Here is a 144,179-nt window from a genome sequence, read left to right as displayed (position 1 = left end):
TCTCACTAAAAACATTTTCAAGCATGATGAGAAATGGTACCACCAACTGCAGGGAACTGCTATGGGTTCCCGCTTAGCTCCCTCTTATGGCAGACTTGTCATGGGCTGGTATGAGAGGGAGCATGCCTGGGGCAAAGGTGCCTCCCCCTGGAATAAGTACAACATTTTCTGGGGGAGGTACATAGATGACATCATTTGCCTCTGGGCGGGTTCCAGTGGCATATTGTTTGATTATTTGACATACCTGAATGATAGCCCGTACAATGTTAAACTCACCATGCACCATCACAAAGAACAGATTGACTTTATGGACATACACTTTTATGTCAAAGATGGGGTGGTGCAAAGTCCTATATACCGCAAGCAAACTGCATGTAATAGCGTCTTGCATGCGTCAAGTGCACACTTAAAATCTGTCATCAATAACATCCCCTTCGTAGAAATGGTGCAAACAATACAGATTTGTAGTGAGGAAAGCAAATTCATAGAAAATATAGTGGACATCAAACAACGCTACGTGGTTATGAGCAAAAACACTAGAACGAGCCGCACAAAGGGCAGTATGCTTGCCGAGAACAAAACATAGACAAGAGGAAAGGCATTAAAGGTCTAGCAAGGTACAATCTGGAAGGAAATTGGCTTTCTACACCAAATACACCACACTAAGTGCCAAACTCTTTAAGGCATTCAGAAAGCATTGGCACTTACTTTGGGACATTCCCACGCTGCATCCGTTTATTAATAACAATCCCACGATAGTGTACAGGAGGGGACATACACTACGTGATACACTCTGCCCAAACTATGTCACAACTAATAAGCCCTCAGGGAAGACTTGGTTACCGATGGGACCGTCTGGCTTTCACACATGCACTAACTGCAACATATACCAATTCGGCCAGAATAAACAAAGGGAGTTTAGCCACAATATGGACCATGTCAGGCATTTCATTATTTGAAACACACTGTATGTGGTTTACATTATTTGATGTCCGTGTAAGCTGATCTATGTGGGCAGCATAATATGCAGTTTCAAGACAAAGATTTAAGAACATCGTAGAGCCCTGCTCAACTCAGACCGAGGTACCTCATGACTGATCATTATAGGGTAGCACTTGTGGGGCACCCCTCTTTTTGGTTCTGCGGAATTGATCATATTATGGGAAATACACAAGGTGGTGACAGGAAACTTGTCTTGAGGCAAACTGAAGTGAAATGGATTTGCAGATTACTGTCTGTCATGAAGGGGCAGAACATGGACAATGAGTTCCATTATTTCTTGAGACAAGGTGGACAGCAGGCTCCCTATTTATCGTGCCTGGCTCTGTACTCATGAGTCTGTGTTCAGGTCCTTTTCAAGAGATCTGGTTGTTGTCTGTCTTCATATCTAGATGCCTGGTGTTTTACTCATTAATTTGCATTCAGTAGTCTTCATCCTGGACTACTTCCTATGATATAAGGGGACATCGGTCTCTCCACCCTACGCGTCTGTCTGAGCGCTTACCTATCCACTCCTGCCACTTTCCCTTAGGTATTTCTCGGATAGTAACAATTCATGTTACTATTACCATCACTGGGCTTCTCTGCTGGTGTGTTTTGTCCATTCCACTCCACCACAGCACCATTAATGACTGAAACTTAGGCTCGTTTGTGCGGCTATGACCTTTGGTTCCCTTTGTTGTAGCTTAAGGATTGGCCACCCTCACCAGGGTACGTGTTACTTATGTTACACTTGTACGATTTGGCCAGCACTACCAGGGTATTTGTGTATTTGGCCCATTAAGGGTTGGTTGCCCTATTTGCCTCCGTCCTTTCAGGTTTGTTCTGCTCGTAACGGGTGCTACTTCCAGCTCCCGGTTTTACGATTATACATGTCTATATGTGGCATCAGTCACATATTAGCCCCTCTGATGGTACTCTTTTGTGGCCAATTTACCTCATGACTTTTGTTAATTTGGGTTCTCAGTGATGTTGTGGCAGAGGCTTGGCATTTATTTCATGAGTTTTGTAGTAACTATGCTCCCTGGCTCCCGTTATTATACAATTTTAGTGGACATCCCGCCTGGGGTATAATTTGCTATTTTTGTGTTACTTGGCCATCCTTACCAGGGTATACTTTTTATTAGTACTACCAAGGGCAGGATGCCACACGGATGTCCCCCCCCCCTTTTTTTGGCTTGCTTTGATTGTGTCTGGCGTAACCTTATATCATTCCGTCACACGATCACAACCTTTCCTTTTAACGTGGTGACATACACAAATTTTATATTTCTAATTTTGGTTTGCAGGCATCCATGTTTGTAGTATTCAATAAAGTTGTCTATTTGTCATTGATGGGGGCGTGGCACAGTATGGCTTTGCATCGAGGAGCCGTTGTACAGCATTAGCGTCCAGATCAGCTGCAGCTTTTCTCTATTTCCATGTTTGCCTCTAAATACGGCTGTACGCCACAGGGCCAGTTGATTCCGACCCGATTGGTGTTATAACGTGATACTTGGTAAGAGACGCAGAACCTTCTCCTGCCACCTTTTGGCCTATTCACTGTGTTTGGGGTTACATACTTCTACGGTCCTTTCACACGCAGGAGGTTCGCGTTTATTTAGCGTGTACCATGCAACCCATTTTTTGGGATTACTTCTACATTTTTCCTATCATTCTTTTATGTTGGGTTATATGCATTCTCTTTACAATGAGGCCCCATGCCAAGGTGGGCACACGCAGGAGGTGCAGGATTATTTGGCGTGTACCATGCAGCCTGTATTCCAGGATTACTTCCACATTGCTGTTGACATTCTTTTATGTTGGGTCATATCTATTCCCTTCACCATTATGCCCCATGCTAAGGTGGCCGGCACATGACTGTGGTTTACTAAATGGCTGCCATATCAAGTCTACCGGATTTACAAAATAACTAGTGCACTGTTGCTTTATTTCATCTTGTCCATGACTTTACTCATTAGTCGTGCATGCTGGTGAGACTCTTGTTATATATGACTGAGCTTAAAAGGTATTTAGGCTTTGCCATTTAATTTTTTGCCATTTATTAAGTACGGTGTTATTACACACCCGTAAGTTGTTGTGTGGGATATGGGCTTGGCTTAATCTCTTGATTTGGTTTTGTGGTTCAACCACAATAACATGGGCATAGCCAGGGATTCATTCCGCCTTATTTTCAATGGTTTTTTCACTTTGTTTATTCTAAATGTAGGCATACTTTACGGGCTATTAAACCTGTGGCCCCAATATGAGTCCTTGCCATTTCTACACTCGCCAGCTCTGCTTATGACAATTGGCGCATAAGGCAGTGGCACAGGTGCTACACCCTTCCTTTGAAGAGGTCTAGGATCAAATTAGATACCCAATCCTATCAATATTCCATGAGGTATGTTACATCAATAATGACAACTGTGCACTTCACCTGTGTGTGATCACTATGCGTATGTTAGGTTCCTCACCTTCTCCATTGGTGTGTTTTTGAACTTTTATTTTGGTATTTTGTCTGTCGTACCTAGACTCCGTACCTGGGTTTATGCATAATATAGGTATGCAGTGCGGCCCAGTCTTTGTGCTTATGTCATGTTGTCTTATTATTTAAGCAGTACTTTGCTCTAACATTTGGTTGTTCGTCTGATGTGTTCTAGTTTATATTCACTGACCATTGACCACAGTGTCGTAGGGGGTATTTTTTATTCATGCAGGTCCACTTTACAATACACTTTCCCCCTGCCACCTGTTCCTTCTCCCCTTCCCTTCCATCCCCTTTCCATTTGTTATTCCCTTTTGGACCCAACGAAAGTATACATTTTATTGTCACACCTTTTTGTGCATGTCACAAATGTGAATGTGTTTTTTAAACTTGTCCTTGAAATCTGTCTGTTGTGCAATTTTGTTGTGTGATTGGACATGCAAACTCCTTGTGAATAGTGTTTATGCATGTATATATGTCTACTATTTGTATATATCTATGTATTTATATATGTGTTGTTCACAGCCCTGATGAAGTTCAAGTAATACATGAACGAAACCCGTTGGCTGAATGATGTTTGTTGATGCATGGAAGTTGAGTTGACTTAATAAAAGAGATGACTAAAAAGAACATATTGGCGGACTCATTTCCTTATTGGCTTTGCACAAGAACGTTTATGGTGCACCATTCCAAATACCCCTCATTTCTGTTCTGCGTTTGTAGTTGAACCTAACAACGACAGTTGCAGGAATTGTTGTGCACCTCTATTGGATAAAGAAGAAATGGTACAGTGATGTGGCTATAAAAGTCAGCCATTGTTGTGTTTTATTACCATTCTTTCTTTAACCTGATTGGATGGTACGTGGACATCAGCACATTCACACCAAATATATGGTCCCCATTGTATAATTCCCTTAGCCCCTTCCATGCGGGGCTAATTCCCCCATGGTGCGGGGGGGAGGGGCGACACCCGGCACCGCGGTACTTATGACGAGTCCAGCTCGTCATGCTGCACAGTGGAGCTGTGCTCATGACGAGCTGCACTCGTCATGACTTCACCCACTGCAATAGAACTCCCGCACAGGAGGGGAATTAGCCGTGCGTGGGAGGGCCGCGGCAGTTATGACAAGCTCAGCTCGTCGTGGTCGTCATAAGCACAGCTCCACTATGCCTCATGATGAGCTGAGCTCGTCATGAGCATGGGAGGGGTTAAAAGATACCCCTTCCTGGGTGTGAGCCCGAGAACCTTTCCCCACCTCTTAGAAGGCAGCACTGTGTCAGTCATTACTCTGATTTATCACAACTGGGTACAGTTCAGCTCAAATATAACAAAGTAAATATTGATTCTTCATTTTTTCTGAGCATCATAACACTCATGATTGCCTTCTAACTATATATGTTGTCTTCTGTATTGCCTTCATATCTTTTAATAAACTTTTAATGGTTTGATTATAATATGTACTAGGTTTTTTTGTAAAGCTTAACATGCTTTGCGTTTGGGGCCTGATTATGGTGGTGGTCGGAAGAGTGTCCGACTGCCATCCCGTTCGGGAAAGGGAACGGCCAACAGGGAGTCGGCGGTCCCGCCAGACAAATTCCAATCTGACCAGCGTCAAGGCAGTCGGAAACATGCCTCTTAGCATGGAGGCTTGAGCTGCAGCCCGGAAAAGGGCTGCAGTACAAGCCTCACTGCTAAGAGGAATGTTTGTAAACATCCCTGCACCTTGTGACAGGCACCATGTAGGGCCATGTTTAGGGGGGCACCATAGGTGCCCTCCAGACTCCATAGCGGAGTGCCAGGGGGGAAGGAGGGCCCGCTAGGGGCCCCCAAAGTCACTCTACTCCTTCCTTATAATGACGGGCGGACTGCCATGAAATGGCAGGCAGCAAGGGACATTGTAATCCCTACGGCAGTGCCTGAGTAGGCACCGCACCATTGTAGGGATTGCAGTCCCTCCGACTGTCCAGCGGGCCCCTTGAGCACGTCTGATGCGAAGTGAACGGTCCCTTCGACAGATGCCTCCGCCCGCCGCATTAGGATGGGGCAGATGGCGGTGGAAGCGCCAGTGACGGCTGGACGGTGGCGGTCCCACCCCCATCGTAATCTGGCGCCTAATTGTGAAATATTCTTGATTGTTGACTTTAACCCAGTGGGCAGATCTAGTTAGAAGCAACACATTTCTTAGGGGATTAACTCCACTCCTAGTTCATCAGTAGTACTTAAATTTGACAACCCATAGAAATAGCGCCATCAGTTCTAGTAGCAGAGAATGGTTACAACTGCATCTGGATAGGTTTGATTTGATATTCGGATAGCTAGAAAATTGACCTTCACGTTACATCTCGTCACACCCTGAAACTAAATTGCCCCTCATTCAGTCTGCAACCCCCTTTCTCAGCTGTCCTGTGTGGATTAATGGCATTGAATTCGTGTTCTTGAAGAGGTTCCAGACTGAGTGAATATAAGTAAAATGAAGTGTTATGGTGATTTGTGATAGAGATTGGGCATATTGTGTTTTGTTAGTGGTGTAGTCTGGTGTTTGTAGTATGAGGGTGTGCAGTGTCATAAAATATTTTGGATGTGAATCTTTTGGTTATGGGGCTTTGATCTGTGGGTTGTGAGGAGCATTGATCATTCTGATTTGATGCCTTTGATTCACTTTTGAGCTGCTTTTTTGTAGGTGTCCAAGTTGTGTCCAAGAGGGCATTGTGTTGGGATATTACATTTAGAATGTTCATTTATGATCATTGGTTGCGCTTATTGTGCCTAATGTATTCACTATTTACAATTGTCTTTTAGGCAATCAAATTCATCGAAAGGCAAGATCTCGAGATATAAAATTATGTTTGTTATTTTCTGTCTGCTAAAGGGTTAGATGTGCACTGTGAGGCACTACATTACAGGGATTTATTCTCTGTTTGCGGTAGGGGAACTAAGAGCCCAGGCTTCCAAGGGACCAAGGCAGAGGCCTGTCATCAACAGCACCAGGTTCCTTCCCGCCTTCAGTGCTGTGTAGCATAGTGGGTGTAGCCATGTGGCGGGATTTTCCGTTTGCGGCAGGGGGACTCCGAGCCCCAGACTTCCAAAGGGCCAAGGAGGAGGTCCGTCATCAACAGCACCTGGTTTCCACTTTTAACGCTATATAGCGGTGTGTGTAGCCGCGGCGTGGGAAACTCTGGGGCAGATTTACACTTTTGCGTCACTTTTCCCATGTTAAAAGTGACGCAAAAGTGGTGCAAGGGGTTCGTAAATCTGCCCCTCTGTTTGCAGCAGGAGGACTATGTGCCCCAGACTTCCAAGAGACCTCTGAGCAGACCTGTCATCAACAGCACCTGGGGGCAGATTTACAAGCCCCCTTCGCCACTTTTGAATCACTTTTTCCATGTTAAAAGTGATGCAAAAGTGGCGCAAGGGGCTTGTAAATCTGCCTCCTGGTGTAGCACAGTCTGTGTATCCGCAGCACGGGACACAGGTGGGCCGTTCCCGGTCTATGTCCGGCCCAATTGAGGGTCAATCCTGCGCCGTCCGCGCCAGGCAGGGCCAGGGCAGGGCCACCCCCCTTGGACTGCCACCCAGTGTGCCTACAAAGTCTGGTAAGTACTTTTAACCCTTCTACCTTTGTTTGCTACTGTTGGAACTTCCTGGTTCCTGCTCACGAACAATTGCTTCCAACACCATAATTAGTCATTGTATACGCACTTGAGCTCAGAGAACACAATCATTTGTTTGCTTTCGGACTACAAAAGCAGGATGATTTATAGTCCAATCGCTGCTTCAGTGAGTTACTCTTTTGAGTCTCGAGTGAAAGAGGAATTGATAATCACTCGCCTCTAACGCGACTGTAACCAGTTGATAAGTCGCCTTATCTACCTGATTTGCTGGCTGTTGGGAGTCGAACTTGTTGCTACTTAATGAGACTTTGGAAAAGCCTTAAGGTTGCAGTGTGGGGTATACCTCAATAGCATGCTTTTAGGTCCATTGCTTTTTTCTCTGGGCTTTATTTAAAACCTTTACCTATTTTTTTTTTGCAGAGTTTTATATAGCGCGAACTAGACCCGAACCGAATCAGGTATCAGAGCGCTTTACATATCACCAGTTCCGTTACATGAGGACACACATTCATTTTAGGCACGGGGAGATTAAGTGATTTGCCCAGAATCACAGGAGGTTTTGGCGTCGTTACCGAGACTCGAACCCAGATCCCCAGGTCCGAGGTCAACAAAGCACCTTGCACTTTACCTTGTTCTGTACACTCTTTTAGGACCCAAGGGTTCAGTTCCTTATTCCACTTCCAAAAGATGTCAGACCACGCAATTTTCAGGAGGGTTTTAACTTTTTATTATCTTTGTCCACTGAAGCAATCTGTACAGCAGTTTTAAATTTTATCAGGACGGCACTATCAATAAGGAAACGATATGAAATGTAAATACAATTGGCGTCTCCTTTTTAGAGTTTTGCATTTTAAACTCCTCTGATAAACTGCGGAATATCTGAGCTAAATGACATTTTATTGTACTCTTCTTATATGTGAATCTTATGTATTTCATATGACTGTCACACTTTTATGGTTTATTTCAAACCGCATAAAGTTATTCTTGACTTGACCTATGGCAATGTTATTTGTTTATAGCCTCAGCATCCCTGAGTAATTGTGTGGTTTCCTGGCTGTGACTCTGCCGGATGTGTGGAACATGCCTGCTCTCAGTGCTACCTATTGACATAGTGGGCTAGTATCAGGTGTTATACACTAGTAGATACATCAAGATCTGGTTCAAGGAACTCGGCCATTACTGACCCACGGTTGGTATCATCTTCTATCGAAAAAGCTCCTGTCACTTTAGCTTTAGCTGGAAACCACCAGTAGGGGTTGTATCTAGCTAACCTAAGATTTTGCCGTGGCTAAGGGGAAAGGCAGCAAGAAACATATGGCTGAGCCTAACAACAAAAAGGTCCTCGAATCTCCCCTAAAATAAGTACCTTGTATGAGATCGACATCCTCATTGAAGAGGTCGAGCAAATATTATGCCCTGAAAGGTCTTGATTATAAATTTGCACAAGTATCTCAACTATGAGAAGTCACTTTTTTTAACCCTCCGAGATTTTTACAGGTGAATATCGACAGGTTAAGCATCCTTATATTTATTGGTTAAAAAGGTTTAGAAAATACTTGGATATATATGGATTTATATGTAGCAAGCACCAAAATCTGCATGTTATTCCTGACATCAAATGGGGCAACACATTTTTGCAGTATGTATCACATCTAATAAATAATGATCAACAGTGTATCATTATTTGTTGGTTGTGATAATGCACAAATAACCAGGCACTCATAATCAAGATTTACTTCATGCACAAGCGGTTATATCTTTGCCGAGATCTGAGACAAGAGCAGTACCAAGATCTTACCTGGGACTTCAGCAGAACGTCAAGGATGTCAATCTTGGGTCCTTTGCACGAGCAATCATGAAGGAACGCAAAATAAATTCTCATCAGTTAGGCTTGACGGACTGCAAAGCCAGCAACTTCGTAGGTTTGGTAACCTATGGATTCTTCCCAGGACCTAGCACAAGATTTATAGCAAATGAGCTGTGAGAATTTGGCACTTAGTAGACCTTGGTATCAAGGTCTATATATGTTAACAGGGAAGAGAAGGTGGTCTAACAGCTAGGGCGGTCGACCTCGAAGCTGGGGAACCGCGTTTGAGTATCTGAAGGGATTGTAGGCAAATCACTTAATCTCCCCGGGCCTAACAAAAATGAATGAGTCCGTCTGTAATGCACCTGGTGCTCATGTAAAGAGCTCTGATAAATTCAGGTCTAGTTTGTGCTATATAAAACAAAAACAAAAAATGTCCCAATAGACTCTTCCACTGCCTAGCAGTTGTTTGGGCGTCCAACAAAGTTTAGCGAATATCTGTATTCTCTTACATTACATTTTGCTTTATGACAAGCATAGTTTAGTCAAATCATGTCAAAATAGGAAACTTGATTGAGTGCCTTACTTGATCTGCCTTGACCTGGACAACTCATCTGGTAACAAATGTAGATGTTTGCCTGCAGCCTTATGACACCTTCTTACTAGCTTTTAAGAAGATATTTGAATGTCCTGACTTGGAAAGTCCCACTGATAAAGTATTGTGTCATATTAAACAAGAAGGAATGATGTATTGACTTGAGTAATTTGTTTTGTTTTGTCATTTGACCGCTGAAACCATCTTAATTGAAAAAACTCAGATGACTCTTTTGACATGGCTTGAAAGAAGAAATTCAGGACAAATTGATCTGTTTGCAACGTCCACTTTATTTCTTAAATGGGTTGATTTCTAGAAATGAAAGGAAATTTGTTCCAAGGAAGTTTTCTAATTTGTCTAGGTTTTATCACCTGATAGATCCTAAGTTTCAAATAACCAATTGTCTCAAGAAGAGACTGCGCATCTCCAGGGTTCTTTGGCTGAAAATGAAAAAGAGGGTCAGCAAAAGGCTGGGTTGTGTCTATATATTGGTGATGCTTGATACATGATTCAGGCCTTTTTGATACAGTCTCAAAGGAATGCTGGAAGAATCCAATCATCTCCAGAGAAGAAGACAGGAGTTAATTGGCTTCCTTATATTGGATCTTCCACGAATAATGCAGATAATCATTTGTTCTTGCTAACGATTGTCATGAGAACAGAAGAAGTGCAGGCTGTTAATACCTCTGCGTTGTTGGAAAGTGGCACCAGTGGGATGTTCATTGATCTGGACTGAACCACAAACAATACATTGCCTAAGAGAGGTAAGAAGACTCCTGAAAGTATTCATACTGTTCATGACTCACAATTAAGTCTCATTTGGTGATCATAATTAAGAGTTATCATTTGGTATAATGGGTGACATTTACTATTCCCACGCCAATCTATAGCAATTTCCAGAAGGTGTTGGACACTAAAGGGGTGTCATTTACTAGTCCAACTCCAATCTATACATTTTTGAGGAAGGTGTTCGACACTAAAGGGGTGACATTTACTACTCTTACACAAATATAAAAATATTGTGGGAATGTTTTGGACACTAGAGGAGTGACATTTATTACTACTCCAATCTATACCAATTTGAGAAAGGTGTTAGACACTAAAGGGATGATATTTACTATTGCCAGTCCGATCTTTTCTATTTTTAAGAAGGTATTGGATATTAAAGGGGTGCCATTAGCCATTCCCCTTCAATCTAAGAAGTGTGGCTCACTGGTTAGAGGAGGTAGACCTGGAAGCAGAGGTCAGCCCGGGACCAGGGTTCAATTCCCGGCTCGGCGGGGTCTTGAGTCCTAAAATGTCCATGGACTCGACAATTCTCGCTCCGGTGCCTACTCGATTCACGGGTTCACACTCTGCGACTCTGGGCAATAGCTTGCTTAATCTCCACAACGGCCCCTCGCGGCGGGATGCCTGGCTTTCACCTTGCGGATACCCTGCAATCCTCCCTTCCTTTTATTTCTGTCACATTTGGTCGGTGGTTGTGTTCTTTACGTAAATTACAACATCATCTTTTGTAGTGGCACTACCATAGCATGCATTAGTATACTATTTGGTACATTTCCAATTCACATTTTCCGTTGATGCACTTTCGTGGTTGCGACTTAGTAATTGCTTTTCTTTCTGGGATGTTTTGCATTTCGCTTGCTGTGTCACTGTATCTCAAAGTAGTGTAATAGTATGAGTAAATTAAATTGTTTGAAGTTTATATGTTTGTTATTTACATATCAATTTATGCAGCTACTTCTATTTCTATACTTAAATGTGTTCCTTTTAGATGTACACAGTTTTGCAGCTTTTCCGTTGGGGGTGTTGTAATGTGGAGCAGGAGATACTTTTTTGATGGAAGAAAAAAGAACATCAGTATTATTTTAAATGTTTATTTGTTGGTAGTTTGTAGAGGGTGAGGTTGCTAGGCTTATTTTTACTCACTATGGGAGACTTACAATTTTGAATAATTTTTGTATACCTACCTTATTATATCTGTTTGCTAGTTTGTGATAGGTGTATTTTTACTCTGGTAGATTATCACTTTTCAAAGTTGTAGTTTTTTCTTTGGGGTAACTTATGTAGAGAGATAAAATGTTGGGAGAGTCTTTAAAAAAAAATATTTTTATTAATTTTAACACACACGACCCACCTTTACATGGCACATTTTCAATGGAAGGCACAATTTGAAATACATTGCATGATTATTCAGCATCCATAGTTGAGACGACATCAGTATCTTTAGTCCATATCACCTTATATTGCACCCTGCTTACCAAGGTCTTCTAGAATATGTACATTCAATGTCATCCCATGGTGCAATGATCCCTCAACTTAGTGCCTCGCGCAGACTCCTGCCCGGCCCACCCCCTTCCCCTTAACCCCCCCCCCCCACTGGTGTGCTCCAACATCATAATCAAGAATAACCAAATGTCTTTCCATGCTAGGGAATGTAGGTCTCTGATCTCACTTCAGTCACACTCCCAGTTCCATAGGGTCTGCCCCCGCTCCCACTCAGCCATAGGGCATTCAAACCTACTTACATGTTTTGTGGTCCGACAGTTTCCCGAGAACCCTCCAGTGAGCCTGCGTCCAAATCTGCCTCCGGGCGCGTCAGCAGCTCCACCCTTGCCTGTGCGACTTCCATCACTTTGTCGTTATTCACTCCCCTGGCCTGTTGGATTCTAACCATACTCTCACTAGATGCCCATTTCGCAAACTCCAGCCTCCATCGTTCTATACTAGGGCCTTGCCTGGATTTCAACTGCCTTGTAAATTATCGCTTAGCCAGCAACAACTCTAAGTCCATGAACTTGCTTGTGATCTTAGTGCGCTTTGTGTGCGGGAACCAGTGCAGTATACACGCCCCCATGTCGTGTTCTACCTGTCTGTCCGTCACTCCGCCCAGGACCTCCATCACTTCCTCCCAATACTTTCCGAGCTGCGGGCAGCTCCACATCATATGCTGGAAATCTGCTGCTCGCGTGCTGCTCCTGGGGCAACATGCCGTCTCTACGTGAAAATATTTAGCTATTCGCTCAGGGGTTAAGTAGGCCCTATGTACAACATAGAAATGAATGAGCTGAAACCTGGCATTCCTTGTACATTCCTTTGTACCCTTCCATGCCCTCCCCATTATTTTGGTCCACGCCATCTCAGGAATATCCTTTCCCAGTCCATTTCCCATTTTTCGCGCAGCTGCGTCAGTGGCTGTAGTCCCTTCTCCACCATTCGCCTGTAAAGGCATGTCACTGCTTTCACCGTCCCCACTGCCATTACAACATATTGACACGTCAAGGACGTCTGGGGCTCCAATAGCCCTGTCCCCCAGTACTTCTGAATTGCAGCCACCAGGGCTGCATGCAGCAAATAGCCACCTCTAGACAGGCTATATCTGTCCTGCAGTGCCTGGAAAGGCAGGAGGACCCCCTCCTCATATAAGTCCCCAATCATCTGCAGTCCTAAATCTTCCCACTCCGCCAGCACAGGCCATTCCTCCCCCCTTGCAGGAAGGCCGTGCACATGCCCTGGGAATCTCTGGCGCATATGGGCGTGGAACCCCACTCCTACGCTTGTACCCGTTCCAGCTCGCTCTGATCGTTTTCTCCTCACTCGTTAAGGAGTCGAGTCGCAATCATTCTCCAAGTACCACAAATGAGAGAATATGCCTCGGCAGCAACCTATCCTCTGGTCCGTCTGGCTCCCTGAATTCCCTAGTTACTGCCTGCATGAGCCACTGCAGCTGAGCCGCCAAATAATACCCTTCAAAGTTCGGGACCGCCCATCCTCCTGAGCCCCTAGGCCTCATCATCGTGGTCAGAGTCACCCGCCGTCTATCACTTCCCCACAGAAAACCCCCCACCAAGGACCGCAGCACCCTGAATACCGAGCCGGAACCCCGACCGGCAGTGTTCTAAAGTAATATAAAAGTCTAGGCAGCGCTACCATCTTCAGTAGAGCCACTCTACCCGCAACCGAGAGCGGCAGAGTGCCCCAGAATGCCATACTCCCTTTGATCTCTCGCACTGCCCTGATCACATTGCCCTCCAATAGATCCACCTGTTAATGGTAGATGTTAGTTCCCAAGTATTGTAGGCAACAAGGCTCCCTTCTCAACCTCTCCAGTCCCGAAGGAGTCCTCCTTGCCCTGCAAGCCGGGCAAAGGCAAGTCTTCTCCCAGTTCAGACATAGCCCTGACACTTCCCCAAAAATCTGCAACAGCTCCGTCGCCCCCGTATCTACCTCATCAGGCTCAGCCAGAAACATCAATAGATCATCTGCGTAAAGAGATATATAGTGTACTTCCCCGCAGACCCCTATCCCAGTACAGTGCTTCCCCGACCTGGCTTGCATCGCCAGTGGTTCAATTGCCAACGCAAACAGGAGTGGAGACAGTGGGCAGCCCTGTCTCGTCCCTCATCCCACTGAACAAGGCTCTGATACCGTCCCCCCTGTCCGCACCTACGCCGTCGCCGAGTCATATAATATACGGGTCCACTTCACAAACGTTTCGCCCAACCCCGTTTTGCACATCACCTGAAAAAGATACCGCCATTCCAGGCTATCAAATGCCTTCTCTATATCCACCGATAAAATCAGGCCCTTCAGTGTCAGCTCTTGGCAGTCTTCCAAGATTCACAATAAGCCCCTTACATTGATAGCCGCACTACGTTTAGGGATAAAACCCGTCTGGTCCCGGTGCACCAACTGCGTCATGTGCGGGAGTAGGCGAGTCGCCAGTATCCTACTCAGGATTTTGTAGTCGGTCGCCAACATCAAGAGTGGGCGATAGGCCTTCACATCCGATGCTTCCCTACCCAGCTTCAGGAGGGGAATGATAATAGCCTCCCTAGTGGTCCCAGACAGCCTCTCCGCCGCGTATGCCTTCTTATAGACTACTTGCAGTCATGGAGTCAGGAAGTCCACATACTTGGAAGAAAATTCGATAGGCAGGCCATCCACCCCAGGTGTCTTGTTGCGGGCCATGTGCTTGATCACTCATCTAATCTCACCCACCGTGATCTCACCGCCCAGGGAATCTCCCTGCTCCTTGCTCAAGTGCGGCATTGCAAACCCTTCCAAGTAATCCTAAATGTCCTCTGCATCCACGGCCAGCTGAGTGTGGTATAGATCTGCATAGTACCCGAGGAACTGCCCATTAATCTCTATCTGTGTATGTAGCAACTCCCCGTGGCCGCCCTCAAGCCTAGGATCGGTTTGCCGCTTGGTAGCTGTTTGGCCAGCCACGCCAACAGAGTGCCCGATTTGTACCCCTCTGCGTGTATCCATGCTCTATAATTCTTGTAATCGAAGGAGCGCAATCTCTCCATCTGCACCGCAACTGCTTCCTTAGCATCTAGCAATTCAGTGATTACCCCGGGGCACCCCAGCCGGTCCCTTTTCGCTCCCCTCAGTTTGCCCTCCGCTGTTTCCAGGTTCGCTAGTAACGTTTTCCTTACCCCGGCTACCTTGCTAATGCAGATGACCCTGACCACAACCTTAAATGCATCCCATTCTATTGACGCTGCCGTCCCCTCGTTCTCCTCCAAATATTGGGCAATGCCCACCCCCAACTCTTTACTAAAGACTGGATCTTCCAACGCCTCCGGTCAGAGCCGCCAGGTCGGTATAAGTGACCTCCCTCGGCTCCATTGTATCCCCACTAACAGTGGATTATGGTCTGAAATTGTTCTCCCTAAGTACTCACTATCTATCACCTTGGCTTGGACATCAGGGGTACACAATATGGCGTCCAATCGCACATGCAGGTCGTGGATGCTATAATAATTAGAATAGTCCCTATCCTCCGTGTGCTGGGCCCGCCAAGTGTCGATTAGACCCCAATTAGTTTGCCACGTTCTCCTTGCCGTGGAGATATATGTTATGTTATGTTATATGCAGTTTTGTAGCCCGCTCAATTACTACCAGAGTATTCTGGCGCGGATAAATGCAAAAGGCCATAACAAAAGAAAAGAACAGCCTAAAAAGCAAGTTCGAACAGATACGTTTTCAGAGCTTTTTTAAAGAGCGCAAAATTCGAATTAGACCAAAGGGTCAAAGGAAGAGAATTCCAAGCAATCGCTGCTTTAACTGCAATTGACTGGCCCCCCCAGCCGAGAGGGCCAGAATCGTGGAATCAGCAGCAAATGCTGTAAGGCAGAGCGCAAAGGCCGATTAGGAAGATAACGGGTAAACTGTTTCATCAGATAAGTAGGGCCTTGGCCATGAATGGCTTTGTGAGCAAAGGTGAGCATTTTAAAGATGATACGCTGCGTCACTGGAAGCCATTGCAGGTTCCGCAGGTGGCCCCGGACACTCGTTCGGCTGGAGATGTTACATAAAAGTCTGGCTGTTACATTTTGAATTATCTGAAGGCGCCTAACCAGGTAGGCCAGGGCATTGGCATAGTCGAGACGTGAGAGAATCAATGCTCTGGCTACTGTCTCTTTCGCTGCATTAGGGAGATAGGGAAAGAACTTCCGCAGAGCTTTGAGGGTTCCAAATCACCCACCGGACAGTTTCTTGATATGTTTCTTGATATGTTCAATGTACCGGGGCACCCGAGAGCGGAGGGTGGGACCTGTCTTTGTCCACATCTGCTATGGAGTTAAAATTCCCCCCCAAAATAGTCACCCCAGTCAAATAGGGCGGCAAGCTCCCCGATAAGCTCTCAAAAAGGACGGCTGGTCAACATTCGGGGCATACACACTGCACAATGTCACATCCACTCCATTTAGCCTCCCCATTACCGCCACAAACCTCCCCTCTGGGTCAATCAGTTGCTGCGTGGGTTGAAACGGGATCCCCGCTCTTATCCACACCAGGGCACCCCTTGTGTACGCAGAGTAAGTCGTGCAAAACACCTGCCCTCTCCATCTCTTCCTTAAAGCCGCCCCCTCGGACCGGCTGATATGCGTTTCTTGGAGGAGTGCCACCTGCACCTCCGCCTGACTAGGTAGGCATGCACCTTGTGACGCTTCTGCATGGAGCGAAGTCCCCGTGCATTCCAAGTTATACATTACAGGTCATGTAATGTCCCCATGAGTCGGATAGACCCTCCCCCGCACCCGCCCTCTATCAAAGAGCATACCGGTATCCCTAACTACCCCCAAACCTAACCCAACCCCCCAGTTCCCTCCTCCCAGAACATGCGGTACAACATTAGAACCCATCCAAACTACCAATCAAACCATTCCCTCGACACTCTCAGGGAGCTACTCCCACCCAAACTTATGGGAGGTGAGCCTCAGCTTCAGAGAACCGGATGCCCAATAGACCTCCAGCCTGCGCTCAGCCCCAGCATAATATGCTAGTCCCCTCCGGGACCTCGCATCTTCTAGTCTTTTACAGCACATTTTCCACCACCCCCAACGTGCTACAGACCTCAGCAGACTAGTCCGTGCCAACCTCTTCCGGCCCCCCTCCCTGCCCTCCCCATCAGCCAGAGCCCTTCTCATGTCCAGCCAGAGTCAACATCACCCATCTACGATCTCATCTGCCGTCCCAGCAGTCACTTGCGGAAACTTCAAGCTCCCATCCTCCTAATGCTCATCGTCCTCCTCTAGAGACCCTCCGTCCGATTCCGACCTTGCTGGGGAGGTGCCACCTTCCATCTGTGAAATGGCACTGACAGCCTGCAGCGCCGCTGCCCTCTCCGTCTCCGTTTGTGTCTCTGTCGGCCTCTGGGTTGCTGGCTGACGTCTCCGGTTGCGTCTCAGTCTGTGAGGTCGAGGTCCCTCCATCCCAACCCCCACGCCGCTTCCTGGATCTCCGATACCCGCTTTGTACAACTCCAGCCAGTCCCAGGCCCCCTCTTGGCTGTCGTGAAAGGACATCTTGCCATCCACCATGATCTTCAAACGTGCCGGGTACATCAGAGAGTATTGAATACCTTCATCCCGCAACGCTCTCTTAACTGCTACAAACTACACCCTTCGGCGCTGAAATACAAGCCTGTAGTCCAGGAACAGTGTCACCTTGCTGTTGCCCACTGTATAGAGGCCCGCCGTCCTTGCTCTGTTCAGCAGGAGATCCCTGCCTTTAGAATGGAGCACTCTGGCCACCACCGGCCTCAGCGGTCTCCCAGGGGACAAGGGCTTGGCCGGCACCCTGTGAGCCCTTTCCAATGTAAAGAAAGATGATAGACCCTCCGGTGCAACAGTTCCATTCAACCACTCTCTAGGAAGTCCACCATGTTGGTTCCTTCTGCTCCTTCAGGCAGCCCCACCACGCGAATACGGTTTCTCCGGTTCCGTCCTTCTGCGTCCTCTGCCGGCCTCTCCAGTCTCTGCAGCCGGGTCTGAAAGTCCGTCATCTGCGCTTCCATCGACTTCTAAGCAGGCCCCAAGTGTTCCACAGCCGTTTCAGTTTGTTTCACCCTATCTGCCAGTTTGCATGGTCCGCCCGAAGGTGCCCCGATCCCTGCATCCCATGTGCGATGTCCAACTGCAAAGCTTCCCTGGTATCCGTAATGGCCTTCAATATTTGATCAACCTGCTGCTGGAGCATCCCCTTCGATTGCACTTGCATACCCTTAGAAGCCTCTCCAGACATTGTCTCCTCGTCCTGCTCCGTTGGCGCTCCCACCTGCTTCCCTCTTGGTTTACCCATGGTCTCACAGGTTGTTAATCCCGCACGTCCCCAGGGGTAGGTCCACTATCAGTCGCGACCTTACAGCGGGACCTCACTCCACAGCCTGATCAAGCGCGGTGGTCTGCCTGTCCCTTGGTGCTCAACGCCCTCTTTCAGGGGCACACCCCAATCAGAGTCGCACTCTGCTCTCCGTCGGTCCTAGGCACTGCGCCCGATCCAGCCCTCAGCTCAGGCCAGTTGTCAACCGGGCTTCCAAGGCCCCCGCCCACGAAGTGCGGCTCACTCAAGGCCCGCCGTCAATGGCCACCTCGCCCCCTTCGTGGTAGGGTCCCACGGTGCTCCTCCTCATGAGTCAGCGGTGGGCAGGTTCTTCCGCCTTGCATTGTGCCACTTGCCAGAGACGCGGCACTACCCTGCATCTGTGTGAGCCTACAGGTCGTTCCTCTCACTATCTGCTCCAGCCCGTGTCTTCTTCTGCGACTCTGCTCGGTCTACTCCCTGCCAGGGTCTCTCACTGATGGCCCCCCTCACGCCTTCTCCAGGCTACGGGTCCGCTGCGCTCTTTCGCAGTGCCCCGTCGACTTCACTCCAACCTCCCGCTCTGCTCAATGTTGCCGTCGGTCAAGGCTCCAAGACGGGGGGGCACGGGCACAGTCCAACAGTAGCAGCCAGCGTCGCCCCGCTCTCCAGTCACTGCATTCTCAAAATTCCCGCTGTGGCTGAGCTGCCCCCTAAAGCCCCATCGAGCAGGCTACACCACATGCAGTACATTAGTCCCCCCGCACTCTCCACACGGTCGGTGCCACACTAGTGCCCCAGCGCCAAGGCCGCACCCAGGTCCTGCTCGCCACGGTCTCAGCACTCCGTTGGAACCGTAGGCCTGTACCTTCTCAGGCCCTTAGCTCCCCAGATGTGTCGCCAGGTGTTCTCTGCTTCAGGTCATCTGCCTCCCATGCTCCATCTGTCCTTGGTCAGTCTGTCTCTCTGCGAGCAGGGAATCCCCACAATGCCTGCAACTATTCAGCACCGCCGCCGGCCCAAGGGTGTGACTCCAGGCTGCTCTCCCAATGGTCGCTGCTATCTTCACCTCCAGGGGGCCCTCTGCAATGCAGGTAGAGTCGTGGGGGGGAGCTGCGGTCCAACCCTCACTGACCCACGCCCCCCTTGTATGCACCGGTAGCACCCGGTCGTGCCCACGGTGCCTCCCGGGCTCACACAGCGCCTCCGCTACCACTCTGGAAACGTAGAGGGAAGGGGGGGGCTACCTGCCGCCGAGCTCCCCTCGCTGCCTGAGCCGCTCCTCCTACATAGGTGTCCTGTCAGCCGCCCGGACGCCGCAGTGGTTCACAAGTCCTCCAGCCCTGCTGTTCGCTTCAAGTCCTCGCTGCTACAGTCTTCAGCCCAGTCAGAGCGCCCGCCATTTTAGTCGCAGACGGCCGCCACAGCTGTCGGGACCTCAAGCCCTCTGTCTCGTCGTCTCCTCACTCCTGCCACCAGACACGATATTTAACGGCGCCAGGTTAGTCCCGCAGCATCAGGTCCCTGCGAAGCCCCACGGGCTGCACAGCTCCCACAGGCAGCCGGAGCCCGGAGCCCTCACGCCACCATCTTGGGTCCAACCCGCAGCCCGGGCAGCCCTTCGCTGATCGCCCCACTGCGGCGTCCCTCTGCCGCCGAAATTGCAGTGCCGGAGCTTCCAGGCACCTTTACCACTCCGCTGAGGTCATTGGGGCCTCTTGCAAAGCCCCTCTGCAGGGTCAGGGTCGGGGTCGGGGTTGGCACGGTGCTCCGTGCTCACGCGTCCTTTGCCATCCGCCTCTTGGCCACACCCCTATGTTGGGAGTGTCTTGTTAATTAATTGCTAAGTTAATTTCTGAGTAAGTTTTAGTTTAAATATAAGTTTAACTTAATTGATTAGATATCTGTTGAGTTGTATATCTTGCTTCTTTAAGGATCTGGTTAGAGAATCTGACAGAGTTTCCTTGTCTTGCAGTATTTATCATTTTAGAAGCATTTTTTGGTAAAAAATAGTATGCCTTTTATATTGTTGGTTTATTTTGTTTGTCTGATTTTATTGGTTAAGGTTGTTTATAGTTTGGTTAGTTTAGTGCTAGTTTGATTTTTTTATCAAATATGTCCTTCTATGGTATATAATTTAGGTTATATTGATAATTTGTGATACATAGTTAGATTTTATTATATAACTGTATTTATATATACAAGTATACCATGGTATATTTAAAGTTAAAATAGTATACTTTATGTAGTACTAATGAGTGATAGTATTTCTAACATATTATGTGAGTGGCTGTGTGATTGTGTGTATCAGTGTGTGCGTGGGTGTCTGAGTGCCTGTATGGGTGTGTGAGTGAATGTATGGGTGTATATAAGTGTGTTAGTAGCTGTGTGGGTGAGTGAGTGGCTGTGTGAGTGACTGCCTTGGTGAGTGAGTGGATGTGTCAGTGGCTATATGGGTGAGTAATTGGCTGTATGCATGGGTGAGTGGGTGTCTGAATGGCTATATGAGTGAGTGAGAGGCTGTGTAAGTGGCTGTATGGATGAGTGAGTGGCTGTGAGTGAGTGAGTGTTTAGTTAAAGGCGTTGGTGTGTGAGTGGCTGTACATGCTGATTTTTTGGGAAACATGACATTCATTAAGCTGCAGTGGAGACCTTATTAAAGAAGGCAGGTTTTATCTTTCAATAGGTAAGTTGCTAGGCATGATACTGGTTTAGACAGTGGTTCTAGAAGGGTACCATTAGAGGCTGCTAAGGCTGAGGAGAGCCACCCCACTGCTACTTGAGAAATGGAAAAATAAAATGATAACGCAACGTTATCATTTTATTTTTCCATACTGAGGGAGGTGTACGGGGTGGGCAGGGCTTTAGTCACAGCCGGAGGGGTGGAGTTGGTGGGGCACTTAAGTGAGCATGATGGTTTGGCATGCTCACTTTGCATGTTCTCAACCTGCTGTATTGTACAGCCTCCCAGTCCCATTCTGAGCCCCTTACCATAGCGCTCAGACCAATCATGGTGCTGTTGTCATGGTGACAGCAGCGTTGTGATTGGCTTAGGGGAGCCTGTGTGTGCATCCTGCTTCCGGCAGGACCAGAAGAGGACAGAACTCTACAAAGGCAGTGACCAACCGGTAGTCAGGTATGTAATTTTACTGAATTTCACCCGCCCCACCCGTACTTTTTGGGGGCAGCTGCCACTGTAACAAGGGCTCCAACTTGGTGGCAGTTGACTGCAATCCATTCGTCAAGCTGTTGATGTGGTATTTCATTGAAGGAAGAATGAATGAATGAATGAAATATTATTTATAGTGCGCAACTATGCCCAGTGGGCGTCAAGGCGCCTAAACCAAATAAAAAGCTGTTAGCAGACAGAAACAGAGCCTACTGGTATGCCTTAATAAAGAGCCAAGTTTTCAGTGACTTCCTAAAGAGGTCAAGGGAAGGAAGTAATTTGATTTCAAGGGGGAGTGAATTCCACATCAGAGGTGCCAATATGGAGAAAGCTTTGGTCCCCCATCTAGCCTTCTTGGCTCTGGGAATTACCAGTTGGTGTTGCTCGCTGGATCGTAGACATCTGCTCGGAACATATCTGGTGAGTAATGAACCAAGGGCATCATCCGAGCCTGCAGATAAAGCCTTATATGTAAGGCAAAGGAGTTTAAAAGTGATCCTTGAAGGAATGGGGAGCCAATGGAGGTTCTTCCTCGCTAGGGTCATAGATGCCAACCAGGGCAAAGCGAGAGCAAACCGCGCTGCAGCGTTCTGTATGACCTGCAAACGCTGAAGCAGGCCCTTGTTGGCCCCGGCGTACACTGAGTTACAGTAATCAAGCCTTGAGCCAACAAGGGCAATCACCACCTGTTTCCGCGCCTGTGGGGACAGATAGTGCACGATCCTTTTCAGGGTCTTGATGACACCCCAACAGGTCGCCACCGTTCTGTTAACCTGTAGCTCCATGGAGAGCTGGGTGTCAAAGATGACGCCTAGGTTCCTGGCAGATTTGGTAGGTATAGGGCAGCTACCTAAAGAAGGAGGCCACCAGTCACCTGACCATATGTCCTGGTCCTTGCCAAAGACCAGGACCTCTGTCTTGTCCCCGTTCAACTTTAGGGAGTTGGAGACCATCCACTCTGCAACAAGTTGCATGCAGGCCCTAAAGTTAGAAGCAGTTTCACTAACAGAGTGGGTCAGGGATACCATAATCTGCGTGTCGTCAGCATACGACACTACCTCCATCCCCTGAGATCTTACAAGTCTTGCAAGGGGGGCCACGTAGATGTTGAACAGGGTCGGACTCAATGCCGACCCCTGTGGCACCCCACATTGCAAAGACTTGGCAGGGGAGAGGTATTCACCTAGCATGACACGCTGCTCTCGATGTTGTAAAAAGGAGCTTAGGAGGCTGAGCGCCGGTCCAACTACCCCTGCCTCCCTTAACCTAGATGTTAAAGTCAGGGGAGACAGGGTGTCGAAAGCTGCTGAAAGATCAAGCAGCACCAGTACGGTGGTGAGACCCAAATCTACTTTTCTGCGGATGTTGTCCATGACTTTCGTCAAGGCAGACTCCGTACTATGTAGCTTCCTAAAGCCATGTTGGGACCCATCCAAGAAGCCTGAGGTGTCAAGGAAGTTTGAAAGATGGAAATTCAAATGGGTCTCCAACATCTTAGCAGGGGCTGGCAGCAGAGAGATGGGTCTAAAGTTCTTCAGCACTCCAGGGTCTAAGGTGGTCTTTTTCAGAAGCGGCTTTACGATGGCTCTCTTCCAGAGTGATGGAAAGATGCCCTGTTCTAAGGCTCCATTCATTACCTCAAGCATCGGGGGAAGAATAATCTCTCTGCAGTTCTTAAGTACCTTAAGGGGCACTGGATCAAGGGGGGATGAAGATTTAGTTTTATCCAACAGGCTATTGAGATCTTCTAGCGTAAGAGCCGGGAAGTGTTCAAGAGACTGAGGGGAGTCTTCATTCCAGGCTTCCAGTCGTGTAATTTGCGAGGAGTCCTCCGAACTGAGCAAGTTCCTCTGCGACTTTAGGGCTATGTAAATATCGTCAATCTTTTTGTAGAAAAAGTTCGATATGTCATCACATAGCTCCTGGGAAGCAACTACTGGGTCAGGAACCTGAAGAGAGCAAAGGGAGTCTACAATTTTAAAAAGCTCTTTGGAGGATGTTAAAGAACAGGTTAGGTTGGAAAAATAGTCCTGTTTTTCCTTAATGACTCTCTTTTTATACTCCCGTAGTAGACTCTTATAGCCTTCTCTATCTTTGTGATCCCAAGATTTACGCCAGCCACGTTCCTTCTGTCTACATTTTTGTCTGAGCAACCTCAGATCGGCAGAGAACCAGGGGGCAGATGGCTTCTGTCTAGCTGCAGATTTCAAGGAGGGGGGGGCTAGTTCATCAACGGCTCTAATAATGGCATCAGTGAGATCTTGAGCCGATTCATCCACCTTCTGCTTAGTTGAAATACTGATGTTACGAATAAAAGGGGCAAGAGTCTCCTTGGTGAAATTTTTGAAGCTCCTTTTAGATTGTTTTTTGCCAATGTCCACCGTAACATCAGGACAGGGAATGTCTAAGGACAGCGGGACTGCTAAATGGTCAGACCAGGTAATTGGTACCGGTAAACCGACTTCTAGTCTGGAATCGTTGGAAAAAATCCCGTCAAGGATGTGCCCCGCCTGGTGGGTCGGGTGGAGAACAAGTTGGACAAAATCACATGCCTCCAAGGAATTAAGCAGAGAGGAGGTATCTTTTGAAGCAGAATCCTCTAAATGGAAATTAATATCGCCCAGAATGGTAAAGTGAGGCCTACCAAAATAAGGTTCTAAAATTCTGAAGAGTTCTGGGCAGAAGTTGGCTCTAGACCCAGGGGGCCTATAGAGTAAGATGCCGGAAAAGGAACTCACCGGAGTGTGCGTAATACAAAAGTATAGCGCCTCAAAGGGATCCGTAGAGACTGATAAGGATTTTATTGTGCAGGAGAGAGTAGATTTAAAAAGAATAGCTATTCCACCTCCTCTACAACGTTCTCTATCCAACCTTAAGAAGGTGTATCCTTCAGGTATGGCCAAGAGCAAATCATGGCCAGCGGACTCAGAAGCCCAAGTCTCTGTAACAAAGACCCAGTCAGGATTCCTCAAACTGACAAAGTCATGAAATTCGATCCCGTGTTTAATCAGAGAACGAGCGTTGACCAAAAAACCCTGTTTGGGTTGAGAGATATGGCTGGTGGACTGAAGAGGGATAGCATGGATACAGGATTGAATAGGACGAGTAAAAGAACTGTTGCAAGAAGGACATAAACGGGCCCGGCTCAGAACTTCAGGTCTAAACCGATGATGGCAACAGAGTGCACGGGGTCTCAGGGAAAGAAGAGTATCGTAAAGGTTCTCCAGTGAAGGGGGAGGTTGTGCGCCGTGAAGACCAGGGTCCAGCCCGTCCTGCAGCAATTAATACACAGCTATTAATACACAAATACACAAACAGGGATTGGAAAATAAAACAATTCTTTCACAAAACGCATAAAATACACACATTACATCACTGTACATCCTCTTAATACATTGCCAGCGGACTCAGAAGCCCAAGTCTCTGTAACAAAGACCCAGTCAGGATTCCTCAAACTGACAAAGTCATGAAATTCGATCCCGTGTTTAATCAGAGAACGAGCGTTGACCAAAAAACCCTGTTTGGGTTGAGAGATATGGCTGGTGGACTGAAGAGGGATAGCATGGATACAGGATTGAATAGGACGAGTAAAAGAACTGTTGCAAGAAGGACATAAACGGGCCCGGCTCAGAACTTCAGGTCTAAACCGATGATGGCAACAGAGTGCACGGGGTCTCAGGGAAAGAAGAGTATCGTAAAGGTTCTCCAGTGAAGGGGGAGGTTGTGCGCCGTGAAGACCAGGGTCCAGCCCGTCCACACGTGAGGAAAAACTATGAACACTAGGAGCGGGAAGGAAGGAGCAGGATGGAGAAAACATCAGGGAAAGGATCCTAACAGGAGAAGAGACATCTGGAGCGGAAACATGAGTCAATGGAAAGCATCCGGTTACCTTCCAAGGTTTACAATACCGCTTTTAAAGGGCTCAGCTCTTACGAGTGCTGTGTCTCCGTAAGGCTATCAGCAGAGATGCTCTAACACTTCTGCTGTGTTCTTAAGCACTATACATGAAAGGCCACCATTTCTGCAGGCGAAAGCCAAGAAGGTCAGCTAGAGGAAGGATGACACAAAAGAAAACATAAGTTCACTGATCAAGAGAGAGACCTGTAGAAGAATTTGTGGCCAACTACAATGGGACATTTGGCGGCAATGCCTCACTCACAGTGTCTGAGACCACCAAAAATAGAATCTAGACTCTAAGTCAGGAACAAATTAAAGCAGTAAACTCAAGAAGCATCAACAAAAGTTGAAAACCGTTGTATGATCTTCGCTCCAGAACGAAGGAGAAGCTTGCAAGTTGGAGGAAGGAAGCAGCTGGGACAGGGTGTGGGGCATCCACTCAGCTGCAAACTACGCCTTTGGATGAAAGCACTTTTTTGTTCATGGGGCAGTTTCCGGATTAACAGCTATTCATGCTTTTGATCCGGTGCTGCCTCCATCAGGTTAGTGTTCGTAAATTATTAATGTGTAACATGCTTTGTTTTTACAAGCTTGGCTTTAGTTTGTGATATGTGAAGTGGTAACATTACAGTTGCTTCAAATGGGGAACATCCTTTACGACGCGGATGTTACCCCGCGCTACCATTACGACGTGCCTCTTACAACGCAAGTCGTAACCACGACTTGCACTGGAGGGCGCTCAAGGACAAGGAATAGTTAATTTACTATTCCAACACCTTCCTTACTATCCACAGGACTGGTGTTGGAATAGTAAATTAAACTATTCCTAAGTCCGCACCCTAAAGCGCAAGTCGTGGTAACGACTTGCGTTGTAAAACACGCATTGTAACGTTACGCGTGGTAATAGCCTGCGTCGTACCGTCATACATCCCTTCAAATTGCTGATGCTTTAAATTGTTATTGAAAAGTGTACAAGCTGCGTTTTATACTGCGTGATGAAATGCTTCTGTTCAGTAAGAATGGTGCTCCGGTACTTTGCAATGTTTGCATCGTTTTAAGTGTGTTCCACAGTGCTACAGATATGACAGTAGGTCCTGTTAGACTGGACATTCTGTATTGGGAGAAGAAAGGACTTTTGTTACTTTACTTAACTTAACTTTACTTAACGATCGAAATGAAAATATTTTTTTTGCAGGACTAAGTTTGGAAATAAAACCGCTGTCATCCAATTGAAGTGTACATAGGCTATGCAAGCAGTCTTGCATTTGTGAAAGTTAAAGCTCTTGGCATTAAAATTAGGTGAGGTGAGATTTTCTTTTTTTTGTACTTGTATAGCGCACAGCTACCCGGACCAGGTCTCCCAGCGCTTGCACTCATACCGCTAAGGAACCCTTCCTGGCTTTTCCCTGTGAAATGTCCACTCCTGGGCATCCCAAAGGTGAAGCCAGGCATCCCAGCGCTGTTGGGGCCGTTGTGGAGATTAAGCAAGCAATTGCCCAGATTTGCAGCGTGGGACCCATGACTAGAATAGGCACCGAGGTCCGAGGAATTTAGAGCTCAAGACCCCACCAAGGCAAGCCGAGGCGGGAATTGAACCCTAGTCCCGGGCCAGACCTCTGCATCAGGGTCTGCCGCTCTAACCATTGAGCCACACTTCTCCACATGGGGTTGGGGAGGTAGAGGGCACGCGTCCTCATTTCTGTGGTGCAGTTGAAGCAGTGCCTAAAACTCATCTTTGTGTTTCAAAGTGAGGGGATTACCGCCTTGATGAGTATGAGGGTTTTCAGGGATTCAAGCATGTGCAGAAGAGCAGGAACACTGACCTCCAGGAATGGTGCACTTCCCCACCTGGCGAATACAATTTTATTCAAAGAAAGGCGAGAAAACTAAAGTAGCGCTTCACTGGTAAACTTTGTAAAGTGGCGCTAATGTTTATGGGTGTGAATAAAAACAATCTCGTAGCGCTTCACTGGCAAACTTTGTAAAGTGGCGCTAATGTTTATGGGTGTGAATAAAAACAATCTGGCCACTTTGCGAACACTCTGTCTTGATTTATTTTGTTTTTTATTTAGTTTTCGTATTTTGAACCTTTTTTTCCCTCTGTCCCGAGGCTGCACTTTGGAATAGAAAAATGTCTGAAAAGACGACATTTGCAGCAGAAGCATTTCCTTCTTTTTTTGGATCCATTTCACAAGAGAACGCATAAAGGGAAGGAGAGGAAAGAGAGGGTAAGAGCTGTTTGTTAAAGTCACAGTTTTCAGCAAGTGAGGCGGAGCGAGACAAAAAGAGTCACTCACACTGCAAGTGATGGACATCACATAAGCGTACAGATCTCAGAGCTGTGAATCCAGCTCACTGGGGCCCGCGAGTGCATACACACACAACGGGGGTAAGAATAAAAATGCACCTTCGGCCATGTTGACAGCCGGGCTTGTTGCAAGAAGCGGTGTTGTGCATGGCCTACTGCTGGCCAAGTGGTGAAAGAGCAATGAAAGCAACAATTAGAAACAAGCATTGGAAATGCAATAGGTCTCGCATTAGGAAAGGTTGAGCTATTGGTCTTATAAATGACTTTTTTTTATTATTGTGTTGTTTTTTGAAATAGCTAAATTAATAGCTTTGCCATTTACAATGCCAATAGTTATAACTTTCTCTAATGTGACACCTATAGCATTTGTAATGCAACATGTTTTGTATTTACGTGACTTAGATGTATTGATATTACAAATAATAATTTGCTTTTAATTTTTGTTAAATTATTAATACTTAAATAATTTATTTAATTTGTAATGGCAATAGCTTAAACTTTTGTAAATAAATTTTGTGAAGATTATGTTCAGCGTTTTTTATTGTGAAGAAAATCCAAGAACTTAAGTGAAATATTAACATCTTTTTGTGATTTGTAATAAAGCTTGAAAGCTTGAAAACAGCTTGAAACATTGAAAGAACATATTTGAACCAGTGATGCTGTGGTGGTGCTGAGTGATGCTGTGGTTGCGCTGAGTGATGCTGTGGTTGCGCTGAATGATGCTGTGGTGGTGCTGAGTGATGCTGGGGTGGCACTGAGTGATGCTGGGGTGGCACTGAGTGATGCTGGGGTGGCACTGAGTGATGCTGGGGTGGTGCTGAGTGATGCTGGGGTGGTGCTGAGTGATGCTGGGGTAGCGCTGAGTGATGATGTGGTGATGATGAGTGGTGCTGTGGTGGTGCTGAGTGATGCTGGGGCTTTTATCTGGATAAACGCTTGTGCAAAGAGAACTTAGCCCTTCATTCACTTTTGGAGAGGAGGTTTTTCCAGACTTGGATACCTCGATAATACTCGATTTTATTCTTGTTTGTTACCTTATATTTATATTTTGAGTTAAGTTCCAAATACCATAAGGGTTCTTTGACAAATTCTTTCTCATCCAGAGTGTAGATTTTTCTACACTTTCAGCCAATCCCTGTATCCAATGAGCCTCCGTGGTCATTGTAAGGGTATCTTCTTCAGACAACTGGGAACATTTAAATGTGAAGAAATTAGAGCGATTATGCTGGGCACAATAACAAAATGTATTGATTATGTCCATATTTGACTCTTTACATAATAGAGCGGGGCCTCATATTCCCGAGCGGTTGCCGGGCGAGGTGAGGTTATCTCCCACATAATGCTGGGTGAGTAATTTACTTCAAAACCTATTCAAATCGACAAAATTGATTATAACAGGAGTTAAATACACTTCTGTCTAGCGAAGTGGATTTCCCCTTTGTTTGTGTGTTTTCTGTACTGTTTCTTTATGATCACATGGATACATGTAAGCAACCATATTATGTATTTGTGCAGTTTCTTTTTCTCTTTTCCTTTTTAGGAAAGGACAACATTATCACCAGAGTACATTGGGGATCCAAGTTCCTGGTAGGATAAAGTGAACTTTAATAAATGCACAGTCACACAATTCTTTTTCACTATTGCAGTAGCTTTTCCATCTCTTTGGTCCTGAATAAAGCCGGACAGTAGATTCCGTTTTGGCTGAAACATGTTGACCTCCCTGCACAACGCCATAGTGTAGTTATAATTTCAGACTACCAGGCGTTATTTTAATCATGACACTAGGACCATCCTGATTAAACTTTATTTTTTGCCCTAGTAGCCATTTTTAGATTTTCACTCACATTTTTTCACAGCACTGCACTCCATTAGCACCACTTGAGACACACCTTGGCTAGAGTTAAACTCTTGATATCCATCTCTGCACCATCAATTGATGGACTGGGCGAGGTTTGGATTCACCATCTAAATCCCACATGATGATGCTCCGCCATAAGGGTGGGCTGATGGGAGTTTCTCAGCCTGGTGTTACCTCTTTTGGTTGCTGTATGATTCCTAGTTTTCTTTAGTATTCAGTACAGTACACACTCTTCCTTGACCGGACATCTCTTCTTCTTTTGTTACTACGCCATGTAGATACCATCTTAACAGTGCATTGGGTCCAATGCAGAGCCCCTTAACTCCTACCCAAATGTTTAATCAGATCCAACGCTGAGTGACACGATGCCCTGCAAAGCCTCGCTGTGCAGCTGAAAGCCTCACTGGATCTGATGCCAAGTGACCCGAATGCTCACAGAGCCACGCCCATGCAGACTTGCATCAAGGACAAAAGGTACGAGTTCTACTGTGACAAACTTGGTCCTGTATCTGGCCTGCGTTCCATCACGGTCAGCCCGAACGGGTCACGTTGTCCCGGTCCGGAGCACCAAGATACCCACAACTGGCAACTCACGCTTTTAGTTGCTATTTTTCCCTAAAACTTTAAAAACTCAGAACTACAGTTTTACTTATTGGAGTTTTACCTTTATTTTGTCATTTTATTTGTTAAAATGTACTCTATTGTTCTAAATTGGTTTGGGATTTTACTTGTTTACGCACTTTATTACTGTTTGAGTCCTACAAAAAAACTAAACACGTTGCCTCTAAGTTAAACCTGATTTCTTTGGTGCCAAGCTACCGGAGGGTTAACCACAGATTTATTTAGAGGCTTTTGTGTGTCACTGGGAAAAGGACTGTGTTTAATATTTGAGTGGGGCTCTTAACCCTCTCAACTAATAACCCGAATTTGTACTTCTTTATGGCAATAAGGGAAGAAAGAAACGCTATTAAGAGAGGTGGGCGAATATTCCATATTATATGCAACAATAAGGAGAAAGATATGGAGGAATTTTGGGTCTGTGCAGACACAGCAGGAGCTGGAAGGGTGTTAGATAATCAGTGTTTTTTCTTTCGTCAAAAAGAACTGCTGGACTGCAGATATGCATTCACTTTATTTATCCTGTATCAAGTTTGAACCGAAAACAAAAACATGTGATCATAGATATCAGCATTCTGCAAAGAATGAGGTTTGAAACTAATCGATGACATAACCGAATGACGTGACAGCGTGGTGCTGAAACAACGTGGCTGAAGTTAGGGACAATAATACACTGTGATAAACACACAGAAAATCTGACTGCGGATGTTTTGTCAAAAAGTACATCAGTGCCAAGCAGTCCATTCCCATGCAATGGATCAGTCAGGGGGCAAGTCCGGATCAAACTCTGGCGATGTAAACTGGGAGTATTGACTATAGGGGGTCTTCACCAGGACAAGGACAACTGAAGTACCACTTTAGTGGATATAAATGTGCAAAAAAACACAAATCAGAGTCCAGCGAGCCACCCACATGACAACTTGTGAAATGCAGTATGATTATAAGGGACAAAAATGTTTTAAGATGAAGGAGGGTAGGATAACTCTACGTTTCTGCGTGTGCCTTGTGTCAATTTATGATAAGTGGGAGTGCAACCCTTCTTCTCAGCTGCTAACAGAAGCTCAATGAACGAGTACTTTTTGACAAAACTCGTTTTGCTTCCAAATTTCACGATTTTCATGTTTACAATCATGCCTCATTCTTCTTTATGTTATCATAATCATTCAATGACTCTAGTGTCTGATTCTTTGCTGAAAATCAACCTTGCTGCTCTTATCAATGATCAATACATGTTTTTGCTAAACAATCTTTACTCAATCCGATTTTTCTTGGAACCTGATACATGATAATCAATGAAAATGAGTGCTGCTGATTTTCCTCATACTGCATGTACATACAGACCCTCTGCTGTGCTACTACACTTATGTGTTCAATTGCTTTTAACAAACCTACGACAAAGTTTTCCTTTGTACCAGGGCAATGTTTTTTGTTTTTTACTTTAGTTAAGAAGAACACAGATTATCTATTTTAAATACTGTGAAGGTAATATTCACTCCCAGGTCTTTGTTTGGGGCTCGAACACCTCTGCCCCAACATTTGCACTCAGCAATCTGGAAGCCACCCCTCCTTTCACAGCCATCAGAGGTAAAAGCATAACTCTTGCGTCCTAAAAAAACATGAATGGGTTCAAGTGCTAAAATCCAATATAAAGTTTTGGGACAGGAAAAATCAAAAACGCGTATTTATGAGTGATAGGAATGAAGGCTAAGGCAGCTTAAGGAGGGACGAAATTGTTACTAGTCAAAGCAGTCACAATGAAAACGTGATCAGTGTTATATTCTAGGTTGTGTGCGGGGGGGATCAAAGGGCCCGATTCACAGAACTAACTTAAGACAAAATCCTAAACTTACTACTTTTGGTATTCACAGAAGTTAGGATTTTGTCTTAAGTTTGTCTTAAGACAGACTTAAGACAGACTTAAGTTAGGATTTTGTCTTTAATCTGTCTTAAGTCTGTCTTAAGACAAACTTAAGACAAAATCCTAACTTCTGTGAATACCAAAAGTAGTAAGTTTAGGATTAGTTCTGTGAATCGGGCCCTCAGTCAGAATGTGGTGGAGCACAGAATGACAAAAGCGTAGAGTAGAATGGAGTTTAGATCATATGGAATGGGGGAGAGAGATTTGGTGGTTGGAGATGGTGGTTGGCTGAGGCAGCGTTTTTATCTTCCAACGTAGTAATGCATGGATATCTGAAGGTGGATTTATCTGTCACTTGTTCTGCAAAAATAAATTGCCCCTACCTGAACCAGCGTTAATGTAGACCTCATTATTGTCTATAATCAGGCTCGTTATCCCTTGAACCCAAACACATCAATGACCAAGACAAGTCTTGCAGATCTAGACATTTACTCAGTTGTATTGTTACCCACAGCAAACTTTGCATTAAATATGTTAAATATATTAATTTATGATAAAACAAAAATAAAAAAGGTATTAAAGAAAATGACGTGTGTCAAGAACATCACTCCCCTTTGTAAACTCGGCTGATTAATATAATAAACAGTCTTCAGGCGTGATAGGAGAAATACATGATCCTGAACATCCATTGTTTGTGAAAAATATCCTGGATTCTTATATGACATAAAAAACAAAGACAAGAGCAATAATGTGGGTCAATTTGAACCATCATAAAAAAATTCCAAGGAATTGCATGATTCTGAAGGTCCACTGTCTGTCAAATGTATCCTTGATTCTTGTGTGAGAGGAAAACAAAGGAAAAAGCAATAAAGTGGGTCAATTTGAACCATTATTAAAAAACTCAAGCAACTGAATGATTGAATGTCGGATGCAGCCTCACTTCTTGCATTACATATTAAAAACCATGAAAAAGCATATAGGCATGTCCATTTGACCTATTATTAAAAATGTTAAGGAAGGCGTTAAAAGTAGGCTGTGTTTAATTTTTGGTATTTTGTGGGGTTTTAGTCCTGCAGCAAGTGTTCTGGCTTTGGATATCCAAAAAGAACAAAATCAGCTTCATAAAGCTTGTACAACTGCTGTCTCCAAGCTAGAGGGATTTTAGCAAACCAGTCCTCCTCCCAGCTGCTGGCAGTCTTATTTCTGTAGCTAGGAGGGAACTGCAGAAGAGTGTCCACATGAAGGAGCTGAAGCAACTGTGCAGCATCCTCATTCAATGTTTCTAATTTCCCAACAAAGTCATACTCTATCTGGCATGGGTGGCACAGGCGGTACACTTGGCGCCAGTGTTCATTAAAGGGCTTCTCACTCTCAGTCTGTGAGTCTAAGAGATACTGAATGAACTGGGGAAAGGAAGGGATCATTCCTGCGGAAAAGGCTTCGCTAACAGAGGTGGGTAAATTTGTGTGGTTGGAATAGCGTCTCAGTATAGGCACAGAAAAGCTACGGTAAAACTCATCATTCTCCAAAAGAAATTTACTACGAAATGCAGAAATGAGGCGCACAAAAGGGTCACGGACAAACAGAAACTTGGTGTACTTCTTTAACTTGATCTTCATCATGTGGCGCGAGAACTTTCCGTATCGGCGCCAGAACTTGTTGAAGGTCAAGTGTGTGCTTGAGTTGTGGACATCTTCGCGAGGGATCTGAAGGGGTTCACGATAAGGAATTCCATGTTTACGTTCTGAAAGACTCTCGCTCAGCACAATCATTACCCGCTTCCAATTGGTGCAGGCCACCTTGGGCACATAACAGTAAATAATACCATGACGGTCATCCACGATCAAGTGATCTAACTCCTTGTTTGGGATGTCATCAAAGGAGCGCTGCTTTGTGGGGAAGGTAAAACTGGAGTTGGCACAAAATTGCCGTAAAGTTTGTTTTCTTGCTTCCTGTAATATTTCCTGGTCCATTGATACTTTAGTGTCATGAGATGTCCAATCATAGCCCCTCACATTTTCCTCATAACTAGCCACAACCGCGCGGCTTGATCCCACTGGAGGTGGTTGCTCAGTCTTTTGGTTCAGATTACTATTATGTGGCGTGCTAGCATTCAGAAACATGTCTAAAAACTCATCAACATCTGACAAGTAGGCCGTTTCCTCATCTGGAGGTTCAGTGTGTTGCTCCACTGGTTTGTATGGGGATACTGGCCGGGATAATGGAGTGTGAAAGTAAGAGTTAGCCGTGCCACCATTGTCCCAAAACACAATAATAAAAATTATCATAAAGATTGATCCCAGTAGTAGGGAGAGGCGAAACATCCGTGATTTGGTCATTCTTCACTCAGTGTGGGCACTTCCTCGCTTGTTCACGTCAGCCTCATACTGTCACTCCAATATTCCATGACTGTGAAGTTAGCAAGAGTCTAGAAAGAAAAAAAATGAAGGAAAATCAAGCCGGGAAAAGGAGAAATACATTTGTATTTAGCATAAAACACAATATATATATATATATATATATATATATATATATATATATATATATATATATATATACACATATCAGAAATAGGTTATCAGTCTTTCTTTCAAATTGGTTCTAAATACAGGAATGGAGCTGCGGATTCCGTTTATATTACTGTGGTTTTAACTGAATTTACATGGCCACACCTTCAAGGTAACCTAGACGGCCAATTCCCAAATCATGTGAACCCAACTTACGATCCGCATCTGTTTAAGGACAATAATAGTAAAAGCAGGGGTGTTCAACCATTGTTTACAATTTAAAGTATTAATCTACGTATTTAGGGCCCGATTAAGATTGCGGCGAATCCGCATACTCCAGGCCGGCGGAAGCCACCGCCGGCCCGGAGGATGCGGATTCACCTCGGCGGACACAGAAAAACCCCCCTGCCAGATTAGGATGGCTGGGGGGTCATTTTTCCGTCCGCCGCTTTTCCGCCGCGAGACCGCGGCGGAAAAGCTCTCATTTTTTTTTTTTTTTTTAAATATATTTTTACTGCAGGAATCAGTAAATCGTTACATAATCGACCAGCGCGGAAAAGCTCTCATATGGTGGCGGTGTCTATCAGACACCGCCAGCCATATTAGGATTTGCATTTTGTTATGCCTTTCCGCTGCGGCAATGCCGCCACGAAAAGGCATATGGTCTTTTCTTTGGGGGCCCGTTGCGGGCCCCCAGGGTGAAGGGGAGGGTGAGGGTGCACATGGGGGGTACCTATGGTACCCCCCTGCATTTGCATGCACGAATCAGCAGGCACCGCGCGGTGCTTGCCGCTTTTTGCATGCAAATGCACTGCTTGCATTTTTAACATTGCGGCGGTGCTGCTTCAAGCAGCCCCCGCCGCAATGTTAAACATACAGGATGTGACCGCCAGGGTGGCGGTCACATCCTAATTTGCACGGAGGGACCCCACTACCCCTGCGGATGGTCCCTCCTCCTCTGGGGTGGCGGACGGACGCAGGTCCGTCTGCCATCCTAATAGGGCCCTTAGTATGGAATCAAAGTTATACAAATTAAGTATGATAGGCTGTATGCAAATTGAGTAATCCCGCCAAAAAGGTGGACACTTGGACCAAAAATGAATTAGTTGACAAAGTTTGCTGTGGCACTCATTGAAATATATGTATGCCAGATGATAACAAGTGTTTTTTAAAACAAATATCGGGTAAATTCTTAGAGTTCAAACCTTACCCTCAATATGAGCATTTCTGGGATACGATCATCAAACTCAAGGACAGACGCCTATATTTTCAATTTCGGGCAGGGTCGTTACCGGTAAATGCATTCACATGCAAATGGCAGACAGGAAACGATAGCAAGTGCAACTTGTGTCTAGAGGGTGAGGAGACGTATTCGCACATTTTATTTGTTTGCCCTGCATATCAAGCACCACGGAGAAAACGGTTACAGCCATTATGCAGAAATATGGGTGTTAGGAGTAGCACTATAGCCACGAGAATTTTATTAACCAGCACAGAAGTGCCGTGTGTAATAGCTGTCGCTAAATTCCTAAATTGGATGTGTCTAATTCGTGAAAAAAACTGTCAAAATTGAATAGGCAGAGAAACACCAACGGCTGTACAGGAAAATAACAGATAAAGGAATGGATAGGTTAATACTTTGCTGCTAGCATCTTATTAAATAAATGATGGGTTGCTCCAGGCATCAGGATCTTTCTCCTCCCCTCTATAAATATTTTGAACTAAGATATGCCATTGTATGAATTTGTGTACACTTGCTATTTAATTATTCCGAATAATTGTGCTCATCAATGATTGCATTTCCTTAGATTTTAAATAGTTAGTAGAACAGACTTTTATTGGAATTAGGTTTTATGTCTTTTTACATCTATGAAATGTATTATCTTTTTAATAGAAGAATGCCTATTTTTATGCATTTTATGTTTAATTATGCTGTCAACCCCAAATGATTGGGTTGATGTTATATTTGTCAATGTCTTTTAAGATCTTAAGGGATCGCAATAAAGATTATATGATGATATGATATGAAAACAAATATCAAACTTGTTGCCAGAAGAGCACAGGAATAAATTGCATCCCTTCGAATCCATTTGGAAGCAGAATCCTCAAAGAAAATAACCATTTTATTGTAAGAATAATAAACAGGCTTTTTAAACAATTTTCTTTAAAGATTTTTCACATAAACACAATTTGCACAGTAGCATGCACAAGAATTGTTTGCACAAGAATTTTTTCTAAAGCTCTCACTCATGACACATAATGGAAAAAAACAGGGTTTATTGAAAAACCAAGCCCTTAATACTGAATGTCAGACGTATGTGTCAAGTAGACAGTGAGGGAGGTCTTGCTGGGTGGGAATGGGAGCGGTCAAAGGTGCTCAAAGCAAACTATCCAGTTCAGCAGGCATGTCGAAGGCGAGATAAGTAAAAGATAAATAGACAGAAGGAACCTGCCACACCCAAACCACTTCCTGCAGAAATAAATGTTAGTTAAAAGTTCTACAGATACTGAAGAGGAATTGCAAAGCATTCTGTCACTGCATGTAGTTGTATCCCAGGAGGTATGACCACATGACCCCGTAAGGAAGTAACCAGCCAGGAACTTCCCTTGCTCACCAGTTAGGACCAAAAGGAACAAATAGAATCCTGACTCCAGGATGAGGTACAACAGGCATTTGTCAAAAGCCCAGTTTTTCAAGCATGCTTCGCTTTGACTTTGGTGCAATACAAGCACACCATTTCTAGCCTTCTCCTTGCGCTCGCTCATAAGCCAGAAGCAGTGTGGTGCAATGTAGTAAGCATGTGTATGCAATTTAAGGATATTCATTCAACCATTCACAACACAACCAAGCCAGTGGTCGATCAATTATCAATTACAAATAAAGTGATCAAACGAAGCACCCCAACGCTTGATTAACCTATAACCAATTATTGGCACAATCAATCGGTGTGGATTTAGGGCCAGATGTAGGACCTGTCAAATAGCGAGGCTCATGAATATTGATGAGCCTCTCGCAATTTGCGAGCCCACTGGGAATGACAGGCCCTCCCAGGGATGGGGGCCTGCTGGGCTCAGCCGACCACCATGTCTGGGACTGCTTTTAAATAACAGCAGCCTTTTTTTTTTTTAAATGCATCCGTTTTCCTTAAAGGAATGCATTTAAAAAAGGAAAAATGAAACATTGTTGTTTCATTTTTTAAGGGCAGGCAGTAGTGCCTGAGACCATTGACTGTCCTTAAAAAAATAATATTGCATGCATTTGCAAAGGGGAAGGGGTCCTGGGTCCCCTGGGGACCCCTTCCCATTTGCAAATGCATCACCACCTACTTGAAGTAGGTGGTCATTTGCCAGTGGTACATAGCTTTGCAGTCGCTATTAGGAAGGGAATGCGAGTCGCAAAACAGTATTATGCGAGTCACAATTTATTTGCAACTTGCAAAATACTGTTTGTGCATGGGTCCATGCTTTTTAGCGTGCACAAACGGGTCTAAGTGAAAAAACACAGATAACAAATGCTTTCTGGATTCAATACATCTGAGGTAGAGAATGACGCACAGTACTACGGGTTCTAAAATAGGCCCTCATGCACTGAAATGCAAGCGCGCGACAGGAGATGGATTGATACACCAAACAGAGCTTCACTGCCAAATAAGACACTAACAAGGAACTGGGATTTTTGCATTTTGCTTACCGAAATGTAAACACCCATTAATTTCAACAGTACATTGTGGTAACATATTAATTTAATTGTACAATTAGCTGACAATTGAAAAAAGAATGTAAAAAATGTATTTTTTTTCTAAAGTAAAAAGATATGGGGAAAATAAATCCTAGGAGCACAAAAAAGACAAACAGGTTAAAAAAAAAGTGAAATTAATTTTTAAGGAATCTGATTTCGCCACAACTTTAAAATGCTCTTACATTTGCTGATGGCTAAGGTCTCCTCAAACTATTGAGAGACTTCCTAGAAAACACGAGAATGATTTATTAGACAACTCAAGATCCAAAAAGAAACAAACTTTATCTTATCCTCTTCTCTTCCCAGAAGTAACATCACTGCTTCAAAGTAAAGATTTAGAGTGAAAGCTTGCACTGGGCTGTGAGTACACTGCAGAACTCTTCCAAACTTTGCTGTCACAAGGAAACTACTGTACTGCTGTACCTACAGCAATAAATTAAAAACCTACACATCAAAAGCAAACCTTTCAAGGCATTTTCCTTCACCAATTCTCTTTCCTTTCCAAACCAGTGTACATAAAATGTATTTCCTTGACTGCATAAATTAGAAGTTTCATCATTCACATATTTTCCAGCTTAGGTGCCAAGTGGACATTACTACTTACATGTAAACTGGTTGGAAGATTGAATTTAAAGCATTAGGTTAATGTGTTTTACGCGATCCTGGAAACGGATAAGTCATGATGCAAGAAAGAAATTCAGTTTATGTAGCAATCAGGGTTAATTCTGTATTATGAATGTATGGATTTGTAGAGAACATTCCCTAGTGAAAGCTCTGATAGTCGTCACTTCTTTCCACTGAACCAGGATTTGTTTTAGGATAAAAGTAACATCTAATACACAGAGATGAACAGACCTCTAAATATTGTATGTCCACCTTAAGTCCTGAATAAATACCACTTATGGTGGTTTATAAGCACTCCTGATTGATATAGGCTTTCGTTTTATAGATCAAGCTGTCATCCCCGATGAAGTCGCATAACAAGAAGCTTCCCTTGGTTATCAATTATGCACATCTGCACATATTGAATGCAACCCCCTAAAGACCTTAAAACAAGTAACTTTTTCATGTAAATGGCCTTTGGTGGTTATTCTTTTTATACCGCAGATTCATCTCGTTGAGATCTAATTTTATACCGTATTTTTAATCACAATGAATTGTATGATGCATCTGTTGATGCTGATCAAAAATCAATTTCGTCACGAGTTGTCCCATTTTCAATTGTCTCCCTTTTGGACGGACCTATGTTCATATTTTTTATTATATGTTGCGATTTTTGGATTTGTGCTTTTATGGATATTCTTCGTATCCGAATAAAGATTTTGAAATGAAATGAAATGGTGGTGAATAGAGAGATCCGCTCCTCTCAGGAGTGTGGAATAAATATAATTCTGGAATAGAAATAAATGCAGTCTCAACCGTATTTTAACCTTTGATAGTTTGAAACTGATGTGTGAAATTTGTGTAAAGAGAATTCCCGGAAAATCTGGAGAAACAAACAAAAAGGCTATATATGGGATCCGTACTCACCTTTACCTTACCTAGCAGGTATGTAGGCACAGCTGTGGGCAGCGTGGGAGGCTTGCGCCACTCCTCGGAGATATATTCTGAATGGGTCCATACTAGCATTTCTCAGCACGACCTGCCCTTCTTATTTAAACACAGGAGAGTCTCTTCCCTTCTCAGTGACAGCATTTTTTGGCAATCTGAGAAAAAACACCCAAGCACTCAATCTGCCCTACAAATCCGTTTTAACGCACAGTGAAGAGCAGGGTGGGAAGCTTGCACTTCAGTGCTTTCAACAGGGCAGTTTCATGACCCTTCCCCATGGCCAGCAAGTAGCTAACACTGCCAGAGGGCTACACCCAGGGCTTAAAGTGGGCTGGGTCCTGCCGGTGCTGAGCACCGGCAGTTCTTAAAAGCGGGTGCTGAGACGGATCTCTATCAGGCTCTCCATGTTTGCCCTCACCCTCAGGGTGAAAGAAAATAATTCTTAACTCTGCAGCAGTGCCACTGATCAGAGTATTTAATGTAATTTCAAAGAGTCTCGTTGTAGTTCTTTCACAGTCTCATCATTTCAGCACTGAAGCATTTTCCAATATTATATACAATAAAGCATTAGTTGCTGCTTATTTATCTTATGCAACTAACAACCACTGACAAAGTCAGTAGCCCTGGCTAATTGTAGGTGTAATGTTACTTGTTGTATCATATATAGGGATGCAATGACAGAAAACACAAAATACCAGTGGGGTGGCACACTATGCTAAGCACAGGTTTTTAGCATACGTGTTGTTAAGCCACGCCCTTAATTACATCCACCAAGCCCATTTGAGAGACCCACCAGTTTTTTCATCCCACTTAAAGCCCTGGCTCCATCTTTTTCAGATGTACCAGCCTCACTTTCACCTTGCAGCAGTAGTAGTAGTTGTAGCAGCAACAGCATTAATGGCAGTAGTGGTAGCAGCATCAGTAGTAGTATGATTATTAGTAGACGCAGTAATGGCAGTAACATCAGTAGTAGTGGCAGTATTGGTAGGATTCTGGCAAAGTTTGTCAACAGTTAGGTACTGGGAGAGATGCTCGCTGGGTAATTCCGGATGGGTGATCAGGCGGGCCACTTAAAGCCCTGGCTACATCTTTCTCAGATGTACCAGCCAGCCTTTCACCTTGCAGCAGTTGTAGTAGTAGCAGTAACAGCAGTTGTGGTAGTAACATCGGTAGTAACATCAGTAGTAGTAGCAGTAGCAACAGCAGTGGTAGTAGTAGCCTCAGTAGTAGCAGCAGTAGAAGCAGCAGTAGAAGCAGCAGTAATGGCAGCAGTGGTAGTAGTAGCAGCAGTAGTAGCTTCAGTAGTAGCAGTAGTAGTAGCAGCAGCATTAGTAGCAGCAGTAATTGCAGTAGTGGTAGTAGTTGCAGCAGCAGCAGCAGTAGTGGCAGTATCAGTAGGATTTGGGCAAAGCTTGTCAAAAGTTAGGTACCGGGAGAGAGAAACGCTGTGATAGCCCCTTTCTATGCCATGAAATGTAAGATGGTGTCACAGTGTTGCAGAGGCCATCTTGAGAGGGTGGAGATGCAGTATTTTTTATTTTGTTGCACTTTTATATAGCACGAACTCTACCCGAAGGTACTGGAGCGCTTTACATGAGCACCTACATTACACAAGGATGCATTCGTTTTTTGTAGGCAAGGAGAGATTAATTGATTTGCCCAGAATCACAGGATGTTGAGCCGACACCGAGGCTCGAACCTGGTTCCCCAGTTCAAAAGTCGGCAGCACTGACCGTTTTGCCACATCGGGGCTTCTGAGATTTTGTGCTGGTTGTACTAGCTATATACCAGAGAGCAGAGACCGGAGTCCTGCTTTCCAAAATATGTGTCCTCACAGAATCATCTCTGAGTGAGGAGGTTTTCTCTATGCAAGGCATGGTGGCAGTGATGTGAGCCCAGGGCAGGCGCAGCGCTTGGTGAACCTGGGGTCGCTGTGCATTGAGCAGTGCAGTCTGGTCTATCCTTGGAGGCACTGGCTGCAGAAGATGCTGCCTAGAGATAAAAAGCAGAAAGGAGGCAGAGAAAAAGGATTTAATTCCAATTCAGTGGAGAAGTGTGGCTCAATGGTTAGAGCAGGCAGACCTCGACGCAGAGCTCTGGCAAGGGACCAAGGTTCGATTCCTGCCCCAGCGGGTCTCGGGCTCATTAATTCCCCTGACCGGATATTCTCGCCTCAGTGCCTATTCTGATAATGGGTCCCACGCTGCAACTCTGGGCAATAGCTTGCTTAGTCTCCACAAAGGCCCCCACAACGCGAGGGATGCCTGGTCTGCACCATGGGGGTGCCCAGGAGTGGACACTTCACAGGGAAAGCCAGGAAGGGTTCCCTTGCGGTATTTGTACAAGCGCCGGGAAACCCACTGCGGGTAGCTGTGCGCTATACAAGTACAAAAACATTTACATTTACATTCTTCTTACCCTACAAAGCTTGGGAGTGATGCAGGACTTCCCATCCTTGCTAATGTGACCAGGGGCAATCGTTGGTCCAAGATCTACTTACCGACCTTCACATTACTGCCAAAAGCGTTGATCATAAAACATCTTCCTTCAAGAGTTGCCTGGAATGGCTGAAGGGTAAACAAACAGAGGTGAAAATGGGGTATCTTAAAGAGATTTTGGAGGTTGAGATCTTGGTGGAAGATGCAGGAAAGACCGTCAAATCTATGACTGGAGAGACATGGAAGCTTTTGATAACATGTCCCACGCAATAAAACAGAGTTTTGAGCATTCTCCCACTGGATGAGCATAACGATGACAGGGCTCTGCTTTTTCAGACTGAGGAGCTGCCACCGGGTGCTCTGGTGGCACCGAGGACCATAAGGTACACTTCTTACCCACTAGAGGTGCATGAGGAAAAACACCTGGAGCAGGAATTGTGATGATGCACTGGGCTCCTCCATGCAGCATCAGGTGGGTTACCCATTCAGCCTCCAAAAATTAGAGTTGAATTTCAGAGGTAGTAATGGCTGTGACCCGGATCGCAGGAGAACAACACAAAATAAAAGATGTAAGCTCTAGATCATCAAGAAGGACTTTTTAGCCGCAGGACATAATGCCTTGGTTTGGTATTCTGCTAAACTCTGTATTCAATATGAAGAGAAGAGCTACACATTTACAAGAAACAGACTTCCTAACGAAGCCGGAACCAAGCATGCCTTTACCACGCCTCCCATTACAACGCATGCAACACTACCACGCATGCCAATTAATTTGCCTTTACCACGCATGCCATTACAACCAAATTAATTGTAAAGACATGAATTGTAAAGGCATATGCATGGTAAAAATTTTAAAGATAAGTACCGTGTGTGTGTTTGTGTGTGTGTGTATGTATATATATATTTTTTTTAGAAAAAAGTTGTTTTTAGGTATTATGCTGGAGATGGTTTTATGGGAGGGTAACGGTTTTAGATGGCAAGGGAATTGTTATAGTTTAGGGGGGTTTGCGGTTTCGGGGGTAAAGGAATTTTTAGGATCGGTTTGGGTTTTTTGGTGGTAAGGGAATTTTTAGGGTTTAGAGTGGGTTTGGGTTTTTAGGTGGTAAGGGAATCTTTAGGGATTAGGTTGGGTTTGGGTGGCAAGGGTATGTTTAGGGTGGGTATGTGTTTTGAGTGGCAAGGATATTTCTAGGAATTAAGGTGGGTATGGGTTTTGGGATGGCAACAATATTTTTAGGGTTTAGGTTGTGTATGGGTTTTGGAGTGGCAAGGGTATTTTTAGGGTTTAGGGTGGGTATGGGTTTTTGGGCGGCAAGGGTATTTTTAGGGTTTAGGGTGGATAGGGGATTTTAGGTGGCAAGGGAGTTTTTAGGGTACAAGGTGTTGAGGGAATTTTTAGGGATTACAGTGGGATTGGGGTTTTGAGTGTTAAGGGAAATTAGGGGTTAGGGTGGGTTTTGTGTTTTGGGTGGCAACAGTATTTTTAGTGGTGGTATGGGTTTTGGAGTGGCATGGGTGAATGCTTGTGTGTGTGTGTCTATATATATATATATATATATATATATATTTATTATTATTTTTTTTTGTAAATATATAATTTTATATTTATAAATATATATGTATATATGTGAGTATATATATGCATGGTTAAAATCGAACAGGTAAGGTGTAGGTGGGTGTGTGTATATCCCTCACCCACCAGGGTTGCCCCTTGGTTACAGCTTCATCATAGAGTTCTTCCCAAACCATCTGCGGAAAGGGGTGTGCTACAACCAATGGGTATGCGGGAGCACTGATAGTATTGGAACCTATCAAGACTCCCGCTGTCCTCTCTCCGGTCCACGGCTGCACATCAGCCAGATGCAATTGGGCCGTCCAAGGATGAGGTTCTGTTTCAGAAGTCGCACCGGCCCCTGGTGAATCCCTTACCCACAAGGATTCCTCTCCAAGAAGGGGGCATTGAAGTGGCTGCCTGCTTGTGCCCCGGGCGCACCTAGGAGCGTGTAGCTCACTGGGGGCACTGATTGCACGGAGAGAAGAAAATCTGAGTGCTTTGAAGTGCTAAACTCGATTCCCAGCAGTGCCTGAAAAATTCCTGACGTAAGGAACAGCTGGTAGGGCAAACCCATACGGATTCAACACATGCTGATGCCGGCAGGCAGGAACCACAGGATGCTTCCAGAATCACATGCCATAAATAAAACTAAGGCTGGAACAGGGAGGGAGTCACCCAGTCCCCAGAGAACACTGGCACCAGCAACAGGACACCAACAAGCCAGCACATAGGTCTCTAGCAACAGTGGCAGTACTTACATCCACCCAGCAGGTCAGCACATCAAACAATCAAGGCCATTTGCGGTTCCTCCTGGCAGTCTGTAGAGCCAGCAGCATCTGTATCAGTCCAACGCAGTGTTTACAATAATTGGGTCACAGCCCCTGTATTTATAATGCAAAACTATTTGACTGGGTCCACTTCAAACACTACAGAAGTGCACAATACCCCTATTCACATCCCAGGCCCTGGCCCCAGACACACTACAGGGGGGCAGAGACAGCATTGTGAAAGTCAGGAACAGCCCTATTCAGGTGCAAGGGAAACTCTTCCCACCACTCTAAATGCAGCTAAGGTCTATTCAGCCCAGAGCGGAGTCACTCAGGAAAGGCAGGACACACATCAACCCCACTTGTGACTGTCTAGAGTGAATGCACATCACCTTTCTCCTGTCAGTCTAAACCAGACATTGAAAGTACATCCAGGCAGGACATAAAGTGTCATAAGCACACAGAAATTCTTATTTCTAAAAGTAGCATTTCTAAAATAGTAATAGCAAATCCGCTTTCACCAATAAGCAGGATTTATTACTATTTTAAACATACCAAACATGAGCACACTACCCCTTGCATTTTAGAAAGAACCACTGAAGTACATATCAGGGAATTCCCAATGCAACTTTGAGAGGAACAGCCTCAGGGCAGTGAGAAACTAAATAGGCTGTTAGTCACTACCAGGACATGCCACACAGTTAAGGCACGTCCTCCTTTTTACCTTCACAGCACCTTGCCCATGGGGCTAGCCAGGGCCTATCTTCGGGGTGACTTAAATATAGTAAACGGGGAGTTTCAGACATGGCAACCACTTTACATGCCACATCACTGTGTCAGTAAACTGTGCATGCAGACAGTGCAGCAGCAGACGCCAGAGACAGGTTTGAAAGACTACTTCAGTGGGTGGCGCAAGCAGCGCTGCATGCCCACTAGTAGCATTTTTCATTTAATTTACAGTCCCTGGGTATATGGGATACCACTGTAGAGGGGACTTACAGGTTAAATAAATATGCGAAACAGGTGTAGACCAATCTTACCAAGTTTACAAGAGAGAGCACATGCACATTAGCACTGATCAGCAGTGATAAAGTGCCATAGTCATAAAACCAACAAAAATACGTCAGAAAAAATACAGGAGGAAGGCAAAATGTTCTGGGATGACCCTCCAAAAAGGGCCAGGTCCAACAGGGTGCGTGTCAGTAACCTTACACACGACATCCTGCAACACCCACTGTAGGTTGGTTCACTATAATTTTGTTTACAGGACTTACCTTACTCCAAGTGATGTGCATCGTATGATCTTTTCCCAACCTGACAGTTGTCATCGATGCAGTGCTAGAGAGGTAGCCTTTTTGCATTTAGCCGGGCAGTGTCGGGTTGTGCAGTGCTTTTTGTCCCTAACAGTTGCAGATCTCAAGAGGTTCATGCGCCTACACCTTGAGCTCACACCACAGTGCTGCCTATTGGGGAACATTAAACATCCAAAAGGTAGGAAGATAGTGTAAACATTTCTGTAACTGGTGTTAGTACTGTCCAGATGTAGGGTCCCCATCACTCGGACAGGACAAAGAGTGCCCAACATTGACCGTTGGCATCTCAATCTCGGAATGGACATTAGCAGAGGAATTTCACTTGAAGTTCAGAAGGTGAGATGACAAGGTGGTTGAGGACCTCGCAGTCTGGAGGGACCTCTGTGATACACTCCTAGACCGCGAGGCCACCATGGCCTCTTCTGTTGATCGAAGCATGGTGGATGATGAAAATGATGGATCACTTGCGGTCGGTGTAGAGGACTCCAATTAGGGGCTTGGCTTGGTCTGGAGTGCCAGTGAGTGGACAGTGCTTGTCTTCAGGTAGGGCTCTCTGAAATCATGTACAGAATAAGGATGATGTACTTTATCGTAATATGCCCGCTATGTTGCATATCGTATAATCTAACTACTGATGTATGTTTGTTTGTTTTAAAACTGAAATTCTGCCACTCTTAGTCCTTGCAGTCTCTCCTTTCCATATGACTGGAAACTATGTGCAATGCAGGTTGTTATAGATAATTCTGTTGGCACAAGTAAAGCCCAGCAAGTTGGGAGGGAAAGCAAGATCCAAAAAAATAATCCACAATTGAAGGTTTTACAATGATAGCAGTTAGTTTTTGAATGCCAAGAATGTGTGCATCAAAGTTATCGCTGGCAGCATCTGTAATTTAAGATTTTTAATTGATATTCCCCTACAGCACCAAACTGGACTGTTTCCGAACTCTGTCCACCTCTTTCATTTTCCATTTGGATATGTGTTGGGACAGAAAATTATTCAGTATGGTAAAAGACCTGTACCCCTGCCCTGAGTGCCCAACTATCCTGCTATTTGGATCTCTAATGCAGAATTTTATTGTCATAGGCAAACATGGATCATGTATGTGTGAGAAATGACATAGGCATGTCTCACAGATTGCGGTCTTATTGGACTGGGAGGGGGCACCTAAAGTGCTATTAACCAAGAGTTAAACAGCATGAGCGCGGTGGTGGCAGCATACCGAGTAGTGATCAGTAGCAGTGAACAGGTCCTTTTTATCCTCTGTCACTGGAGTGAGTCCTACAGGCTTACTCACCTGTTTAAAATGCAGCTGCTGTGCGTATCTCCTTGGCCTACATCAGATGAATTTGGAGTGCTGAGCAGCGCAGGAGTAGTGACTCTTTGCTGGATGTACATGTGCCTGGGAAAGGGAGCAGTTTAGAGGTAGAACAATACCGACAATGACAATTCACTTTACTTTATCTATCTAAAAGATAATTAAAAGGTTAAAGATTGCATAACAATGGCTGCACATCAAAATATGTACCAATTCCCTGGCCTCCAGTGTCATTATCAATAAAAAATATGTGAGATTTCAAAGTGCCATATGGTTCAAGCTGTCTTGGGTGAGGGCAAAGTTACAAAACCGACTGATAAGTCAAAGGAAGTCTGTGAAAACAGACGAAAATGATTGTAAAACCTTGGTGCAGGGGGTACATGCAGGCTCAAAAGACAGTAGGCACTAAAAATGCAGCTATGCTCAGGGTTACTTATAAAGGCAGGATAGGTAGGGTTATCAACTTCAGACTGTCACCGAAGAAACTTCATGTAAACTTAAATTGGAGAAAGAGGACAAATCTCCAGTAGCCTCCTTACCAATGTGGCAACATGTTCACCTTCATTAAAGGTCCATGAAAGGTATGATCTACGTGCACTGATTAGGTAAGGGCAAATGCAAAGAAGATCTGCTCACATTTCCTGATGCAGAGGACATAGGCGACACTTGTTAGACGCTGGTGGGGTCACTCGTGAAGGCAGAAGGTCTATTGATAAAAAACACTCTATCCGTATCTGGTAAAGCCTCAGTTTATTGCTCATAGCAGTCTATGACGAAGTGGGCATGCTTTCTTCTCTTTAACCCTTTCGATGCTGATGACGAGCTCAGCTCGTCATCACCCACGGGTGGCGTGTGCTGATGACGAGCTGAGCTCGTCATGTAGCGCGGCAATTTGTAAATTGCCGCACAGCGCAAAAATCGCCGCAGCAGCGATGCGGTTAAGCTATGTCGGTCCATCGTATAGGAAGGTGCATGTACCTGATGAAGGGGAAGATGCTGGTTCCTTAAGTCAGCAGCACCTTCCATTTCTAGACCCTCTGTAAGGGCAATTGACCAGCAATTATAGCCCTGTCGGTTACAGGTCATTACTACAGTCCAGATTGGATTCTTTAAGAATCCTATATTGGAAACTCATACTGAGTGCATATATTTCAGAAACCTAGCTTTCTGCACAACAAGTTGGTCACTTAGGTTGAATTCCAGCCTAATCTGGGCTGGTGATGTATAGGGTGACGGCTGAAACAAAGACCTGAAGATGTTATTCTGTACTATATTGAACAAGACACCAAATCTCCCTGGAAATGCCTCCATATGCCAGTATTGGAATTAATTTTGCGTTTTTTTACATGGTTTGAAAGGCAAATAGATGGCATCAAAGTAGGCCGTTGTATTGTTTTTAACAGGGTTTGAAAGGCAAATTTAAGAGCTGCAGTTTTTGGTTTTAATTAGTTAAGTGACCGGTTTTGTCATCCAGACAGCATCCAAGGTATTTATATTTGCTAAATTGAGTCAAACAGTGTTTGTCCATGAACCAGACACCAGTTTTCTTTCTTTCTCTTCCAAACACTATGATTTTAGTTTTCTCTACATTTACTGCCATTGCGTTTGAACTAATATGCCTGTACAATGTGTTAATTAATCTTTGTAGCCCTGTCGCTGTTCGGCTAAGGAGGGCTACATTGTCCGTGTAGAGCAGCGCAGTTTTGGAGTAATTTGTGAGTCTTAGAGTGTCGCTGACAATGGAGTCCAATTTAGGCAGTAGATCGCAGATATACAAATTAAAAAGTGCAGGGGCCAGCACACACCTCTGTCTAACACTGTGATGAGTATTGATTTTTCTGGAGATGGTGTTATTATTTGCCAATTTTGAACAGGACTGGGAGCCAAGGCCTACTAGTGTCACTGCTGGGTGAGGGGACATCGCCCAGGGAAACCAAGACCATCTGCCCTGGATCCTGGAGCACCAGCGTCTACCTGCTAATCAAAACCAGTGTGACCTGTGAGGAAAAGCAGAGGGTTGGAGGAAGCGATCGGGTCGTTGTGCATACACACGTTTGGCTCGCCTACCCCTGTATGCTACAATGTGACCACTGTGGACTGAGCCACGTGCTAAGTGCCATGCAGGACTTGCCAAGCGCGTACTGCCATATTGCAGTAACCCCGTATGCCAGAAGGCAACACCGTTTAAGTTAATGCTGCGAAAGAGGTGAGGCTTATAACCGCTGAGGTGGAAGGGATTGAAGTGGAGGAGTCTGAGCTCAAGTTGTAAAGTACCTCGGTAACTCCATATGCCATGAATGGCTGAGGGTAATGACATCGCAAAAAGGTTTGGGCAGTTGCCTGAGGCAAGACTGAAGCTGTGTTTGGTGAGTCGAGGCTGCACAGCGAGAGACCAGCCACTGACTGACTACCACGGGATGTAGAGGATACTGCGAATTATGTTTCACCCTCACTGAGCTCCTATCATGAGCGGAAGGACCAGATCCTTCAAAAGGCGATGCGTAAACAGTTTGAACAAACAATAAGAACACCACCCCCCCTTCCAAATCCAAGAGTAAACTACAACACAACAGGCAAAGTAGAGTGATTCAGTAGGGAAATTATCTGTTTTATGGCTTATTCATTCGGGAAAACTACTTACAGCCACTGAATTTATTCAGACGTAATATTCTGTTTCAGGTAAAGTAATGGTATATCGCAATGATGAAGGTCTCTTCTGCAAAACTGGTGGAGGGGCCCATAAAATATTTTCTCCCCACAAAGGTTAGGAGTAGGCCTGGCCAGTGAACTCTGCTCCGTTTGCTGAGTTTTCTGCACTCCGCGCAGCTCGAGCAGTGCAGAAAACTCAGCTTCGCGTAGTGCAGCAGTTTTTTCCTGGTTCGCAATCATGAATGGTAAGTTCCCGAGCACGAGCTGCTGCTCGGGTAGAATTTCTACCCGAGCGGCACGAAGACCTGCGCAAAAGGCTGTTCGCACTGCTCTCCCCTCCAGCTGCGGAACTCTGCTGAGTTTTTTTGTAACTTCGCGGAGTTTCGCTTAGCAAAACTCTGCGAACTGCGACCAGGCATAGTTGGGATTTAAATGGGAAAGCCAGAGGGCTAAGGGCCACGTTGTTGATCCCAGGAGTACATTGCACCTGTGAGGCATAATGAGGACGCAGGAACAAGATTTCTCCGCTTCTTAATAGTACTTTACATCAGTGCTTGACAGGGAAATATGAAAGTGAACATACCAGCCAGACTGCCTGTTTTACTACTAAGAAGTGCAGGTACTCTTGTATTAAAGTATGGCACCCAAGCTAAGTAGTGCAGGTACTCTCGCTTTCCAATTAAACAAGTACAGGTACTGAGTACCTGCCCATTTAAAGAACGGGGAAATGTATAGAGGCTTTCAAAACAGTAAATAAATAAACTACTTAGTCCGTTCTCTCTTTCTTTCAGTCATTAATACCACACGTTTGAATGCTGGGTGCTTTGATGAGGGCTGAATAAAATACGGCTGCAAATTATGTATTATCCTCTTGCTTCAAAAAGTTCCTTATAGGTCACTAAGGTATCAAACTGCAGAGTTTATTAAACAGGTTCTCTTTGCGCACACATTAAGCAATTCATGTCCGTGAGAGAGGAGAGAGAACAGTGCATGGCAAACAATCATTTGCAATGCAATAGGTCTCGCATCTGTGAGAGTTGGAGCTATTGGCGTGGTGGAGGTTTTTAAGTTATATTTTTTGCAGTGGAGTGCATGCATGTGGTCGGTAATAGAATCGTGTGGTCTGTTGTGCAGTGGAAATATGTGGATAGAAATGATGTGGTATTTAGTGTATAGGAATATTTTGGTGTGATTGTGTGTTACTGAGAGCAATTATGCGGTATGGTATTTTGTGCGGTGGTTCGTTACATAGTGTAGTTTAAATATGTGGTGTGCTGTGTAATTTTGTGGTGTGATGTATAATAATGTGGTATGGGTTGTATGTATGTGGTGTGTTATGTAATTGTGTTGTAAATCTGTATTTTGTGGTTTCTTGTTGAATGATGTGGTGTGTAATGGAAATGTGTCAGGTCGATTGGTGAGGAATTGAACTGTGTGGCATTAAGTGAAATTATGCGGATTGTAATTATGTGGCATGCTGTGGAGTGTGTGGGTGTATTCATGAGGTAGTGATAATTATGCAATGTTTGTTGATACACTTGTTTGCGCCACTGTATTTTAATTAAATTTTTTACAGCACAAACACTATGGCAAGATCTGTCCAAAATGGCTGTTGTTCTGATAGTATTCCAAATAAAGAAACCTTATCCTAAACCTCACCAATATTTAAGGTGATATGTGTTTTATACTAACGCTCCGAGTATATGGGCTATTATTGTGCGTGTGCACCAGCAATATCTACAGTGAGAGGCATGATTCAGAATTTTTAGGCACTCGATAATGCAAATGGAACCTGAACACACCACAAACAGCCCGTTCTCGGACCACTGGGAGACTGTGCATTAATTAGAAGCAATGTTTGAAAACATTTAAAAGAGTTTCTTTTTGGGGGTGGTGAAGATGGGCTGAGGAAACCTCCCAGGATCCATGCAACAAAGGACAACAATAGGAGAAGGGGGTTTGGGGTGATGAGAAATAAATGTGAGAGGACGGTTGAACAGAGCTCATCACTGCAGCAAAAGCAGTGTATTGAAACAACAGAAACTGTGTAATGATGAGAAGTCCACAAGTAAAGTAGTATTTAAGTGGTGCTTTATTCCAAGATGTACAGAGAGACCCCACCAGGAGCATCCAACACTTTCTGCTCAGCCCAGCCAACTGTAATCTGTCAGGCAGATCACTAACATTCTGATAGATGCATCACATCAACATTCCAATAGAGGGAGAGAGGGATAGCATACAGAATACCAAGATACTACATTATCCGAGAGAGGGACAGCATAGCGAATACCAAGATACTACAAACTGCTGCCTTGTTCCTGCTTTTGCTTGGATTTCTCATGAATTAGTTCCTAGCTGACCTTAGCTTTTGTCAAGAGAAGTAAAAGGGTAAGTCCTCATAGGAGGTTACAAAGGAAGACAAGGCGGTACTAAGGAGGGACTAACAAGCTTATTAACAAACGAGAAGCCAGCATTTACGAAGAACATTGACACAATCCAATGACAAATATGGGCAGAGACTGGACGGAGCTTCAAGTCTATTCTTGAATACAGCATGCCTCGCAGAGCAGCGCATGCGCTGCCCAAGCACACACTAAAAAGACAGTTCTCCCTTTCTTTGTTGAAACTGCAACTGCAATGGTGCTCCATGACCTGCCTTTCATCTTGATTTCTGGCTCCGGCAGCAGGCATCATGATGTCACAACTCAACTGTAATAATTGATTATTGTCTAATTGTGGCCAAATGCAAAAAGAAAACAACAGATCTACTCTACTGTAATAATGTATTAGATTCCAGCTGAGACGTCACAGTGCCCCCAGCAACATACTGTAGAGAATATGAAAGGCAGGTTGCTGGACAGAAATGCTTCTGCCACTTAAATAAATAAAGTAAAACTTCACATATCCCTCTCTCTTTCTTCAGATCTTTTTCCCCTGGAAAGTCTTCTTCAATAGCTGATAAGGATGCACTGATTGCAACACGTTACCTTGCTGCACTGCTTGAGTTGCTATAGAACAACATGAATATATCTAGGTGTTACCAGGCATCATATACACAGTTTTGATACGGTCTTACATTAAGCTACATAACATGTTTGCTACAAGTGAAAAACAACTGATTGTCAATACTAAAGATTTCACATTTTTCATTAAAACAGGTGCCACACATTTCTAAACAAGCACTGAGGGAAAGAAGATGGACTGCATGACCAAGAACTGTAATCTAAATAAAATATCCCTACCATATGTGAATATATTGCAGGTGAAGGTCCATGACTTTTTCTTGCAATATCCTTATAACGTAAAGCAGGGGGTGCTTTATACCTTGTATTATTCACAAAGTATTCACACATTTCTAAATATGCCAGCAAACCTGGTATATTCTGTTGCAAACTCCTTTACCACAATAAGTAGCTCTGCCTTCTACATGGTACAACCGTGCACAGTACCCAAATAGATGAATGCCTCATATTAACAAAACCATACCACAAAATGATTGAATCACGTTTTTTATATTAAACAAAAATGGGAATTCCTTTTAATGACAGCTGATAGACTCAGAGAGGAAGCTTCAGATCTTGAGGTAGAGCAAATAAACTTTAACCTTGTCAGTTATTAATGCTAGCAGGGGCAATTGCAGATATGGCCGGTGGTCCATACACACACAAGTTGTAAATAAATAAATATGCAGATCTTCAAGAATAAGGCTTGTTTTCATAGCAGCTCCAGTTTTCCTGCTAATGAGAGGCTGATTACACAAATGGTTCAGAGTGTGCTGTAATTAGCACACATGCAAACCCTATGGGAACCGGTCCTCGAAGGACGCTAGTCCTCACAGTCGCGAGTATCTTGTTTTGTCAGTCTTTACCAACACTGGGAGGAAATAATAATATGTGAAAAAATAAAACACACACACACTAAAAATACTTAGATTTTGAAACGTACTGGTTCATGAAAAGAAGAGGAATCCAAAAATGAACCCGGGTGCAGGTTTGTGTTTCTAGTTTCTGCGCATGATTAGAATGTTTCATGTGGAAGGTCAATGAAAGCCCTCGAGGGAGTGAAACGCTGGAGAAGGACATCAACAAGCTGCATTTCAATTAGTGACATGCCTTGGAATTCCCGCCACGGACAGCCGAGTATCATGACAATGAACAGATGCCCCTGTAGCGTGTCCACCTGTTGAAAGAGTGCACACTATATGTCTCCCGCTACAATTAGGTTAATAAAAAAATGAGACAATTGCAAAGAATAAAAGCAGACAAATAACTGCTCAGATGAACCCTGGCGATTCCAGAGATACGTAGTTTATTATAGTTATAAACCAAAAATCCCCTCTGCTTTTACTCAGCTTCCCTCCACCTATAAGTGAAAGTGACGTCTATGAGCCCCTCTCCCTGAAGGCCTGGTCTTAAAAAAGACTGGCGCAGTGCCCAGGGTCAGGCTGAGCAGTTGATATATGTGGGAGATTCTGCGACATGTGTGAGGGAGGCGGGACTTCAAGTGGGCTGAATAAACTGGGGGGGTCGCTCTAAGGTGCGTAGCAGATGTAATTAAGAGCGTGACTTAAAACATTTATGCCAAAAAATATGTGCTCGGCCTAATGTGCCGCCGACTGGTATTTTGCTGCTTCTGATATTGCCTCCACATATGTAATACAACAAGTAACATCACACATACAACAGACTAGGACTATTGGCTTCGTCAAACGTTCTTAGATGCACAAGATAAATAGCATCATCAGAAATCTTTATTTCGGCGCATTTAAGCCATAAAAGATACATAAAAAAACAACAATACATAGCACATTTGTAGATAGAAGAATAAACAGATTTACAGATAGTTGGGTTCAGATGGGAAATTGATACAATAAAATCCATAATTTAATTTAGAAGGCAATATTATAAAATCATAAACGTTATATAAAATTGATGTGAAAAGTTCCAATATTAAAATTATTGATGGGATTCATAATTATAACAACCATTTAACCAATTGATTAATTACAATAAACAGCTCAGGTACAAGTACAAAATACTAAAAGGCATACTGTTCACTTATAGGTCCAAGGCCCTTTTCTTGCGAACAAAGCTTATTGCCAATAGGAATCTGCTGACAACAAAGACGATCACTTGTCTACTGTCCGTTTTTAAGATCCTATGCGCCTCCTTGTATGAACGCACACCTATAGCATTACACAGAGGCTTAATCCATCTTTTCCTGGCCAATCTCGTAAGCTGCACAGAAGAAGAGGATGTGTTGTTCATTTTCTTTAATACAATTCTGACACCACGAACATAGCTCACTAGTTTTTTGTCCATTTGGCCTAGACCACCTTGCTAAAGTTATATTGGTTTTCAGCATTCCGTACCTAAATTTCAGATATAGGCTTCTGGCCAAGGGTGGACGGACCTCATCTAAAAAGTCCTCAAAGTACGGAACATCCTTGAAAGCCAAGAAACTGCATATCATTGATCCACCAGTGTGGCCATTGGACAAATGGCATGTTATATAAGCCCAGAAGTTCGTTTTCACCAATTTTTTTGAGGTCTGTGTCAGACTTAAGGGCTCTTCCCAAAAATGTGACAGCCCAATTCTACATAGCCATATTCGTACATGTTTCAACCATGCATTAAAATAGTGCAAATCCAGTCTCATTATTTCTCGGAGTCCATCTCTGTAATCTACAAGCTCTGGTGTACTCCAGAGTATCACCCAAAAGGATAATGGCCGTAGGATTGCCTAATGGTCTGTGTGCTTCATATTTAAATCTAACATTAAGGGTAGTAATGGAGTACGTTTGGGTAATCTCAAGAGGCTTCTATAAAAAATTGTTTTCACTATTCGTAAAAACAGTCCCAGCTATAGGCCCCCATATTTCAGCGCCATATAGCACTGCAGCCTGGGCCTTGAACTTAAAATCTTCAATTGCTGGGGATACTGCCTTGCTAAGACGCGCCCCATGTTTCTTTAAAATTGGTAAGGTGTTCTGAGATAAAATCATTTTACTCTTCTCTGCTTGGGTTTTCCACGAAATCTTTGAATCTAGAGACTCCCAAGTAGGTAAAATTCGATACTAGTTCTAGTTTTTGGTCATTTAAGAATAAATTCCCCTTAAAGGTTTTGTGAGGGTTTATGGCCATGCATTTGTTTCTTTTCGTATTCATCTCCAGGCCTTTTTTATTGCAATAAAGTTGGAATGAGTTTAAAAGGGATTGCAGACCTTTGGGTGTTTGCGAGATTAAAATTGTGCCGCCTGCAAATAAGAGGGCTGGGACCCTTTTCTCCATTTAACTTGGGAGAGTCATTATTACAATCCTCAAGGTGAGCTGGAATGTCATTAACAAACAGCGAGAAAAGCATAGGAGCCAACACACACCCTTGGCGGACTCCACGCATTATCGGAATAGCTTTTGTCAGTTTTCCGTTTGGTCCCCAGCGCACTCTTGCATAATTATTTTCATGTAACCTTATGATCTGTTGACGTAAGCAGACCGGCAGCCCCTGTGAATACAGGGAATCCCATAAAAGATGTTAAGAAACTAAATCAAATGCAGCGCTGAGGTCTAAAAATGCAACGTAAATGTGTCCTTTCCTTAAATAAACATACTTCCAACAAAGGCAGCAAAATCTAAAAAAGTGGTCGATAGTACTTAGTCTACTCCTAAAACCAGATTGGACCTTGGTAAGTATAGGATTCTCTACCATCCAAGAGTTCATGCGTATTAAAATATGCCTAGCGAATATTTTCTGTAAAATGTCAATTAAACTAATCGGGCGATAGTTGGATGGCTCATTCCTATCGCCCTTTTTAAAAATTAAACCAATCTCCACGCCCTTCCAACTATCTGGAAAATCTGCACCAGCTACTAAGATATTACATAGATGATTGATATAGGGCACCCAGACATTTACCTCGTGCTTGTATAGGTCGCCTGGGACTTTATCTAGGCCTGGTGCCTTGCCATTTTTAACTGCATTAATAGCTAGCTCAGTTTCTTCTATAACAAACTCTAAAATACAATCACAAGGGGTATGCCAGGGCAGATCCTTTTCCCTTGACCCCATGTATTCTGGGGCTTTATATAAGTAAGAGAAATGGTCTACCCAAGTCTGTTCATCAAGGAACACATCCTGAGCCCCTCTTCCTATATGATTCCTGTTTGCCACCAGTCTACAAAACCCCACATGGTCCTTATTCTTTGCTGCCGCTAACATGTTCGACCAACTTTCATCGTCCCAGTTAGATCTGGCATTTGCCTGGGTCATCTTATATTCTTTTCTCGCCACCTTAATCTCTTCTGATGATTTACTTTTTATCGCCTCTACAAGTTTAGCCTTGCCATTATGGCAATCCTTACCGTACTACGGTTTTCTGTCTACTAGACTATTTTTCTTTTGACAATGTTTTTTTGTCATTTTTGTGACGTATGGTATTAAGGATTTTTAAAACCCATTATGCAGATCAATAAAAACATTATCCCCTGCTAATGAACTTGTATAACTGGAGAACGTATCTGGTAAGAGCAAGTAAATGCCTGCTAACACTTCTCCATGTTCCAGTATTTGTGCCCATTTGAGCGATCATCTATTATTACTAACTAATGGAGCATCATTATTTATGCTTAGCAGTTCAGAACTCTCGTTCTCTACAGTAGCACTGGAAAATAAACAACAAGAAGCGATTAACAATTGAAGTGGGCGATGGTCACTTTCAAACCTGGGCATAATCTCTAGATCGATCAAATATGGGCAGACATCAAAAGATGCGAGGATGTAATCAATTTTACTTTGGCAATTATTCTTAACAAAGGTCGGGCCCTTTGGGAGTCTGAAGGGAGGCGACCATTGCAGGCCCTCAGCCATTTTACAGTCGACAACCTCATAATCTGGACTGCCAGGGCAGCACAACGCACCGCCTCAATGTTGACTAAAAGTGGAATATTGTTCACCCTGTCCTCTTCATCAAGGACATCACCGAGACCCACAATTGGCTCATAGTTACAGTTCAGGTCTCCACCTAGTATCATACTCGGTATCTCCTCCAGACTGTTTAAGAAACGAACCAACTTTTCCAATGTCGGAGACTCCTTAGATAGACTACAAGGTCTACTATAAACATTAAATAGGAAGAGAATCCTGCCTTCTTTCGTGATAACCTTCAGGCCAAGTATATCTACTGAGTCAATAACTAGTAATATTATGCGAATCTCCAGGGTTACCTTTACCCATATTGTGAGTCCCCCAGAGGGCCTACCTCTAACTGAGGGTACTGCATCAATATTGTAAGTCCTATATCCAACTCTGTGCAGTATCTATGTAGTTACTCCATTCAGGGTCACAGAGATTTTTCGTAAGCCCCGCTATATTCCAAAATATTATTTTTAGGTTTGATGGTATACAGCCCATCCTATCTATCTGTTGTCCATCTAAAATCACATCTTTTGTACCATCAATAATACCGTCAAATTAAAACTCCTGGAACACCTAATATTAACGGCGGTTCCTGTCTCGCCTGAACGTCTATTCCTATTGCCTCCTTATTCGGCACCTGTACATTAGTTTCTAGTTGAGAAGCATTAGTCGGCACCTGTACATCAGTTTCTAGTTGAGAAGCATTAGGCTCTTTTCCCCCACTTTTTTCCCTCTCAACCTCTAATCCACGACTTGAAATCATAATTGGGAGTAGTCAATCAACCATCTCCAAAGTTGATAAATCCCAGAATCTATTGGAGATGTGAAGGGGGGGGAGGGGTTTCAGACATCTTACTCACTCCCTCATTAGTTGGTCTGTAGAAATATCCCAGTGGGAGGACATGAATTTTGGTGCGAGCCTTCTGGGTCTCATCACAAGCTCTCAATAGGTGGCGGTCTGTATTAAGACGATTAAAATGTACAACTATGCAGTCCCCATCTATGTCTTTCTTTTGCTCTCCAACCCAACCTACCCTACGGACCATAATCTCATTCATTTTTTGTGGGCTGAATCCTTTATACTTTTGGAGCCAGTCCACAACTTTATTCCTGAGGTTAAGCCAAGTTTCTGTTTGCTCTCTCCTTAATGTGGGTACACCCGTTAAAATTAGAACATATGGGCATGCTGCTGGAGGTAATCTTAGGTTATCACTATTAGGGGTTAGATTAGAATCAGTAGGCCTTGTTATAGGTACTGGTAAATTGCTGTTACTACAGTAATCCAATCTCCCCAGTACTGGATCAAGCCTTCTACCACCTAGACCAGGGACATTAGTTCGAGGGTCAGTCTCGTTTGGTAGCGAGCTCTTTCTTTAGAGACAACAGTTTCGAACGAGGAAACGAATCCTGTCTGGGCCATAATATTCTTGCTTGGGATCCCTTCTTTATTTCTGGCTTCACTTAGTGTTTTATCCACAAGTACTTTGGCACCTTCTTCGAAAATATCTTTCCCCTTTTTAATCATAACATCCAATTCCGTTATCGCCTGATGTATACCTTTGATTTTATCATCTAAATCCTTAATTCTAGAAGCCATAAGATTATTTATTTGCACCTGGACGGATTGCAGGGTGGATTTAAAAATGTCAGCAACGACAGATTTCAACGACTCTACCATACTATCAGCACCGGTAGGAGGCGGAGAGTAGACCATCTCAGTTTTTGTGCCAAATGATCTGCTTTCGTGGCTTTTAATATCACTTGTTTCTGCCGGATTACTCACTGGCTTCTTTATCACCCCCACACCTCCCTTTTTATTATATGTCCTTTTCCCTTGTCACATAGATTTTACTTTGCTCTTTTCCTGAATCCCTTTCTGTGCCCCCCTCTGTCTAGTCACCATCGGTAGTGTTAAAGATACCTCTCGGTCCAACTGAATTCTATCGATAGTTTAAGGGAGTTCCACTGCTCTACTATCTGGTGTATGCACAGAGGATGGTATATGCTCGCTTTGAATTGCTTGCGGGGAATTTGTGCGAGCTAATGGACTAAGAGCTTTATATGAATGTAGGGTTGAGCGATCCAAGGACAACCTTTTTTCCACAAGAGCTATCTCATGGCTTATAAGTGATTCAGCACGTAGGAAGAAGCCATCCAGAGTTCCCGTTATGCATTTTTGTTTGCTCATTTTATTATCCAATTATTGGATGATACCTTAATAATTGTTTACACTAAAATATCACCAAGCTTTGACTTTGCACGAGCTTTGCTGAACCACTACGCGGTAAACGGGTGGCGTAACAAAGGTAGTTATAATGAAACAACAACCCCCTAACAACTCAATGTCATCGAAAAAGATAAAGCAAGGCAATACTCCCTGGCTACGCCCCCCCAGATTTGACTACAAATGAACATGAGTAGGTTGACTGACAGAAGCGAAACAATACATTAGACCTTACCCGCCCTTTTGTTGAATAGTCAAGTCAAGTCAAGTCAATAAATTTATACAGCGCGCTACATACCCAGAGGGTCTCAAGGCGCTTGAAGAAGGGTGGGGAATTATTTGTCAAATATCCACGTTTTAAGTTGCTTTCTGAATGCTAGGTGGTTCTGATTAAGGCGAAGGTGAGTGGGAAGTGAGTTCCAGGTTTTAGCTGCCAGGTAGGAGAAGGATCTACCTCCAATGGTGGTTTTGTTGATGCGAGGTACAGTGGCAAGGGCTTGGTTGGAGGATCGTAGCTGGCGGGAGGGGGTGTAGAAGGACAGTCGTGTGTTAAGGCATTCGGGTCCGATTTCGTAGAGTGCCTTGTGTGCGTGGGTTAGGAGCCGGAAAGTAATCCTCTTATTGACGGGGAGCCAGTGGAGGTTTTTCAGGTGACCAGAGATGTGTTCTTTACGCGGGATGTCTAATATGAGCCTGGCTGAAGCGTTCTGGATGCGTTGGAGTTTTTTCTGGAGTTTTGCGGTGGTACCGGCGTAGAGGGTGTTTCCGTAGTCCAGTCGGCTCGTGACCAGAGCATGGGTGACTGTTTTTCTAGTTTCGGTGGGGATCCAGCGAAATGTTTTTTTGAGCATGCGAAGAATGTTGAAGCAAGATGAAGAAACGGCGTTGACTTGTCTGTTCATCGAGAGTGAGGAATCCAGGATGACGCCCAGGTTCCGTGCGTGGTCCGTCGGGATGGGTGCTTTTCCAAGGGCCTCTGGCCACCAAGAGTCATCCCAGGCGGAGGGGGAGGTGCCCAGGATGAGGACTTCTGTTTTGTCTGAGTTCAGTTTCAGACGGCTGAGCTTCATCCATTCGGCTACTTCTTTCATTCCTTCATGCAGGTTGGTTTTGGCAGTGTTAGGGTCTCTGGTGAGTGATAGGATCAGTTGAGTGTCATCCGCGTAGGAGATGATGTTGAGGTTGTGTTGGCGTGCGATGACCGCGAGGGGGCTCATGTATACGTTGAAGAGGGTGGGGCTGAGTGAAGATCCTTGTGGTACGCCGCAGATGACTTCAGTGGCCTCCGACTTAAACGGTGGAAGGCGGACTCTCTGGGTTCTTCCGGTGAGGAACGAGGTGATCCATTCCAGTGCTTTTCCTTGGATTCCGACGTTTCTGAGGCGTTGTAAAAGGGTGCTATGACAGACCGTGTCGAAGGCTGCGGAGAGGTCGAGGAGGATGAGGGCGACTGTCTCCATTGTCCAGTAGAGTTCGAATGTCGTCTGTTGCTGCGATGAGGGCGGTTTCGGTGCTGTGCTTGGCTCGGAAGCCGGATTGTGAGGAGTCGAGGGATTTGTTGGTTTCGAGGAATGCGGCGAGCTGATTGTTGACAGCTTTCTCGATGACTTTGGCCGGGAATGGAAGGAGTGAGATAGGGCGGTAGTTTTTGAGTTTGGTGGGGTCAGCTGTGGGTTTCTTAAGGAGGGCGCTGAGTTTGGCATGTTTCCAGCTTTCCGGGAAGGTTGCGGAGTTGAGGGAGCAGTTGATGACGTCTCGGAGGTGCGGTGCTATAATGGAGTCTGCTTTGTTAAAGATGTGGTGAGGGCAAGGGTCAGTGGGGGATCCTGAGTGGATAGAGTTCATCAGACGGATGGTATCCTCAGTGGAGATTGGCTTCCAGTCATTGAGGATGTTCAGGGGGGTGGGGGTCCTGTAGGGGGTTGGGTGGGTTGGTCTTCGGGTCGGTTGTCGAAGCTGTTGTGGATGTCTGCAATTTTGTTGTGGAAGAAAGAGGCTAGGGAGTCGCAGAGGGCTTGAGAGGGGGTGATGTCGTTGGAGTTGGCTGAGGGGTTGGTAAATTCCTTGACGATGTTGAATAATTCCTTGCTGTTGTGGGCGTTGTTATCTAGTCTGTCCTTGAAAGCGGCTTTCTTGGCCTTCCGGATCAGTTGGTGGTGTATGCGGGTGGCGTTTTTGAAGGCGTCCCTGGTGCTGGTGGTTGGGTCTTTTTTCCAGGCCTTCTCAAGGGAGCGACAGAGTTTCTTGGATTTCTTAAGATCATCGTTGAACCAGGAGGCCTTCTTGCTGCCTAGTTTGATTTGTCGTTTTTTTCAGTGGTGCTAGGATGTTGGCGCTGTTGGATAGCCATTGGGTGAGGTTGGTGGCTGCTTGGTCGGGGTTTGAGGAGTGGGCTGGGGGGTTTAGAAGAAGCGATGAGGAGATCTGGTCGATGGTGATTTTGTTCCAGTTTCTTTGCAGGGTGGGTTGGGGGTGGTTGTTGGATGTGGGCTTGTTGTAGGTAAAGTGAACGCAGCTGTGGTCAGTCCAGAGGAGAGCTGTGGTGTGGCTGAAGGATACATGTTTGCTGGAGGTGAAGATAGGGTCGAGTGTGTGACCTGCGATGTGGGTGGGGGTAGTGACAAGTTGTTTAAGTACGAGGTTGGCGAGGTTGTCCAAAAGGGTGGTGGTGTTGCGATCGTTGTTCTTTTCAAGGTGAAAGTTGAGGTCTCCCAAAAGGATGTAATCCTCGGAGGGGAGCGCGTGTGGAGTGATGAAGTCCGTGATGTCTTCACTAAATTGTGCGCGGGGTCCAGGTGGCCTGTAAAGGAGGGTGCCTCTGAGTGTGGTCTTGGGGTCGATGTGGATCTGGAAGTGAAGGTGTTCAGAGTTGGCGAGAATGGCGTCTGAGCTGGTAGAGATGCAGATGGATTTCTTATGGACGATAGCGATGCCTCCTCCTGTGTGGCCGGTACGGTCCTTGCGAATGATCTTATAGCCTTCCGGGATGGCAATGGTGATGTCTGGGGCTGATGCGGCGTTCATCCATGTTTCTGTTAGGAAGGCGACGTCCGGGGAGATGGTGTCTAGTAGATTCCAGAGGTCGGTGGCGTGCCTGTGGACCGAGCGGGTGTTGAGCAGGATGCATTGTAGGTGGTTGGGGTCGGATATATGTTGTGTCAATAACAATAAGGGGCAAGCCGACAACAACAGTGAAGTCAATATTTCATACCCAGTCCTGGATTTCACAGGTGCCTCAGTTATGAACCAAGGGGGGTGGCCCGACCTGGCCTCCTTTGGCCTAGGACGGCCGCAGACGGTCCCGCCCTTGTCCCGGGCTTCTCCTGGTGTCGCCCGCGCTTGTCCTGCGACGCGGAAGCGCAGCCTTTCTTTTAAGCGCCTCCGGGCACGGAAGTGGGCGTGTGCTGCATCCGGGCGCTGAGAGTCCTGGTAGCTGGAGTCTTCCTCCTCGGCAGCCGCGAAGTTGTGGAGAGCAGCGGCGGCAGGGGGGACCAGCAACAAATTGTCCCGCAGGAAGAATGAAGGAAACCCCTTCGTCAGGTAAGAATGCTGTCAAAATGCCCAGCAGGATAAGCGAAATGCCTCGGCAGAGCCCCCGCTCCACCGAAGCGCAGCCTTTCTTTTCAGCGCCTCTGGGCGCGGAAGTGGGCGTTTGCTGCATTCGGGCGCTGAGAGTCTTGGTAGCTGGAGTCTCCCCCCTCGGCGGCCGCGAAGTTGTGGAGAGCAGCGGCGGCACGGGAGACCAGCAACAAATTGCCCCGCAGGAAGAATGAAGGAAACACCTCCGTCAGGTAAGAATGCTGTCAAAATGCCCCGCAGGATAACCGAAATGTCTCGGCAGAGCCCCCGCTCCACCAAAGCAGAGCCTTTCTTTTCAGCGCCTCTCGCCGCGGAAGTGGGCCTGTGCTGCGTCCGGGCGCTGAGAGTCCTGGTAGCTGGAGTCTCCCCCCTCGGCGGCCGCGAAGTTGTGGAGAGCAGCGGTGGCAGGGGAGACCAGCAACAAATTGCCCCGCAGGAAGAATGAAGGAAACACCTCAGTCAGGTAAGAATGCTGTCAAAATGCCCCGCAGGATAAGCGAAATGCCTCGGCAGAGCTCCCGCTCCACCAAAGCAGAGCCTTTCTTTTCAGCGCCTCCGGGCCCGGAAGTGGGTGTGTGCTGCGTCCGGGCGCTGAGAGTCCTGGTAGCTGGAGTCTCCCCCCTCGGCGGCCGCGAAGTTGTGGAGAGCAGCGGCGGCAGGGGAGACCAGCAACAAATTGCCCCGCAGGAAGAATGAAGGAAACACCTCCGTCAGGTAAGAATGCTGTCAAAATGCCCCGCAGGATAAGCGAAATGCCTAGACATACAACTACATACAACTATGGCTTTATTGTATATAATTTTGAAAAAGCTTTAGTTCTTGCGCAAGATAGTGTGGGGTAATGGCTAGAGCTGCCAACTTTGGAGCTCAGGAAGCAGGTTTAGGTCTCAGTGTCGACTCAACATCCTAGGATTCTGGGCAAATCCCTATATCGTTCGTACCTACCAAAAAGGGGGGGGGGGTGGAGGGGCGTTTTACATACACACCTTACCTGTTCATGCCCCTCATCCACCACAACCATGCAAAAAGTTCCACCACAACCATGCACAAAGTGCATGGGAAGGCCATACATCTCACATGACATGATATGTCCAGCACTTCCTGCCACTGGTTGTCTTGATAACATATGGAACAGCCAGGCAACAGGCATGCCTGCCATTCTAGAAGATTTTTTAGTGATTCCGTGCCGCCCTCCAGATGAACACAAGCTCTCACACTAGTGTGCACCCACGGCTCATTGAAGATAGCACTTCATCTGACACAGGAGCACTTCCACTCTCACTAATAATAATGCAAGGTGAACTAGGCTCGGTGATGGAAAGTTGGTAACCGCATGGGAGAGACCCCTGAACCAAAACTGTACTGATGCCATACCAGCACCAGATTGTGTGCCATACACATGACCATAGTGTTACCTCATTCCTGCACGCACAATATTTCAACGCCATATGTGACACTTCCCGACAGTCTTAGCTTCTTCGTGGCAGAGCAGTGCATTAAGGAGTTATTTGACCATCCTAAACATGCCAACAGTGACACTTCACGTTACATAGTAGAAGGTGGTTTTGGTTACAAACCCTGTCACACGCCACGAGAACACACAGTAAAATCACATGTTGCCGATATTGTGCTAGCTGAGGTTACAAATATATGTGCCCTTCCCTTTCTCTGACGCCATGGCCTTTCGTGATGTCTGCTCTGAACCTCTCAGCTCTCCTACTGAAGCAGTCTCCTGCAGAGGTCTCTTACAGCTGCCTTTGGGTAAAGAGACAGCCCTGGGGAAAGAACGCCACAAGCCCTTGATGCCTGCAGGCATAAATGGATCCCCAATACCAAGATGGTTTTCAAAAGACAATTGCGCCTGCTTTCATATTGTCAATACCGGCCCTGCGCTTTATTAAAGTGTGGCGCCAAGTTAATATTAGGAAAGTCAGAGCAGTGCTGCAGCATGGAGAAGAAGAACAGGGTTAGTGTTGAGAACAGTAAAGTGGGCGCCCTGCTGTGAGAGAAGGAATTGGCGGAGGAAATGGAGGAGCGGCGGCGAGAACGTAAAGTAAAACAAAAGTAAATAAAAGAGTTCTCCCACGCAGCAGCTAAAGAGCCAAAGCGTAAGTAAATTGTACTTTACTGGGGCGCCTCAGCTTTTAAGGCAAGTGACTTATCGGTAAAGACAGCAAATAAGGAGGCAGCAAAAAACAAGGACAGTGGAGTGAACCAATGGTAACCAGGGGGCAAAACTGTCAGATTATTGATTACAGCAGGTCTTGCAGACAGCGCATGCGCTGTAGCTCGACCTAAAAAATAATGGTCATTTTCAAGAGTACAGTAAACCAATATAATACAAGGTCATGAATTGTTTAGGTGGACACACTTAATTGTGCAGTTAATAGAGTGGTGGGGTGATGGGAATAGACAAAGAAAGGACAGTACATACATACATTTAATATTATACCAAAATGTAACAGCCACCTGAAGGACAGCAAATAACAACTGCGCTCAACAGCAGAACAAAACAAACAACCAAGTCTTTGGGTATAAGCAAGCAACACTGCCTTTACATTTTTCTGCATTTTGCACAGATTCTACCCGCAATATCTTAACGCATTGAATACCTGTTGATCACCATATTTTCAGATATGATTTGGGGACAATGGAAGCGGCATTCTCCATTACATTTCTTCCTTCTTGCGCAGACCCTACACTTATATCAAAAACCAACGCTTTGAAGCTGCACTCAAACTCGGGGTATTGACGGCCTGCAGCTCTTCTCCTCACAGACACTTTATCTCGCATGACACGTTTCAGGGCTGTGCAGCTCCTTGTTCATAGGCATTTGAAAGCGAGTGGAGGCACCTATTTCAGCATATCGCTTGCTCCGCCCTCCAATGGGCTGCAGGTGGAATAACTTGTGCTGCATGCTGGTTAATGTAGTAATAGTTACTTTGCCTATAGTAGGCTCACATGCCCCCTTGAACAGTAACATTGTAGATTTTGCTTCCTGATGAAGAGCGTATGCTCAAAATGCATTGGAGTACAGTATGCATAAAGAAGAATTTTGGGAATGCAATTAAAAAGAATATTGATAAATTGAAATTAAATGAATTTCAACATTTGAATAAAAAATTGAAGAATGAAAACCAAGAAGTTCAATGTGATTTTCTAATTTAAAAAATTCATTGTTGGAACATAACAATGGTGTGCCCATAGGGGGATGCAACCAAGGGAAATTGGAAGCACAATTTTAGTTCAATTACTCAAGACGGTAAAAGGAGGACGGAAACGTCACCCCGGGAGCACCCATACTGAACTGCAAATATTTTTCACAAACTTTAACCTAAAACTCATTCACAACAGCGTTGTGCGCTAGCTACTATTTGAACGTGTATCCACGGATTTCCTCCCACAGCCAACAGCACACCAAATCGATAAACAACGTGTCATAAGATGAAATCACTAAAACAACCGATCAAAGGGCTGGAACATTTGCATTTTCAAATGAAGAAGCATCCAGAATCTATGCACTGATACAGGAAAAAACATCGCAAGCTTCTACCAACAGAACCGAAGAGCAGAGCATCAAACAACTCATATCTATCTAAAGAGGGAGATAAACCAGCAATTACATGCCAGCACACTAATAAAATATCACAGGGCACAGCGCATACCCCGTGGATTGCTGATTGCATTAAAGCCGTTGTTATGTAAGAACGCCAAAAAATTCCAAGAACGCTGGTATGCGATCTTAAACAAGTGTTCACTTGATTTAATATTACTCATTGTGGAGGAATTGTTTAACATTTTGGAAGAGTTGTCGAAAGAAATAGTGGAAGTAACTAATGAATTAACAAGTATGATTTCAGCAGAGGATTGGTCCAAAATTTTGGAAAGATATAAATGTACAAATTTCAAAACACTCACAAGAAATAAATGAGAGTAAAATACGAAAATTCAGGAGAGAAACCCTGGATTACAAACTAGGGGAAGTATACACATGGGCCGAGGTATATGCTCAGAGACGTCGGAATCGCCCTTAAACTCAACACACAGACACATCATAGTCTGGTAGTGAAACCACTGAGAGAACACAACGACAAATTCCTCATAAAAGTACAACGATAACGGTTGATCCAAAATCAACACCTCATGATGAGATAGCACAACAATCTACTTCTGGACAGCCTTTTTTAGAGAAAGGTCAATCAGGAACAGAAGACCCAGGAGGGGAATAAGAAAAGGAACATCCGAAGACAAAGAGTACTACAATGCCAAAGAGGGACAGGAAAAAGACTCCGAAAGAAACCAAGTGAATAACATCTCTAACTATAAATTAATACCATTGGAACTGAAACTGTTACAAAATGGAACATCATTTGTTCCAACCACGGACACCAATACATTAGAACTAGAAATAAGCGTATTTAAATTAATGAGAAAGCTACGATTTAGACATTTTTTTGACAATGTATTACAGGATCAAAGATCCAGTGAGGATACAGATGAACTACGCGGGTTGAAAAGCAAAAGCACCTTCATGGCTCCCACCAGTCACAAAACTTTGGATCGGTTTGAAAACCTCATAAAACAGGAACTGCCACAAATAAATTACAACATAAAAACGACAAAGAACATTACACAGAAAGATTGTGACACACTATAAAAAAACTAGCAAGCAATCCTGGGATAGTTTTCCAAAAAGCTAACAAAGGGGGTGCACTAGTCGTCATGAACACCACCTATTATGAAGACCGCGTGAGGGAACACATTGCGGATAATACCACATACTTGAGATTGGACAGGAATCCCTCCAAGGAATTCTCAAGAATGTTGAAAACATTGATTGATAATGCACATGAATCAGGGGTGATAAAAGAGAGAACCAGGAACTTCCTAATTAAACAGAGCCCAAGGAGTCCAGGATTATACATGGTTCCAAAAATCCACAAAAATGAAAGAGACCCACCATTTAGACATATAGTGTCTACTTGCGGTAGTATCCATTAGCCAATAGGCCAGTTCGTCAACAAATATCTTCAGCCTAGTGTCAAAAAATGAGCTCTTATATAAAGGACACCACTGACTTTCTTCTCAAACTTCAAAACATAACATGGCAGAAAAATGAAAAAATAGTACTATGTACAGCTGATGTAAAATCACTCTATACATCAATCCCACATTCTATATGATTAGAATCAGTGGAATATATACTGTTACATACCGACCTTGAAACATCAATGCAAATGTTCCTAATGGAGCGTGTACATTTCACACTATATTAAAGTTATTTCCAATGGCAAAAGGAGTGGTACCTCCGGCTCACCAGAACATCCATGGGCAATTGTATGGTGCCTGCGTATGCGAATTTGGTAATGGAAAGATTTGAAGAGGAATACATTTTATCAAACCCGGAATGGAAAAATCACATTAAAGGGTTTTACAGGTACATCGATGACATATTTATGTAGTGGAATGGAACCCATGAAGAGGGAAAGACTGTATTATCGAGATTGAACACCATAAACGAACACATACAATTCACAAGTGAAATATCTGAGACTCATATAACTTTCTTAGACGTACTGATTACCAAAACAGATAAAGGCCTAGAAACTGACATTTATCGCAAGAAAACTGACAGGAACAACACACTACATTATAGCAGCCATCACCAGACATCTCTAAAAACTAATTTGCCCACATCCCAAATGATGAGAATAAAGAGGATAGTATCAAATCCTGAGAAATCAATACAGGGGATTACTGAAATGGCGGAAAGATTTGAGGAAAGAGGGTACCCTCCATCGATCATAGAAAAGGCTAATAAAAAATGTCAACCCACAACTCGTGCAGGAGCACTGAAACCCAGAGCGAAACAGGAGAATACCAGAACTGTGGTTGTGTCAAGATTTTCTACATCCAGTAGAATTTTCAAAAAAATCATTACCAAACATTGGCCAATATTAACGATGGAACCCGACTTCAAGAACTCAATTGCACAGCCTCCAATCTTCGCTTACACCTGAAATAAAAATATAGGAGAAATACTAAAACAAAAAAACAAAGAGATGAAGAAACACAACGGAACAAAACCATGCATGAACTGCAATAATTGTAATGGCATAATACGTGGAACTGTCATCAATCATCCAATGAAGGGTCACAAAATGAAACTTCACGTGACTGCAACTTGCGATACGGAAAACATAATATACCTACTAAAATGCCCGTGTGGCAAAGTATATGTGGGAAAAACGTAGAGGGAACTTAGGATAAGAATTAATGAACACAAGTCGAATATCAGAACCAAGAACATGAAATCAACGGTCGCGACCCACTTCATGGAAGAGAAACACAATATATCACAACTCAGATTTATGATATTGGAAGTAATCGACAAAAAAGAAGGGAGAGATAATAAACATTTGTTAAGAAGAGAGAACTATTGGATAATGAGGATGCTGTCATGTAGATGGTACGGACTCAATGAACGCATTGAATACGCTTGTTACCTATGAGTAACAAGCAGACTGTTCTGCCCCAAGTAACTGTACTAGTTGCTTATAACTTATGTAAATATTCATGGATTTTTGTATGAATAACGTGATAATGTCATGCTGTTACAATATGTAATATTTATTTGCAAAGACAGGTTTTTTGCACTAATTACATTACGATGGCCAACTTCACCCAACATGGCCGCCATAAACCATTCAGCATTTAGTCCTCTTTCAGTTTCATTGCGTCACTACACACGCACCGGTCACGTTACATTTTTAAACTATCGCAGGTTTAGCAGTATTTACAAACATTGTTGAGAAAAGCTGCCGCTCGAAACACTGCTGCTCGAAACAGAACCCCCGCTGAACGGCTTACAGACTCGTGGAACAAGTAAGTGAACTGAAGTGCTTTAACAGCGCGGTAGATCGAACATTTATTAACGTCGCGCATAGTCATGCGGTTTATATTGTTCATTCGTTATCTTTTACAGCACTTCGTAGATACATAGGACTGAAGTGCTTTAACAGCGCGGTAGATCGAACGTTTATTAACGTCGCGCATTGTCATGCGGTTTATATTGTTCATTCGTTATCTTTTACAGCACTTCGTAGATACATAGGACAACAAAAAAACCTGAGTAAGCCTGAATCGCGCTAAGCATGGAAACACACAGGTGTTTCAGGCACACACAAGTCCGTTAATATCACATGAATTGCGTTATGGCACAAACACAGATGCATGATAAAAATACATTGTTAAAAACCACTATTATTTCTTCTGTTTACAAAATACTTCAATAAAATCATTTTGAACTTAAAAACCTCTATAACACAATGTATAAAATAACGTGTGAAATGGTTATGCAAGAACCGATAAGAGTGAATATTCAGTGTGTTATGGTTCTATTGTAGATTTTACTCCCTGATGAAGAACGTATGCTCGAAATGCATTGGAGTACAGTATGCATAAAGAAGAATTTTTAGACTGCAATTAAAAAGAATATCGATAAATTGAAATGAAATGAATTTCAACATTTGAATAAAAAAATCGAAGAATGAAAACCAAGAAGTACAATGTGACTTTCTAATTTAAAAAATCCTTTGTTGGAACATAACAATGGTGTGCCCATAGGGGGATGCAACCAAGGAAATTTGGAAGCACAATTTTAGTTGATTTAACTTAAGACATTCAAGTGTAATAAAAGAACTGAAGTTGAGAAGAGTTTGTGCCTATAGGGTATTTAGGAGTTAGCAGTAGGTTTTTTGATCAGTAATAGGACAACTGTAGATTTAAAGATTTTGGCACTAGAGGAACATAGCCCTTTTTGAAGTCACAAGCCCTGCGATCCTCAAAGTCAGGTGGTGTGTGACCGTATATGGGTTTTGTAAAATGTACAAAAGCCCATCTACGAGTCAGAAAACTCCTACACACTTGTAAAAGAGCTAAATCTCAGATGGTAGGGGTGCACCAAGGGCATCCTCCTCCTCTTTGTGACTTGGAAAGGTGTGTATCAATGATTGTGACAGCACCTGCACTCATGTACTATTCATCAGTTTGTAGGGATCACTCTTAGGGAAAAGACGAAGATGATATTTAGCGTGCTGTGGGACACTTTATAGGTGTTACTGACCTGAAAAGTCATGGACTTTTGCTGCTTGTAGAGAGGCGTGTACAATCACGTCTTTAGGGAACAGACAATAGTAGTAAGTCACAGATAGCAGGTGGACCAGATGTATATAGGGGGTTGCACTGCTCAAAACGCAGGCTACCTTGGGACCTTGACCAGGTCAAAAGAGCATGAATACATAAGTGGGGAAAAATCATTGTGAATATGGTCATAGAAAACTGGGTCTTTTGGGCCAATGCTTTCCTTGAGGGCCATAGGCCATGGTAACAGTTGCAAAGAAGTGGTGCATACACATGTAGTTTATGTTTGGAGGCAGAGGGGAGCGATAAATGGAGGGAAAGGGGTCACTGCTTTAGTTATGTGCTGAAGTGGATGTCATAGTGTAGTGTGGGTGCAGATTAGGGAGGAGTTGGGAAGACTGCTGTTGATGGTTGTTGAGGTTCATGTCTCAGAGGATTATGAGAATGGCAGATAGCTGTGAGTTACTGCAAGCATATAAGTCTTCTAAGAATGAGGCACCTGCTACATGGGCAGAACAGTAATATGATGTGAGCAGTGATGGGAGTGATGCGGAAACGGGCACTTGTCGATTGAAGGGTTGGGTATTGTTGTGTTTGGGTGTAAGCTCTGCATGGAGAGCAATCTTTGGGCAGAAGACTGAGTCGATCTATGTCTTGTTCAAAACTGAGAAGTGGAGGTGAGGGATGAAAGACAAAGTGGCAATAGTCTGTTAATTTTAGATTTTATGAGCATTCCAAATGCAGAGATGGTTGCCTGCAAGACCAAGATTTTGAATAAAATTGAGTCAGGGAGGGGTGGGCCTGTTTGAGCGGTAGTATGGCAGGTTGAACACCATGTGAAAGTATAGGATTAGATGAATATTGGATTGTTGAGGCAAGGCAAGTTACCTTGGAGATCGGTAACTCGTGGGAAGATAAACGGAGGCAACTATTGTGTGGTGGTATCGGCATAGTGACACAAAAGGTAGAGTCCACTTAAGCATAGGCGGTACTGATGACTTAAAATAAATGTGGCACACAATACTCAAAATGCTAGTGACCCACATTATTGGATCCACACTGTCCAAAGCCCGGCATGTGTCACTTGCAAAAGAACCCATCCAGCTTGTTCTACAATGGGTGCAGATTGCAGAACCAGAGAACTTTGATCTGCTACTGATAATGTAAAACAAGATTCTGCACAAAGGATTTGTTCTAATCAAGTTGTTTTCTGAAACAGAACAAAATTGAAGCACTGCCCCCCTCTGGGTTTATCTGGTTCGAACTTGATCACATCCTGCTAGGAATGCAAACGTATCTTCTTTCCTAAACACTCCTTTAATCTCATCTTTTTAACATTTGCCATCTCCAGAATGTACCCACTTTTAGTCAGCTGGATCTGCATTCAAATGGGCAAGCTGATCTTGTTGCAAAAGAGCAATCACGCAACCATAAGCTTTTCCACTGAAGTTCATCTTTTATTCATCTTCTTTTTGTTGTTACTTTTCCACTTTACAAAGTACCAAGCGGATTGGCGCCGACAGCATGACAAAGCACACTAGTATACCCTTTACAAGAACAAATACAAATCCAATTTAGTTAACCGAGCTAAGCAGGAACAACCTGGGGGCATTTTATAACTGTTTTCACTCCAGTGCCCTCAGCTAATCTCCTCTCATGCTGGCAAAAAATAGAAGTATTTGTCAAAGACAGATGATAGGCGGTGTTTTTTATTTCTTTGCAGACATAGCCAATAGACAATACAAGTGCAAAAGTAATAAACAGTAAAAATGGTAGAGACTAAAGGTGGTGTGGATATCTCTGTGAAAAAAGCAGCAACAAAAAATTACATCGCAAAAGTTAATTAAAAAAAACATTAAATAAAAGCAGATATTAAAAGAGTTTGACCTAACAGCCGTGGCACTAAAGTGGATTACCTTTTACAGACAGATGCACACGCAACACGCCGTATGCACGGTAACGAGAGCCAATGGCTGTAGTAGATTAACCCATTCCCTCAACTACATGCTGTGGTGGGCAGAGTTGAACTGGAGCAGAACATAGACCAAGCATGGAGGTCATCAGGGGTCGCAGTTGGGACCCAAGATGCGACCCCCAGAATGCCCCTTGCTACCTCTGGCACTGCCTTTGCTATTCCTGGCCTCAGAAGTCGCAAGAACACAGGAGTGTATTGCATTGTCAGAATCAAGCTCTAACCTTGTTTCTGCTCATTTGTATTACATAAATAGTGAATTATAGTTTATTATTTACTTTTAGTGTAATAAAAAGTGGAGCAGCAAGATCTGGAACTTCACTGGTATCTTAGATACGAAAAATAAAATGGTTTTATTGTATGGTGTGTGATGGGTGTGAGTGAGTTTAGGTGTGACAGCGTGTATATGTATGAGCATGTATGCTTGTACATAGGATTATGGATGTGTGTCAAAATGAGGGATTAATTATAAGTGAGTGAGTGCGAATGAGTGATTCGAGTGAGAGTGAGTGCACGAGAGTAGGTGAAAAAGAAGGAGTGCAAGTCAGTCCTAATGATAGAATAAGTGCGAATAAGTGAATGTAAGTGAGCATGTGTTGTTATCCTTGGACCTGGCATGTTTCTTGGTTTATAGAAGCACCCTTGATAAAATGTTGGCATTGGAATGCTGGAGGCAATATTTGCATATGGGATAAGCTTGGCAAAATGCGAATACGGGCACTCTGTAGGTAAATTCTGGTTGAGAGCACCGATGAAAAAATACCAGCACTAGTCTCCTGGAGGAAATTCTTGCCATAGTTGGCACCTGCGGAAAAATGCTTGTGAGAGCACATTGTAGGAAATTCTTGGCATATGGAAAGACAACAGTGGCAAGGTCATGGGGCCATCCATGACAAAATGTGGTCCTTTACATATTAGATATAACCTTTGACACGAGGGACCTCCATAGTGCAAGATGAGCAGTATTAGGAAAATTCTGGCACAGGCATATTGTATGTAATGTTTGGGCAAATGGGCCACCGTGGCAAAATGCTAGTCCTAGCAATGGAGGTAGTTTTTGACATAAGGGGCCCCCCATAGGACATTTTAAAAACATAACTGGGTGAACTCATGGGGGACTGTCAGCTTTCAGTAGCTTGGTACATAAACCATGAAAGGACTTGGATTATTAGGGAGTGTTTTTTTGATCCTATGTTTTTTAATGTGCACTAGTAAAGCCCATTTATTTTTCAAATTGTTCTTGTCCAAGAAAACCCCCCACCCTTTGTTCTCCCCTAGAAGAATATATAATATTAATTATGCAATCATGTAACTTCATCAGTGTTAATTATTGTGCTGTCGTCTGGATTAAGGTCATCTGACATAATTTCTTGGGACAATGCTGCGTCAAAGGTCATATGTCACTTAATTAAGGTCAAAGCAAATATTATGTCAATTCCACTACCCCACGCATTTTGGTGAATAGAGGTCTATTAGACCTAGGGCCCGAAATAAAAGTGTCCTATATCTAGAACAGGGTAGTAAAATAAATAAATAAATAAAAAGTGGCCCAGATTTGAAAATCAAGCTACTCTGGACTTTTTAAGACATGTTTTCTGTGTAGCCTCTAAGAAGTAGGAAACCGCACATATCTGTGCTTGCTGCAAGCAATGTGAGTGGTAATATTAGAGGAATGTGGTAGTGCAAATGACAATGTTCCATTTAAAAAAAGAAAAGCATTGACACACCCTTGCTCTTCTAACCACAAAGAGTGATCTGTCCATCACACTATACCACAGGATTTAAGCTAGCCTGGTTGATGAATGGGGATGCCCTGAAACCAGTCCCATGATGCTTCTTTCTGGTCCAGGGAGGACCTGGCTGGGCAGTTTGGGTTGGACTGTTCCCGAAAGGAACAGGGCAAGACTGATTTACATATGGCTGGGTCCAAACTGGGGTGGTGTGATGAGCAAAAGAATGATGGATTTAACCCAGATCCTTGTGACTGGGGGTGAACGGTTGCATTGTTTCATCCATAAATTGTTTCTTTTGCATATGTCGCCCTAAGTGGGAAGGGTATGCCCAGATGTGGGCCCGTGCTCACTACACCACTGGATTCAAGGTAGCCTGGCTGATAAAGGGGGGTGCCCTGAAACCAGTCCCAGGATGCTTGTTTCCGGTCCAGGGAGGACCTGGCTTGGTAGTTTGAGCTGGACTGTTCCCACAAGGAACAGGGTCAAGACTGATTTGCATAAGGCTGGGTACAAACTGGGGTGGTGTGGGGAGCAAAGGAATGATGGATTTAACTCAGATCCTTGTGACTGGGGGTGAATGTTTGCTTTGTCCAGCATTCCGTCCATCAATTGTTTCTTATGCAAGAATTTTATAAAAAGCTAAGTCACTTGGTCTTTCTTTCTTTACTCAAGCATTACCAAAGCCAATAGTTGCGGTCTGAATCTGAAAATGTAAGTCACACTTATTGACTTTGGCAATGCTTGTATAAATTGTATGCCAATTATCGTTTTCAAATTCGGCACCTGCCAAAGACAAAAGATTTAGATCAACAGGAAACACAAACTCACACAAATTCACAGTCAAATGTGGCATTCACACTTGCATGCCCTCAAAATTTTGAAAAGCTGCACATCAGCACTTTCTGTAAGCATGCTGCAGTACCTTAGGTCGTTGCTAGAAGTTTCTAGAGTCAGAAGCAGAATGCTTGCTGAGCACCGGAAAAGGCACTATGGCTTGCTTGAATTTTCAGTAATAAACCAGACTGAACGACCATCTCATGCAAACATAGACATGCATATATGTACACGTGTGCATGCCTGTGTTGATAACCATCTTCCGTAAGATATACATCTGTGAGCTAGAAATTACAAGATATGCTCTACAGGAGGCATATAGACCAGCTGAGGTATTCTTTGATCAGTCAGCCTAGTGCCCACAGGTTGCAAACAAACATCTCAAGCTAGTGCATTCACCTCCGGTTATCTTACTAGCATTATACCAAGAAACTTGCTGTAAACACTTGGGGCCACATGCATCAAAGTATGGAATTGTTATTCCTAAATAGGGATTTTAAGGGAATCATTTTTTAGGAACTGCAATTCCTTATGCATGTAGGAATCACACAAAAAATTGCGATTCCTACAAATTCCTTTATAGCGACTCGCAAATTGCGACTCGCTATTAAGGAATACTTTTCCATTGATTCCTATGGGCCCACAGGTACTTGCAAATTGCGAATGAAGGGTGCTAGGAGGCACCCTGCTGCAACCCCCAAAAATGTCATGTGTGTAAATGTGGGGCACACATATGCCCTTGCAGTTGATGGTAATTATCGTTTCCTAAACGTGAAGTCGAATTTAGGAAAGGCATGATGCATCCCAAATAGAGAATCGCAAAGCATTAGCAAATTTAGGTAATCGCAAAATTTGCGATTTCCTATATTGCAGATGGGTTTTGGGTTGTTGCATCCCAATTGGTCCGTTTGCGACTGGTTTTTACCTTGATGCATGTGCCCTTTGGATCTGTGCAGTAATCATTTTAACCACCTGTGATCGTATAAAATACAGCTTGTATGTGACCAACAGCTTTCTATCAAGTTTGCCCATACTGCCAATTTCTCTGAGGCATAGTCAGTAAAAATAAACAATAAATGGGATGACTGTCATTGACTCTGGCCCACGAAGCTGCTCCTCACGACTCCTCGTTTGCTGCAGCTAAGTCACCAAATTAGGGGTTACGGGGTATTTTTTCCATTTCTACTACTGTCCCAAGCATTTTTGCTTATGTAGGCACTCCATCCATGGCGTTAACAGTTGTATGAAGGCTGAAACTGCCCCACAATAATGTTACTAAAGTGGCAGAAATTCTTCTGGTGGATTCTGATCCATGTTTAGAGTTTCCACCATAAATCAAAGGATTTTATATAAGTCAAGAACCTTGCTCGTGGTAGAGAAGCCTATGTAAAGAACCACTCTCCCCAGCTCCTCCCTCTGCAGAAACTCAGTGGCAGATGTATTGTGATACAAACACACCACACCACATGGAACAACCAAGCGCTTTGAGGTTTACTGTAGACTCCTATTACATAAAGTGTTCACAACAATCTAGGTTTCTCGTACCAGTGTCGACATTTCTCATAGCAGTATGGGTAATACAACTAAAAAAAACATGTTGCTATTGTTACCCAGATCTGGAATGATGGAAAAAAGGGATGAATTGCCACAATCACTGTAATTTACCGTAATTTAAAGTCTCTTGAATTGCGGCAGACATGGGGAGCACATGAAATAAAATGGCAGGTCTCTATTGCATTTTTATCTCATACTTATTACGTGTCTACAATGAAGTGTGAACAAAAGTGGCATCTGGGCTAGAAATACAGCCAAAGTGACAAAAATGTGAGCAGCAAGGAATTTTTCAAATTCCAATTTCTCTGCACATTTTCATCTCTCTCTTTATGGCTGCGGGAAGAGGTAAATACATATCATGGGTCCACAGTTTCTTTCCCTCAGGTTTGTGGTGGCGATTGGAATTTTTTCAATACAGGAGGATATGAGGCACAGAAAGATGGGGAGAGGGCTGGGTCAAGAGGTGTGCACAGAGATTTGCACCAGGGGCTTATGAGGCATGGGGTAGATGGGAAAAGAACTCTCACCAGCATGCATGGAGCAGAATTCAGATGGGCAAAGGGCTGCAAAAGGGCAAATATGCGGAAGGCAGCGACAGGGGCTTTGTGGGGTATTTCATTGAGTAGTAGATTTGATTGGCCGGCACAAAGGTAGTGGATATCATGATGTCCTGGTAAAAGAGAACCACTCTCGGGAAACAACCTTTACAACGCAACTTTTACAACGCATGCCATTACAACGCAACCATTACAACGCATGACAGTACAACGCATACCATTACAACGCATGTCATTACAACGCATGTCATTACAACACAGTCATTACAACGCATACCATTACAACGCATACCATCACATCGCATAGTACCCTTACACTATCCAACACTTACCCTACTGTTGCACCCCCTGGAATTAGAATAGTAATTTTTACCCCTACACTATCCAACACTTACCCTACTGTTGCACCCCCTGGAATTAGAATAGTAATTTTTACCCCTACACCATCCAACACTAAACCCAACTGTTGCACCCCCTAGAGTTAGAATAGTAATTTTTACCCCTACACTATCCAATACTTACAGTACTGTTGCACCCCCTGGAGTTAGAATAGTAATTTTTATCCCTACACTATCCAACACTTACCCAACTGTTGCATCCCCTGGAGTTAGAATAGTAATTTTTACCCCTACACTATCCAATACTTACCATACATGCAATGTAATGGTATGAGTTGTAGTGGTATGCGTTGTAAAGGTAGTTTTTTTTTTAATTTGTTGTAATGGAATGCGTTGTAATGGATGTTGCGTAATAAAAAATTTATTGTAAAGGTATGTGTTGTAAAAGTATGCTTTGTAACGTCATACATCCCCACGCTCAGGCCTCAAAGCAATAAAGCAACACATCCACAGGGAGATAGCAGGCAAAGCAAACTGAGAGGCCTCACTGTGCTTGAAAAGTAGTTATGGTTCTCAACCAATCTAGGAGTTACATTAATGACCTCCTGAGAAGAAAGGCTGAGTAGGCCATGCTCTGTTCTGTCGCAGAGTACAAGCTGGGAGTGACACCTTCGTCCTGGATGCAGCTGGGACCTATTTTTTCCATCCATCACACGTAGTTCATGTATCTCTACAGACCCCTTAGGTTTGTATTACATCACTTCTCTGTGATCCATAAAGGTATGCATGTACCTAAAATGCAACTATGCTCTCACCTGGCTTGGCAGAGTGTTACACATCCCTGAGGCTGCACCTGTAATAAAGCTGAGGCTAGACAGACACTGAGACAGTAACTGTAGTTGGCAGTGGACCTGAATGTCCTTGAGGTTGGTATTGCCGAAGCTTGAGCCTTGGCAGGGGGGCTGTGTATCCCAGAGGCAGTATGTGCTTCCTTTAGTGGGAGGAGGCAGTGGAACTTCATGTCCTGAGAATGGACTAACACCATGAGCCTGGAACCCACTTCGTTTTAGCATGTGGGAAGCATCCCCATGGAATGGAAGTGCTGGGGTATTACAGAATTTCTAAAAAAGGGGTCAGTGTTTCTGTAACAGGAGGCAAGGTTTTAGAGTGGCCAATATCACAAGAAAGTAAAGAGAATACTTGTATCTTCTCATTTTGAAAGGGAGTGCTCCAATGACAAATTGACTACTTTGCTAGGAGCGCTAAATATATCCTTGCATCCTTCCATTCACAGTGCTTGAGTCTTTTGAGCATTGACGGGTGGCTATTATAGCTCACAATGTAGCATAGACCGATTTCTAATGGGAGCTTACAATGTTGCTGAAAATATGGCAAAAGGCACACACTAAAATCCCAACCATGTTTTCCTAAAATTATCAGGATTGTTGTTCTTCTGAGTATTGTTTGTCTGGGTATCATGTTTGGGAAGATAATAAAAGGTAAAACGCTGAATGCACCTGGTGTGTTAGAACTGTTGAATTTTAACTCCGCTCCTTCCACATTAGCCCAATGAGCTACCTCGCCAAACTCATGTTCATATCACATAAACCTAAAAGTTATACCTTTGATTTTTATTTTAATGACATCCTCCACATAAAATTTATTTTGATTTCTTTTTATTTAAAAATGGCTTATTTTCCAGACATTTGACAAGCAAATGAAGGAAGGTGCAGGCTTCCTACTTCACATGTGTGACACACTAAGAGCCCGGAGTATATATAGCACAGGCTTCCTGCCTGCATCTCTCATCACAAACTGTCCACATACTATGTCCCTTTGGGGATGGTCCTTTGATCTGCAACAAAACTATGTTCTAAGTTAAACACACAAGTTTATAAAAACATCATGCCCACACATTATCTGCTCATGCAGAATTTATAAAACCATGAGTGGAGAACGTGAGAAGCACCTGCAGTATACTGGGCCAACTTTAAACAAATATGTGCTCATATAATCTAAAACTCAGCCTACACGCGCACCATTCCCAATTGCAAGAGAACATATCAGAAAACAAGGAGTACTTTACTATCGGGTTAATGCAACATTAAAAGATGTGCGAGGGCACAGATCTCCTGTGTCAAAAAGGCCACAATACTTTTGCAATTATTATTATTATGATTATTATTAATAGGGACTTATAAAGCGCAACTTAACCCGTAGGCATCAAGGCGCTGGAAGATGGTAAAAAGAAAGCTCAAGAACTCAAGAGTCACCAGGAGAAAAGTTACAGATATGCTTTTTGAAATAGCCAGGTCTTGAGAGCTTTGCGGAACAAGATATGGGAAGAGATCCCCTTAAGCTCGCTGGGGAGCGTATTCCAGAGTCTGAGAGCAAAGAAACGAAAGGCCGTTCCCCCCCCATCTAGCTTTAGATATTCGGGGAACAGCCAGCAGATTTTTACTGGAAGAGTGGAGTGCTCTACCGGGGGTGTAATAGGCCACAAGAGCACGAATGGCTTCAGGCCCAGACTCATTAAGGGCACGATGTGTAAGGCAAAGAGCCTAAAAATTAATCCTCGCCTGCATGGGAAGCCAGTGCAGGTTCATTTTAATGGCCGTGCCAGAGGAGCGTTTAGGAGCCCCCACAACAAACCGGGCAGCCGCATTCTGTACAGTTTGAAGGCGCTGGACCAGACCATTGCTAATGCCCAAGTACAGCGCATTGCAATAGTCTAGCCTAGATGCAATAAGCGCAACTACAACCTGTTTGCGTGCATCGGGGGAGAAGTAATGAATAATTTTCCTGAGAATCCTCAGAGCAATGCAACAGGTGGACACAGTCCTGCTGACCTGCTTGTCAAGCGAGAGAGTGGTGTCCGGAATGATCCCAAGATTGCGGGCAGAGAGGGACGGCATGGGGCAGGTACCAAGAACAGAAGGCCACCAGTCCATTGACCAAATCTCATTCTTGCCCCCAAAGATGAGGACCTCCGTCTTCTCCCCATTCAACTTAAGGAAGTTCTTGACCATCCATCCGGCGACCGCCTCCATACAGTTTTTACAATTATTTATTATTAATTACAACACAACTGGTGCTTTCCTTTACTTGTTTTATTTTCTTCACTGGATTGCACTTTCGCTGGGCCTGACTGCTGAATCGAATGAATACACCCGCATGCCTCATCAGTGTTTTACCCAGAGGGCACGGGTTTGAATCCTGGCATGTCTCCTCACCTTTCAGTAAAATAGGTAACATTGAATTGTAGCACTACGAGCAGCTGTTATATCGTGCCAAAAGGCTCTGTAGGGGGTGAGCATGTTTTATTTGTTTTTTTACAAATATACAGGTTCGGTTTAAAACCGAATAGGTCGTGTAGAAGAACAGTGTTGTATTTTGGTACTGTTGTACGCATGCCACTGCATTTTAAAAGCCGGAACAGTTGCATCTTCAGCTGTGATCAACTTACATTTTGGTACTTGAATCTGTATGTTACTGCACTTTAAAACCCATAGCTCTGTCATCTAAAATAGTGGCATGAAAGTGACATAGTAACCCAGTTTGTTACAGTTGATGCTTGTACTTGTGGTTTGCACAGACCTGTTCTGGATTCATGCCTCTTTTGGACTTGTTTCCCCCCCCATGAAAGGTATTGTGAAAGACAAAAAGTGTTTATCAACTGTGCCAGGGAGAGTTGCAATCTGAGCCTGGCACATCTCACAACATACAATTTCCCACATTCCTTCCTTTGAGATGCACTGAACAACACACAGTTACCATCACATACATCCACTTCACTGCATAACACACAAGTAAAAAAAAATGTACTTACAACGCCAATAGCTCTTAACTCTAAAAAGTGCTAGACCTATTGCATTGCAAATGCTTGTTTGTGTTTTATTCTCAGAGTGGAAACATTTTTACCAGTTAAGAAACACCATCCCTGGCAGCTCATCCAATGTGGGGTTGATCAGTTCTCATTGAGTAAACTTCCAACCATTTCCAGGATGGAAAAAAGTCTGATCATAGTATGAGAATGTCAACACAATTCCATGTTGTTGAGTGTTTCCAGACTTTTAAGGCAAACCATGCCTTGAAATTGCTATTGTCCCACCCTTTGGAGCTCATTCACTGTAAATATGCTTACATCTTCCAGGAATTCACGAACTCCTGGGATCAGTAGAAAGGGAAATTTAGTTTTAAACTTAAGTGACCAACCAATTTACATGGATATTATGTTACAGAAATAATTGTATGAGCAATGTTAATATCAAAAACATTTTAAAGGAACCAGGCTCTCTAAATGTCACTGGAAAATGGTGTAGTATTAGTGCACTGTGTAAAGCCTAGTGATATAACTAATAATGCAAAAGCAGCATTTTACCGCGTATTGCAGGGCACACAAGTAGTAGGTGAAAAGTCAAAAGGAGAAGTTACCAGGGGCCTTGTCCATGGATTTGCTTCATGTTGCCCTTGCCCATTGTGCTTACAGCTAAGGGAGGCAGCTGCTGCACAATAAAAACCAGGGATGTGGAATTTATTAAAATATCTACTTGTCCATGGGGCAGGTTGCTTCATAAATCTACTTGTCCTGTAACAAAATCCACTTGTCCCTTTGGTGCCATGTTGTGCGGAGACAAATTATGGCAGCAATCTCATTATATAAGAGCTCTTATATAGCCTGATTATGCCAGGGCTCATACCATAGTAGTGTTTGAATACTAGCAATCCCTTTATGTTGCTACGTTTCCGCAGATCTACATACTGGGATGAAGGTAGTGGTAAACAATAGTTCCAGGGTTGGAATGTCCTTTTGAATTTGTGCTAACTGTGAGAAGTTGGCCTGATATATAGTGCTCACTATTCTAGCGATCACTGTGTATCATACCAAACGACCCTTATTGATGATTGGTTGTAAGTCAACCTTATAGACCAGCTATCCTAGTAGCGTGGACAAGAGCAGTCTTTAGGCTAAACTCTAGAGGGCGTGTTAAGCCAGCTGTTATACCATCACATATACCCCTTGAACACCAAGTGAAAGGACACCACACAAGTTGTTATGAAAATAAAAGGATATTTATTTATAACAAGTCTACCCTGAACTCTTTATGAGTCAGGGAGCTAAGCACACAACAAAACTCTTAAGAAAATACTTTAAGTCGCACAATTTACACAAATGCCCGAGGGGCACGAAAAACCATATACACTAAAAGTGGAATGCGAAATACTAGCAGGTAAGTAACAAGATCCAGAGGCTTCAGGATCGCTAGGACTACACTACTGAACCCTAAGGTTAGGAGCAGGAGGCCTAGGGAGATCGGGTGCAGAGTGTGCACTCACACGCGGGATGCGCAACAAAGTCTATGGATGCTAGTTTTCGTAAAGTTACTGTTATCGGACGAATCCGACTAGATAGACTGAAAACGACAAAGGATCTGGACACTTAGATAGTGAACCTACGTTGGAGCACCGAAATGCTAATGTTACCTAGCCCAGGGGCTGCGGCTGCATAGGGTTCAAAAGACGTCAGGAATCCTCGTTGAAGTCTATGGAGCCTGAAAGAAGAAGTTGCTGGCAGGCGACCAGTGAAGATGTTCGGAGTGATCCAAGCCTGGATCGATGATGGAGACAACCTGAAAGCAGAGGGGACTCAGTTCTTAATCACTAGCCAGTGATTAGGTGGGCACCGGGATGGCACCGGATGAAGTCACCTCGACCAGGTGAGTGGGCGACGCTGGACTCTGCTGTCCCTCGGACCAGGAGGCGTTGTCGGCGACCAGGCTGGAGGTGCGAGCTGTCCCACGAAGGTGTCTGCTGTCGGCGATGCTGGACCCAGGATTGGGGCAACAAACCTTGGCAAAGTCAAGCCCACGCGGTGGAGTCAAGATGGCGTCTGGAGTGGACCAGGAGGGTCCGGGGTGCTCCTCTCTTGGAAGGGAGCAAGGGCCAGTCTGGAGCAACCAGACCAGCGGTGTAATCGTCGTGGTGCGTCGTCAGGAGGGCCACTAGCCAGCAGGCAAGTGACCGGACAACGCGGTGAGCAGCAAAGAGCAGAAGGGCCCGACGCAGATCTCGTGGATGCTGGGGGGCTGGACTTGGGTGCTGGAGCTGCTCAGGGTTGGGGCTTCTCAAACCCCAAAGCACTCACTCGAGGATCCCTCGGCGGTCGTGTTGGGTAAGCGTCGTGCAGTTTTGAAGATGGCCGGTCCCTTCAGGTCTCGTCACACCCACGAATCTCAGCTGGGCTGATGATGCAGGTAGAGGTCAGAGATGCCAGGGAATCCGGGTCTCGTCGAACTGGGCAGTCTTGATCTGGAGGATGGACTTACAGCAAACCGCGATGCTTAGGTGGTGCCTGTGGGTGCAGGGTGGCTACTCCTTAGCCACAAGGGAGAGTCTTCAGAAATAGTCAAGAGTCCTTTCGTGGAAAGTAGTCAAGATTCAGAATTATCTAATTTGGGAAGGGGGCCTGCTCCTACCTTTATTCTAAAAAAAGGGGCTGGCACGCAACTAGGTCCTGCCCATGGGTGGGACCAGGAGGGGGGTGGTTACACCCCTCTCCCCTGTCCGGACTTTCCCCAGCTCAGGGGCTGGTGTGCCCCTGGAACTGGTTCAAGCCGGCATATGCACAGTGAGCACCGGGGTGCCACTTGCAGTCACCTTCCTCTTAGCCCTGCCTACCTGGGATACACAAAACCCTGTCTGGGATGGTGCCAGCACCGCCCCTGACAGGAAACCCTTTGTCCAAGCTCTCCTCGCTGGAAGGTCTCCCAGCAGCAGGAGGTCAGACTTGTGTCTGTGGTAGCAGCATCCATTTTGTGATGCTGAGGCTCGAGTTAGCTTTAACCGGGGTTCTCAGTTACATGCATGTAGTGTCCCTCTAGAAGGGTGGAATGCTAACCCCGTCGCCAGAATTGGCGAGGGGTTAGTATTCCAATTCGTATGACACCTTACTCGACATGTTTTGATAAAGCGATAACAAAGATAGCAAATAACCGCAAGGATTATAATGCATTAAAGAGTATATGGTACGCGTTATCATGGAACAGCTATAAGGACTTGGTTCCGCAAGCTGCAAACTGCTCAGCTCATGCCAGAGCACCATCTCACATAATTCCAAGCACTCTGCCTTCAGGATTGATAAGGCCTGCCATAGGGGTGACTGATAGGAATCTATGTGTCCATTTTAGGTTTAGATATAGGAATACTATACCTAAAGCAAAGGGTGATTACACCACCTTGCCCCAGCTGTCGTGCAGCCAGTTGTGTCAGATTTGGATGGCCAGCCAGGGGTGGCATAATACATGCTGCAGCCCCTGGTAGGCCCTGGGTACACCTATGCCCTGGATACAGGGACTGATAAGGTGGCCCAGTACCAATTGGTAAATGCACCTAAGGTACATGGAATCCATTTTACAGACAGAGCAGTAGGCCGGGGGCCCTGAATAGCAGAGTCGAAAAACCAGCAAAACACCAGGCAAAAAGTTGGGGGTAACCATAGTCAGATATCCACCTTCCTACACAAACCTACTAACTTGCATGTTTTAAGGGTGTTCAACAACTCTTCTCTAATCTTTTCCAATACTGAGAAATGTTGGAAATTTACTCCTGACAGTGGCAGATGTAAACCTTCTTCCAGAGTTAGGAAAAAAGTGTTTGGAGGGAAAAATAAACTTGCAAACACTCAGGTGTTCGCATGAGCAAATCTACACATGCATATTTGCTCATGCTAAAATGAAGTTCACAAATATTTTCTAGGAGTACTATTTCTTGCCCTACTGCTGTAAATTCTTGTGAAATCACGAAAGCCATATAGCTGCCCTTAATGCAAGGACATATACCAAGGGTGCACTTTTAAGACTCTTTAATAATTGGGCCCTTAATTTGGCCTGCCGTTAACCATGACCTTTGGTGTTTATTAAAATTATCGCTCTGCATCGGCTGGCTTCACGGTGAATGACCGCATTCTGCTCTTTCACAAGGAGCATATAGGCACACAAAGTAGTTTTGTTCAGTGCCAGTAACTAATGTGGCAGTGTGTGCTTTTTTTTAGACCAAAAAAAATGTTTGCTTTTGCCAATGTTTGTTATATTAGTGAGGGTCTGGCAGCTCTCACATCAATAAGGTTTTACAAAAACCATGCCAAAACAAGTAACGCATTGCCAAAACTAAAAAGCTGACTACCATTTCAGACCTACTGGCTTTGCCAATGCTTATTAATTTTTGTTTCCCAAAATCTTATTGAAACAGGTTACACTGATTTTCTAATATGAATATTGTGGGGAAATACTAGCATGCATCAACACATGTTATACAATGATGCTGAAGAAGTGGTTACTGAAATTTTACAGTAGTTTAGCAAAAAAATGTTTTTCCTACTTTCATTTTTTAGGAACATTTTATATTGAAAGCAAAGAATCATTAATCTTGTTTTCAAGCTTCTGCAAATATTTGCATCTGATCAGAGAGCATTCTGGGAGCATTATGCGTAGCTTCATATTGCTAAACTTTGAAACCGTGTGTCCACGTTTTTAAATTGGAAGCACTGTCAGTAGTGCATTCAGAACTTACATTTACTGAGAGCGCTCAGACTAATAATAAAGGCACTCAATTAATGAACCATAAATACAAGTTTGAACAGCATTAACATATGCACACAAATAATAACTTAACTGCAGGCAGTGCCATTCCCTGATCCTTAATGTGGTACTGCAAACTGGCAGCCAAAGGGTTTGCGCTGCAGGGGGTTGGGCCTGCTTGTCCCAAGGACAAAATGCATATTAAAACTTGTTGCCCTTGACCCCAAACAATATGTCCTGGGCGTCGGGCTATAGGAATTCCACATCCCTGAAAAACACAACCCCAGTCGTCTTTCCACCCACATTTGGTCGTTTTTGGCACTGAATGTATGCTTTTACAAAAGGACAGCATCAGTGGCAAAGCTAACATTGGTGCAGGTGCAGTGGCACTGGGGGTCACTGAACTCTTGCGATTGCTGTATGTACCTACCCGAAAGAATGACACACATGTCATTTTCCTTGATTGCATCAGGGCCCCCGGCATCCTCACTATGCTAAAAGACTGCATGCTGTTGAAACTACCAAGGTTCACTAGGGTTCCCACCTGGCTGGTCACTGGCATGACCATCATTTTAATGTCCGGGCGGTACAAAAATGAGAAAATCTCCTGAAACCGGCAAGGTTTACCCATGTCACCTAATTAGTACATACTTTAAACAGAAAATGTAATATAAAATCACTTTAAAATGGGGTCCTCAGCTGCTCAAATGACCCCTGACAGATAATTAAACAAAGACAGAAAGTCCATGATCAAAGTGAACACGGATGATTTCATATAAAGCTCGATAAAAGTATCATGCCAGGGCCTTTGCAGAATCTTAAAAAATGAAAAGGTGGCCTGTATTTTGCTTGGAGAGAGTTGGAAACCCGAAGCTATACATTATGAACAGAGCAGGATCTCCGAAGCAGCCCCAAAGCTGCACATACCTAAATGCTGTAAGCACTTCCACTGCTCACCTGCTGCCTCCATGCCTACACTGTTGTCCTTTTAAAACTAGAGCGCTCAGGGTAATGTATTCAGCAGGGACATGCACCTTGCAGGCTTTCCTCCGCGTGCACGTCCTGGTGACATAAGGAGGAAGCAATATTGCCATTCTCTTGTGTCCCTCCCCATGACCATCAGTGGCCAATCAGAGGCAGGAAGGACTAGGTTAAAAGGCCCCACCCTTTGCCAAAAGTTTTAACCTCTTCAGCTCCCTGTAACTTCATTCCAACCGGCTGGAGAGCTGTTTATTTAAAGGATGTAAGAACGTGTCTTGAAGAGCTGTGTTTGCTTTTTAGTTTTTTTATACCACATGATAGACCACGGCCGGGGGTCGCAAACAGAATGCTAGGAGTCGCAGTAGCGACCCCTGGCGGCTCAAAATTGAGGCTCCATGATTTCCTCTAAATTCCTCACTTCGGATGAGTTGCTTCGTGGTGCACCTAGTTGCTGAAGCCATATTGTTGATGGATGGTGTTTGTTTATTTTCCACATATGCATATTTGTGATGTGTTTATTTTGCTGTGGTGAGATTGCATCTATTATTCGACAGCTTGACGCATTGTCCAGCTGAAAAAAAATCAAAGTCAAATGGGTTTTCATACTCAAGCATGATTTGAGTATCATCTGAATTGGGATATCTGCACCAGAGACTTTATTCACGACCAAATTGTGTGACTGTTGGCAATTACCTTATTTCACTGCGCTTATTTTTCCTTTATCCTCACATTAGAGAGTACCTTAAAAAAACATCAGTTTAGGATGTGTGCTTTAGAAAATTTCCCTTGTGTATGTTTTTATAAACTTTAATGTTGCGCCATATGTTATAAAAACCTAACAGGGCACACACATGACAACTGACTTGCCTCTTGGTTGACTAACAGCCTCATCATCAGAGGCACTGAAGGGTGGCTCTGCTGCAGAGTTAGGATTTATATTTCACACCGAGAGTGAGGGCAAAAATGGAGAGCCAGATAGGCAACGGCCTCAGCACCAGCAGGACCCGGCCCATTTAAAGGTCTGCCCTTTCCTAAAACAAAATCGCAACAAGTGGTTATCGGAGGCCGAACGGAGGGCTTCATTAGGCAAATATCTGTCAAACATATAGAGAAGACAGATGGGATCAATTTATTTACCACTTGGTAAACAAGGCATAGTGACCTGAATTCATCTTTTTCTCAAATAGAAAACAGTGAAGTAAACATAAATCTTCTCAAACAATTTCAGCTGGAAGAAAGGAAACATGCAAAGACTGCCTGATGAACTTGGGTTGTCAAAGGCAGCTCTAATGTCGAGATAAAAACCCAGATTTGTGACCGTGGTTCTGGGAGGTGGTGGAACACCAACATCGGACGGCCAGTTATCGGTGCATATTGAGCTGGAATGTGACAAAACTGGCAATACAGGTTTTTTGTCCATGGTTTTTTTTTTTAATGTTTACTTTTAAGGGAATACCAAACATAAAATTAGCCATAGCAGAGAGACTTGTTTTTCCTGAAGCCTAATTGACATCCTTAGTTCCATCTAATCGAATGATAAGCTTGGTGTCATCAACTTGTAGCCATTAAAATGTGACCAAAGAAAGAAATAAGTTGGGCCAAAGGCCATACACAAATGTCAAACAGCGGGAGGCTTAGTGAAGAGGATGTGTATAAGGCTCTCACTGACCTTTATGGCAAGGGATGCATGACTGTCCAAATATTGCCAATTTCCTCAAAACAATAAGGTGCTAGGTTGTTACAAATGTCTTACGAATTAGGAGTATTGTTTACTGAACAACTCGTATGCTTAAAATAATTAATCTTCAAAAATGATTTCGTGGAATTGGACGAGGGTTGCATTTTTGGAGTAAAATATTGGATTTGGCCAATTAGATTTTTTTCTATAGTGCCGTGATGCAGCTAAATAAAGCACCGTATTCCTCTGTGCTATAATTCCTTTGCCAGAGTCTTTCAAGCTTTTGACATTTTTTTTAAAAGAATGAAGTCATCTGGTTCCGATGGTTTAGCGCGAGTTGTTTTCAATGACAAATCAATTAAACATAGCAGCAGCCGCTGTTTTACGACATTGTACAGCGTAAATTGTTGTTTTTAAAGTCAAAACATGGATGCCGTGTTTAGATTTAATGTGTTAGCTATCTTGAAATAGTAAAACAATGAATTCATACGTAAAATACCACCGCATACTTGGCGCCTGGTTTAGAGCCTGGTTTAGAGGCTGTGACACATAGTATACACCTAAGCCTTATTCAGACTTCTAACAAAGCGTGCTGGTGGACATTCCAAATCAGGGGCACATGGGTGGATAAGACCACCGAGGGGGTGAAGTGGTGTAGCGCCCACGAGGGAACTGTGATAAGGGGTATCATGGTGTATTAAAAACAGAATTGTATAACATGGAGCACTGCTGTGTAATTAAAGGAACTTTAATTTCTAAAGACAATCTCTGAACTAGACATTAAATGTAGGCCTGCTGGTTGAATATTGAGCTCTGACCTCATTCCCATACTACTTCCCTGAAGATCCTGTCCTCCCTACCCTGACAGTCCATACCCTGACAGTCAAGTGTGGAAAGGGTTGTACTTGGCCCAGTTTTCAGAGCTCTGGTCAGACGGGTTCCAAGACAGCAGTGGCAAACCAGTCCAAACACGACTGTTGGAACACAGTAGCCCCTTCCAGGTTGTAGGCCCCAAACAGGGTCTGACAGATCATATTTTTAAGAAAAATAAATACAAGATGGCCCCCTCCTAAATGACAGCAGCTCAGAGGAAAGGGAGGGGTAGGCAAATCCAATAGGTTTTCACAGATCACAATATTGGCTTTGCCAAAGCTTCTTTTTACATCTAGTTAAATAATTGACTTTCCATCTTGGAAGGTACTTGCTATGCCCTACTAAAACACCTCTCTCCTAGCAACAGAAGCGTATGAATAACAATCTTTTCTGGCCGCCAACCCCCATCATAAATAAGGGCAGACTGCTCCTACAACCTGCGTTTACCTGCTTCTACCTCATTATCGGCTAACAAATCTTTCGAGCAAGAGGTGATGACAACAGGTGATGGATGTGTTCAGCCTGCAGAGACCCCATGCTGTCATATAACTAGAATCTGTAGTGAAAGTTCCTGATGCTAGTGTTTTTTCCAAACCCAGAAACATTGCTAACCAAACAAAACATGCTCCTGTCATAGATTTTAGTCAAACTTCTGGAGTTGTAGACCCAATTCACTTCAGTTGATTGGTTAATCGTGCATCTGAAACAATAACGTTTAAAAGAAAGGCAAGAACCAGAGTATTGTGTTCTTTGTGACAGTCCCCGGTAACCTTTCCAAAAGCTCCCCGGATCTAGGCGATACTAGTATGCTGCAGACTTGTTTTTGCATTTGTTTTTGCAGACTTTCATAAGACACAGCTCAGTAGCACCCATTTCCCACATAAAACCAGAGAAGAACCCCTTCTGTACATGAAGCAGGACCCCTAACAAAACCAGCAATCAGCGTCTGCCTTATATCACGCAGCAGAGTAGCAACAAAAGCTCACACAGAAACACTCCCATCTCCAAATGAAGCAGCCCTGCAGCACCAAATACAGTTTGTTGGCTGCCAGTTCCATGCCTGGCTACTTCAGCCAGCCCAAGCATTCCTTGTGTATTCTGGGACTTGTAGTACCTGCAGGGCCAATTTTAAAACAAAGGCTACAACTACCAGAATCCAGCGAAAGACCAGGAGCACGAAGAACTACTCATGCTTGGACTTAAATATTAGAGCAATGTAGGGATGAATGTATGCTCTGGGAGAGGCAGGTGCTCTGAAGCAGTGGACACGGCTGGGTGCACGCAGAGTGGCACAGGCAACCTTAGCCCTCACTGGCTTCAAGCAGGCATATGAGACATGCCTGGATGGGAGGCTGGCCTGGCAGTGCCCCAGCTCAGCCTCAGGCTGGTCATGGCTTGTTTTATTGAGGACTGGAGTGTTGCGATTGCCAGCAGCCAGAGCCTTAAAAAGCGGCACAACTAAACTTAGAGTAATCAAGGCGAGGCCAACAGGAACTAGAAGTGAGGGACAAGCGACCCTACTGTCAATTCTGCGTTGGACAGGGAGAGCTACAGGGAAGACTGGTATTTTAAAAGGAACAAGGGGACCCAAGGCGCAATAAGCTAAGGACCATGGGTAGGTACTATATTGTCAAGAACAGTGGTCCTTAGAGTAACAAATCAATAAAGGAAAGAATAAATATAAACCAAATGGAAATATATTTAGGGGAATTGTCCAGCCGGACGATTTATTTCCCTGATACAAAAATAATATTATAACAAATATAACACTGGGTGTGATAGAAACGGGGCACCGTCCGGTGTCCGACTAACACACTGAAAAAACATAGAACATACACAATAACAGGCAATAGCAAGACATCCGATTAGAGTAAGACATATACCAGACAATCTAAAGTATACACATATGCAAGAAAAATTATATACACATTTGTTGCATTTAGTGTAATGTGTCGACGACGTTTCGAACCATACTTAATAAAGGTTCATCCTCAGGACAGAGGGTAATTGCCTTAAAGTTACACATTTGCGAATATATCACTGGAAGGGAGGTAAATACCATGTAAAAAGGAAAGGAGACAAGGAGACATAAAAAGATAGAGACATGTCATTAAAACATTGCCAAAACTGCGTGCATAGATTGCATGACTCATACCATGCCAAGGTGCAGCCGGCAACGAGATGTGGATCATGCAGAATATGGGCAGTGGAGAACAGTAACGAGGAACTGGGCTAGTGGCGCTGGGTATCTGTGGTCCAGAAAGTGACTGTGGCTGGTGCAGAAAATGGGTACATACATAGCGAAGTGGCAGCGAGCTGACGTGCCAAACAAACAGTGCACTCAGACATAGTGAGTCAAATGTGAGGATGCGCTTATGTAAAGTTGCGCTTACCAATAGTGTGGCACTCTGAAAGGAAAATTCCTTACACTTGATAGTTTTGCTTAAAAGCAAATGCCAAAATAAATCTAGTGGGAAGACAAATAATAAAGCTATAATAGCGAAAAGTACTTCCCAATTCAAAGTTGTATCCAGAAAATAATCATACCGTAAAAGAGTGCCCTCGGTGCTATGGTCTGTGGAGGGAAGGGCGACATGTGGTTAACTATAGCGATAGAGTCGAAGTGAGCATAAACAACACATGTTGTGGGAAGTTTCATCTTACCCGAAAAGGATGGTCACGGTACCATGGTCTGGAAGAAACAACACGGGCGGCATAAGTGCCAATGGTGTCATCATCTTTACTTCTAACAAGTATGCAAGTGGGCCAGGGCCAATCTTACCTGGAAAAACTGGAAGCAAGGCCTCAATGGGGGTTCTTGCTTGCACCGGTGATCAGCGCGGCGTCTCCGTGCAATGCGGGACGCGGAGAGGAGTTCAGGGAAGTCACATGGGCAAGGGGACCAATCAGATAGCGCCAAAACTTGGCGGCCATTTTGGATTGGGGAAATAAACCCATGACGAGGTTTGGTGACGCCGGTAGTCCCGTGAAGACTAAGGCACAGCTATGATGCGTAAGCCGGGTGTCGGCCATCTTAAAGTGGCACCCGGCCCATTAAACAGTATACAGGGTAATGGCTAGGTGAGTGATAACAAGTGATAATAAATTCGAGTGAAGGGCGAATCGGACGGAGGACTGGACTGCCCTGATTTAACACAATCTGTTTTCTCCCTCTGCATGGATTCTTACTTAAGCCTGAAACATAATTGTACAAAATGGTTCTGAATAATTAATTTTTTCACCTAATTCGGTGCACGTGTAAATGATAAATGTAAGAAATGTGCAGGAAATTCATTTATTATGGAAAACTAGCTTTTGTGGTTTGTCCTGAATGAACGTGACTCACTGGCATGCAATTCTTCGCCCTTCACTCGAATTTATTATCACGCCGCGCTGATCACCGGTGCAAGCAAGAACCCCCATTGAGGCCTTGCTTCCAGTTTTTCCAGGTAAGATTGGCCCTGGCCCACTTGCATACTTGTTGGCCGACACCCGGCTTACGCATCATAGCTGTGCCTTAGTCTTCACGGGACTACCGGCGTCACCAAACCTCGTCATGGGTTTATTTCCCCAATCCAAAATGGCCGCCAAGTTTTGGCGCTATCTGATTGGTCCCCTTGCCCATGTGACTTCCCTGAACTCCTCTCCGCGTCCCGCATTGCACGGAAACGCCGCGCTGATCACCGGTGCAAGCAAGAACCCCCATTGAGGCCTTGCTTCCAGTTTTTCCAGGTAAGATTGGCCCTGGCCCACTTGCATACTTGTTAGAAGTAAAGATGATGACACCATTGGCACTTATGCCGCCCGTGTTGTTTCTTCCAGACCATGGTACCGTGACCATCCTTTTCGGGTAAGATGAAACTTCCCACAACATGTGTTGTTTATGCTCACTTCGACTCTATCGCTATAGTTAACCACATGTCGCCCTTCCCTCCACAGACCATAGCACCGAGGGCACTCTTTTACGGTATGATTATTTTCTGGATACAACTTTGAATTGGGAAGTACTTTTCGCTATTATAGCTTTATTATTTGTCTTCCCACTAGATTTATTTTGGCATTTGCTTTTAAGCAAAACTATCAAGTGTAAGGAATTTTCCTTTCAGAGTGCCACACTATTGGTAAGCGCAACTTTACATAAGCGCATCCTCACATTTGACTCACTATGTCTGAGTGCACTGTTTGTTTGGCACGTCAGCTCGCTGCCACTTCGCTATGTATGTACCCATTTTCTGCACCAGCCACAGTCACTTTCTGGACCACAGATACCCAGCGCCACTAGCCCAGTTCCTCGTTACTGTTCTCCACTGCCCATATTCTGCATGATCCACATCTCGTTGCCGGCTGCACCTTGGCATGGTATGAGTCATGCAATCTATGCACGCAGTTTTGGCAATGTTTTAATGACATGTCTCTATCTTTTTATGTCTCCTTTCCTTTTTACATGGTATTTACCTCCCTTCCAGTGATATATTCGCAAATGTGTAACTTTAAGGCAATTACCCTCTGTCCTGAGGATGAACCTTTATTAAGTATGGTTCGAAACGTCGTCGACACATTACACTAAATGCAACAAATGTGTATATAATTTTTCTTGCATATGTGTATACTTTAGATTGTCTGGTATATGTCTTACTCTAATCGGATGTCTTGCTATTGCCTGTTATTGTGTATGTTCTATGTTTTTTCAGTGTGTTAGTCGGACACCGGACGGTGCCCCGTTTCTATCACACCCAGTGTTATATTTGTTATAATATTATTTTTGTATCAGGGAAATAAATCGTCCGGCTGGACAATTCCCCTAAATATATTTCCATTTGGTTTATATTTATTCTTTCCTTTATTGATTTGTTACTCTAAGGACCACTGTTCTTGACAATACAGGGAAGACTGGTAGCAAGGGATGGACGGACGGACAGCAGCACCACAGTGTAACTAGAGCACGACTTAAGTCCCATCACCAAAACCTAATAATGGGAACACAAATGGGAAATGTAACCTACGATAGGCCAGGGACGTGAAGGGCAGCCCATCCAACAAATTGAAGTCCTTAAAAACTACACAAGATCTAAAAGCGGAAAGGAGCTTAGCGTCACACTCTCCATATACATCTTATGTTTATTTAGTGTATTGGTAAAAGAGGTCCACTACAAAGCTAAAAGGTACATGTGACCAAAACCAAAACATTTTGCTTCCAGAAAAATTTGATTGAAAAAGACTCAAAATTGCACAACACTCATTATTCAATGTCTGGTCTACAATAGGGACATAGAAATTTAGGAAAATGGACACAATGGTCCATTGTGAATGAACGTCATATTTATAAACGTGTTAATTAGGTGATGGGCAAATTACATACGAGTTGTAAAGAAATGAATATGAAGTGCTAAAAGGTCGAAGAGCATAGACATACAGAAGCGTAATTTAGCAAGCCTTAATTTACACGTCTAATTTAATGACCATGTGAATGGGTTCCCCGTGTGTAGATCAGCACACATTGCCTCCTTTGTTGGTAAAAGCACCAGACACACCGATGAACTTTGAATAGGTTGGGGAGGCAGCAAAGGGTGTAAACTTTTCAGAAGGGTTCTCCAGCTAGGAAAATTAAGCAGAAATTAGGTTCAACAGTACATTTCTCAGCATCCCTTTTCAATAAAAGGGGACTACAAAGCTGTAGGTTTTAGAGGCAGACATGAAGGTGTACTCTTAGAATAATTCAGTACTCTAAGTTCACACATGCAAGCATGAACCTCTGCAACATTTCTTGGCCAAACCCCACAAAAAATGTAAATAACGAACATTAATACAAGAAAAGATAAGTGCTAAAATTTCCAATTTCGAATAATTTGGATGGACAATTTGATAGGGTTGCCTATCTCCGTCAAAAATTAGAATGCGTCATTTCTAACTTTCCTCTTTTTTGCTATCCTTTCCTTTGAATTGTATAACTTTCATATAAGGTTTGTTCTTCCTGCGTCTCAAGTAGTGCTTTAAATGAGCCGGTACTGTCCAGTACAGAGTACCAGCACTTTTAATTTTAAGAGGGAGAGTACCTGCACTTCTTGAGAGAAATATAATACTGTTAATTGGAGAGTACCGGCACTCCACATAAACAAGCAGGACAGATACTCTGTTACAGAGTACCCTGCACTACTGTGTTTTCATTTAAAGCACTGGTCTCAAGGTTGTAGAACGTTGCACTGAAACCCTCTGCACAGGTTTTAATGGAGTTCTGTGGGTTAAGCACTCACTGGCGAGATCTGTGTCTGACCTGAGTGTTCAAGTCCTGACATTGTTAACTAACATGCTCTCATTCAAGTTCAGTGGCGTAAGGCCTAGTTTAGACGGAGTATCAATTTCAACGAAAAGTGCCCCAGTAAAGCACTCAACATACAATGGCGATTTGTTATCACAAAAGGATGAGATATTGCATGTTCTATCAAGCCTTTCTCCTCCTTGTTGTAGAACCGAAGTCAAAGTACAATAAAGAGCCCCCATCTGCTCCCATTACCGCTTACACATCAGAAATGGCAAGTGTGGGCATCTCTTTGGTAAATCAACTGTGACCCCACAGAGGTCAAAAGGTCCCAGTATTACATATTCTGTATCTTGACAAAAGTAATGAATGAACAGAAACTGATAACTAGCCGTCACTTTCTGTTCATCTAGCAACCCAAACTGCGTCATAGCGCTTCTGGGCCTCTCTTGGTCTTGGGTGTGGGCACAGGGTCACAGGCTTCGTGTGCATCCCCTGGCAGGGTTGTCTCAAAAGCAGAGTGCCACGGTTTCCACGGTCCTGCACCTGAACGAGAGCATCCGTGGCACAGTGCTGTATTTGTGCCGGTGGTTTGCGGTGCTCAGCACTGGCAGTTAATTGTCAACACCGGTGCTTGAGACAGTCTGCCACAAGGTGGCGCTGTCTGGCTCATTTAGGGGTACCAACAGTTAATTATTAATTCAATATACATAAAAAAAATTACTATTACCTGCCATCCAAGCCATTCTTATAGCTTTGGGGGCCTGAAAGAGTCCGAATTGTCCCACTTGTAGAAGTAGGCTGGTTATCAGTTGTGTTGTTACCATCATTGGCAGCATAGTGGGGCAACGTGTGGTGCAAGCTGCAGTGACCTCCAGACGAAAGCCCTGGTACTTATTTTTATACAAATAAAGCACTGCCCTGGCAGTAGTTCGGACACTGGACGAGGAGGATGAGCAGTTAACATTAAGAAGCAAAAGAGTCCGACGACATTTTTATATTTACCAATGAAGTTGCATAGACCCCTGCGCGTAAAGATACAAATCTTGGTAAAAGGGTCCTGGCGGACTCGGCGTGTCCTCTGCACCGGGCCACGGAGACTGTCGTCACAGATTGCCGAGTTATTGAAGCCCTCCCTCCCGTCCTGTCTGCAACTAAATCACACGCATCGAAAGTCTGAGGGTGGAAAATACTGGGCGCTGTGTAACTGGCAATTAGACCGTCCAGGCACCGGCTTCAGACTTGCATTTACCGGTATCGCCAGTGAAATATTTAAAATTCCTTTTTTCTTGGAGTTCACTACCATCCACAGATACTTTACACGTGGCGGACTCGGCCAATGCAAAGTCATGGCTCTGACAGCATGCTGTTAAAATCCTTTACTCGAGTCAACACACTGGAGAACGCGCAACTGAAACTTAGAAATGCCAATGATATTTTTAAAGAAATATAAATTGGTGAAATATGGTAAATGTACAGCAAAAACACGTTATTATGCACGCACACTTACTGAAAACGTTGTGGCCACTCCTGAGTGAACTGTATGTTTAACCCTGCCGACAAATACTGTGGAACTGGTTCCCGGGAGGCAGGAACTTGTCCAGTAAGGGTTATTACTTTTGTACCACATATGGAGGCTGAGAATTTCCTGCCTATTCACTGTTGCTGAGCGACACGAGATGTTAAGAAGTTGCCTTTTCTCTTAATCAGCACAATAAGAAACGTTTACCAAAAAACTGGATTATACAGTGAAAACTTTCAGATAAGCAAGGAGACATGTAAAAGAGAAAAACATTTTCGTATTAAAAAAAAGAAACAGGAATAAACAACAAACAGTTTTGCTGCAGGAAACTTTGGTCATTCAGATTTGGTACTCGAATTGGAACAGGGCTGGGAGAGAAGGGACTGGTACTAGTGAAATTGGCTCACATGCGTTAACTTTGTGGCCCTCCCAGCACTTTGCTAATCTCTGTACTTGCATTACAATCAGTTGTGCTTTCCTGTAGAAAGGTTGAGAAACATATAACGCTTCTTCACACTCAAAAAACAACATGGCCACTGAAGAACACTTATTATACAGGCTAAAAACTAGGGGTGGGCAGTAAACTCCGCTCCACCGACAGAGTTTTGCTCACTCCGTGCTCTGCCTGGAGTGCGGAGTTCCGGAAAAACTCCGCCAACCACCACATGGTTGAGTTTTTCTTCTGCTTGGCTCGCCAATGTGTATTTGGCAAGTACGAGTGAGAAATGGAGCGGTAGGACGAGTCCCGGTGCAATATCTCAGTGTGGGTGATTGTGGCAGGTCGCTACCGCTCTAATTGAGAAAGCCGCCGCTAGCGTTGAAAAAGCTGTCATTCAAGTAGAAAATCTACGCAAGCAGCAGGAAGAAGCAATGCCCTCTGGCGTGCCACGTGGTACCATTTGCACAGATTTTACAGCACAGGACAATATCCCGCCGCTAAAAATCAGCCCAAAGTACCAAAATTCTGGCACTGGCAAAACTCAGTGAAATTCTGCAGAGTGAAACTCCACGAGTTCTGCCCACCCCTACTAAAAACACCCAAGTTAATAATGAGAGAGGGCTCTCCTTGAATGGGGGGGCGGAGGGGGAAGTCATTTTGGCAGTGCTGGGGAGGGGCGTACGAGAGGCCGCAAGATCACTGCATGCCTGCGGAATGCAAGGCTTTAAGATGGGCCGGGTCCCTCTGGGTCTCAGGACAGGTAGTGATAAAAAATAAAAAAAACATTCATGTCCTTAACTTTACTGGCAAAAACACTGATCTAATTCTGAAAAATGAATGTAAAAAACCTCACAGTAATCCACAGCAGTTTTGCTCCACTTTATATTATACATTTTTTATTTAATAAGAGTGTTCAATATTTCCAGGATGTTGTATTTCACACAATGTACTTTAGACAAAAGAGGAAGTCCTGAGAACTGGAGTTAAAAAAAATACACTGTGTGTGTAATATATATATATATATATATATATATATATATATTACCTACTGGCGGTCGCCAGTAGGTATATATAGTTAGGATTTTTTCTCTATGGGATTTTTGAAAATTCTATGTCTAATAACTTTGGCGTTTGTGGACGGAATTGGCTGAAATTTTCAGGAAAATGGAACATTTTGTTTCTGAGCAGCCCCTGACAATTTGGGGGGGTTTCATCAAGGGGGGGCCGAGAAAAAAGGGGGGTCCCAAAACGCGTTTTTCCCATGTTAATTTCCATAGGGCGGTTGGCCTCACTTTTAGCTCGAACGGCTGAATGGATTTGCACAAAACTTGGCAAAATTGTAGGGACTGTTAGCCCGATGTGCCTTTGCTAGATCTCAATATATGTGCTCCAGTGGATTTTGAGTAATTTAGGTTCAAAAAAAGATATATATCTGGGCGGAGCCTAACCACACATCTGATCTGATTGGCTGTCAGCACTTCATCCAAGAAGTGTTGGCAGCCATCTTGGGACCAATATACATGATAGCACCTCATTAAAAAGCATTGTAGTTAATAGAGGGTTTTAGGACTTTAGTTACATTATAAATCATTTGTTGATGGTACCATACTCGTTTTAGGAATTGTGGTGGGTTCTAAGGTGATTTTACCATGTGAAAAAACCTTCTGCTGTGATATCATGAATATTGTTTGAAAGAAAACTAATATCTCATGATTTTCCCACAGTGGTTTGGAAGGGGATCTATAAGCTAAACTGAAAGCATATTTTCTGTAAATTCACATTATCTTTCTCAGTCATGTGAAAATGAAGTCTGACATTCTCAGTAAAACATGTACATCCAACAAGGACAGAGACTGTCAGTTGATTCCTTTGTGTTCTACTGCAGCCTCCTAGAGTGTTCTAAAGAACAACTAGAGCGCTAACAGTCCTACTTATTACAAAGGTATGGCACACCTGAAGCCATCTTGATTGGAATAAAGTGGTAACTCTTAAAACATTTAATTTAAAAAGAAACAACATGAGGGGGTATATTTTGCCATAGAAAGTATGATTAGTACTGCAGAATGAAAAATTAGGGCACATTTTGAGTGACTTCTCAAATCCTTTTCTATTTCATTAAAACATTCTGACATGCAGTCTCCCAAAATGGCCACCAGAGACAAAAGAGCCCAAATGTAGCCCAAATATCACCCAGATGTAGCCCAAGTATAGCCCAATGACAGAATGTCCCAGAGTGTTCTAAAGAACAACTAGAGCGCTAACAGTCCTACTTATTACAAAGGTATAGCACACCTGGAGCCATCGTGATGGGAATAAAGTGGTAACTCTTAAAACATTTAATTTAAAAAGGAACAAAATGAGGGGGTATATTATGCAATAAAAGGTATTATTAGTGCTGCAGAAAGAAAAATTAGGGCACATTTTGAGTGACTTTTCAAATCCTCTTCTATTTCATTAAAAAATTCTGATATGCAGTCTCCCAAAATGGCCACCAGAGACAAAAGAGCCCAAATGTAGCCCAAATATCACCCAGATGTAGCCCAAGTATAGCCCAATGACAGAATGTCCCAGAGTGTTCTAAAGAACAACTAGAGCGCTAACAGTCCTACTTATTACAAAGGTATGGCACACCTGAAGCCATCTTGATTGGAATAAAGTGGTAACTCTTAAAACATTTAATTTAAAAAGGAACAAAATGAGGGGGTATATTTTGCCATATGAATTATGATTAGTGCTGCAGAAAGAAAAATTAGGGCACATTTTGAGTGACTTCTCAAACCCTCTTCAATTTCATTAAAAAATTCTGACATACAGTCTCCCAAGATGGCCACCAGAGACAAAAGAGCCTAAATGTAGCCCAAATATCACCCAGATGTACCCCAAGTATAGCCCAATGACAGAATGTCGCAGAGTGTTCTAAAGAACAACTAGAGCGCTAACAGTCTTACTTATGACAAAAGTATGGCACACCAGAAGCCATCTTGATTGGAATGAAGTGGTAAGTCTGAAAACACTCAATTTAAAAAGGAACAACATGAGGGGGTTAATTTTGCCATAGAAAGTATGATTAGTGCTTCAGAAAGAAAAATTAGGGATCATTTTGAGTGACTTCTCAAATCCTCTTCTATTTCATTAAAAAAATTCTGACATGCAGACTGAAACATGCACTTTGAATACCAGCAGCAGACGTCCCTGGTGAGCAGTAGCTTTACTACAGGGATCTAATGTGCAACTAGAGTGCTAACATTCAGAATTTATGGCAAATGTGTGACACATCTGAATGCCTTCTTGATGGAACCAAAGTAAACAAGCATTGAAAATGCAATAGATCTCGCCCTCGTTTAAGTTAAAGCCATTCTGTTTGTAATGAGGTGGCTTTTTAGCTTTGCTTTTATTAGTGTTTTTTCAACTTTCATGTAAATACCATGCATCTGTATGCATATAAGTATATGTATGCATGCATTTATGTTTGTATTTATATAGATATACAGATGATATATGTTTATATATGTATGTATATATATATATTCACTGAAGAAACCATAGGTTATAGACCATATATAGTTAGGAATTAGCATTTACAAAACCTTGAAAATTCACTGGCAAAACCATAGGTTATAGACCATATATAGTTAGGAATTAGCATTTACAAAACCTTGAAAATTCACTGAAAAAACCATAGGTTATAGACCATATATAGTTAGGAATTCGCATTTACAAAACCTTATTTTACTCACACAAAACCATTGAAATTCCATATATAGTTAGTTGCACTAACTATATATCGCGCACCCGCAATCCACTGCTGATGATGTCACATATTACATCATTCATGACATGGTCAGTGACATCACTGATGACATCTCAAATGACATCACTGATGACATCACTGATGACAACATCCAGTGACTGTATGTTTCTGTAAAGTTAAAATATGTCTTACATATTGAAGAATGAGTGGATGTATAAGTGTCTGGCTGAAGGATTTAGTAGGTGCATGACTGACTGTATGAGTGAGTGATTAAATGTGTCTCACTGAGTGCATGGGTTAGTGACTAAACTGTCTTAATTTGTGCATCATTATGTCTGTTGTTCTGTAAACTGTTGCATGTGTTGATAAGTAGCTATATGAGTAACTATATGGGTTATTGATTGGTTGCCCAAGTATTTGTATGGGAGACTGAGTGTGTGTGTGGGTGGCTGGGAGGTGTATGACTCTGTGCATAGATGTGTGAGCAGTTGATTCACTAGATGTATGGTTTCAAAAGTGCATGTGGAAACAGCTGAATGGGCGGTTGACTGTGTGCATGAGTGTATTGGTGAGTGAATGGATATCTCAGTGCTACATGTCAAAGTAAGTACATATGTAAAACACAGTACATGTGAGAGTTGACATATATAAATAACTGTGCATAAGAGCCAGTGAATGTGTGAGTGGCTGTATGGATCATTGTGAACTTGTATCAGGGATTGTATAAGAGAGTAAATATGTGTTAGTATATGTTTGAATAAGTAAAGTTTGTATAACTGTATAGTTGAGGAAATGGAGGTGTGATTGATTCTTTGCATGACTGACTAGGTGTGTGAGTAACTCCATGGATGAGTGACAGTCTGTGAGTGTCTGTTTACACTGATTGTATCTAAGGTTATATTAGAGTCTGAAGAGGTTCATCGTATTATCACATGAATGATATCATCAGTGATGTGATCAGTAATGTCAAATGAGATGTCATCAGTGATGTCATCAGTGATGTCATTTGAGATGTCATCAGTGATGTCATTTGAGATGTCATCAGTGATGTCATCAGTGATGTCACTGACCATGTCATGAATGATGTAATATGTGACATCATCAGCAGTGGATTGCGGGTGCGCAATATATAGTTAGTGCAACTAACTATATATGGAATTTCAATGGTTTTGTGTGAGTAAAATAAGGTTTTGTAAATGCGAATTCCTAACTATATATGGTCTATAACCTATGGTTTTTTCAGTGAATATATATATATATATATATATATATATATATATATATATATATATATATATATTCACTGAGAAACAAAACTAAAGTTATAGGGATGGTATTGTTGGGCTCAGATTTCACTCGTACAAAACCATAGAAATTCAGAAGCTATAGTTACCTGAGCTAACTATAATTTATGCCCCCGCAATGCACTGCTTATGACCTCACATATTACATCACTCATGACATGGTCAGTGATATCACTGATGACATCTCAAATGACAAAATGGTGGAGAAAGGGGTCGAAGCCTCTGACCAGTTCTCAGGAATCCTGCTTTGTCAGACTTACTGGAGGTAACAGGAGGGCTTTTTGCCCCACGAAGGACCCTCAGCATCCAAGAGGGCTTCATCCCCCAACCAGTATGCGCCAGGAGGCGTGTTTGCAGAGTGGTGGAGAAAGTGTGTGGCCTCCGAAGGGCTCCCAGCAATCCTACTGTGTGGGACTTACTGAAGTTAAAAGAGGGGGCCGTGTGGCGCTCTTCCCATCTTCACAAAAAGAAGATGACCCTGGAAGGTGATGGTCACTTGGGTCCGGCGGGGTTCCTGAGACCCCCGCCTGGCCACAAATTATGACCCTGGGGAAGTGGTGGTCCCCGGGGCCAGGGGAGGTCTGAGAGGAGTCCCCCCCCCCCCCCTCCCCATTTAAAAATAAACAAGCCTCCGGAAGGTGGTGGTCCCAGGGCATCCGCGAGGTCCCCCAATTTCTATTCGCAATGTAGCCCCGGGGTGGTGGTGGTATCCGGGGCATTAATAAGCCCCAGGAGGGTGGCCCATGTGTACTCCTCCTTTATTTTAAAAATTCTCCAGCAGAGTCCAAGATGATTTCCAACAGTTCCTGGTTTGAAGTGTTGGCAACAAATCAGATCTCCGCACAAGATCAGAAGGGTTCGTGGATCATCCGCGTCCCTATATATACAAATTAAATTTCTTTTAATAACCCCGCAACTATTGAATGAATTTACACCAAATCACAAATAGGCACTAACCTGGTCCAACATCTACCTTTTACCAAACGTGGTGTAATTCCGTTCAGCAATTCAGACTTCAGCTTGTCTAAAGGTCCTATGGGAATTAATGTGGAAAACCCACTTTTTTTACCCACCTTTTTTCCTGGCCCCTGCTTGACGGATCACCCAAAAGCTTTCTATGCACAACAAGCATGACCGAGGCACGTTTTTGGGAACATTTTCTGAAGATTGTTTAAATGACACCAAAGATATAGGCAAGTCAACAAACGCTTTTTCCAACTGGAACTAGGTCCTAAACGCTTCATGTATGGTAACTAGGTCCTAACTATCAACAGCCAGGAGGATATATATATATATCACTAAAAAACCATAGGTTTCAGACATGTTATAGTTAGCTGGACATTTCACTCATACAAAACCATTGAAATTCCCCCGGTATAGTTAGTTCAGCTAACTATAACTCGCGCGCCAGCAATGCACTGCTGATGACATCACATATTACATCACTCATGACATGGTCAGTGACATCACTCATGACATCACTGATGGCATCTCAAATGACGTCACTGATGACATCATCCAGTGAATGTGTGTCTTTCTGAAAAATAAATGTTTTATATATGTATATTTAAAGGTCGATGGAAGAATAAATGTGTAAATAAGTGTCTAAATGGATGTTTAAATAAAAAAAGATTGTATAACTGACTTAAGAGTATCTTAGTGAATACATGTATTAGTGAGTAATGTTTAATTATGTAAATATCTGTATCAGTGTCTCACTTTGTGTATAAGTGGCTGCATGAATGTCGATATGGGTTATTAGTTGGTTTTTAGAGTATCAGTATGAGTGTCTGTATGGTTCGGTGGGGGGTATTACTTACCGCATAGATGCATGAATGGGTGACTCACTGTATGTGTTTTGAAGACAGCATGTGTAGAGGACTGTATGGGTGGATGAGTGTGTGTATGGGTGAGTTAGTGAGTGAATCACTGTCTCAATAGTATCTTTATGAGTAACTACATATGTTTTAAACTAGTATATGTGAGTATTGATGTATATAAGTTAGTATATGTGATAGCGAGAGATTGTAAGAGTTCCTGTATAAATAAGTATGTGTTTCTATAAGTGATTGTTTAAGAGAGTAAGTATGTGTACGATTCTGTAGAAGTAAGTGTAGTGGTGGGTGTATAGCTGTATATGCAAGTAAATGGATGTTTGATAGTTTAATTGAATGTATGAGTATGTGTGTGAGTAACTCTATAGATGAGTGTCGTTGTGTAATAAGATCTATAGGTGTACGAGTACATATGATGAGTGAGTACATGTATGAGTGCCTATATAGAACGGTTAGTGAATGACTGGATGTGTATGTAGATTTTGGAATTACTGAATAGGTTGTTCTAACTGTTATTGGTATCTCCATTTTTTTGAAAATGTTAGTTTCTATTTTTGAATGTGTGTATCAAGGGTTATATTACGCTGAGAGGAGGTCTGCCACTCTTTCACAAGGATGATGTCATTTGAGAAGTCATCAGTGATTTCATCAATGATATCACTGACCATGTCATGAGTGATGTAATATGTGACGTCATCAGCAGTGCATTGCGGGCGCGCGAGTTATAGTTAGCTGAACTAACTATAACAGGGGAATTTCAATGGTTTTGTACGAGTGAAATGTCCAGCTAACTATAACATGTGTGAAACCTATGGTTTTTTAGTGAATTTCTAGGGTTTTTTAAATGCTAATTCCTAACTATAACGTGTGTGAAACCTATGTTTTTTCCAGTGAATTTTTAAGGTTTTTTAAAATGCTAATTCCTAACTATAACGTGGCTGAAACCTATGGTTTTTTCAGTGAATTTCAAAGGTTTTGTAAATGATAATTTTTAAATGTATTAATTGTTATATTTTTTTATACTGATTTACTACATTATTTAAAATTCTTTATTTTTAGATATTATATGTTTTAAATTACATTACATATTTTTAATATAAATTGGAATAAAATGTTTTTAAAAATATTGAAATTGTAATATATATTTTTTTATATAAAATCAAAGTTCCTCTTTCATTCAGAAGATCACTCCGGACACTGCGGGGCTGTAAAAACAGGTACTTTATTCAGGATTGGTTGGCAGACCGGTTTCGGCGTGTGCCTTCTTCTTGTGCCATCACCCTTAATCTGTGAAACACCTCACTCTTTATACGTTACAGCTCCTCCCTCCTAGTGGCGGCAGGGCTCACCTGCGCTGAATTGCCCCAACTCGCATCAGTGTTAGGAACTACAAGTCCCGAAATACAGCGTGCTGGCAATCCGATCGTAGGCTGATGAGGCTTCACTCTTAAACACACTTGTGGCTGTTTATTGTCCCATACTCTCTGCCTCAGCCTCCGAGTTTACACAGCTAAGCAGCGCAGACCAGATGCGGCGTCTCTCCGCTCCCTCTGCGCTCGATGACACAGTTGCTGGAAATACCTCGGAGGTTACTGTAGGCGGATCGTGGCCTTACTCCGACCCCTCGGCAAAATTCAGTTCATTTCCAATATGCCCACGATCACTTGTAGAGAGGGTCCTTCGTGCGCGTTACTGGAACCGCGCTAGATATAAAATCAAAGTTCCTCTTTCATTCAGAAGATCACTCCGGACACTGCGGGCTGTAAAAACAGGTACTTTATTCAGGATTGGTTGGCAGACCGGTTTCGGCGTGTGCCTTCTTCTTGTGCCATCACCCTTAATCTGTGAAACACCTCACTCTTTATACGTTACAGCTCCTCCCTCCTAGTGGCGGCAGGGCTCACCTGCGCTGAATTGCCCCAACTCGCATCAGTGTTAGGAACTACAAGTCCCGAAATACAGCGTGCTGGCAATCTGATCGTAGGCTGATGAGGCTTCACTCTTAAACACACTTGTGGCTGTTTATTGTCCCATACTCTCTGCCTCAGCCTCCGAGTTTACAAAGCTCCAGTATGCGCCAGGAGGCTGCGTTGTAGAGAGGTGTAATGAGGCCACGCCCCTTTTTACACCTCTCTGCAACGCAGCCCCGGGCACGTTTGCAGAGGGGTAACTAATTCCCCTTGCTTACTGGGGATCCCTGGGGGCCAAGTAGCCCACCAGGAATCTCGAGTGTGCGCCAGGGTGCTACATTGCAGAGAGGTGTAATAAGGCCACGCCCCTTTTTACACCTCTCTGCAATGCAGCCCACGGACACGTTTGCAGAGGGGGAACTAATTCGCATTGCATACTGGGGGTCCCTGGGGGCCAACTAGCCCACCAGGAACCTCCAGTATGCGCCAGGGGGCTGCATTGCAGAGAGGTGTAATGAGGGCACGCCCCTTTTGACACCTCTCTGCATGCAGCCCCCTGGCGCTTTTTTAGAGGGGGAACTAATTCCCCTTGCATACTGGAGGTCCCTGGGGGCCAACTAGCCCACCAGGAGCCTTCAGTATGCGCCAGGGGGCTGCGTTGTCCCGGGGGGTGGCGGTCCCCAGGGCAGTGTGGGGGGGGATTGGGGCCCCTCCACACTTCTTTTTCACTATGCTCCCGGGATTTGGTCCCCCCAGGGGGTAATTTGAAAAAAAAAGCAGATCGGGTTTTTTAAAACATTTTTTGGGGCCTTGGGGATCCTTGGGGGACCACCTGAGCAGGCCTAGGGGGTCAGGGTGTTTCTACCCTGCCCCCTTTCTGCGTTCTACACGTTTGTTTTTCTGCTTTCTTGTGCCTCGGTCTACCGAGCATTAGATGGCTGCCAACACTTCCTGGCTTGGAGTGTTCACAGCCAATGAACATGCAGCTCGTGCTCGGAAAGGTACGTGTACGTACGCGTACTGTACGCGTACGGTACGCGTACTCCGCGATTTTTGTCACAAAAAAAAAATTGGGGGGCCTTGGGGGTCCTTGTGGGACCCCCTGAGCAGGCCTAGGGGGTCAGGGTGTTTCTACCCTGCCCTCTTTTTGCGTTCTACACGTTTGTTTTTCTGTTTTCTTGTGCCTCAGTCTACCGAGGCACAAGATGGCTGCCAACTCTTTCTGGTTTGGAGTGTTGACAGACAGTTGACAGCCAATCAGCATGCAGCTCATGCTCGGAAAGGTACGTGTGCGTACGGTACATGGACCTTTACACGTACAGTACGCTTACGGTAAGGGCCTATAGATATACTTATGATTTTACTTATGATTTTCTCAGAGACTACTTAACTGATTTACACCATTTAACCAAAAGCGTGATCTGCAAACCGAACTCTACCTTTTTGCCAGATTTGGTGTAATACGTTCAGCCGTTCGGGCTGTAGCCCTGGCTAAAGGTCCTATGGAAAATTGCATGGGGAAAACACGTTTTGGGACCCCCCTTTTTTCTCGGCCCCTGCTTCACGAATCACCCCCAAACTTTCAGGAAAGGAATGGAGCGGAGCAGGCCATTTTCTTGGAGAAATTAGGGAATATTCGTCCACCGGCACCAAAGTTATTCCAAATAGAATGTTGCGGATTTCCTATGGAAACTAGTTCCTAACTTTAACTACCTACTGGCGACCACCAGTAGGAGATATATATATATATATATATATATATATATATATATTTATTTATTTATACACACACACACACAAACAGGTAAGCCTCGAAAGGAATGAGGCCTCAGGCGAGTAGTAAGCTCCTTTCTTTTATTGGCAGCATGTAAGCAGGTGGCTCACAGAGTAAATGCCTCAGTTCTCATCTTTCGCCAAACGCGTTTCAGGACTCTTTAATCCCTTCTTCAGTGGCGTGCAAAAACAGAGTGAAGGCAAAGCACCTGAAGGCAGTGCTGACGGCCACGCCCACTGTGGCAGGTGATCATTAAGAACACGAGTGTGAGGAACTTTGCCTTCACTCTGATTTTTGCAGAAACAAAGATGAAATGATAGTAAATACTGCCGAGCACTGTAGTTATGTTTACAGCACATAAATGCCTCTTAATTAAAGACATCTTGCAATTTTTAAAAATCAGTTTACCTCACCAAAGCTAACAAATATTCCCAATCCAGGGAAAACTGGTACGAAAGGAACTACATTTTTGTTTTAGCAAGGTACAGGAACGCCTCACTTTAAGGAAGGGTGACCCCAAACAATCCAGCGTAATGCACATATCACGTTGCACGTTTGCTCTCTATCACAACAATAGTCTAAGGAAAATTGCAGAGCCATGATTAAAGAGCGCCAAGACTACAACGGCGCAAGTAGAATTGCGCTGTGGAAATGCTTATCGCACGTTTGAAAGAAAAGAGTTAAAAAAACAGCCATTTAACAAGGAGGAAGTGATGGATGAAGGGCTCTGGAGTTTGCTTCAGGGGGGATGAAAGGATAGGGACCAGCTGCCTGCTGGCACTTCCATCCTCCCATGCACTCCAAGGATTCCTGCTTCACCTGGAGGCAGTAATCGATAGCTTCTGCTGCCACACCCAGCCACTGCTGAGAGCTGCCGCTCCAGGCTTTTTACAGTTGCGTTTAAGGCCAGGGACCCAAGCTCAGCCCCTCCCAGTTCCTCTGAGTTTGGGAGACTGAAGTGATAATTTATTAAACAGATAAAGAACAGGCCGCTGTGAGCGATGGGACATAGGGAGGAGGGCGATGGCCATAGGAGGGGCGGGGGCAGGTGATGACCTATGGGGCTGGCAATGGATGATGGAGCATTGGACAGAGTTTGTCGAGGGATTTGGAAAAGAGACACCATACAATTATGGTTCTCTGGAGTGACGTAGGATAGGTCCGCTTTTTTTTTTTTAGCAAACACAAAGTAGCTGTGGGTCAAACAAATACACTCTATCGACTAGACATGTACCTGACTCAGGAGAACGTGACACTAGATCAGCTGGATACTTTCCATTTGTGAAAAATACCCATCAGTTTACGACCGATACCACCCTTATCATCAGCTGGGATCCTTCTCACCAGGAAGGCTAACAGCTCGAGCCCATTCAAACATTGATTTTGGTTGAAGAAAAGGGTATCCCAGTGAGCTGAAAGTATATGGGCAAGTGGAGGTAACTGTACAGCAGTGCGTGAAAATGTGAAAGTAAGGAAAACCGTGAATAAAACTAAAATTGGAGAGAAAAGAGGAAAATATGTTTAATTAGTACCTCTCTGCCTCCAAGATAATAAAACCAGTGCAAAAGTCTAGTAGTTTAAACAAATATCTACTATGTAAAGAACAAGGTCAGCTTTTACCACTACTCCTGTCCTAGAGATCCCAAACCTCCCCAGCCCTGACAGCACCGGGTGTAGTCTGCCCCCAACAGGCCGCCGCACCTGCAGCCATCTTGCAGCAGTAATGGACTTTTTTAAGAAGGGAAGTCAAACACGAGGACGAACAACTGGAAGCTCTTTTTGGTTGCAGAGGACGGCTCGACTAATTAGGTGTTGGACAGCGAGAGGATGACACTTACCATTCATCGCCCTGTACCATAAGCGATAGCTCCGCTGTTTTGGGTACGCTGGCTTACTCTCCGGCAAGGCAGTCACTGAAAGGGCATTAGGGCTTGAACAGAGCCAGTCACGCCAGGCTGGTCTGATATAGGACTCACAGCCATTTTGAAGGGCGTACGACACTCCACTGAGACAGACGTGACTGACACTGCCCCAACCCTAACAGTTTCTCAGTAATTCTGGCCCCTAAACAGCTTCTCACACATGTCACGGACTATCTCAGCCGCTCTGATCTTGCTGCAATAGTGGCCTGAGAGAAGATGTTTTAAATTCACAACAGCGAGGACTTCTCTTTGCAAATAAGTTTGATGCAATTTGTAGGGTGCCTTTTCATTCACATGCTCTGCCCTGCCTTAAACCATGTCCCCTACAATGTGACAGCCGGGGAGTGATGTGCTTAATTCACACAACCAATTAAAATAAGCAGGATATCTATTAAAGGCAGAGCTCAGGGTGACCTCTGTCTTGCATCTCGTGCCAAGTGAGTTAAGAGACGCGCCGCAGACAAGCGGACTCCATAGACCTGATGGGGGGGGGGGGAGGGGGGGGAGGTAGGAAACTGAAAGCGCGCGATGTGTAAGGTCAGCCTCCGGGGACAGGAGATGTGCACGCGTACAGAGTGCACATCTCCTGTCCATACGCGTAAGGTGCCCAGCCATTCAAAGCACAGAAACAAAACCAGGAAGTCAGGCATCCTTGCCTGTAACAAAGGCAGGGCCTGTGATGCGTCCAGAAGAGGCCGGTGTGGCTCGTTGATGAGTGGCTTCCATGACGAAGGGAGAGCCCCGCAGTAGCGGTCATGTCCTGAGAAGTCCCGGGTCCCAGGAGGGGGCCCGGGTGAAGTGGAGAGGTGGGGTCTGTTTCTGCAGGGCTCCCCTATGCTGAGGGAGCCCCTGCAGGGCGTTGCATGGGAACCCCGCGCAGGCCGCCGAGAAGAGAGGAAACGGAGTCTCTGCACAGCAGCCCGGTGAGTGGGGCAGCATGCTGGCACTAGCGAGTGCCTGTCCTGAGCGGTCCTATGTTGCGGGCCACTCCATCGGGGCATATTGCATTTTAAGCTCCAGTGCGCTGCCACGTCTTTGGCATTTTGTGTATTTCCCGCCATGCAACCGACAGGGGGAATGGAAAGTGAAAGTGAATGAGGCTGCTGAGGACGGAAGGGGGACAGAATATGTGCACACCACGTGGCTGTAGGTGCGTGTTCATGCGCGCGTTCACATTTCCAATCCGTCCTACGCGTGCCCATCCCCTGTCTCCCTTCGGAGGCAACTCTGCAACAATAGATCTCGCTGGCGACAGCTCTAACGCGTTGCGTCGCCAGGCGAGACCTAAAATGCCCCGGGGTGGTGCCCAAAGGCCAATAAAGTCCATAGGTGGGGGGCTAAATATCCTAACTCTGGGTGCCCGGAGTAGGCTTCAGGGCACCCACCATTTACTTGGGGGGGCTCTGGGGGATGGCGTACTCGGGTCCAATATTGGCCCAGGGAGGGGGGCTGTGTGCCCCCCTCTCCTTTCCGAATAAGGCCTGGCCCTGGAAAATATTGGCCATGGGGAAGAAATTGACCTGGTAAGGGAGGCTGCAAGCCCTCTCCCCATTTACATGGGGTGGGGTTGGCTGCATGCGAGGTTTGGATGCAGGGCTTGGATGCAGGGCTTGGTTGCAGGCTAGGCCTTGCAGCCAATGCCCCGCTGCGCATGGCCAAAGGCCATACGCAGAGTGGGTTTGGCTGCATGCGGGGGTTGGATGCAGGGCTTGACAGCAGGACAGGCTCTGCAGCCAACCCCCTGCGGCGTTAAAAAAAATAGAAATTCACTGCAAAACCCAACGGTTACAGGGACATTATAGTTCGGAAATAGATTTTTTTTTTAAAACATAGAAATTCACATAAAAAAAAAGTTACAGGGACGCTGTCGTTAGGTTCAGAATTTACAGACAAAACCATAGAAATTCAATAGTTAAGTGGTCTAAGGTAACTATAACTCATGCCCTAGCCAGGCACTTCTAATTATCCCACATATTACATCACATGATAATATCACTGCAACATTTGCAATAAAGTTGTTGATGAAAACTGTGCATGGTGGGGATGCAAGGTATAGTTACCTTAGGGCACGATTTACAGTTCTGCGACTGCCTCACCTCTGCCCTTTGTCCCAAGCTTACATTCCGGAGGGTGGAGGTGAAAACATGCAAATCGCAGATCCACAGAATATTCTTCAAATGCACATATTTATTCTGTAAAACTTCCACATAATGTATATTAATAAGATGCACCCCACACGAGACACGACACGAACCGGTCTCCACACATTCATGTTAGCAATATGAAACATCACTGACAGGATACCTTCAGTTCCAAACCACCACTTCATCTCGGCGCCTTTTTGAATTTTTCTGAAGCAATGCAAAGCGTCTTCAAGCGTTCTTCCACAGGCGGCCGTCTGGCAAAAGGATCTCTCTGGCCTGTCATCTCTAGTCTATCGCATGACGCTGCAGCCTAGTGGAGATGCAACCCTTGCTTGGTTGCTAAACACCGAGAGTGAGCGCTCGAGCCGTCACGAGAATGTGCAGCACCCCCTCCAGGGAGAGATAGAAGCACTTACATCATCTACATAAAGAAACAAACGCAGGATAACGAGGCGGGAGGGAGGGGTACCGAAACAGAATCCATCCGTTCAACCTGCGCTAAAGGTCAACAAGTTGCTAAGACACTGACACTTCCTGAATTGATTCTACAAGATCCGCAAAGTGTTGCACTTGCGTTTGCGTGACCCCCGTGAAGGAAATCGGAGCAGTAAAACCTGTTTTTCTGGCGCACCCGTCTCCCAAATGCATTTATTTTTTGCAGTGTGTATGGAGCGCGAACTTGAACTGAAGGCATTGGAGCGAGTTTATTTTTTTTGTTTTGTTATATTAGTTACATTACACAAACGCACGTTCATTTTTTTTTTTTTTTTTTTTTTTTTTTTTAGGCACGAGGAGTGATTGCCCAAAATCACAGGACGTTGAATCAACGCCGAGACTAGAAGCGGATTCCCTTTTCGAAAGGAGGGCGCTCAGGTCATAACGCCACATCCTAAATGCGCACGAACACAGCAGAGTTCATACTTGCCGCCCCCGATCCCTGATACACATACACAGTCATAAACAGCAGAGTATGATGTCCTTAGAGCGGGAGCCATGTGCCAGCTCTATTTGTCTTGCTCCCCGCCCCCCCACCACAGTTCTAGACTCGAGATTACTCTGAAAAAACTGGCTACACCACGCACAATAATTTGTCTACCTACCTTTCATTGTAATGCAGTGTTTGCTGAAGCCTGTATGTATATGCATGTATGTGTGTATATATACACACACAGTCACAGAGTCAAACATTTTAAGATATATATATATAGATCATATCATTTGTAAGCGGCCCCACCAGTTTATCTGTGGCCCAATCTGTGCCCCTCCTAAAATTCACTTCTAAAGGCGCAACTGATTATGTGGGATTAAAAAACAAAAGGGGGGGCGCTCTAAAAGGAACTAGGCCACAAGTTGTAACTAGAAATTCTTTCCAACTGTTGTGGCCTATATATTATGTTTATTACGTATTGAGGGCGCAGTTTAAAACATTAAGGGCCAGATGGAGGTAATTCTAATTTACCACTTCTAAAATACCGAATCTTACCGATTCGGTATTTAAGAAGTGGTAAATTAGAGGGGGGGAAGTAGGTCGGTATTTACTCAGACAGACACCTGGAAGCAACACCGTTCACAGTATGCACTATACAAGAATCAAGTTGTTGTGAAATCTAACAATGTTTTTGCTAGTAAAGTTAGGAACATGAATAAAGAGCTTGATAGAGACGTTTTTCAAAGTCGGTTTTTAATTACTGCCTGGTGTAAGACCTAACAGGACCCGCCCCCTTAAAGCCCTGATAAATAATATTTTCTGATAATTATTGCAAACCTGCTTAAATAAATCTGTGGGAGAGACGAATTAGCATATCCACTACCTCAGAGAAGTGATTTCACACCATATTATAGCTATCACTTTTTTTTGTTCCAAATATTTTATTAGCTTTTTTAATACAACACACAACCAGTCAATTATTACAGAAACCATGAGAGGCATGATGCAGGTGTAACATAAGACGTAAGTATTAGGAGGAGTACATACAAGAATCGACGTGGAAGGCAGACATTCTTAAGATAAAAAAAAAAACATACTGGTAATGGGACTACATTTAGTGTAATACATGATTATTAACCCTTTCTGAGATAAGAACCCCCTGGAGTAGGAGAGCAAGGTATGTGCCTTATGCATCTGAAGTGCATGAGGAAATTGCAGGGCAAAGAAGAGAATGTAACCAGGGAAAGGTCTGGGCAATACAAAGGGATTAAATGGAGAGAGAAGGAAAATGGGATATCCTAGATCAGGTGTGGGTCAGACTCTAAGATCCAAATTTCTGTGGTGATATGTGCAATTGTTTGATTTTCTCCAAATTATTGAACTTATCAAGTAAAGCGCCAGACAGAAGACGAGATCTGGGGGAGATGAGACGGCTGGAATGTGAACCATGAGCTACTCTCAAAACAGAGATCCAGGCCAACCATGTGTGAAAAGAAATATGGTTGAAGATTTCCACTCAGACAAGATGACCTTCACAGCGATCACCAGTAGGTCAAGCAGTGCCACGTCAATGCTTTGAAAGTTCAACTTAGTCTTCGAAGTCCCAGGACCTAAAGCCACCATTGAAAAATCTAAGGAGACCCGAATGTTAAAAATAGCTGAGAGATGGGTCTGAATTTAGTCCCAATAATGAACAAGGAGTGAACATTGGAAAAGATTATGTTGGTAAGAGCCAGTATCCTTGTTGCAATTTCAGCAGGAGTCAGTCTCCCGTTAAGCTTAGTTTATGCAAACGAGCTGGGTTCCAGTGTAATAGGTTCAGAGTAAATAGTTTTGATTGGAGGAGAGAGGGAGTTATTTTATTGCTCTAGGAAAGCTTGCTAATATTCTGCCAGTTTTCCTCTGAGATACCTCAAAGTCAAAGTGTTGAGCCCATTTTACATACAGTAACAGTTGAGGTAGAAGAGGATTGCAGAGTGTTTTGTCAATTTTGGAGGCAGAGTGGCATGCATGAAGTCAAGAAGTCAAACAAACAGGAAGGGTCGGATGTTCGGCCCATCTGAGTTTATACAACTTTAATTTTGTTTTTAGGAAACTATAAAAGTATAAATTAGGCAGATTATATAATAGTGCTAGACGTGAGAAAGGCAGTGGGCTATTGTTATCGTCAAATACATCTTTAATTTGTTTAATGCCCTTGGAGGCCCATGTGTGGAGAATGTGTACTGCAAAACCAGCCTTTATTTTAGTATTGTACCATAAAGAAGCTAGCATAGAGTTGTGTAAGGATACCGGCATGTGTTTATCCAAGAGATTTTAGAGCAGTCACCATAATCTGTGAATATCTGAGACTGTGGTAATTTAAACGTTGGCATTGTGACTATGCTCAATAGGTTAAATGGAGCGCAAATGGCATGTTCTATCTCCCTTCATCTTGGGTAGTACAAGGAGTTGATGGTGAACCAGAGAGCTCCTTGCGTCGCTAGGAAGGCTGACTGATAAAGGCTTCAATAAGGGAGAATGCAGCCTCCTAAATCAAAACTCTTTGAGGGCTTTAGATGAAATATTCACTCTTTATCTCTCCATAAAAATGTAGAGGTTAATCTGTCAATATCCTGAAGAAAGAAGACAGCTTCACTGACAACATAGCAGATACAACATTCACAATGAGCGTTCTCATCATCTTGAGTGTCTGAAGTCTACCTCACCATGTAATGAATTTAGATGATCAGGAAGAAAGCATGTGTTTAACTTTGGAAATACGGTACAAAAGGGGGTGGTGATGGACGGAGCATCTGAATCAAACAAACACTCACACCCAGTCAAAAGATCTGGGTTTAATCCATCACCGTTCTTTAGCCCACTCTGCCACCCCAGTTCAGACATGGCTATATGCAAATCAGTCTGACCCGGTGCCTCATGGGAACAGTCCAGCCCGAACTGCCAAGCCATGTCTTCCCTGGACCGGAAACAAGCTTCCGAGGACCGGTTTCTGGCATTCCAGATCTTTTGACTGGGTGTGAGTGTTTGATTGATTCAAATGCTCCGTCCATCACCAGCCCCTTTTGTACCGCTTATAACTTTGGAAATAGTCTGGGATTCATTATACCATAGTGTTTCAGCTAAGTCTTTGCAGAACCAAATCCCTAGATATTTGAGACGTTTGGGCTGCCTTTAAGACCAGAGTCGCCTAAATGTGAGAAGCATAAAAGAATCAGAGGGAAGTCTTCAGTCTTATCCTTATTTAAGGTGTATCTGGATCTGTGAGAAAATCTCTGAACAATGTGGGTGATGCTAGGATTTGCATTCTCAATATCTTTGGTAAAAATGAGACATCATGCTGCGGTTTTATATGCTCTGGAGCCAAATTGGAGACACTTGCGATGAATTGAGAAGGGTAAGTAAGGGATCAATGGTGAATAAAAATAACAAAGGAGAGAAAGGGCAACCCTGTTTGGTGCCTTGGTGTAGGTTAAAGGAGGTAGAGGTGGCACAGTTGATTCTGATATTAGTTTTGGGGTTAGCATATAAGGTCATAACCAAGTTGATGAATGAGTTGCCATGGTGATGAGAATCAAGAACTGCATGGAGAAAAGGTCAGGAAACTTGGTTGAAAGCCTTTTCAGCGTCAGAGCAATCGTGGCTCATGGCAGCGAAGAATAATAGGCTTTTTTAAGTATATGGCACAGGATGTACCATGTTACAACGCATACCATTACAACTACCTACCGTTACAACGCGACCATTACAACGCATACCATTACAACGCATAGCGCTTTGGGGTGCTGGATAGTGGTAAGTATAATTTACTATTCTAACTCCAGTCCCCGTGGACCCTAAGGAAGGTGTTGGATAGTAAATTATACTTATTCCCTATCCTAGAGCGCCCCCCAGCGCAATGCGTTGTAATGGTATGCGTTGTAAAAGTCGCGTTGTAACAGTAGTGCGTTGTAACAAATGCGTTGTAACAGGTGTATACCATATGGCACATTATGCGTATGTTATTGCTAGCGAGTCTTCCATTAACAAACCCATTTTGAGAGTTATGGATCAACTGGGGGATGGATGGCTCCAATCTTTTGGAAAGAATTTTAGCATATGTTTTTGCTTCCATGTTGAATAATGATTTGGGGCGTAAGGCATTCTGACCAGAGTGGTCCTTACCCTCTTTGGGAAGAACAACAATCGTGGCCTCTGAGGCCATTCCAGACACTTTTTAACGGAGTACAAAATGATCCACAGTATTTTTAGAATGATTTATGACCACATGTGTGAATGTCTTATAAACCAGCATTTGCAATGCAATCTGTCTCGCATTCACACTAATTTGAGCTATTGGCATTGTAAATGACAATGCCTTTTATTTATGTTTTGGGTTTTAAAACATAAATAAAAGGCATTGCCATTTACAACATAATAGCTTAAACTTTCGCAAATGCTAGATCTATTGCATTGCAAATGCTTGTTCTTCTGCCCACTGAAACATACAGTGCCCACTCCACAACTGGCTACATTCTCAGTGACAGACCGCATTTTGCAGAACAGCTGTACAGAAAGTTGTCCCTCCAGTGCCAAGGAGTACTATGGTGGTTATGCTTTTGAGGCTATAAAGGCCCAGCAGTTACCTCAACTAAAAAGTTTTCGAAACACCATAGCGAACCATCCTCCCTGGCGTATTTAGTATATTTAAAGTCCGGTAAGCACCAGTCTACTGCACTACATGAAGCAGGCTTGCTCAGATCACTAGCCTTTCTGCTTCTCTGATTCTCAGAGAAAGGCTGTTTTCTGCAAGGTTGTGTCCAGATGTAGGCTGGCCAAAGAATAGGGTTGTCAATGGCCCAGCCATGATTGCAGAGGGCATGAGCAAGCCTAAAATGGATAAACAGATTAAGAGTTGTTCCGAGAAGGGCACATGACCCCAAAAATCTTTAAGATGTCTAAGCCCACAAGGACCTCATCTCAATCAAGAGACAGGGAAAAAGTTGTCGGGTCTATTATTATCGATGCTCATTAGGGTGGGCGGGTCCTGTGCAGACCCGCCCTGTGCACGACTACGCCTACTTCTTTTATTTCCGGTCATAAGATGCGATTCACCTCAATAGTAGCGACTGGGAAGTGCACGTAGGCGATGTAGATTATAACTTTGTTCAGAGGGTTGGGAAACAAACCAACCTGATCAACGTTTATAAAGGTATGTATATATATATATATATATATTTTTTTTTTTTTACAAGACAGGTCTGACGCTGAAAACTGCTGAGAAAAGCAGCAACTGGACATAAGTTCTTAGTTATTATTTTTATTTTTAACAAGCCCGGTCTAACGCTGAAAACTGATGCGAAAAGCTGTAGCTAGACATAAGTTCTTAAAAATACAGTGTTCAACCAATAATCAGTTCCGAATTGTGGTCTTCCAGAGTACTCTCGCCTTTGTGCAATAGAAAGGTACACTTTTTGCTGCGTCATCAATTCAACGGATTTCAATGGGAAAGATCTGGCTAAAACTGCATTTACTTTCACATTATTGCCCGATACGTAAGCAAATATAGCAATGACCGACAATCAATATTTGGAGGTTCCGTACTGAAGGGTCGAGAAGGGCATACAAGACTGTCCGCATGACAATACAAGAAAGCCTGGGTGTGCTAACAAACTGCGTGTCGTAATTTCAAATATTTACTATAACGAATTCTGATATTTACTAATACGACAGTGCCAAGCTCTCACTGACTCCCGTACCCAGCAGGGATAATTTGAGGGCAACAACTCACCACTTGTTCTGGAAAGGCCTGAGAACAATTTCCGCTGTCCGTGCTTTCATCACAAGAGATGGTTAATGGCTGACCCAGTACAAAATCCAGTGCATGAAGGAAACACCTGGGGTAGTGCCCGCCGCCCGCTGACGTGATGTCGGTTCAAGTTTGTAGTTAGACTGGAATGGGTTACTAAAGGGAAGAGAGACTGAGGAGCCGGGATAGGGACAGACAACAGTGATGAAACATAAGTGTGAGGAGGTGAAATACCGAAGACAGACAAACGGGGGATGAGAATGTCTACGGACAACGAAAGAACCATGAAGACCTTTATATAGATATAAACGTAAAATATCAAATATGTTAAATCACTTCAAAAGTATTTTAAAGCCGTATAAACCATTGATACATTATTACTAAACTGTATGGAGGCAGCATTACCGTTGCAATGCAATAGGACTCGCATTTGCGCGAGACCTATTGCATTGCATCATGTAAACGGGGGGGGGGGGAAGCACGGACAACAGGAGTGTGGGTGAGGGAGGGGGCGAGAAGGCAGGGACTAAGTACTGCTTACAGTCTAAATAACACGTACCGTACAGCTCCATACTGTCTAACACTCGAAGTAAAGGGGTCAGTAGCCATGGGAGGGTACAAATGACGACAGCCATATTGAGGGACTAACAAACCTCTTAATCAGACGGCAGCATTTATGAAAGGCAATGACACAAGCCAATTAAAAACATGGGCGGAGAGTGGGCGGAGCTCCCACTGATCTTCCACTCCATACTGCATGCCTCGCAAAGCGAGCAGTACATGCACGGTGCCACAATAGGCTCGACCTAAAAAGTAATGGGTCTGGGAGCCTTCCCAAAACAAACTTATTAGATTGCTTTGACAATCTCAACTGTTGTATTAGGTTTATTTGAGCGCTCTCTTTCTAGGGCTGAAACGATAGCCACAGGGAGAGGTTTTACAATTCCCAACACCTAGTTTTATCCTGTGTGTCCTGAGGGGTTTAAATATTCTTATAGAACTCTCTAAACACCTACAATAACTCTTTGATCTTAACTTCTTGGGAGCGGTTAGATTTGGGGGTCTCTAGTTGGCAAAGGTAGGTACCTTTGACCAAATAGGGAACCTTGCGTCTAGTCAGGGCAAGGGGTACACTCCTAAAATAACCCCTGCTCACCCCCTTGGTAGCTTGGCACGAGCAGGCAGGCTGATCTCAGAGGCAGCGTGTAAAGCATTTGTGAACACATACAGTAACTCAGTGACAACACTACAGATGGACACCACACAAGATGTATTATAAAAATAAGTATTTTTATATAGACTTAAGACGAGACCACAAACAACAAAAATCCACAATACTGTACTTTAAAAATGGTAGAAATAGCTTAGTTCTCTTTAGATGTAAAATGCGACACTAAGTTCAATGTATCTTTGTATGCGTAACGCTATACAACAAAAGTGTTGCAGGGAAGGTGATGCGTCAGTTCCTTACATGCAAGAACGGTGATGCGGCGGGTCCCTACTGCTGCGTAGGGGATGCGGCGGTTCTTCTCCGTGTCAGAGTAGAGTGAAGTGGGGTGGAGTAGTTCAGGGTACAGTGGTGTAGGGTAAAGTGATACAGAGTGCAGTGATGTAGAGTGGAGAACAGTTCTGTGGCATGAGTACAGTGGTGCAGAATAGATTAGAGTGGAGTAGATGCAGATGCAGTGGCAGAGTATATTGGCATAGAGTGCAGTGGCGTAGAGTGGTGAAGAGAAAAGTGGCGTAGAGTACAGTGGTACAGAATAGAGTGGCATGAAGTGCAGTGGTGTATAGTGGGGTGGTGTATAGTGGGGCAGAGTAGAATAGAGAGGTGTAGAGTGCAGTGACGTAGCATACAATGGAATAAACTGCAATGGCGTAAGTGTAGCCGAGTAGAGTATAGTGAAAGAGTGCAGTGGTTCTAATTAAAGTGGTGTTGAGTGGATTGGCATAGAGTGCAGTGTTTTAGAGTACAGTGGTGTAGATGGTACTGGCATAGAGTAGTTCAGAGTAGAGGAGAGTGGCGCAGCATAACGTGCAGTTGCATGGAGTGGTGCAAAGTGGAGTAGAGTGGCATAGGGTGCAATCATGGCATAGAGTGCAGTGGCGTATAGTAGACTATTTCAAAGTAGAGTGCAGTGTCATAGAGTGCACTGGTGCAGAGTAGATTAGAGTGGCTTAGAGTGTATTGGCATAGACTGCAGGGGTGTAGAGAGAAGTAACGCAGAGTGGGGTGGCATAGGTTGTCGTGGTGTGTAGTTCATTGGTGTGGAGTGCAGTACAGTAGAGTGGTGCACAGTAGAGTGCAGTGAAGAGTGGCGTAGAGTTCCATGGCAGAGAGTGCAGTGTTGCAAAGAAGAGTGGCGTGTCTGGAGTTGAGCAGAGTGTAGTGGTACAGAGTAGAGTGCAGTGGCATGGTGTGATGCAGGGTGTAGTGGCGTAGAGTGTAGTGGTATACAGTGTATTGGGGTAGAGTGGAGAGTATAGTGCGGAGTACAGTGCAGTGGCATAGAGTCCAGTGTTGCAGGGTAGACTGTTGTAGAGTGCAGTGATGTATACTGGAGTGGCTCAGGATGCAGTAGCATAGAGTGGTGCAGAGTAAAGTGGCATAGAGAGCATTGGCACAGAGTGCAGTGTAGCAGAGTAGAATAGAGGGGCGTAGAGTGCAGTGGTGTAGCGTACAATGGCGTAGAGCGCAGTGGCGTAAAGTGTTGCAGAGTAGATTATAGTGGCGTAGAGTGCAGTGGTGCAGAGTAGATTGGAGTAGAGTGGTGTAGAGTGCAGTAGCAAAGAAAGCTGTGACCCAGAGTGGAGTGGCGTGGAGTGGCGCAGAGTGAAGCGGCGCAGAGTGGAGCGGCGCAGAGTGGAATACAGTTTCATAGAGTGGAGTGGGTCAGAGTAGATTAGAATGGCTCAGAGTGGATTAGCATAGAGTGCACTGGGGTAGAGTAGAGTGGTACAGAGTAGAGCGCATTGGCATAGAGTGTACTGGCACAGAGTGCAGTGTTGCAGAGTAGAATGCCATTGAGTGGAGTGGTGAAGAGTAGAATGGTGCATAGTAGAGTAGTTTGGGATACAGTGCGCTGGCATAGAGTAGAGTGGTGTAGAGTAGAGAGGCGTAGAGTGAAGTGGCGTAGAGTAGTGTGCAGTGTTGAGTGGCATAGTGTGGAGTTGGGTAAAGTGCAGTATACATGGTGTGGTAGTGCCCTGCCATTACAGACGATACATCTTCAATTGAAATTATCATTATATTTGCTCAGACATACAGTTTTACTGATAAAGGTACACAGCGTTCAATCAATGTGTGGAAATGTTATCACCTAGTGTACTGATTTGTTTAGTTCGTATTCAAATATTTGTTTCCACCACACTGCAGAATTACCCAAAAATGTGATTCATTTGTGCTTTTTTAATTCGGATATATTCTGAAATGTTGGTACAGTTAAAATACATACATTTAGAATGTGTTGTGTGCTAGAAAAATAAGCATTAGCAATGCAACAGGTCTCGCATTTACACGGGTTTGAGCTATTGGCATTGTAAATGACAATGCTTTTTATTTATGTTTTGGTTTTTAAAATATAAATAAAAGGCATGGTCATTTACAATGCCAATGGCTTAAACTTGCGCAAATTCTAGACCTATTGCATTGCAAATGCTTGTTTTAAGGAGGCAAACAAAAAAAACCTAAAGCAGGCGCCGCGCTCAAAGTTTACTTTTTATTTTAACTGAAAGCATTCAACTTAGAGCGCCTAGCGCTGTATATGAAAATTGGCCGCCATTGTCCCCATCTCTTTCAATAAACAAACTAGTGCTCAACTCCTTATAATGAAGGCCATGTTATTAGCCAAGTAAAAGGTCCAGTCCTCATGGGCGGTACAAAATGGAGACGAGGCGGGACTAACAAGCCTATTTTGGAATCAGAAGCCAGCATTTAGGAAGGAAACTGACACAAGTCAATGATAAATATGGGCGGAGAGTGGGTGGGGCTTCCACTGCATACCCTGATAACAGCATGCCTTGTTAAGCGACCTAAAAAGCATTGTACAGTCTTCCTCAGCATGATTGTCAAATCAAACCTCTCATTTTGAAGTCGGAGAAAGAAAAGTAAACACCAAGCTCCCTGGAAGATAGAGTCTGACATCTGACCTCTGTCTTTGAATGCACAGCAAATGTGAGAAGATAAAAACAAGATGTAAAGGTCTTTTTACAGAAATTCAGCACTGCTGGAAGAATTCTGCGAAAAGGATTTGAGCACTGGAAGAGAAACTCAAGTTGAACAATCTAAACAAACCTAATAAAGTCAGCCATTAGAAAGCAAGCAAATGTGAGTTACAAACCACAAAGCCAATGATAAGCAATAAGTAGAATACATTCCCATTTACGCTTTTCGAATGTCCCCAAACTAGTGTTAAAAAAACAGACAGCTGCACTGTCTGGTAGGCTTCGGCCTAAAAAGTAGTTTCCCTCAAAATGAGCATTGGAAAGGAATAAGTAAAGTTCGGGTGAGGGACAAAACACGAGAGGGACAAAGAAAGCTTTTGAATAAGAAGCAAGCAAATGAGTGACAAAGCCAACCGATGGTAAGCAATGGGCAGCCTTTAAACTCACTACTACTACACAATCTGGGTAAACTGCAACGAAGCAGCTTGTGGTGCCTGGGAGGCTCCACCTAAAAATAAGTAAATCCTACATAGTCAGTAAAAGTCTCTCTTTAATAATCTTTCACATAATTGCAAAACAGAAGCTCAGACCAGTTTCCTCTCAATGCATTGCAAAGGCTGGCGGGATAATGGCGAACATAGAATTATCTTACAACAATTGTTCCCAACAGTTGGTGAATGTAATCAAGTGAAATGCTGTGCGTTTGTGGAGAACTGTTCAATGATGTGACGAGAACTGAAATTGTTGTGGTTTTCCAACAATACTAACTTTCAAATAAGTGAAAATGTTACACTGCACAAAACATAGCACTGGTACTCGTAACACATACTGATCCACTCACATGAACACCGTGGCAATACATAAGGATTCTAGAACACTTTAGCAGAAGCAATTTAACTCTAAATAAGGCGCATCTTCATAAAGCCGCTACTCCTCTCAATAGTGAGCCATAAAATAATAAACTGGTGTTGAGTGTCAGTACACAATACTACAAACAGCTTAAGAGCCATGAATGAAGCTCCTGTTTATTGGAAAGGGAACAATGATTCAGTCAGGGAAAATACTCCCAAATCAAATCTGGCGAAGCTTACCTCATCAAATCACTGTAACAGGAGATCTGCCCATTAGATTGACCATAACATGGAATATACAATACAAACAAATGTCCCTTAAACTATTCCACAAGACGTAGGTGGCCAGTAAATAGCCCAGAGAAAGCGCTACAGCAAACCACCAGAAATTCTTGGATCAGAAAATACACAGTCAGGGTTTCAGTGCTATTAAGCATTGTCTAGAGAGTGTGCCCACTAGGGGTCCATTGCTAGCACAAAGGCATCTTTGCTTCACCCAAGCATAGATGCCACATGCAGGACCAGTAAGACCCATAATATTCCTGCGTGGTAAAACAGGAAGGCTGTGGTAGAAGGAAGGTTGACAACCTGCTGCAGGCCTCGGGATGAGGGGTCAGCTGGGTAAGTGTAAGTGGCAGGGCTGCTTCATTGACTATAGTTTAACTTACTAACCAACTAGGCCCCTCTGTTTACATGGACAGGGGACCAGGAGAATAGGCCCACTTCCCTGGTCTGCTCTTCCTCCATACCCTATAACGGCTTCGCCCACTAGCAGGGAGTCTGTGCTATTGAGGCAAGGGCGGGGGCCTTTAACTAACACGCCCCTGAGGCCATCCGAAGCCGGCCTCTAAAAGTAGGATAATCTGCTTGTGCTGCGAGGTGTGGTTTGCACAAACCAACACGCAGGCCCAAGGAGAGGTGTTAGAGTTGCAATATTGCTTCCTTGGCGACACTGAGCCCTGTGCTGTTTTTTTTCCTGACATCTCCACACTAAAGACCAACGTATGAGCATGTTAAATGCTGGATAAAAATCACAGGTGTCGGTAAGGCGAAAGTCTAAACTCCCTAGCGCTCATCATTACCAAATGATTTTAGGGAGTGCCCTCCCGCCTACCATGTGTCCTCAGGACTTGAAATTCAGAGGTATACAGTGATGTACTCACATTCTCAGAAACCCCGCCTCCTTCACAAACTGCGATTGGGGCAAATCCTCTACACTACTTTCTAGAAAGTTTTGAGCATGACTCACAAATAACAAGCAATGGATTGTAAATGCACTTGCTTCCCTAAATGCCGAACGTACAAGGCTTCGACAACAGAGCTTGCTCTAAATCAAACCAGGCACTACAGACCATGTTTTGGTTTTCTAGATCTAGCCTATGTTTCAGTCAGCCTTTCAAGCCATTAAGCTAGCTGTTCCTTTTAAAATGAACAATCTGTCCTCTCCGCTCGAAAGCCAGGTGGAACTACAAATTCCATTACACCCCCTCTCTGTAACTTTCAGCCTGAACGTATCATTGAAGGTTTAGACACAATAACCTCGGCCATGACCGCCATCATGGATGATGCTGCGCTGACAAAACGGGACTCGCCAAATCTGAATTATATGGAATAACATCCAGAGGGAAAAAAAGATGGTTTCTCTCAAACACTTCAAATGCAAAACAAAAAATAAATGTTTTGTCATAAACTCAAATCAAATATTTCAAGAAGCAAATGTATACTTTGCTGAACCACCGGCAAGTCACTTTTCTCTACAAAAAAACATTGCATTAACCCCCCTGATGTCTTACTGCTCCCTCTTTCTTCTGAGTTTGTACCACTCTCCCAAATTGGAAACCTCTGCCACAATATATTGTGCTTGTCCATCTCCTCTGCTAGCCAAAATGTATTCCTCATTCTATATACGGTGGACTAATTCCCAAACTTTTGACACCTAAGCCCTCTAAGCTCACTACTCCGATTGCCTTGTTTTATGAGACAATCTCAGTGATGCCAAAGTTATCCAAAACATTGCCTTATCAGTGGTTTCTCTCATTATTTAAATCATGTATTCCTCCTTCAGTCTCAAAAAGCCCCATTTTCTTTTCTCAGCCCTAATTAGATCAAAAGCGTAACTATATCCTGATGAATTTGTCTATCTCAGGCAAATGGAAAAACTACCCTTTCTGTACAAACTGCAGTTCATTGATCACGTTAACAAAAACTAGTCATTCTGGTTAAACCAGTCAAGCTTCAACCGGAAATGCAGGACAGAGACAGATATCAATTCGTTTCTAGACTGCTGTGGATTGTCGGTTTTCATATATACAAATTAGTCAGAACACAGCACCTAGGCTAGTCTGCAATTTACCAAACAGATCACAATCAGCTCCAATGTGAAAACCACTCCACTTACTGCCTGTGCGTAGGAAGGTAATCTTCAAGTTGCTCGGGCATTTTACAGATCCAGCCCTATATATCTGAGCAGTAGAATTATAAGCTATATGCCAAGGATGGCCTTAAGATCCTCCCATCGCGTCCTAATCAAGCCCCTCCAGCTCCGCAGAGCTCGAACAGTGGGGCGATCATTCTCCTATTTAGCAGCAATGCACAGGAATAACAGAAAGTCCCTAAAACCTTGAGGTTTCAGTTTTAAGCCATCGCTTTTTCAGGTGTTTGTTTACTCCCACCATCAGACTATACTGTGCAAGGATATCACTTTGGGGGTGAGTTTTGTGCACTTACAAATCAGATTCACTAATATACACGAGGTGTTTTCTTTCAGGTACATATCGAACTCTCAGCAGCAAGTCTAAATAGATCACTACACTGACCACTATTGGCAGTATTCAGGACTGGGTTTTATCTTTCATCTCAGAAACATGCCATCTGGTATAAATCGGTCATCAACTTTTTCCCCATCTTGTGGAATGCCTCAGGGCCTGACCTCTTAGCCTCATTATTCAACTTTGTGTAAACAATAGCAAGTTGTATGTCCAAGCATCCTCTTGTAGCAATATTTCACAGGAAAAAAAACTGTCATTCTCATCCAACAGTGGCTCTTTCTTATCAAAATCAATCCATCAATGCAAAAAGTCTACCCCAAATAACTGCATGCATAAGGAGTGAGTGAGTTAACTGTAGAGCGTAGCATATGTCACATTGCTTCCTGGTGCTGGAACTAATCACAACTTTCCCAAACCGCCTCCATAAGAATCCACTTATGTCAAATTGCAAGGGTTTACTCTGGATTCACAAAATGTCTAACCTGCAGATACATGCAGCCAAATCCAACCACTTAGCAAAGGTTAAGGATGTTTTTTCCACAAAAGAGTCTCTCATACTTTCCTTTATAGATGGATCAAAGTAATCACAAAAATCTTCCCAGGTCCACTACAGTTCTGTAGAAAGTCGTACTTCACTCACCAGACCAACTTTAGTTTCTAGTCTGATAACATCAACCTGTTTTGGTTCCTCCTCATTGTATCAAGGCACTGTTTCAAAGTATTTTGGATCATTCGCAAAGCTTTCTGCCACACGTAGATTAAAGACCAACTCAAGATTGCAAGCAAAACTAAAACTAGGGGCAAAAAATGTCTCTGCCTAGAAATTATGAAATGCAAGTAAACAATAACGAAAAAGTAGGCCTTCTTGGTGGCACCTCACATCTGAAACCCTCTAATGAATTACATCACATTGACACCTTTGCGTGCTCTCTCAAGACTCACTACTTCAAGACCCACCTCATCTCCCAGGATGCCCGAGCAAATCATTTTTATAGTCTGTTATATGATGTAACTAAAATGTGTTTATAAAGCATGTAATTAAAACAACAAGAGAGGAAGGGTTTAGCAAACACTCCTAACTCCCCTCAGAATAAATCAAACAATCAACAGAGAAGTGTTCTCACAAAAGACATTTTGGAAGAGCAAGCATGTAGTTAATCAACACAGTCAAAATATCTGAAGGAAATCGATTTAGGTTTTTCATAAGGCCCTCACTCACCAACCTGGTTGGTGACATGCTTCATCATCGGGCCCCACTAGGAGTGGCAGAATGCCACCCTAGTGTGCTGCAACGCCAGTTTACTGTGGAGCTGGTTGTGATGGTGAAATGTGATTAGAGTGAATTTAAAAACATCCAAATGTTGTCAAAATTATTTTTTATTCGTTTTGACAATTGGATACAAATAAAAACAAGGTGTAGGATGAGGACTAAATTAAAAGTTCTAATTCATCCCAGAAGAGTGGTCAACATGTTTATGCCTTTAATGAGAGGTTATTCAGGCTTTCATCAGGACCAAAAGATGTAGTGAAGACCCTTGGCAGTATGGGCACGCTTAGGCCCACCCTAACCTAAGGGTACTAGTGTGAAAAATACAAAAATTAAATTGAAGATTCCGTCAACAATAAAGAGGAACCAAGTTTATTCTAGTTAGAACAGGACAGACAAACATATAAACAGAAAGAAACACAACAGAAAAATATATGTCAGTACATTTCTATATGTGGTCATCCTTTTTGTACACGTCAGAAGTGCTCTTCGGAGTGTACTGTTAACGATAGCAGGGACACGTGTGCCACTAGATGTGTACTGGTGCACATATAATAATCGCATTTAGGAAGCGTTTAGAACCTTGAATGCAGGATAATAATTCCAAAGGAACTCTCAGTGAGAGCAAAGTGGTCTATACATAAAGTGAAGATGTGTCTCAATGCCCAGTACGTCTAACAAGTAACACGTGAACTAAACAACGAACACAAACATAAATGGTGCGAAATGGGCAAATACAACGGGCTGAAGTAGCTCTGTGATCTTACAAGTGGTGCGATCTGTCAAAGCACCATGGGTCACAGGAGGGGGGTGAAGCGACTTGGCACACCCTAAGAAAAAAATTAATATGCAATAAGCTCATAAGCATCGGAGCATACCGCCAAGTGTTCTCCTTCAAAGACCACTCCGAAAAATCGAGAAAATTGGCGTATATCCTGAGCTAAGAACTTGTCAGTGCTAGAGTCCAAATATTAAATCCAAAGATTCACAGTGTCTTCGTTATATCTTCATTTATTATCCATTCTTAGGTAAATCCAGACTTCACCAAGAAAGCATACAATAGCCGCTCAAGTTTACATTTGTGACTTGTTTTCGTGTCACATTGTTTGGTTCTGGGTGGGTGACCAGGACCTTATCCTTGGAGCTAATCAGATTGTGTATCTTATGACTAACTTTTCCTCCCAGCGCAATTAACTCTTATTCACCTGTTGTTCTGTTTCACTCCGAAAAATCATTCCACAACTTTCGCCACTGCATGCTGAATATCGCCTCCTGGATGTCTGCCAATAACTTAAAGCTTAATACAGATAAGACTGAAGTCCTATTTTTCAATCAGAAATCCCCCACACCTTCCATTCTCTGGTGGCCGACTGAACTCAACCCACCCCCGGAACCAGTCCAAGCTGCCCGTAATCTAGGCTTCCAATTCGACACTATCCTCTCCTGTAAGACTCAAATTAATAGTCACCTCGTCTTGCTTCGGGAAGCTCCGCATGATAAAAAAAATCATCCCCTACCTGCCACCAGACTATCGTAAAACAGTAGTCCATGCTCTCATTACCGCTCATCTGGACTACGCAAATAGTCTGTATGCAGGTGCCCCGGCATACCTCATAAACCAACTACAGAGAGTCCAGAACGCAGCAGCAAGGCTGATTTGCAACATCCCCTACCGCCATTCCATTTCACCCCATCTGATCAAACTTCATTGGCTCCCAGTGAGACTGCGCAATCAATTTAAAGCCTTAACCCTGGCTTTTAGAGCTCTCAATGATCGAGGGCCTACTTACCTGCGTCGCAGAATGAAGTTCTCACACGCACCACGAAACCTTAGATCCAACCATCTCCGCCTCATAATCTGCCCCCGTTTCCGCCTGGCACGCACGGGAGGAAGGGCCTTTGCAGTGGCCACATCCAAACTGTGGAACCAGCTGCCCATGGAGCTAAGATTTCTGACGTCAGAGCCCCTATTTCGGAAAAAACTCAAGACCTGGCTTTTTTCCCTGATCTAATCTACCCTCTCCCTCCCATATCCCTCTGACCCTTTCGAGATTATGTCTTCAGCGCCGGGACACCTCCGTCGGAGGTAGCTGAGCGCTCTACAAACTACTAAATAAATAAAAATTAAAAAATAAATACACTATATCTTTTGGTCCTGACGAAAGCCTGAGTAACCTCTCATTAAAGGCAGAAGCATGTTGACCACTCTTATGAGATTAAGTAGAACTTTTAATTTAGTCATCATCCTACACCTTGTTTTTATTTGTATACAATTGGCAAAGCTAATAAAAAAACATTTTTGACACAATTTGGATGATTTTAAATTAATTCGATGATGAAGCATGTCACCAACCAGGTTGGTGAGTGAGGGTCTTATGAAAAACCTAAATCGGTTTCGTTCACAGATAATATTTTGACTGTGTTAACTACATGCTTGCCCTTCCGAAATGTTTTTTGTGAGAGCACTCCTTTGTTGATTGCTTGATATAAAGCTTGTAAAACAGTTGGTGCATTCATCCTACCAAAACATGCTGAAAAAATAGGGCAAGAGTCCGCATCTTGCCCTAACCCTCACATTCAAGACGGGCTTTAAGTGGGATGAAAACATAGGGGTCTCTAAATGGAACGCAGCCTTGGAAGAACTCTGAATCCTTTACAAGAGGCATGGCCTGTATAACTAAGGGCAGGGATTAAAACAAGTGAACTAAACTCCTGTGCTTTCCATAACCAACCACTAGCCCAGTACTTTGGTGACTGTGTGAGCTTCCTGTTATTGTACACAGATATCACACACTAACTGACATGCAGTTAAAAAAAGCCAAACTTTGTGATGTGCCAATGCATGCTAGGAGCATAGGATACATTAGTAAAAATGATTGTTTTTAATGATTAGAATTTAAATTGTTTCAATTCTGAAAATATGCCACTGTGAATTAAACATTACTAAGACCTGTGGAACTGGCAGTAGTTTTCGGAGTGTTTCAATCACTCTAGTTCTTCACTTCACACTACTTTACTCTTCAGTCTCTGATATGATAATTACATCTTTTCTCTCACCACATCTGTCTCATAAGCATAACTCTGCATATCTCACCCCTCATCGTTCAACACCATATATTCACCTTCCTCTGCATGCATTCCCTTGCAGGTCTGTCACTTCACAACCCTTCGCAAACATAACCAACACACACACTAACCTGAAAGTAATACATTTTATTTTACTTTCTTCGTGTCAATATTTCCAATTAGAACCTGCACAGTCATTCAGCCTGAACTTTTGAAATAGGTGGTTTTACCTGCCATGTTTCATGGTACATGGAGAATCCAAATTATTATTCTGTATTTGCAATAGCCATTATTGTTGGTATGAAAGCGAAGAGGGATTGTGCACCAGCTGCAGAAATTAGCATTTTCTATTTGGTTAGAGTTCTGAGAGGGCAGCTCTCATTTGTCAGAATTTTATAAAATCATCATCATCATTGAGATGATGGGATACTGAAATGCCCATTAACAGAACTGTGAAGCTCCAGGACCTTTAGAAAAACTGCTGTATAGAAAATAAACAAGAGATTGCTGTTTGATACACAGTGGGGTGTAGAGATACTCTCTATATGATGTGGCTTCCTGTAACTGAGGAATATGTTTTTCTAGCTAAGAGTAAGAGTTCTATAAAATACCAACGAAAATCGGTAAGGTCTTCCGCTCTAATCACAGTGGTGTTCAGTTCTGAACTGGGTACATGTGCACATCCATTTTCAGAGTGTTGATATTTTTCTGTATAGCATTTTGTATAGAAAAAAATCAGCATGTTAATAAGAGAGGTTGCTTATAATTAAACAAAGCAAAGAACATTTATCAGCCGTAAAAGGATAAAGGGCTGAATCTCCTAATCCATTCGCAACAGGTTGTACAAAATTCTCTTTAGCATGCACTCTGCTTACGCTGACCTTCCTCGGGAGCCTAGTGATGTAGGGCACCACAGTCAAGGTTTCAGATGTGGTTGTGGGGTATTCGTTAACACTTTTAACAAACTATGGATGTTCAGTTCTCAAAGTTAATTGTCAAAATGTCTCACTGAGTTAATGTATCTACACCAGTATGTATGACAACTTTTTGTGAAGACTTGCAGCTCCCTGCACTCTGCAGGCGGTTGTTCTACCCCAACCGTCATTAGGAGTAATGAATTTGGTTTGCCTAGCTGCCTCTTACTCAACTTAGTGAGTACCTGCCCTTCTTTATTACTATTTGAAAGCACTGCATGCAACATTACTTTAAAGGCAGAAATACTGGCATTGCCAATACTTGTTAATTAATGCCGGGTCCGCAGCCGGCCCACGTAAAACCTTGCATTCAAGAACTCACGTTACAGCGCTTGCCCTGACATTATAGGTCAGGGCCCTCCGATTAGACAGCGACAGTCAGGTCAGGTCATCCACACAGGTCATTCCATCGCCAAAAAGTATCCAGCGACCACCTGGTAGAAGCTACAATCATTCCTTGGTCACAAAGTCAACACACTGGGTTTGCCAATACACGCAGGCAGACCAACAACTAAGACCCCCATCCTGCTTTGACTGGTCAGCTGTCAAGTCCCTCCCCTCGCTCACTGGTCAGGACCCAAAGCTGTCAGCAGCCAGCACCGCCTCTCAGCGGTCCTCAGTCATCCTCTAAGCGGTCAGAAAAAAATGAATGATCAACAGTGTGTACAAACACTAGGAAGCATCGTCTCCGGAGTTATACTAGAGAAGATTATATCAGTGTAGACCCCTCCTTGGTGGTCGGGTCGGCCTGCTTATACTGGTCTCTTCCGCCTTCGCCGGACAGCTTCCCAGATGCCAACCCTCCAGAATCAAACGAGAGATTACCGAGCGCGGGCCTTACCTCCCCACAGCAGATCACAAAAATCATTCCATGGCCCCCGTGTTGCTGCGGTCTCCAACCAACTTCAATACGAAAAGGCAACGGGGTGATAATCGGAAAGCTGGTTTTACAGTGATTGACAGGCTAGGGGCGGTGCCAGGAAGGCCTCGGTGGCTGTACTTAGCAATAAAGCCTGTTCATTGGTTAGGAGAAAAAAAAATTAAAGACCAACCCTGAAAAACCCGTCCACCAAGAAACCGCCCCCCCCTGACTGCGCCGAAGACGACCACCCGCTGCCCCGGAAGATACAGCCCAGCCGCAGAGGGGCCGGCGGGCCAGGCAGTGCGCCCTGGGGTCTTTTTATTTTTTATTTATTTATTTATGCATTTTTATATAGCGCGGACTTTACCCGAAGGCGTCAGAGCGCTTCACATTAGGAACAGAAATGAAACATAATGAGAAACATTACAGAAGAGCAGATTACTAAAACATACGTTACTTACATAAGGTAATAGTGACAATTGTGAGCAAACAAAAAACATGAGGTAGTAAAAATTGTGAGCAACCAAAAATACATGAGGTAGTAAAGGTAATAATGACAATTGTGAGCAAACAAAATACTTGAGGTAGTAAAAATTGTGAGCAACCAAAAATACATGAGGTAGTAAAGGTAATAGTGACAATTGTGAGCAAACAAAATACTTGAGGTAGTAAAAATTGTGAACAACCAAAAATACATGAGGTAGTCAAAAGTGCACAAGAGGAAAAGTGACAAGTGGGCAGTTGTAAGAGAAAACAGAGTATAATTTGAGGTATAATACTGCAATAAGTGCTAGGCACAAGAACAGGCGTTACGTAGGCAAGGTGGCACTTGTGCAAGTATCAAAGGTAAAAACATGTGAGAGGTAGCAACCGTGTGTTACAAGGGCAAAGTGTTGTGTGCATGTTACAAAAGGGCACCGAACACAAGTACATGGAGAATACTGCAAAAAGGCAGACACTCCCACCACAGGAAAACACTGGGAAGGCACTCCCATGGTCATGGAAAGTAGAAAATATCAGTAGTGGGAAGTCTTCCTCCGAATAGCAAGAGGACGTGAATTACTTTTGGAGGTGTCTCTGGAGGAGGAGAACTTTGAGGTCCCTTTTGAAGGCCTGGGAGGAGGCGGTGGTCCGGAGCTCAGGCGGAAACGAGTTCCAGATTCTCACTGCGTTGCCTGAAAAGGATTGGGCCATTGTTCTTTCCTTCTTGAAAGTGGGAGGTTCAAGCAGTAGATTCTCGGCATTGCGTGAAGGTCTAGAGCCTCCAGAGAGTTTCAGTTTATTCACCAGGTAGCGGGGAGAGGAGGAGTGCAAGGCTTTGTGGGTGATACAAGCGGTCTTGTAGATAGCTCTAGCCTCGAAGGGAAGCCAGCGGAGGGTGGATAACAACGGTGTGATGTGATCGCTTCTTTTGGCCCCATAGATGAAACGAGCTGCTGAATGGAAGACAGACTTAAGTGGGGACAGGTGAGATTTGGGGAGGCCAGTAAGAAGAGAATTGCAGTAGTCTAGTCTGGAGAGGACCAGCGATTGCACCAGGGTTATAAGGTCCTGCTCCGGGAAGAAGCGACGGATTCCCCAAAGAAGGCGCAGTTGGTAGCGAGCAGATTTTGCAATAGAATTGATGTGGGGAGTTAGATTGAGTTTTTTGTCTAGAATGACACCAAGAGATTTTGCGCTGTCGACAATGATGGGTTTGTTGTTTAGTAGATTCATCTGATCCATCCATGATTGAACCGGGGGAGGAGAGAGTGAGGAGGAGAAGAGGAGGAATTCAGTTTTGGAGGGATTCAGAATTAATTGATGAGATGACATCCAGTTTTGAATGGAGTCAAGAGTAGATTTTAGGATGGAGAGATCATGAGTGGAGGCAACCTTGAGGTAGAGTTGAGTGTCATCTGCATAGAGATGATAGTGAATCCCGGATTTGCTTAGGAGGTTTCCCAGTGGTTCTAAGTAGAGATTGAACAGTGTGGGTGCAAGTATAGAGCCTTGGGGAACACCTTGACCCACCGCCACAGGAGACGAAAGACTGTTCGCTATTTTGATCATTTGAGATCTGTCAGAGAGGAAGGATGCAAACCATTTAAGCACAGTGCCCTCCATGCCCATTCTCTGTTGAAGAATATTGAGGAGGGTGTTGTGATTAACAGTGTCGAAGGCTGCGGAGAGGTCAAGGAGAATTAGCAGACAGGACCCCCCTGAGTCGAGTATCCTCAGCGCATCATCAACCACTTGCAGTAGGGCTGTTTCAGTGCTGCAGTTTTGGATGAAGCCGGACTGACAATTGTCAAGAAGATCATTGTCCTTGATATGACGAGAGAGTTGTTTGGCTACACATCTTTCCGTTATCTTTGCAAGAAAGGGAAGGTTAGTGATGGGGCGGTAGTTATTGAGGTCATTCGCATCAGCAGTGGGCTTTTTCAGCAGAGGGGTGACCTGCCCAGTTTTGAAGGGGACAGGAAGGGAGCCTTGCCAGAGGGAGAGGTTGATCAGAGTGGTCCAATAGGAGAGGGAATGGGTATAGAAGTCAAAGGCAATGGCACTGGGGATAGGGTCAAGCGAATGGTTGGAGGGCTTTGTTTCCCGTATGCATTTGAGAAGGGCATCTTCAGATATGGGATCAAAGCTCTGCCAAATGGCTAAGGATTTGCGCTCCTCTGGAGGTGTAGGATGAGCAACCTGATCCACAAGTGATTTCACCTTTCCATCGAAGAAAGTAGCGAAATCCGCTGCTCTCTTTGTAGAATCCTCCACCTTGGAGGTTGGGGGAGAGCAGCTCGGAGTCTTGATGAGATCGAATAGTTTTTTGGGTCTATTTTTGGCAGAATCAAGGAGGGTTTTGAAGTGCGTCGCTTTCTCAAGGAAGATGTGCTTGTGGTATTTGGATCTTGCTGTCCGAAGCAAGGCTAAATTGTCAGTGGAAGGCAATTGCCTCCATTGCTTCTCCAGGAATCTTAGCTGCTTCCTTTCCTCATAAAGGGATTTGTTGAACCAAGGTGCTGAGGGAGTGGGCCTTATCCTTTTGCTTTTGAGTGGAGCGACGTTATTAATTTCAGCTTCAAGAACTGTGAGGCATTGGGAGGTGAGATCGCCAACAGCTATGTTCGGGTCTAGCCTTGGAAGTGAAAGCAAAGCTGATTCACAGAGGGGACCAACATCAATGTTTTTGGCATCACGGAACCAGGAGATGGCCCTCTTGGGTTGGCCAAGAGTTATAGAGTGTGAAAGTTGAAGAGAGAATGGGATGAGGTGGTGGTCAGACCAATCTACATGAATAGGGGTAGTAGTAGAGAGCATGCCTGCTTTAGAAATAACAAGGTCCAGGATTGCGCCCTTAGAGTGGGTTGGTTCAGTGCAGTGTTGGATAAGATCATTTGCCGAGAGGAAGGTGGCCAGTGAATTCGCAGAGGAGTCTTGTGGTGCGCCCCAGTGGAGATTGAAGTCACCCACGATGGTCTGATTGTCACTTTGAGAGTATTGGTCGCTGATGAAGTCTTTGAGATCTTCTATAAACGAAGAGCTACTGCTACAAGGCGGGCGGTAAATGATATGGAATCTGAGCGGTGAACGGTGTTGCAATTGAAGCTCAAGAGAAAGGCATTCAAAGGTGTGGGAGGAGCTGCTAGGAGACGCCTTAAGTTGGAGGGCGTTTCTGAAGATGACTGCAACACCTCCCCCCGTGTTTTCAGTTCTGTCATTCCTAAATATGGAATAACCTGTGGGTAATAGGAGATCAAATATAGAGTGAGAGGTATCTTTGAACCAGGTCTCTGTGAGGAAGAGCATGTCAAGTTTGTGAAGGGTGATGGTGTCGGAGATTTCAAGTTTGTGTTTTACTGCAGATCTGCAGTTGTGAAGCATACAGCGCAGCTCTGTCAAGACTGTTTTGGTGACGGGGGCACTTGGGCTCTGAAGGGTGATCGGGATATTGTACATTTGCGGAGGTGCTCGGGAGGGTTTAGGTGGACGCTTTGTTCTGACAGAGGTGATTGTCGGAATAGTGTAGACAGTGGGGTTGCTAGGGTATGCCTGTTGAAGAAATGTGGCGTTCAAGGGCTTGTGTGAGTTAACGACGCTTGCAGACGAAGGGTTGAGCTTGGCTGTATTGGGGTGAGGGGGCGAGGTGCATCTCTGGGGAAGTTGCGAGGGGGTAGAGGTGCATGGAGGGGTGGGGATCTTAGAGCATAAAAGTGAAATGGCAGCTGTCAGCTGAGAGATGGAGGTGATCAGAGAGCCTAGCGTATTTTCCAGTGAGAAAGAGGCAGAGCACGGAAGGTTAGGTGGCTCGATTGAAATAAGGGGGGGTGGAATTGGTGGTGGACGGCAGGGAGAGGTGGGAGGACAGGGGGTGTGTTGGGGGGTGGGGTTCACAGGTGGGGAAAGGTGGAGGTTGGGAGCGGGAGTAAATGAATTGGGGGTTAAGGGAGAGTTGTCATTGTTGGTGTTGCAAGAGGGAGAGGAATTAGGGACAAATTTAGAGGGAGAAATGTGCGGAACACGTCGGCAGGGAAGTAGGAGGTGGGAGGCCTGTGTGGCGTCATGGGAGTGTAGGAGGTTTGGGCGGAAAAGAGGTGCATTGGTTGCGGAGGTCCTGTCAGTTAGGAGAGGTAGCAGCGAGGGAACGGTCATCTGGCAGAGTGAGGGGGGTTGAGAGAAAGGGAAGTTGAGGAGGGGAAGTGGTTCTGCTGGGCCCGAGGGAGGGAGAAGGAAGGTGTTCCTAGGAGGGGAAAGGGGGTAGTGCGGCAGTACTGGAGGAGTAGGAGGGAGGAGCGAGATGCAGTGGGAATGTGGCAAACACGGGGTGAATGACGAGGGAATGAAGGGGTGGAGAGGAGGGACGGAAGGAGGGCTAAGGGGAGCATAGAGACAGTTAATTGGGGAAGAGTGGGTGATGGGAAGAAGTATGGGGGAGGAGAATAGATTGGAGTATCGTGATAGTGCAGATGGGACGAGGAGCGTGTTAGCTAGTGGTAAGGCTGAAGTAATGCGGGAGGGGACATACTGTGGGGGGGGAGGAATAGGCGATGAGGTAAGTTGGGGGGGGAAGGGAAAAGGGCCGACCTGCGCTTCTCGAGAGTGCAGCCAATTGGAGTGGGGTGGGGTCGGCGGAGGAGAAAGGGAGTAATGGGTGGAGCTGGAAGGAGAGTCAAGGGGAAACCCGGTTGCAGAGACGGGGAGTAAGGTAGGGAAGAGGTGGTCAAAGAGCGAGAGGCAAGAGTCTTTGCCTTGGATCATGACAGTACCGTTGTTATAGAGTGAGATAGTGAGGTAGCCATTGAAGCACCCAGAGGGGGAAATTTTTAGTTGTTTCCCATAAGGGATAGAGGAGGAGGAGACGACGTTAAGGGAATTGTAAAAACTGTTGGACCAAGAGGGGATGTCGCGAGTGAAGAAGATGAAATCGTTTTTGAGCCTCCCAAGACGACCATTGTAAAATTGATCCACAAAAAGGGAGTCCGGGAAACGTTCAATAGTGTTATGCTTAAGTCGTTTTATTGTAGCTTTAGTCTGGTCGGGAGGATAAATGATTTTGTAGCAATTGGCTCCAGTCTTAACTCGAGAGGTGGCCATGTTGGGAAGCTGAGGCGAAGGAGGGTGGGGGAGAGATGAGAGGGGTGTTGCTGGGAGAGCGGTAGCGAGGAGAAAAAAGAGGGCAAAAAGGGGGCGCATAATCCAAACGGTTATGGTGGAAAAACTGGGTTAATGTGCTGTCAGGCTGTAAAAAGGCCTAAACGATGCAGCTGGCACTACTTGCTGCGCAGCTGTCAAAAGGCCTAAACGGTGCAGCTGGCACTACTTGCTGCGCAGCTGTAAAAGTCCTAAACGGTGCAGCTGGGAATCACAAGTGACATTAGTGACATTAGTGAGCAATCAAAATATATGAGGTTACAAAGTACAAAGTGGCACTAGTGTTCAACCAGCATAACCAAAAACATAAGAGGTAGCTGTTGGTGTAATTCATGAATAAAAAGTGAAATGGGTGCGGCTTACAGGATAGAAAGAGATGGGCGCAGCTTACACAAAGTGTATATAGATATGTGAGGTAGCGATCAGTGCAGTACAGGAATAAAAATTGAGATGGGTGTAGCTAATACTAATGTCTATAAATATGTGAGGTAGCGGTCAATGCAATACATGAATAAGAAAGTGCGATGGGTGCAGCTTATAATACTGTACAGTATACACATAAAAGTATAATATTAAAGATATAACGGACCAAAATACTGGTGCAAACAAAAGGCAGCATTAGTCAAAAAATGACAAAAGTGAGCAGCGAGAAATACATGAGGTAGCAATCGGTGCATTGAATACAAGTATAAGTATAATACTGCAATAAGTGGCAGACACTCGGTAGTTGAGATTAGTCTAAAGAGGCCAGTTCATAGGTATGGTCATATATTGAGCAGGACTAGTTCATGATGGCCGCCACAGAGAGAGCGAGACCACTCTAAAATGGCCGCCAGAATAGGGGAGATAGAAACGTTAGTCCTCTGTTAGTTGCTGTTGCTTTAGGAACAGGAAAGGGCAGAGTCAGTTTCTATTTGAGCAATCCCAGTTCCTATCTTGCTGGGAGGGAGTCTTATCTCTATTATGGTGGTCTTGTGTGGAGGAGTCAGGCCGGGGAGCCTCCTGGGCGTGGATACAGGAGGGGATTTATTGCTACAGTTTTATGGCCCCAGCCATTTTGAACAAAGGAAAAAGGAAAGTGGACAAGCTGATCAGGGTGGATAAATACCTTCTTGTAGTTCTGCTCATCCAGTGCTTTGATGTTGCCAGCAAAGTGATGCATTTAACACAGTCCATCATATTTCTTAAGGGTGATGTAAACGCTACCTGAGGTCCGACATTTCTGAAAAGTCTTGTCAGCTCAGTCAAAAACTTAGCTGTGATTTCAGCTCAGTGGATATGCAGATTTTGAAGTTGAGAGAGATGCAAACCTCGAGGCTTTTGTCAGAATGTGTGCATCGATTTCTGACAGATTTGAGAGCAGGAAGGGCAGTCTTGAGCTACAGCCAGGTTGTCTCGGACTGACGAGTCCTAAACAGACCCGTGGTGTCTCGGATTCACGGCTCACTCACTCCAAGAAAGAGGTCTCTGAATGACTGCTCCACAGCAGGCCCGGTTTTACTTCGCACCATTTCAGGCATAGCAGTCAGGATGTCTCTTATTGACTTCCCTGTCTCTTAGGGGTCTCCTTTTCACTGCTCACAAGGTCAGGCACCGCAGTTAGGCTGTCTCTGAATGACTGTATGTCTCTGATTCACTGCTCATGCACTCCAGCCTAGATGTCTCTGAGTGACTGCTCCTCCACAGACCGAGCGTGCATCTGCTTCGAGTGCCTTGCGGTGCTCAGGGTTCCGTTTCACAGCGCTTCTCTAGCCGTCAGATCTCGGTTTTAGCGCCCCAAGCGCATGCACCGTAACCCGGGGTCTTCGTGGCACTAGCTGCACCAGTGTGAACGGCTGTGGGGGAGGGGGAGGATTCATCGCCCTCCTGCGGACTTTACGACCTCAGGCGCCTGGCTCCGGGCTTTCACTGACCGGACTCCATGCAACGAATGTCCCAGCCTGGGAGATGTCTCTTGTCGCCCCTCGTGTACCAGAGGCACGGAGCACTAAACGATTCTACTCTGTACTCTCCCAGACCTGCACCTGCACGTCCGCTCTCTCCTGCTGTGCAGATGGAGCGGTTAGAGAGTCGCCTGAATGATCCCCGGCATTAGAAAGTGAGCTCCGCCTGTCCGATATAGACGATAGCCGTTCCAGAGCGATAAGGCTTCCGGCAAGATTCCACCTGCCTGGACCGGAATCCGCAAACTGTCAGAAGGCGCCATAGACGCGGTGATGGGTGCAGCAACAACACCAACTTGTAACGGGAGCCCTTATTCTCGGGTCCTACGCGGTACGTCAGACACGCCCTAGCCTACAACAGGAGCCCACGCAGTTGTTAGGGATTCTGGCACACACTGACCCCGCGAGGTCAGACGTCCTTTATTTATTACCTCGCGGGTGCGTGGTCGTGAGGTCTCGTGGCCTGGTGGCTCACTGCATCCCATGTAACCGTTATTTTTATTTTTTATTTTTTTTAATTCAAGTCGTTTTAATTATATTTTCTAAAAAGATGATCAGGTAAGTAGCGTAAGATACAATAATAATGATAGGTACAGTGGGAGTCTAATATAAGAGACAAAAATGAGACAGTCTGTAAATCAGAAGAGAGCAAAGTAAATATGAAAAAAATAAATTACCCAAGTGCCTTGCCATAGTACTCACAGTGAAGTCGTGATGTTATACTTGGATAATAGCAACAATTATTATGCAGTGTAACCGTTGTCTTGCAAGAAAAAGCGAGGTGTAGTATCATCCAATAAATGAAGTCCAGGCAGGTAGAGATGAGAAAGAGGAAGTTTATTGTAGGATATAAACTAGGGACCTCATCCTCCAAAGACCAGCAGGCAACTGACCAGAGAAGGTGGAACACCTTGAATAAGGCACATTCCAAGATGGAACAGAGGTAGAATACATAAGGTAGAGGCAAGGACATGCAAGGGAAGTGGAGGATACCACAAGACCTCCCTCTTATCAATAAAACACAAAAGGTAAGTGGAGGATGTGGTGAACATTCAGGGAAGAAAATGTGAAGCAAAACAGTTACATTTGCAGTAACAAGTGAGCAAGAACTCAGTCAATAAAACGAGAAGGAACAGAACTCTTCCTTGTAGATCTTCTAACAGGAACAAAGGTTGAGGGTACAGGAGAATGACACACAACATTGTCTTCCATATTCTTGGCGCGACACACAGCTATTCTGCTGAGGTTCCACACCTTATGATCCTGTGTCTTAACTGCATTACCTAGAAGTTTTATAACTTTGATTGGTTGGCTGAATTTTGAAACACCAAACTTTCTTTCTGGCAATTTAATCCTTACCACATCTCCCACTCTCACCACAGTTTTTTTAGCAGCTTTTCTTATGTCATACTCAATCTTCCTTTTAGCTGCCTTACCCAACTCCTTCTCTTTCCAGTCAGCGCTCAAAGTGTCATTAACCCCAATCTTCGTACCAACCCAAGAAGGCTTGAGAGGAGTGCAAGGAGACCTTCCCTTGAACAAGACGAAAGGTGACACACCAGTAGAGGAATGTGTGGTGAATCTATACTCACATACTTTCTTTTTAATAGCTTCCTCCCAATTGTAGCTGGAAACCAGAGCTAATTGCATCGTTTCTTTCAGGACCTTGATGAATCTTTCTACAACACCGTTGCTCTCTGGATGATAAACAGAGGCACGCTTGTGCAGAATCCCTCTCTCTCTAAGAAAACTCTCAAACAAACCAGAGACGAACTGCACACCATTATCCGTGAGCACCGAGTTAGGCAGACCTTCACTGGAAAACAATTCATCCAAAAAGGTAACCACAGAAGAGGAATCCACCTTGTTCACCACCTTAATAAACGGCCACCTTGAAAACATGTCAACACACACGATAACATATTTGTCTTGACTGCTAACTTTGACAGGACCTAAGATATCCAATGAGACATCAATCCATGAACCAGTAGACCGTTTTCTGATTACCATAGGTTGAGTTCTGCACTTGAGTATCTTATCACTAACTGAGCATTGTGGACAATCTCTCACAGATCTTTCAATTTCAGTGTCCATGGCAGGCCACCAATAGATTTCCCTGACTCTTGATTTGGTTTTTGCGATGCCCATATGACTAGAGTGTGCATACTCCACAATCTTATGTCTCAAACTAGTTGGAGGAACAAGTCTGCTACATCTCATTAACACTCCATCAACCCAAGACAACTGATCCTTCACAGTCCAGAAACACTTCACAACATCATTGCAATCCTTTTTTAGACACCAACCATCACGAACATGCGTAATGACTCGTTGAAGGTCTAAATCAGACCTCAATTCGCTGATCCACTCGTCCTCCGTAATAACACCCTCGGTGACCACACAAACTTTTATATCCTCTGACAAGTCTTCATTACAACAGAAGAAATCATCACGTTGTTCTTCAGAAGAAGCTTTGCCCGTGAGCCTGGACAAACAATCGGCAA

The 144,179-nt window shown here is 44.1% G+C and overlaps 1 protein-coding gene across 1 annotated transcript; it reads right to left on the bottom strand.

The window, feature by feature from the left end:
- Positions 1–32,258: 32,258 nt before the first annotated feature.
- Positions 32,259–134,211, bottom strand: CHST12 (carbohydrate sulfotransferase 12). Its single transcript, XM_086940627.1, has 2 exons — positions 134,081–134,211; positions 32,259–34,214 (listed from the first exon to the last, which is right to left on the bottom strand). The coding sequence occupies exon 2, from the start codon at positions 34,123–34,125 to the stop codon at positions 32,851–32,853; it is 1,275 nt and encodes a 424-aa protein (XP_086796753.1). The 5' UTR covers positions 34,126–34,214; positions 134,081–134,211; the 3' UTR covers positions 32,259–32,850.
- Between the last annotated feature and the right edge of the window lie 9,968 nt (positions 134,212–144,179).

This window comes from Lissotriton vulgaris, chromosome 10 (assembly GCF_964263255.1).
Source record: "Lissotriton vulgaris chromosome 10, aLisVul1.2, whole genome shotgun sequence".
NCBI classification, from domain to species: domain Eukaryota; kingdom Metazoa; phylum Chordata; class Amphibia; order Caudata; family Salamandridae; genus Lissotriton; species Lissotriton vulgaris.
This window is presented reverse-complemented; position numbering and strand designations above follow the sequence as displayed.

Coding starts and splice junctions, on each gene's coding strand:
- CHST12 (XM_086940627.1), bottom strand. CDS start 34,125: ATGACCAAATCACGGATGTTTCGCCTCTCCCTACTACTGGGATCAATC.